The sequence below is a fragment of the Pelobates fuscus genome, chromosome 9 (genome assembly GCF_036172605.1).
Source record: "Pelobates fuscus isolate aPelFus1 chromosome 9, aPelFus1.pri, whole genome shotgun sequence".
NCBI lineage: Eukaryota > Metazoa > Chordata > Amphibia > Anura > Pelobatidae > Pelobates > Pelobates fuscus.
In genome coordinates, this window is record NC_086325.1 from 132,776,892 (window position 1) to 132,921,070 (window position 144,179).

Sequence of the window (144,179 nt, forward strand, 5' to 3'; positions counted from 1 at the left end):
CTTTCTCTCGTCCTAGTCCGGCCATTCTAAGGTCCGGTAAGACGAACACTGTTTCTTGTCTCTTGACTGTGAACTATTCCTGCGTGTTGGGGTATATTACCGTGACATTACGATAGGGCCATGGACCCCGCAGGTTTAGGTCAACAGATGGCCACTCATGAGGCTAGATTCGCAGAACAGGATCACCGTATGGATCAAATGGCTCAAGCCATCCAGACACTGTTATCCAGATCTGTTCCGGTACCTGTACCTACGCCTCCTGTAAACCCTATACCGGACACAGCTAATATGTCTAATGCTTCTGCACATCTAACCCCGCCACCTAGGTATGGAGGGGACGCTAAGACATGTAGGGGATTCCTTAATCAAGTGGAATTCCACTTCGAAATGTACCCACGTTCATTTCCCACTGACAGATCTAAGGTGGGTTTTCTTATGCACCAGCTTACGGATAAGGCACTAGAATGGGCAAATCCTATTTGGGAGGCTAATGGGCCTATGGTACACGACTTCAATAGCTTCCTCACAGCGTTCCGTAGAACATTTGACACGACTAAAAGGTCAAAAAATGCCGCCAGGGCATTAATGAGAATAAAGCAAGGATCTAAATCTGTAGCCGATTATGCTATTCAGTTCCGGACCCTTGCCTCACAGGTAGATTGGACTAATAATGGCCTTACTACTGCCTTTATGGAAGGTCTGTCTGATACTATCTTAGATGAGGTAGCAGCTAAGGACCTCCCTGTACCCCTGGAGGACCTGATTGACTATCTTATCGATATAGATAACAGGATCCGTGACAGGTTATATACCAGGTCCAGAAATAGACATTTTGTTCCCTTTAACTCCCCTAGAGCTGAGACTCCCGAGGGATCTAAAGGTTCTGAGGAGGAACCTATGCAGTTAGGGGTTGCTAAACTTACCGACGCTGAAAAGCTTTATAGGAGAAAGGAGGGACTTTGTCTTTATTGTGGTAGGAGGGGTCATATGAGACAAGAATGTCCCGTGCGTCCGGGAAACTATCGCACCTAAGACCGTATAGAGGACTGGCCTTGGGTGTGACATCACAGTCCTCACATTTGCCTCTTAATAAGTTACTTCTTCCTGTTTCCCTGCACCTTGATAGTGACTGCATAGCAGGGAATATACTAGCCCTGGTTGATTCCGGAGCGGCCGAAAACTTTATTGATTCCAGTTTTGTCAAGGAGAATAACATACCCACCAGAGAGAAGGAGACACCCTTGGCCGTTGAGGCCATAGATGGTAGACCATTATGCTCTCCAATTATCACACATGAGACTGTTCCCCTACATATGTCTACAGGGGTGTTACACTCTGAGACCATTCGGTTTCAGATCATTACTTCTCCTTCCTCTCACCTCGTGTTAGGGTATCCTTGGTTACGTACTCATAATCCCACCATTGATTGGGAGTCAGGACAAATAGTTTCTTGGAGTGATTCTTGCCAAGAGTCTTGTGTTGTTAAAGTCACCCCTTTGAATTCTACTCATATTCCTCCCGTGCCTACGGTCATACCCTCTCAGTACCTGTCTCTTAAATCTGTTTTTGATAAAAGGGAGGCTGAAAGATTGCCACCTCACAGGCCTTACGATTGTGCAATTAATTTATTACCTGGTACGATGCCTCCCAAAGGGAGAATATATCCTTTATCTCCTCAGGAGAATCTGGTTATGGAGGAATATATCAAGGAATCTCTAGAGAAGGGATTTATAAGAAGATCCTCTTCCCCGGCAGGGGCTGGGTTCTTCTTTGTGTCTAAGAAAGATGGCGAATTAAGGCCTTGTATTGACTATAGGGGCCTTAATAAAATCACCGTCAAAAATGCGTACCCCATACCTTTGATCACAGAACTTTTTGATAGGCTTAAACAGGCCACAGTTTTTACTAAATTGGACCTTAGGGGTGCTTACAACCTCATACGTATCAAAAAGGATCACGAGTGGAAGACTGCTTTCAATACCAGGAGTGGCCACTACGAGTACACTGTGATGCCCTTTGGTCTTTGTAACGCCCCAGCAGTTTTTCAAGAATTTATTAATGATGTCCTACGTCAATTTATACATACATTCGTTATAGTATACTTGGACGACATATTAATTTATTCTAATGATTTACAGACTCATCACATGCATGTTAAATTAGTGTTGAGAACTCTTCTGGTTAACGGTCTCTATTGCAAACTCGAAAAATGTTCATTTGATCAATCTGAAGTCCAATTCTTGGGTTATATAATCTCTGCCAAGGGTTTTCGTATGGATCCCAAGAAACTGTCTGCCATTATGGAATGGCCTCTGCCCCAGGGTTTGAAAGCTATTCAGCGTTTTCTGGGGTTCTCTAATTATTATAGGCGTTTTATTAAAGGATTTTCTGCCATTGTAGCGCCTATAACCAGAATGACCAAGAAGGATGGTAATACTCATGTCTGGAAACCAGAAGCACTCGAGGCCTTTGAATTCTTGAAAGCTACATTTGCCTCTGCTCCTGTTTTACAGCATCCTGTCCCTTCACTGCCCTTTATTCTTGAGGTTGATGCTTCTGAGATAGGGGTAGGTGCTATCTTGTCTCAAAGAGATTCACCTGAAAAGCCGTTACACCCTTGTGGCTTCTTTTCCAGACAGATGTCCAAAGCAGAGAGGAATTATGATGTAGGCAATCGTGAACTCCTTGCTATCATTTTGGCGCTCAAGGAATGGAGACATCTGCTAGAGGGTACCAGGGATCCTATCCTCATTTTAACGGATCACAAAAACCTCTCATACCTTAGTGAAGCAAAAAGATTGTCTTCTAGGCAGGCCAGGTGGTCTCTCTTTTTGTCTCGTTTTAATTACATAATCACTTACAGACCGGGTGATCGTAATACTAAAGCTGACGCTCTGTCCAGACAATTCGAGACTACTGACAAACTCGAGGTCGATGTTACCCCTGTCATTCAGCCTGACAGAATAATAGCGACTACTGTTCTTTCTATTTCGTCTTCTCTCTTACAAACTATTCAGGCTAAACAAAACTTGGCTCCTGAGGAGAGGCCTGCTGATAAGCTATTCGTTGATATACCAGAGAGACGAGACATCTTGTCATTATATCATGACACTAGAACTGCTGGACACCCTGGTATTTCTAAGACAGTCTCAGCAGTTTCTAGATATTTCTGGTGGGCTTCCTTGCGCAAGGACGTCACCGATTACGTTAATGCCTGTAGCACTTGTGCCAGTATGAAGTCCTCCCACAGAGTTCCTTGTGGGTTGTTGCATCCGTTGCCCATACCCGAGAGGCCATGGTCCAATATATCCATGGATTTTATTGTTGAATTACCTCCCTCTAATGGTAAAACTGTCATCCTGATGATTGTGGATCGTTTTTCTAAGATGGCTCATTTTGTGTCTCTTCTCAAATTGCCATCATCCAAGGAACTTGCCTCTATCTTTGCCGGGGAGGTGTTTCGGTTGCATGGTATTCCCACTTCGATCGTGTCCGATAGGGGTAGCCAGTTTATTTCCAGATTCTGGAGAGCGTTTTGTGCAGAGATGGGTATCTCCCTCTCGTTTTCTTCAGCCTACCACCCCCAGTCTAATGGAGCTGCTGAACGTGCCAACCAATCTCTGGAGCAGTATCTTCGCTGTTTCGTGTCCCACCATCAGAACAATTGGGCTGACCTGCTTCCTTGGGCTGAGTTTGCTCGTAATAATGCTGCTCATGAATCCTCCGGTAACAGCCCTTTTTACGTTGTTTATGGCCGGCATCCCGTGGTTCTTCCAGCTGCATTCTCCTTACAGGGCATGCCAGCTCTGGACGAACATTTGGCTAGTCTACGTAATACTTGGGAGCAGGTTCAGTGTTCTTTGGTGGCCTCAGCTGCTCGCCAGAAGGTTCACGCTGACAAGCATCGCAGGGCGGCTCCATCCTATGCTGTGGGAGACCGGGTTTGGCTTTCTACTCGCAATATTCGTCATTGTGTGCCTTCTATGAAGTTGGCCCCTCGTTTTATTGGTCCTTTTCGTATCTTGCATGTGGTTAATCCTGTCTCGTATGCATTGGATCTTCCAAAAAATTTACGCATTCCTAACGTGTTTCATACCTCCTTGTTAAAACCCCTCCTGTGCAACCGTTTTACTCGGCATGTCCCCCCTCCTCCTCCGGTTTCGGTGGAGGGCCATGAGGAGTTTGAAGTGGCGGCTGTAATTGACTCTCGCTTGCTTCGGGGTCGCCTCCAATATCTGGTACATTGGAAGGGCTATGGGCCTGAGGAACGCAGTTGGATTTCCGCTGACGCTGTTCACGCTCCTCGCCTTGTGCGTTCTTTCCACGCTCGTTTTCCTGCCAGGCCTGCTCCTCCCCGCCCGGTGGGCGTGTCTTCAGGGGGGGGGTACTGTAGCGGTACTTACCCTCTCCAGGGGCCGGCCGGGGTCCTCCCTTCTCGCCGCGCGCGGTCCTGCTCCTGCACGAGCCGCGCGCGGCTCAGCCAACGATGGGATCAGTCAGGCGGGCAGTGACCGCGAGAAGCGGTCACATGTCCCGCCCGACACTAAGAGCGCGCCGCGCGTCTCGGGCGCGCTCTTAAAGGGACAGTGGGAGACTAAATTAGAATCAGTCTCCCATTGGCCCCTGTCAGGCCACATTCCCCATACACTCACGTTTTGGGGGCGTGGATATGACAGGGGCCAATCAAAGTGAACCTTAAGGGTATTTATACTCACCTGTTTCCCTTGCTCTTTGCCCTATCGTGGTTTCTGTCCAGTTCCCTTTAGTGCTTGTATCGTTCAGTTGGTTTTTTGGTGCTTGACCTTGGCTTTGTTCCTGACTCCGCTCTCTCCTTATCCTTGCTTGCTTATCCGCTGTTTTGTCCTCTGTGTACCAGTCCTCGGCTTGTTCTACGTTACGCTGTCTCTCAGTTCCCTTGACCTCGGCTTGTTCTGACTCTGTCTTTCTCTCGTCCTAGACGGCCATTCTAAGGTCCGGTAAGACGAACACTGTTTCTTGTCTCTTGACTGTGAACTATTCCTGCGTGTTGGGGTATATTACCGTGACAAATACACACACAGAGGTGTGATGACTGTGTGTGATATGTATGCTATGTGTGATATTTGTAATGGGTGTATTAACAGTGTGTGATATGCGTGTATTGGTTGTATGTGACACACACACACACACACAGAGTCAGATGGCCATACACACACACAGGGAGACATACACACACACACACAGGCAGACAGTCATACACACAGACACACAAAGGCAGACAGTCTCACACACACAGGCAGACAGTCAGTCATACACACAGACACAGACAGTAATACACACAGACACACACAGAGGCAGAAAGTCAGTCATACAGACAGTAATACACACAGACACACACAGAGGCAGACAGTAATACACACAGACACACACAGTCATACACACAGACACAAACAGAGGCAGACAGTCATACACACACACACACACACACGCAGACAGTCATACACACAGACACACACAGGCAGACAGTCATACACACAGAGGCAGACAGTCATACACACACACACAGTCATACACACACACACAGACAGTAATACACACACAGAGGCAGACAGTCATACACACACACACACACACAGACAGTAATACACACACAGAGGCAGACAGTCTTACACACAGACACACACAGGCAGAGAGTCATACACACAGAGGCAGACAGTCATATACACACACACACACAGACAGTAATACACACACAGGGGCAGACAGTCATACACACACACACAGACAGTAATACACACACCTGACAATCACAGTTACCTGTGGAGTTCATTGTGGAGGCAGTGCAGCTCCTGGTGACTGTTTGGTGGGGAAGCAGGGACTCCTTCCTGCTTCCCCTGCATCAGTTTTCCGGCGCTTTTAGCTCCGCCCCCGCCGCACGGTAAGCCCCGCCCCCGCTGCAAATTAAAAAAAAAAAAAAAAAAATTTTTTTTTTTTTAAATCCCGGCCGGCTGTGCGGCCGCACGGCGCCCCCTGCTCCATGGCGCCCATTGCGGCCGCACAGCTCGCACACCCCTAAGGCCGGCCCTGTATAAAGCTTGGTATACACTATGTTACATTATATAGCATGGCATAATATACAATGTGTGTGTAATATGAACAGTTTATGATATAAAGCTTGGTACACACTATATTACATATTATATAGCATGGCATAATATGCACTGTGTGTAATATGAGAAGTGCCCTGGGTTTTCCCAGTCTCTCACTGATGGGCTCAGCTCACTCTATTCTCACAGCTATGATGACAGCTCAGTGTGCAGAGTGTGAGTCAGTGACGCCATGAGCACACCCCCTCCCCTCCCCTGGCCGAGCTGCTATGTAAAGGCTGGGAGACAGGCAGGATGCACAGTGAGCAGCCAGCACTGAGTCTTCTTCACCTGTACCTACCTGTCCTGTGAGTATTCTTCCCCTCATCTACCAGAACTGACAGGACCCTTCCCGTATCTGCACGGTGAGCTCCCTTCCCTGGACCTACCTGCACTGTGAGTATCCTTCCCTTTACCTACCTGTACTGTGAGTATACTTCCCCTCACCTACCTGAACTGACAGGACCCTTCCCATATCTGCACAGTGAGCTCCCTTCCCTGTACCTACCTGCACTGTGAGTATCCTTCCCTGTACCTACCTGCACTGTGAGTATCCTTCCCTGTACCTACCTGCACTGTGAGTATCCTTCCCTGTACCTACCTGCACTGTGAGTATCCTTCCCTGTACCTACCTGCACTGTGAGTATCCTTCCCTGTACCTACCTGCACTGTGAGTATCCTTCCCTGTACCTGCACTGTGAGTATCCTTCCCTGTACCTGCACTGTGAGTATCCTTCCCTGTACCTGCACTGTGAGTATCCTTCCCTGTACCTGCACTGTGAGTATCCTTCCCTGTACCTGCACTGTGAGTATCCTTACCCTCACCTACCTGCACTGTGAGTATCCTTACCCTCACCTACCTGCACTGTGAGTATCCTTACCCTCACCTACCTGCACTGTGAGTATCCTTACCCTCACCTACCTGCACTGTGAGTACCCTTCCCTGTACCTACCTGCACTGTGAGTATCTTCCCATCACCTACCTGTACTGTGAGTATCCTTCCCCTCATCTACCAGAACTGACAGGACCCTGTACTGTGAGCATTCTTTCCCTTATCTGACTGCTCTCTTAGTACTCCTCACCTACCTGAACTGACCGGACCCTTCCCCTATCTGCACTGTGAGCTCCCTTCCCTGTACCTACCTGCACTGTGAGCTCCCTTCCCTGTACCTACTTGCAATGTGAGTTCCCTCCTCAGGTACCTACCTGCAGTTACCCCCTACTCTATCCCAGCCACATAATCTCTTCTTGTCAGCCACACAATCCCACAAACCAACCATGCTCCCCTATACCTATCAAACATGTCGATGAGTGGATAACATGATATCCCTTTGTTTTTCCCTGACCCCCCAAACAAATTTTCTCCCCATATTGCTTCTCCTGCATGTCCCCCATGCTGCTCCTCCTGCATGTATCCATGCTGCTTCTGCTGTATCCCCTCCCCATGTCCTGCATGCCCCCCATGCTGTTTCCCTGGTAAGCCCCCATGCTGTTTCCCTGGTAAGCCCCCATGCTGTTTCCCCTGTAAGCCCCCCATGCTGTTTCTCCTGTAAGCCCCCCATGCTGTTTCTCCTGTAAGCCCCCCATGCTGTTTCTCCTGTAAGCCCCCCATGCTGTTTCTCCTGTAAGCCCCCCATGCTGTTTCTCCTGTAAGCCCCCCATGCTGTTTCTCCTGTAAGTCCCCCATGTTGTTCTCCTGGATGTCCTCCGTATGCTAACTCTGTGGCTATTAAAAGAGCATGCTCTGAGGACTGTAAGAGAGCAGGGTCAGTGTAGTAGGGCTGCTGTCTGTAATTCCTGGTGAATGCAGGCAGAAGCAGAGCATTTTTTTAAACCATTCCAGGTACTTAGACACATGCACTGTGTTCTAACATAATGAATGAGGTTTCATCTATTTGTAGTAAATAGGCAGACAATGCATTGGGCACCCCTCTGCACACAAGGGGCTAATATTGAACTCCACATTGCAATGTAAGACCAGCCATGGATTGAATTAAGTCTATTATTTAGTATCAATACAATTGATTTGGATTTAGTATCTTTTAAATCAAACCTGACTCCAGGACTGGGAGAGTTGTGAGCCTTTAACTGATTTTGATATATAAGTCCTATCATCCTTGGCCAGCTTTATTTTGAGTAGTGAGAGTTGTTGTGGTCAACTGTTGTAGGGCTCTAAAAACTTGTTTTGCCTTTTACATTTGGATCCCTACAAAATACTTAACATCACGATGCAAGCAGGAAGTACTATTGCAAAATGTATTACAGGCTTATTCGCTCAAGGTAAAATTTCAAAGTGAATTTCAAATTTACCTTAAATTTTAAATTCCCTTTGCATCCTCACTGTAGTGAATATCCCACTTAGAGTTCAATCACTGTACGGTGATTTGTGGTGAATTTTAATCCAAATGTAAAAAAAGCTATAATTAAAGATGGATATAGAGATATTTAGAATTCCAAATTTTCTTACTGTTGGTGGGCTCTCTACCCACTGAAAGAGCACCTACATTGCCGGGTCCCATCCCCAAAGGACCAGCATCCAAACTCTATCACATCAGTTCCATACAACCAGCATTAACACAATGCAGAAGCTTACAGTGCATGTGGGTATGGGGGTAAGAGCTTAGACCAAGGGTGCCCAAAAGGTAGATCCCCAGATGCTGTTGAACTACAACTCCCATGGTGCTTTGCATGCATTTAGAATGGGAACGCACCATGGAAACTGTAGTTTAAAAACATCTGTGGATCTACCTTTTGGACACCCCTGTCTTAGACAATGTCTGTCTTTTTGCCCCCTCTCCCATCCTCAGTGCACTGTCAACTTCTACGTTGGTTTAATGTTGGTTGGATGGAATTAAGCAATTTCTTTAATATGTAATCGAGTCTGGATGCTAGTCTTTTTCTCGGAACCTGGCACCATAGCTGCTCTTAAATCAGCTATTTTTGGTCTAAATTCTTCAGATATGCTCTCCATTCACTACAATGTACAATATAATAATTTAGATATGTTAATTCAGTTTCCTTCCCAGATTTCCAGAATTTCTGTTATATTGACTAGTCCAATTACAAATAATAGCAAAAAGAGTTAAATTAAAAGTATTCTTTTTTTTTTCTTCATTAGAACTCCTGTAGCAGGCAAAAAAAAAAATTGTTCCTGTTTCCTCCTCCTCCCCCTTAAAAATATGTTCACTCATTCCTGCACATGATTACGTCACAATATGAAATTCATTTTCTTTAGAAAGCAAAACTGAAACGAAATGCAGTATAAATATATATATAGATATAATAGTGATGTAAACGCTCCTGAGCTTAAAGCAGCTCTGTCACTTCTTGGTTTTATCAGAGTCTGTACAGATGTTTAAACAGCAACTGGATGCATGCTTGCAAAAAACATCATTTTAATTTGTGCGGTAATAGTTTCTTTTTTTTTGTAAATCTTTCTTTTATTATGGCATGTGCGTTATGGGGTACAGAATAGAAAGAGGAGGCATTGTGGGGTAACACGAGTTGATGATAACAAGATGGTGAGCAATACACCTCTAAGAAAGACTGCCATATTTTTTGTTTTTGTTTTTAAAACGTCATGTAAACAGATTGATACAAGCTTGGTTAATAAAATAAAAATAAAATAATAATAAAAGTAATTGTTGCTTAACATTGCTAGATCAGCTACATCGATGTAGTCTTAATGTACCAACATGTCTTACAAAGTAGTAGTAGCTAGTCAGTATATGATTCAGAGAGAGGTCATTATTATGAAAAGAACATGCTAGTAATCATTGTTTACGGTACATAACATGCTAGAGTAGGTAGAGCGAATACAGTAATATTACCTTTTCTCCCATGCCGGTAATAGTTTCTTGATCCAAGGAGAGATCTGACTGCTATTCTGGAGTCAAGAAGGCATCAGGTAGGTAGACCTAACCTTTACTGCACCCCATGGCCCTGGACCCTAACTGGAAATGTCCCCATCAAGGGAAAATTTTGCCAAGACCCTGAATGTGACAGATCTGCTTTAAAGGAAAACTAAAATATATATATATATATTTTACATGGATGTGTTAATTGGAACCACAAGAGGAAGAGCCAAATTAAAAGTTCTAAGAAAGGAAAAATATGAATTTTGTATTTAACAGCGTTAAATACAAAATAGGAAACTAATCTATTCCTAGAATTGGTCATGTTACCAATAATTTCAAACATAGCTTTTATTCCTAATATTAAAGGAACACTATAGGGTCAGGAACCCAAACATATTTTCCTGACCCTTTAGTGTTAGCACTAGGGTCAGGATCCCTGGATCCCTCCCTAAATATAGCAAAATGTTTATTTTATTTCAGTCTGCTGTTGCTGGCTCTACCCCTGATCTACCTGCTTGGCTGACATAATCAAAAGTGGTGTTCTCAGCCACTCACAGTGCTTTCCAGTAGGAAAGCATTGGATTGGCTGTGATTGCCAAGGAGGCATATCAGGGGCAGAGCCAGCACAAGCCAAACACAGCTGTGGCCAATTAGCATCTCCTCTTTGAGATGCATTGAATCAACGTATCTCTATGAGGATAGTTCAGTGTCTCCATGCAGAGGGTGGAGACACTGAATGGCAGTCCCACTGTGCAGCACTGTCCCAGGAATCGCCTCTATCAGCCACCTGAGGAGTGGGTTCCTATTACATTTTTTTTAATTGATAGGAATAAAAAGCCCTAAAGCTCACTTTTGTTCTTGCGCAGAGGGAGGCTCCTTACTGCTGCCCGATCATCAATCTTGATGGTTTTTGTTCAGTTAGATGCTTCTCATAGGGAAACAGTGAGGACACATGGCAACTGCTGCGATCCAATGCTTTTTTCTCTATTTAATGTACTCTACTTTTCTTGGAAACCCCTAGTGACCCCTAGTGAAATGTAAACAGTGCTGATTCTCAGAAATCGCACTGTTTTCATTAGCAAGGCTGCAGCTGTAGCATCTATGCCGCAAAATAACTTCATTAGGATTAACTGATTTTGATGTTTAAACTGTTCTTTTCAAGGGACACTCTAAACACCATAACCACTACAATTCATTGCAGTGGCTATGGTGCCGTGAGATAATGGATGCTATCGCCCAGGTTTCTGCTGCAGCTAACATTATTGCCCTGCAAGCAAGGTTGGAAACATTTGTATAGTAGGGTCAATCATTAGTGTGAATTGCCATTGATTAAAAATAAATGTAAAAGTATAGGCTGAAAGTGCTAAATTGGAAAAATTCTCAATTGTCAAAGGGCCACATGTATCAATGTATCCACTTTAGTAAATAACCCTGGTAATGTGCCAGGGAGAGCTACGATAGTTTTTAGACAATTCCATAACAGTTTGATGTAAAATCGGAAGAAAGATTCCACAATTAGACTCATAACCACTACAGTGAACCATATAAACTGCTTAGGGTCCTTAAAGTGCCCTCCCCTCTTTTTTTCTATATTTTCTTTATCACATTTAGGACCTTTAAAGTAACATTCACCATAATATGAAGCTATCCATATTTTTTATAACCATCTCTTTCAGGACCAATAGATCAGTATAAAGTGTTACTCCAGCACCATAACCACAACAGTGGGCTAGTCCCCAGAGTACCCTGGCCTGGTTCCCCAGTAAAGGGTCAAACTGTTTAGCAATGGTTTGTGCCCTTACCTGAGTCCCTAAATAGGGAGATACAGGGATCTTGGTAGATTTTGTATGAGGGCATAGGGAGGGAATAACCCTCAGTAAAAATTATTTTGACAGATTGGAGACTTTGCCCACAAACACTTGAGTGTATACATAAGTTAAAATGTATTTTATCCTTTATTAAAGTTATTTTAAAAAAAACTAAAATTATAATCACACAATAGGGAGATCAATAATAATATGTATTGTGAGAAACTTAATGAAACAAAAAGTTAAAGGAAAAAGAAAGGGGGAAGGGGGGAAAAAAAAAAAAATATATATATATATATATATATATATATATATATATAGATTAGCTCTAGCTAAATGAAGATCGCTAGTGCTGGCAATCAGCCAGATTGTTTAACAAAGATGGCAACATATGTGTCAAAGTGTTGCTTATCCTGAGAGTTGCCAGTTAGGTATTATAGAACCTTCCTGGCACTATGTAGTCCTTAGGTCCCCACCCCCACCCTCACAGCTCCCCTCCATTTTAGGGGTTAAAATCCCTTCAGCCACTTACCTTTCTCCAGCGCCGAGGGAGCCCCTCGGCGCTGGTGACCTCTCCTCCTCCTGCCGACGTCAGCGCCGAATACGCATGCGCGCCAAGAGCCGCCCGCGCCTTTAAACCACCCATAGGAAAGCATTACTCAATACTTTCCTATTGACGTCAGCGTCTTCTCACTGTGGTTTTCACAGTGAGAAGCGCCTCTAACGCCTGTCAGTGAGACAGCCACTAGAGGCTGGATTAACCCTCAGTGTAAACATAGCAGTTTATCTGAAACTGCTATGTTTTCAGCTGTAGAGTTAAAACTAGAGGGACCTGGCACCTAGACCACTTTATTGATCTGAAGTGGCCTGGGTGCCTATAGTGGTCCTTTAAATTGTTAAAGTGACTGGAAAAATAGCCGAGATTCTGATTAGCTTATAAGCTAGAGTAAGCTTTTAGTCAAGTTCGTTAGTGCTGGCAATCAGCCAGGCTAGTTTTGAATGTAATACCCAAAGGTCGTTGAGTTTGCTTAACAGTTAAGAATATATTCAAAGGGCTAATTAACCAGTGCTATAGCTAATTAGCTAGAGCGATAGTGATCCAGATAGTGTTAATGCAAATGATAGAAGACTGTCTAATAGAGATGCTAGTATAGGGTAGATGAAATAAGCTGTGTTTTTAATAAGTAGCTAATCTTCTAATAAAACTGAATTTCTAAGCTTCTAATTATGATGCAGCAATTATCTGGAGCTGTGTTGTAGAAGATTTAGTATCCTATGCTGTGCCTTCCTGGGCACCTATCGTCGATTAAGGTTGCTATAATAAACACAGCTTCTATCAGGATTAATTTTATCAGTAGATAACGGCTCAGTCAACCTGTGGCTTCTTAGGAGTTATAAACATGTTGGAATATCTATAAAATAGTGTGTATATAAAGGTTAAAATACAATAAAAAGGGTGCTACTATCACCTATGTGGGTCACTCCACCACACATAAATAAGTGCAAATATAATAGTGATATAAATGGTGAGAGCACACACAAAACCAGTATATATTATTACCCTTTTGTCAAAAGGGTTCCTGCAGAGACAAAACAGGAAAGACAAACATAGGGTAAAAACATACAAAACGGTTTAAAATAGTGAATAAATGTATAAACTCACATATTTCGGAGCCACTTAATGAAATCTGGCTCAGACTAGGATCGTAGAATGGATAAGGAGTAGTGTAAGCTGGATACAAATACTGACTGTTTTCTTGCCCCTTCTTTAAAATGCCCAGGATGCAGGTACTTGATTAAAAAAGGTTTATTTAAAAGATAAAAACAGCAGCAAAAATCCAAATCAGCTACAGCAGTCTCCATAAACTGACGCGTTTCAGCTTACGGCTTTTTTCAAGTGTGTACTAGAGAGAGAATAGGCACAGGGTCCCCAGAGAACAAGGGACTGGGTAATCAGGTCTAAACGCAGATGAAAAGCCTCACACAAAATAAATATATAAATCTCTCAATTCACCCTAAAAGTTACCTCGACACCGTGGTCTAACCACTAGTGTCTACCTGAACCAACTCTCCCTACCAAAGTTATAAATAAATAAACACATAAAAATCAATAACCATAGTGGTAACAAAATAAAAAAGTGCTACCAAGTGCAGAGATTAAAGAAAAAGAAGGATTTAAATATAATGTTGCCTGAAAAGTTACTTTGTTCTCCTTACAATCTAGTGTTGGCGAGTACTGGCTTGTACTGGCCAGAGTCTCATTTTCTCAGCAGGACTACTCGCTTTGGTAATAGGTTTGCTCTTTCAGTTTGTTCATGTGTTGGAATTGCTAATGAGGTGGTTAGTTCACAGAGCTGGACGATTCCGACGAGCTCAGCAGGAGGGAAATTAATTTAGCTTTATGTATTTGTATAGTGGCAGCTGAAGTTAAGGTCAGTTTAGATCTTTGCGATTGCGTTTAACTGACTTTGGGAAGATTCTGCTGAGTTCGGTTTTAGGTCTAGAGACTGAAACAAAGTTTAGTTACAACCTGTTGGTTCTTAAAGCACAGGGCAGAGCTGAGCTTGCTACAATCCTGCTTAGTTTAAAGGAACACTCCAAGCACCATAACCACTACAGCACATTTCCAGGAGTGCTTTGGCCCCTCCCCCAAATGTAAGTAGTCAAACCATTTGGTAATTTGTTACATGGGGTCCTATGTGTGCCGCTCTTTATTTCTCTTTAAAACATAAGATAAAGTAGTAATTGTGACAAAATGGTGGAGCTTAAGGCAAGGTTCACTTGTTTTGTTAAGCTAACAAGGAGTGAAAGTTGCTTTAAGCTCCATCCTTTGTCAAGAGTGTCAAGTGTAGGAAAAATACACAAGACAAAGTAGCCCCTCCTTTGTTTTATGTTTTAAAGAGAAATAAAACAGAAATGAAGAAAAGAATAACAGATTCTGAGAGAGGAAGAGAAGAGGAAACAATAGTAGAAAGGTACTTGGGGGACAGAGCCGCTTTAAGCAGGAATAGCAGCTCTCTGCCTACAACAGCAGTGGAACGGCAGCATCGGGGCCTGAAGGCCCCATCTGGTTGGCCATGGACTTAGGGCAACCCAATGGGTATTGCTGAACAGAGGTCCAGTTTGGCTCTTTAAGAGCGCAACCAGCCATTGTAATATCAGATGCTGGGAGTAAAGGTGGCACTCAAACGTTTCAGGAATACAGCTGCATTCAAATGCAAACACTGCACACAAGTACACCACTCCATTCCAATGGCAGCAGTAAATACAAATACACCCCTACATGTACACGCATACTTTATACAAAAACATGCTTACATGTAAACGCCAAAACATTGCTCACAAATGCAACCCTGCAAGGATGAGCAAACGATAGATTCCCAGCTAACATTGCATCATGGGATCTGGGGATTGTCTGCTCTTACGCTGGGGGGAGGTGGGGGCAAAAAAGAATTCTTACACTAGGCCCCTCTCTGCATTAGTTCCAATGAAGTTATGAAGTTGAGCATGCATGTCAAATGCCATGCTGTGCCAATCAGCATCTCCTCACAGAGATGCATTGAATCAATGCATCACTATAGAGAGCATTCAGCGTCTCCATAGAGACGCTGAATTTCATTGCTGCACACTGTGCAGCACTGGACCCAGGAAGCACCTCTAGAGGCCGTCTGAGTGACTGCCACTAGAGGTGCTATTAGGCAGCAATGTAAGCACTGCCTTTTTTCTGAATGTTTACATGAAAAAGCTTGCAGGGACAGGCTGTAGATATCTGAACACATACATTAATTTGTAGTAGTTCTGGTGACTATAGTGTCCCATTTACACTATTTGCCCACCGGTTGTTTGCACTGCTACTGAATAATCATTGCAGAACAAAAAAAAAAACAGGGGGATTTATTTAGCAAATGTGTTCTACCAGTTCTGTTACTCATTTTTAAAGAAGACATAAAATGGTAAAGAATTACATTGGGATGAATCACTAGTATGGTAAATTGTAGGAATTTCACACTGAATTGCAAGCAAAGGTCGAAATACCTGGAAAAAAAAATAATCCCCTAAGATTGTCAATACACTATCCAATTTCTGATTAAGTAAATAAAACTGTAAGGAATTGTGTTTTAATTGACAAGGTAAGTGGCCATTTTAGACCAATATAACTGACCTGGAAAATGAGTTTAAGTTAGGGAATGTTCGAAGCTCGCCAACTTCAGTATCATCTAAAAAAAAGAAAAATGAGTTGTAAAACAACTGCACATCAAACGCTTTGCAATTTCTTGTAAAGTTGTAAAACACCCCGGGCATTTCCTGACTTGTCATTGCCAGCCTGTGAAATTATCCTCTAAATTTCTCAACAAAGACAAACTCACAGAACATGTTTGGGTCTTGTTTTACAGGTGTTTAAATCAATTATGAGCTTAATTTCTAACAGTTTGAGTCTTGGAGAAACTAGCATACGAAAACCAGTAATGGTACAAGGAGCACATGAAAATTATGTGTGTACAAATGATACATTTATATTCATCAGGTACATGTGACGTATAGAAGCGTTTCGGTATACCTTTGAATGGTTTCATTCCCCCGATATGGAAAGTAGAACAGTACAAGTCGTGTAGGGAAGTTTCTTCACGTGAATGCTAGAGTAACCATTTTTTGTATTCAGGGAAATCAGTTTAGCAGTTGAAGGTTCATATGTGTTTGGGACAGAGTGGGGGTGGCGTGATTTTGTGCACAACGTACTGTGTTGTTCTGGCTGCTTTCTTGTGCGTACGTAAAATGTAACATTAGTTTTCGTTTGAAATTGGAGGTTCAAACGTAAATAATGTCATGATAAAACAGAACTAGGCAAAGAAACAAAAAAAACGAGAAACAAACACGTTTTTCCATCTCTCACGACTCTCTCCTTCGGTGTGCCTTTATTGGACTTGTAAAATAGTGAATTGGGTCTAGTGTCTCACAGTACCTATTGGCAATAGCTTCTTATTTTGTGAGCTGTGATTCATTTAGTTATGGGTCACAACTCTTATGAAAATGTTTGAAAGTTTCATGGATTTTTGCCGTCAGTCTATCCATCTCAATGGCCTCTTTTATTTAATGTCTGCGGCACACGGTTTTAATATAATTTATGTCAGTATATTGCGTTGGGCTGTACAGCGGCCTATCAAGACGTCACACTGCAGCACAATATGTAGATGACTTATCTTTGTTGTATAAGCTAATTTCACATGGGAGACTTGTTGTTATAAAGGGTCCAGAATATTGTTAAATGCCTGAAGATTCCGTTGTTTTGTTTTATACCAAAGGTTTGAAACCTCTGCCTTAACAGATGCTATGGACTACATTTTCCATGATTCACTTGTAAACTTCTAGCAGATGAAATACCTTTTGGTTGGTAGAACATTATGGGCAATGTGTCTACAGTATCTGGAATGATAGAAACTGCTTAACGTGCTCACTATATAGGTTAGAATTCTGCTGTTCCAGAGTACACGTGATTTTGCTCTACATTATTCCTTTACATGCTGTTTAGGGGGCAAAGGCCCTTATTTATACGTGTTTTCAGTGCGAGCTTTGAACAGGATCAAAGTTCCTTTTTAGTTTTTAACTTTGTGTACTGCCCTTTATTCCAGTGCCTATCCAACTCTATTTCTTTATCAGTTTCCCCAATAAAAAGGCCACTACAAGGCAATATGTCAGGGAGCACACTGAGCACAAATACATTGTTGGTCAGCATCCCATCGGTTCTGGGCAGGGCTGCCATCAGGGGGTGACACATATTCCCTCTCTGACATGTATGGGTCTCCCTCTCGCGAGACCCACGGCCGTCAGAGCTTTGCCATGGGTTACCAGGCCACGCTCGTGAGAGTTAATGGAAGAGAGGAGCTGAATGGGCAAACGCAGTGTGCTGGGCCCCCTCTGCAGTAACAGAGAGCAGGGGACCCCACCATGCCACCCAACAGGGAATTGAATCTCACCCCTCCCTGGACACAGGTAAGAAGCAGGGAGGGTGGAATAACATTTAATTAAATGTAATTTAAAATGAATGTGAAAACAAAATGCCCCTTTTCCCCCTGCAGATTGCAGGCCCTTGTTTGCACATTTACACACACTCTGCATACACTACACTGACACACACTCTGTATATACTGACACACACTCTGTATATACTGACACACACTCTGCATATACTAGTACAACACACACTCTGCATATACTAGTACAACACACACTCTGCATACACTAGTACTGATACCGGAGAAACTGACGGAAGCCAAGCACAGAGAGATGGACACAGGTTTCTTCAGGAAGGAAGAGATTCTTTATTGGATCACCGATCGGGACTCAGAGGGACTAGCGTCACCAAAATACAGCAAAGTCTGAGTACTGAATACATAGAGTACATTCCTTATATAGCACTGTAGCTCCTCCCACAATTAACTACACCCACACATACCCTTAACCTATTTAATGAATAGAGTCTAAACTCATCCATCCGGTCTAACCACGTGGCTCATCTGATACAAAGGAGAGGGACGCGTAATTCCAGTTCTTACATTCCTGCACCTGGTCAGTACAGTGATGACAGTATCTTAGCTACGTGTAATTAACCAACTGATACTACAAACACATATACATACATATGCCTTGTGGCAATCTTAGCCTGCTAAACTTGTATTTTACTGGAATTACATCACATTCCCCCCTTTGATGCCTCTGATATTTCACAATTACTTGAGGCATCACTTAACCTTGGTTTGCATATACCTCAGGTTACCATGAACCAGACCAGACTTATCTTATGATGTGAATCTTCAACATTCATCTTCTTGCATTGGTTCTCCCTGATCTAGAGCCTTATACTTATATATCGCCATTATCTGTGCAGCAGCCTTCCTCTCTGCTATACTTCCTATCAGGCTTTGCACAGACCTAACTACTAAGGGTATAAGACACGGTAGGAGTAGACACAACAGTAAAATCAGTAGGACTCCACCTACCACTGCCTTAAGCCCTCCAAACCACTCATACCAGCTACCAAACCAACTACTTGGATTGTACCCTTTCCATACCTGAGTAGGCACATGCGCTAGTTTAACCATATGGCTAGTAAGCTCAGCTATTGCTTGCCCTTCGTCATCTATTTGAAGACAGCAATTACTTAGGTTAAACTTCCCACATACACCTCCCTCTACTGCCAAAAGGTAATCCAAGGCTAATCTATTTTGGTAGACTGCTGTCCTCATCCTGGTGTTATGCTTCGCTAGAAGATTGAGCGCTTGTGATGTCTCATTTGTGATAATCTCAACCACCGCCTGTAATCTTATAATACGGTTGAGCATATAAATAGGGGTTCTATAACCAAAGGTACCATCCTCAGCCCACGTGGCTGGCCCATAGTAATCTATAATACGCTGGGGAGGCCATTCATCATCTTCCCAGGCGCCTATCTCTATGGGTCCCCTTTTCTTCCTATGATTCACATCATACACTTTAACACCTAAAGTCTCACCTGTTTCAATCGGTAACAAGAAGAAGGATGGTTTGAGCATACCCAACACACATGCCCCTTCCCAGTCCTGTGGCAGCTCCGAATAGGCTTTCTTACCACAGATCCAGTACAAATTTGCTGGGGCTCTCCAAGTAGATGTGATGGATAGATCAAACCACACATCCTTTAAATTGGCATATCTAGCAAACGGGTTAGATGGTTCTGAGACATTTGAAGCCGACCACCAAGTTGTATTCTTTGTATCATCATCATAAGCTTTTTGCCCTAGACAAGTTAATTCTCCTACAGAAGTATTATACATTATTCCTTTCCTTGCTATGCAAACATAACCTATGATGGAGGTCTTTAATCTCCACTCAGATTTACCTCTAACACTCATATGATAATCGGCTTGTGTAGATATTAATTGGTCAACTGCCTCAGAACCGGACATTACCTCCTTTGCTTCCTAAGGCCATTGGTCTCCCATGTTAGTACCTCCACACACATAGCAGTTGGTAACATTAAGACTACCGGCAATACTTTCAGCTAAATCGATGAACAGGTTTTTAGCATTATGGGGGATCTTATTATCTATACTCATCTCTTCGTAAAAGGAATGGTATACTTGATGAGTCTGGGAGGATACCGTATCAGTCTCTATTCCTATAAACAATAATGTCCCAGGATCTAAACCCGTCCCGTATATTTGAAACCCAAATAAATTTCCATACTTATCTAAGAACTTGTCGGGGTTATTAATGAGTATATGGACTGGGTTGCATTCCATAGACTTACAATAAGGGCTAGTCGGCAACTTAGTCACTATCATGTCTTTGTCTACTGTCTGTCCCCAAGTTGCCCACCCCACACAAGACCAATATGGGCAAAAGTTATAATCTCTATTTGGGCATCTAGGACTTACATATTTATTTTTTGCTACTGGGACAAATATATTTATCGTTAGACCCATACGTCCTCTCCCATCTAAGATCCCCACATACATTCCACGGCTTTCTACCACTCGATATCGCTTTACACGCATCAAATAGCAGAACACCCGAAGAATGTACGGATTCTAACACCGTTTTATTAATTAGGGTCCCCTGAGGATCTCCATTCCTGAGAGTCAACCAAATTGTACGAGGCTGATACTCCGGACTGAAGCACTTAGGTTCTCCTACTCCTAAATGGCACACACTATAATCTATATTTAAGTATCTACATCTCGATACATCTCCTTTACATTCGTATTGTGAATGCCAAATTAGGGTTTGGGAAATATGGTTACCTGTTCTCGTAGTCTTAATGCATACCTCACAGCTAGGAGTGTCGGTACCTCTACCTTCCTGAATATAAAAACACATATAAATAAACACTATCAAAAGCACATCTTTCGCCGTCATCCTCAGTCTTCGTCCGTGCGATGGCGCCTCAGCTTCCAGGATGTGAGGGGCTGCAGGGAATGGAGTTCTGCTCATCTTCACAGGTGTCCCTTCGAGACTTTCCTGGCTTATACACTATGTGATGGTAAGCGGACAGGCTTTATTATGGCCTTCTCACTCACACCTGTAACAATAAAATTTGTAATCCACAATAATTCCTCGTTACTCCGACTGAGTAGTGCGTTTTAACCGGATCTTGCAGGGATTCTCTGGATCTGCTGTAACTTGCCAAGAATCGACTGCTGCTGGTTTAACCCTGGAGTGATGTATCCACGGAGTCACTTCTGCTACTTTTATTGCTGTAGGGGTAGACAAAAGAACAACATAAGGACCTCTCCACTTGGGCCCTAACGGTACATTATTCCACTCTTTAATCCACACTTGATCTCCTGGATGATAACTATGAACAGGGGGATAAATATTCACAGGTAATCTATCTTGTACCCATTTCTGTACCTCCTCCATAGTCTTACCCAACTCTACAACCTGCTGCCGGGTAATTCCTTCTCCCAACTGACTCAAGTCCCCCCTTAAGTTACCAAGTACGGGAGGTGGTCGCCCATACATGATTTCAAAAGGAGAGAGGCCCATCCTTCTGGTAGGGGTACTGCGGATTCGCAATAAAGCTATGGGTAAGAGAACGTTCCACTTAAGTTGTGTTTCCTGACACATTTTAGCCAACTGGTTCTTTATAGTTCTATTCATTCTCTCTACCTTACCAGAACTCTGGGGTCTATATGCAGTATGAAGCCTCCACTTTATACCAAGCATATGAGTCAGTTGTTGTAGGCACTGGTGAACAAAAGCTGGACCATTGTCCGATCCTATAGAACAGGGTAGTCCATATCGGGGTATTATTTCTCGTAGCAGGAATCTCACAACTTCTCCTGCTTTCTCTGTACGAGTAGGACATGCTTCTACCCAGCCTGAATAGGTGCACACAATTACCAGCAGGTAACGATGTCCACCCGATTTAGGCATCACTGTAAAGTCTATTTGTAGATCGGACATGGGGAGTCCCCCCATAAACTGAACTCCTGGTGGCTTTACTGGTCCTTGTCTTGCATTATTCTTAGCACACGTTACACATCTGCGTACAATGGCCTGAGTCAAGTTGGACAATCTTGGTATGTAGAAATGTTTTCTAAGAGATTCTTCAGTACTGTCTCTCCCAGAATGTGTCCCGTTGTGATAATTTTGGACAATTTCTACCGCTAGCGATGCTGGTATAACTATTCTTCCATCTTCTAGCTGATACCACTTGTTCTCCAGATACTTTCCCGGTTCAGTCTTTAACCACTCCTCTTCTTGAGCTGTATAAACTGGAGTCCATTGGGACAGTGGAGTTGGTATAAGAGCAGCTATATGCCCTACATACTCCTGTCTTCCTGATTCAGCAGCACGCTTAGCTGCACTATCTGCCATCCGATTTCCCTTGGTTACATCACCATCTCCTCTCAGATGCGCTCGACAATGTATGATACCGACTTCTTTCGGCTCCCACACTGCTTCCAATAGTTGTAGGATTTCAGCTGCGTACTTGATTTCTTTGCCTTCTGAATTCAGTAGTCCTCTTTCTTTATACAAAGCTCCGTGGGCATGAGTGGTTAAAAACGCATACTTAGAGTCCGTATAGATATTTACTCTTAAACCTTCAGCCAATTGTAACGCTCGTGTTAGTGCTATTAATTCTGCCTTTTGTGCTGATGTTCCTTTCGCCAGTGGCCGAGCTTCTATCACCTTGTCTATTGTTGTCACTGCATATCCTGCATAGCGGATCCCTTCTTTCACATAACTACTGCCGTCGGTGTAATATTGAACATCGGGGTTCTGGATGGGAAAATCACGAAGATCTGGTCTACTTGAGAATACTTCATCCATTACTTCCAAACAATCATGTTGACTTTCAGTAGGTTGTGGCAAAAGGGTAGCTGGATTTAAGGTGTTTACAGTCTCTAAATGCACTCTTGGGTTTTCACACAACATTGCTTGATACTTGGTCATACGGCTGTTACTAAACCAATGATTTCCTTTGTAATCCAACAACGTCTGTACTGCATGTGGGACTCGTACATAAAGTTCTTGACCCAGAGTGAGTTTATCGGCTTCAGCTACTAGCAGGGCGGCTGCAGCTACGGCTCTTAGACAAGGTGGAAGTCCGCTGGCCACTGCATCCAGTTGCTTAGACATGTAGGCAACAGGTCTTTGCCATGATCCCAAGTACTGTGTCAATACTCCCACAGCCATTCTTCTTTGCTCGTGTACATATAAGTAGAATGGTCGTGTGTGATCAGGTAGACCTAATGCTGGGGCACTCATCAAAGCCTTCTTCACATCTTCAAATGCCGTTTGCTGTTCTTGGGTCCATAAGAAGGGGTCGTGCTCTGTACCTTTTGATAGCTGCGTACAGAGGTTTTGCTAGTATCGCATAGCTGGGAATCCATATCCTACAGAAGCCTGCTGCCCCCAAGAATTCTCGCACTTGTCTTCTATTCTTGGGTATTGGTATTTGGCAGACAGCTTCTTTTCTCTCTGGCCCCATAATTCTTTGACCTTCAGAGATATGGAATCCTAGATACTTGACAGTTGGCAAACACAACTGAGCCTTCTTTCTAGACACCTTGTATCCTGCCTTCCAGAGAATGTGTAGTAGATCGTGCGTTGCTTGCTGACAGATTTCTTTTGTAACTGCTGCTATCAACAAGTCATCTACATATTGTAACAATACACACTCTCCTGGGATGGACTCGAAATCCAATAGATCTTGACTTAGGGCTGAACCAAATAGGGTAGGTGAATTTTTAAACCCTTGGGGCAGTCTTGTCCAAGTCATTTGGCGTTTTGAGCCCGTTACAGCGTTCTCCCATTGGGAAGCGAAAATACATTGACTTTCTGCGGCAATTCGGAGGCAAAAGAAGGCATCTTTGAGATCTAAGACTGTGAAGTAAGTAGCCCCGCCCGGAATTAAAGCAAGCAGGTTATATGGATTGGGTACAACTGGATGTATGCTAACAACCGCATCATTGACTGCTCTTAAGTCCTGCACAGGTCGATACTCATCTGTGCCGGGCTTTTGAACAGGCAGCAATGGGGTGTTCCAGGGGGAAGTACAGAATTTTAGGATACCATACCGTATGAACTTATCCAGATAGGATTGGATGTTCTTCTTAGCCTTCTGCGGAATGTGATATTGTCTTAGGCTCACTGGATAAACCCCATGTTTCAGTTCAATTTTTATTGGTGGAATATTGCGGGCCAGTCCTGGTGGGTTGTTCTCTGCCCGAACTCCTGGTATGTTAAACAATGTCTCATCACTCCTAGGGTTTTGGCTAGTCAACACTGTATAAAGTCGCCACTCTTCTTCCTTTGGTACGGATAAAGTCATAATACCTGAAGGTCCATTAAACTTTAAAGATGTTGTTCCATCTGGTAGGAACGTAATCTGCGCTTGTAATTTGGATAGCATATCACGTCCCAGCAATTGGACTGGACATTCAGGCATATAAAGGAATTGGTGTTTTACTACGTGGCCTCCCAATGTACAGAGTCGACTTTTAAGAACCGGTCTTTCAGCACTTCTTCCAGTTGCTCCTATCACAGTAATAGTCCTTCCAGATGGAGGAGCAACTAGATTAGTCACCACTGAATGTTCAGCACCAGTGTCGATCATGAACGCACTCCTTTTCCCCCCTATTGATACATCGACCATAGGCTCCGCTCGACCAAGGGGGATGGAGCCCGGTCGGTATCAATAGTCCTCCATGACCGTGTCAGCCAATCCTACAAAGTCCCTACCTTCTCTATCGCGAGACCTTTGCGCTGCTGGAATATACCTGTCTTCCCTAACACTTCCTCTGTTCCCATTACTCCCTCTATAACCATTACTCCCTCCGGGACCTCCTCTACCTCTCGCTCTGCCTCTAAAGTTTCCGTAGCCTGCCCTGGGTTGGTCTCTCTCGTATTGCTCTCTTTGCGGACATTCGTTCCTCCAATGCCCTTCTTCCTTGCAATACGCACACTGATCCCTACTCAAAGGCTCCCTACTCCATCTATTATTGCCTCTATCTGGGCCCCGTTTATCTACGCCTGCGATCGCTACCGCTAGCATATCAGCCTTTTTACGCATCTTGCGCTCCTCCTCTTTCTTGCTTTCTGTTTCCCTATTCATATAGACCTTATTAGCTACCTCCATTAGTTGGGAGATTGACATACCTGCAAACCCTTCTAACTTTTGTAGCTTGCGCTTAATATCTCCGTAAGCTTGGCTGACAAAGGCGGAGTTAACCATTCGGGAATTGTCTGCGTCTTCCGGATTAAAGGGGGTGTACAAGCGGTACGCCTCCAATAATCGGTCATAAAAGACACTGGGCGCTTCATCGCTTTTCTGGATCACCTCAACTGTCTTCGACATGTTAATGGCTTTCTTTCCTCCGGCTTTCATGCCAGCAATTATAGCGTCTCTATAGGCTCTGAGTTGAACCATATCAGCACCATTTACGTTCCAATCGGGATCAGTGTTGGGATAATGTGTTGCGGCCCATGCTGCTGGATTAGCTTGGTTCAAAGCACGGGCTCTATCCTCTAATGCTTTAATGGCTGCTTGATTTATTCTTGTCCTTTCCTCATTGTTAAATAAAGTCATTAATAACTGCTGGCAATCAGCCCATGTCGGATTATGTGTCTGTACTATTGAGGTGAACAGATCAGTCATGGCTTGTGGTTTCTCAGTATACGAGGAATTATGGGTCTTCCAGTTTAAAAGGTCGGTAGTGGTGAAAGGGACATATACGAAGACAGGGTCAGCGTGTGCCATTTGACCTGCGGCATCGATATAAGCTGACCCGGGATTTAAGCGAAGAGGCATCTGATAGTGCTTTAATTGTTGGGCACCAGTCAACTGTCGGGTTTGGATGGGGCTACGTAGGGAAGCGTCAGTCATGGGTTCCGGTCGAGGAGATATAGGGTATGGGGATGTGGGAGGTTGGTTTTGGGAAAAGGTAGTGAATAGAACACTTCGGGCCGAGCTAGATGAAGCTTGACCGGAAGTCTGAAGTGGCGCCAAATCAGGATATTCGTTTCTAATGGGGGTGGGTTCTGGTTCCGGAAGGGGAGATTTAGTACGAGGGGGGGTGGATCCTGTACTGGAGGAGGAAGCGGAAGTGGATGAGGGTAATGAGGGAAGGGTTACAGGACTTCCTGTATTTGCGTCACTTCCTCTTACCGGAAAGTAAGGGGGCGGCAAAGGGATCTCGGACTCAGGGGGCGTGTCCAAAATGGGCCTAACACCAGCCCTAGTGGACGAACAAGTCCTAGCTACCATGAGGCGACACTGTTCCTCGTGGCATGTCCGGAGCCATTTTGGCGAGTCATTTACGGCCTGTCTCCAACAATCAATATAAGGAAACTGGCCGTAAAGTTCAGGCCTACCTGATACAGCCACGTGTAAGCGCTGTACCAGAGTTGGATCCAAACTGCCACGTGGCGGCCATGCCGCAACCAAAGTAGGCCACTCCCTAGTGCACAAAGTGACCAAACGTACAGGGGACATCTTAACCCCAAAATCACAAACTTTGAATCCCTTTTTAAAATTCTTAACCATACATCCTAAGGGATCCGGAATCGTTGACTGCGACGCACCCATATTTAACAGTGGAACGTCGTCGACAACGATTACTATACACGCGTACTATTCAACAGTCACACCCGTTTCCTCTGGCAACAGCACCACGTGGTATGGTTACCAAGTGAAACGTACACAATAACAATAAACACTCAGGGAATTCCCATACACACACAGCTGTTACACCAGTCACTATATAATCAATATTATGCCCTTTGGCGTAACTACACAGTCACTCACGCTATAATTCTCTATATACGAATTACCCGTCTATAACACACCCCAGTAACATCGTCTTTTACAAATAGCGGTTACAGTACGGTTAGCATAGGTCAAAGCACAAGTTAAGGTCACAATACAATTATTAGTGGTTATGGTGTTAAACATGCAATGGACGACAATGATTAGTACTTATTATACAATGTCAGTAAATATACAGGGTTATGGTACCGTGCACTATAATACAGCAACACACTATTAACACTCTCGCTAGACGGCTGAGCTCGCGCTATCTAACAAGATATACACTTTACTAAACAATCGTTAACACATTTACAATTCCCAACTAAACTATTGGCCAGTACCTTGAATGGACTACCTAAAACTATATACACCCGTTTTGGTTAGCCACACTGCCCAATCACCACATATACATAGCGAGCTAGAGAACCGAATTTACACAGGCGCCTCTTAGTCGCACTATACAACGAGCTAGAGATCCGAATTTACACAGGCGCCTCTTAGTCGTACTATCAAAAGTCTAGTGGGTTCCAAATTTACACGCCTTCCCACTTAGCCCAGATAGGATGAGAACTAGCGAACCGAATTTACACAGGCGCCGCTTAGTCTCCCGGTCCCTCCGACCTAGCGAACGTAATATACACCCTAGAACGCTAGTCTAGACAAGACACCGGTGTCCGGCTAGGGCTATCTTACACCTGGACCCCGCCTGACTAACCAAATCAAACGGTCTGACTAAAGAGCGTTCGATCGAGCGGTGCGCCTTCGCTCCTTCCCTCCGACAGAGGGGGCAGATACAGATTCAAAAACCCCTTTGGGCCTACCGCACAATCGGTATACCCCTAGCGGGTCCTGCCGTCTAAAACAGCAGTTATCTTACCTCCTCGTTCCTGAACCTGAGTTCACACTCATCGACGGGGACACCCCAGCACTTCTCACGTAGAGGCCGATGATCTCCTGGACAACAGACCAGTGGCGCCGAGACGAAGGGAGGTCCACGCAGAAGTTCAGGGGTGCAGCCGTAGAGAACGTGGGCAAAGATAGACCGTCTCACGCCTCTGCCTCTCAGCTACCGTTGAACGATGAGCTTCCCGGCCAATGCACCAAATGATACCGGAGAAACTGACGGAAGCCAAGCACAGAGAGATGGACACAGGTTTCTTCAGGAAGGAAGAGATTCTTTATTGGATCACCGATCGGGACTCAGAGGGACTAGCGTCACCAAAATACAGCAAAGTCTGAGTACTGAATACATAGAGTACATTCCTTATATAGCACTGTAGCTCCTCCCACAATTAACTACACCCACACATACCCTTAACCTATTTAATGAATAGAGTCTAAACTCATCCATCCGGTCTAACCACGTGGCTCATCTGATACAAAGGAGAGGGACGCGTAATTCCAGTTCTTACATTCCTGCACCTGGTCAGTACAGTGATGACAGTATCTTAGCTACGTGTAATTAACCAACTGATACTACAAACACATATACATACATATGCCTTGTGGCAATCTTAGCCTGCTAAACTTGTATTTTACTGGAATTACATCACAGTACAACACACACTACATCCCACTACACAAACACACTCTGTATTCACTATACACACACTACATCCGCTGCAGACACTGCATTTAATACATACAAACACTACACCCATTACACAAATGCGAAATCTGCATCCACTATACACTGCACTGATATTACACGCATTCTGCATCCATTACACACATTCTAATTCTACATCCACTATGCACACACACCACATTCAGTCCTGCATCCTTGTGGGCGGACTTTGGGGCGGGCCCTGAGGGCCAAGACCTTGAGCTTTGTTAGGGGCCTCAAAATTTCTGATGGGAGCCCCGGCTCTGGGCATTAGGTTCTAGAATAGAACCTGCCTAAAATGGGGTACATTGGTGTTGTGGCAGGCTTATGCTTTGTGTGATCATATATTGTAACTAAACTCCCATTAATTTTGCCTATGTAGGGTTGTAAAAAATGTTTCTTTAAAAGCTGTTACATTCTGTGAGCTTTGAAATTGTGGAGATCTGTATACTACACAGGGTACCACAAATTTTGCTTTGTTTCCCACTCTGCTGTGTCACTGAGCCTTCAATTAATACATTTTAAGTCATGACATTCAATTGGAGAGTTTATAAGTCTGAGATATGTTTTCGTCAAAATGCACCAGCTCTACATCATAACAACGGTGCTGTTTATAACACAATGCTAGATGTTTTAGGGGTTAGGGGTATTTGGCATTTAGGTGGCTTAGGGTTAAGGGTGTCTTGGGGATACCTCCCTTTAACATGCTGTGGATTGTAACTCCCATAATTCTTGCCAGCAAAAAAGCTCATATATCTACCCATAATTCTTTTTTTTCAATTTGAATTTTATTGAAATATTTTTTTCTTTAAACATCTTTGTCAGAGTATGAGTGAGGTAAGTAAACATTGTGTCATGCAATAACACATTTCACACTGTATGTCTTATAGATATATCGTAGGAAACATTTGGAAAGAAAATGGCTTAGAGTACAATATGCCCCACTTTAGGTAATATGGGCGGAGTTCGTGTAGGCGCCAGGAGGGCTGTGGTTGAAGGGTCACAGTCTCTTGTGGGTTCACGGTCTGTTAGATATCCTGTGGATCTTTTTCACAATCCATCCCTTGTCAGATTGTGGGTGCTCCTCTGGGCTCTCGTGTGCTGTCGGCTGTAACTCCATGGGTTCTGTTGCTTCCTGGTGCTTAGCTAGCAGCCCAAGGGTTTGGAGAAGTGTCTGGGGGTCTTTGGTGGAGGAAAGGGTTAGGGTGTCCTTCCCCCGGGGTACCACCAACGAGCCCCCCGTGTCCCAGCGGTATTTGATAGCATTGTCTCGTAGCCGTTTGGCTACCTGTGTCAGTTTTTTCTTTTCCACAAGGACTTGGAAGGGTAGGTCGCTGTAGATCTCAACTGAGTGCCCCTCAAACCGCACTGTGCCCATCTCTCTGGAGCATTTCATTATCATGCTGCGTGTGTTTGTCTCTGGTCACTGCGATGACATCCCTAGGTGCTGTCTCTGGGGCTGTCGTTGATTTCCGTATTCGGAAGGTTGCTCTTATGTGGGGGGTTTCTGGGTTGTCTGTAATGCCCATGGAGGCTATCAGCCTCTTCACAGTTGGGAGTAGGGCCTCGTCCCCTACCTCCTCTGGCACTTCTCTCAGACGGATGTTTCGCCGGCGATGTCTGGATTCCAAGCTGAGCACCGTTTTCTGCAGCTGTTGGACCTGATTTGTGAGTCCTTCCAGCTGGCCCTCTCCTCTACCTCCTGTACTCTCCTGCGGATGTTGCCAATTTCGGTCTGGGTCTGCTGTATGTCAGCCTTCCATGTCCGCTGCATGGCCGCAAGTTGTCGTTTTATATCTCCTTTTGTGGAGGGAGAAGAGTCATCTTCTGATTCTGAGGCTGATGTTGCCCTGCCCAGGTCCAGCGAGGCAGGGGATTCCCTCTCTGCGTAGGGGTCTTCCGAGATCGTTGGGCTGTATCGAGGCTCGGGCGCCATCTTAGGTTGCAACAACGTCGCGGTTCTCTCAAAGGATTGCCTGATATCGGGCAGCTTAGACGCCTCCGGCTTCTGGTTTTTCTTATTTTTAGGTTTAATTTTTCTCGGCTCATTCTTGCCTAATATGGTGAGGCCTTTGTGGAGCTCCACTGAGATGCGTCCTTTTGGTTTCTTGGTCCCCCATAATTCTTTTTAATGCAGTAACACAGGGGTCAGCAACCTACGGCACGTGTGTAAACCGGGTGGTGACTGCAGGCGGTAAAGGACAATCTTCAATTTATGCATTGCAGCATTTAAAGGAAGTGATCTCAGATCACTATATGCCAGCACTGGTGAATAGAGATGTCCCGAACAGTTCGCCGGGAACTATTCGCCGGCGAACATAGCTTGTTCGTGGTCGCCGCGGCGGGCGAACATATGCGATGTTCGGTCCGCCCCCTATTCGTCATGGAGGTGGGAGGGTCTGGGAGGGAGGGTCTGCTGCTGATTGTCTGGAATGTGTCTGCTGACTGTGAGGTACAGGGTCAAAGTTTACTCAATGATGACGAATAGGGGGCGGACCGAACATCGCATATGTTCGCCTGCTGCGGAGAACCCGAACAAGCTATGTTCGCCGGCTAACAGTTCCCGGCGAACTGTTCGGGACATCTCTACTGGTGAACAAAACCCCGCACTGGAGTAGAGCAACCTGCAGCAGCTATTGCAGCTCCTGCCCTTCACCTGTATCTTGCTAGCTAATAAGCCTCTCACTTATACAAATAATAGAAACAGTCCCCACAAACACAATACTATGGACTGTCCACATACACGGACAAACACACATATACCCAAACCAAACGCACAATGTGACATTTCATCCACACACAATTCCACAAGCAGCCCCTATACATAGCCCACATTCATAGGTATCATACATAATGTCACAAACTACTCATGAATGAATTCTATACAATGTAACAGCCCACATAGGTACAAATACAATGCTACAGAGCAACTGCAGCACCCACAAATAACACAAGCAGAATACGGCAACATACACACTCAATTTAACAAAAATAGTACCAGCACTCCAATGGACTTCAAAATCTCCATTTGGCACAGTACTGCTAAAAGGTTGCCTACCCCTGTAGTAACATCATTGTGTCTCTTGAATAACGTTCCCGTTTTGGCATTAATAAGTTTATATAATTAAAGTGAATTATCCAGAAGGATAATGATTTTGTTATCAAAACCAGTGCAATGCCGTTTTGGGACACATGAGAATAATATGTGCTTACATTAGACAAGGGATTGTACAAGCTGCTCTCTCATGTGGAAAATAATGTCAGAGCTCTCTTTAATTGCACACTTAAAGGAAAAAGGAAGATGCCAAGAATCATAACCACTAAAACTTCCTGTAGTCGTTATCGTGCCATGAGTGACCTGCCCTCTCCCTATCTCCAAATGGAACATAGTCACACTGTTTTAGAATGGTTTCACTTCTGACCTCGGTCAGCCATGCACTGCTCCTCGTCTCCACTACTTCAGAGTTAAACCTGACTAAAATGCTCAGCCAGTGAGCTACCTCTACCCTGCAGGGCTTAGCTTGAAGGAGCTAACAGACTCCTAAGCAGGAGCTTCCATCTCTCCTGGTAACTGAGAAGCAGCCTGCGGACACCAGGAAGGAAGTGAGCTGTGGTGGTTATGGTGCTTGGGGTGTTCCTTTCAAGGGGCACTCTAGGCACCAAAACAACGTCACTGACGCTCCCAGCTAATCAGTGACTTCCCATTTACAACACTGGTTTTGAAAGAGACTTACATTTCATAGCCAGTTTTATGAATGTGAAGTCACTGATTGGCTGACAGGTAACCGCTCTCTGCCAATCAGCAGCTCCCCTGCCCGGCAACACTCTGCATTTTTCCTGAAACTGAAATTTCAGAAACAGTATCGGTGATGGAGGCAACTTTGAAGTTAATCTATGTGAGAACGGTTTAACCCCTTAATATAAGAGTGAACCAGGGGCCTCCTGGCACCATATAACATTAATTCAGATGAAGTTGTTATGGTGCTGAAACTGTTCCTTTAAGTAACTAGTAAAAATATAGGCTGATAACTCCCTTCATTCTACAGATAGGGTCTCTGTGTATCCAGTTTGTCATTGATGATTTGGGAGTAATAAGAGTACTGTGCCAGACCCTCCTGAGAAAAGAGTTTTGTTGTCAAATTAAGGTAAATAGTTACTAAAACCTTTTTCAAAATCAGTTTCTTTCCCAGCAATATTTTGTTTTTAATGATTTTCATAATGCAATCTCCAGTAAGAGAGCCACAGTGGAAATGTGAATGTAAATTCAACAAAGAAATAGATAAACCACACTGTGTAAACAATTGATACTACAGCCTATACAATTATATCATCTCTTGATAATTAAGCTTTTAAAGGGATATTGATGCTTACAACCAGCGATGTCATTATTTCATAGTGTTTCTGTTTTGGAACGTTGCCTCTTGTCCTGTGACAGCGAGTGATGCATTCCAGCAGTAAAAGTGCTAACGATTATATTTGTGCTTCGAATCTTCAAAGAGCAATAAATGACCTGAAATTTATTACTGTTTCAAGGTGACCAAGAGTTTCACTACAGCAATCAGAGATACAGCACGTTGCAGACTATCGAGGAATAAATTATTAGCTCAGCTTCTAATAAACACTGTCTGGGAGAAAGAAAACTAAAATAACGGTTTCCATTTTTTTAAAATTAGTATTAATTATGGATTATGATTCCATAGTTCTCAAACGCCTTCTGCTACAATGAAACCTCCTAACTGGTGGTCGCATTGTGTTGTCCTTGTGAGAATGTACCGAAGAGGATACAACCCTCGAAACTGTGACAGGGCCAGCAAAATAAGACATAAAGAGGTTGGTGAGTGGGAGATTATAAAACCCTGGAAAAAGTTCACCAGAACCCTCAGCTTTTTCCTCAGTTCTACGTTTTGTAGACTCTACAGGTTCAGTGGACCCCACAGCTTTCCATGTACTACCTATGCAAACTAATTGTGTATACAATTTTCCTTTTTTTCTCTCACAACTTTACTTTTGTTGCATGTTTTCATACCCATGGCTAGATTTCCTGGCTAGAGTAGGTTTCTGCCTGCAGGCACCTATCCACCAGGGGGTGCCTGTTTTCAGCAGTTATAAGGTGCCCTTTTGAGCTTAAAGGGATTCTCTAGTGCCAGGAAAACAAACCCGTTTTCCTGGCACTAGAGAATCCTGGAGTGCCCCCCATCCCACGTTGCTGAAGGGGCTAAAACCCCTTCAGACACTTACCTGAATCCAGCACCTTGGCGCTGGGTCAGGCTTCGCCCACGCTCCACCCACGCCAACGTCCGCCAGCGGGGGAGACCTATTGCACAGCAATGGCCAGGCGCGCATTAGACCTTCCCATAGTAAAGCATTATTCAATGCTTTCCTGTAGGGATTGCAGCAGCGCAATTGCAATTGCAGACAACCAAAAGTCTTCTAAAAATCCGGAAGTCCCTCTAGTGGCTGTCTGGTAGACAGCCACTAGAGGAGGACTTAACCCTGCAAGGTAATTATTGCAGTTTATAAAAACTGCCAATATTACACTTGCAGGGTTAAGGGTGATGGGAGTTGGCACCCAGACCACTTTAATGAGCTGAAGTGATCTGGGTGCCTACACTGTCCCTTTAAAGGAACACTTCACTGCCCAAATAAGAAGAAAAAATACAAGGTGGTACAGAGATGCATGACTAGTAACGCACAAATATGTCACACTATTTTATGGTAGTGCCATAAATGTACTCAGTCCAAATTCAGAAGGGATGGTGTGTTCCTACCTCTATGACAGACAAAAACAAATTGAGACTTAAAGTGTTACTTTAGCCAGTGCCAAAGAGCGAGCAATGTTTTTCTTGCTCCCCTGGCAATTAATTGGTAAAAAAAAAACGACTAGAGAAGGAAGAATCTCTATACAGTCTAATAACTGGTGAGACTGCTCTGTGTCTCTGAACATTGCACCAAACAGGACTTTATCAAGGAATTTCAACATTGTAATTTCCTGTTCTGTTTCCCCGTAATGTCCCTTATCTAATCCTAAGTACTGCGTAGGAAGATTTTTAATATTACGCAGTTAGCTGGATTCTTTAGAAATAACAGAGTTTTATTCCTTAAGGGGAACAGCGGACAGGTGACAAGCAAATGACAAAATTCAACTTTTTTTTTTTTTTTTTTTTTTTAATAGAACACTACAGGGTCAGGAATTCCTGACCTTGTAGTGCTAAAAAAATCATGTTAGCCTCCCTGCCCCCCTTAAAATGGTAGAAAACGTACCTTTTATTCCAGCGCTGCAGGTCTATCTCCTTTGCTGAAATGATCAAAGCTGGCAATCTCAGCCAATCCAATGTTATTCTAGAGGGAAGCATTGGATTGGCTGAGATCAAAGAGGCGGGAGCAGAGCCAAATGCTGCTCTGGCCAATTAGCATCTCTTCATAGAGATGCATTGAATCATTGCACCTCTATATGGAGAGTTCAGTGTCTGCATGCAGAGGGTGGAGATGCTGAACATCAGCACTATGTGCAGCACTGACCCAGGAAGCACAACTAATGGCCATCTGAGGAGTGGCTAGTGGAGGCAACCTTCAGCACCCCATATGGACTAAAATTCCCTTGATGCTTTGCTAGTATTATGGCTGTAAGAGCATTATGGGAGATGTAGTCCAAAACATCTGGAGTGCCTAAAGTTGCCTATCCTTGCCCTAGTCTATAATGTCAACACTGCATTTGTCTGAAAAGACAGTGTTTATTGCAAAAAGCCTACAGGGAATGATTATACTCACCAGAACAAATACAATAAGCTCTAGTTGTTTTGGTGACTATAGTGTCCCTTTAAAATGTTCATCACCAAGAAAATAAATTTAACAAGAAAAAATGAAAACCTAATAAAAGTTATTAAAAGATCAGCTAGAGAAAGTGGTCTTTTTATAGATATAAAGTACTCATGTGTATCCTACATATAAAGTTGGCTTGTAGCTAGAGATAGTATTACCACCACATCTTTATGGGGACAGTTCAGTGTCTCCATGCAGAGTGTGGAGATGCTGATGTGCTTTTTATTATTATCTTTTAAAAGTAAAATTAACGGATGCATTAAAACCACAACCTTTATTCATTAAAATGATAGTATAAAACTAAAACTGTATTTGAATGATGCAGTTTTGGTAAATATACCATGCCTCTTTAATTCTTACTAGGCGGGCACAGTTTATAGACTTGCAGGAAGCGCCTCTAGTGGTAACTGGAGGTGTCCCTAGGGGCAGTGGCGTACACATGACCCATGGGGCCCCACTGCGAAAATCGATCCGTGCCCCCCCCCCCTCCGCGTGCTTACTCTGCGCGGGCCGGTGCCGCAACATCCGCATTCGGAGCTTAGAGGCGGAGGGATCCCCAGCGCCATGGGAGTCCGGTGCTGGAGAAAGGTAATTGCTGAAGACACACACACTCTCACGAACAGACGCATACACACTAGCTAACAGACACACACATTTACTGACAGAGACACACTCAGCGACAGACAGACATACACTCTCACTGGCAAACACACACTCACTAACAGACATCAAACAGACTAACTAACACACACACACACTCAGTAACAGACACACACAGTAACACACTCACTGACACTCACTAGCAGACACACTCAACAGACACACTCACTGACACTCACTAGCAGACACACACTAACACTCACACAGACTAACACACACACACACTCACACTAACACACACACACTCACACTAACACACACACACACTCACACTAACACTCACACATGGTTTTTTTTTTTATTTAATCCCCCCAGCCTCCTTACCTTTTGGAGTGCTGACGGGATTCCCTGGGGTCCAGTGGTGCTGCTGGGCTTCTGGACGGCCGGTCACTGGGCGGGCAGGCTGGCGGGCGCGCGAGGGAGCACTCTCCCCTGAGTGCTTCCTCTTCAGCTCCCTTGCGCGCTGCGTAGGGATGCCGGCGCCCGAAGATGACATCCTCTTCCGGCTCCGGTATCAGTACGCGGTGCGCGAGGGAGCTGAAGAGGAAGCACTCAGGGGAGAGTGCTCCCTCGCGCACCCGCAGGACCGGCCGTGGGGTGACAGCAGGGCCAGCCTTGGGGGGCCCTGAGGTGGCCGGCTCCTGGGCCCCCCAGGAGAAGAAGCTGGCCACAGTGGCTACATACCGGGTCGCGGGGCGGCCGGGCCCCCTGGTGGGCCGGGCCCAGTCGGAGCCGCGACCCCTGCGACCCTGGTATGTACGCCACTGCCTAGGGGGCACCTATTCTCTGAAAAAGCAGTGTTTACCGGAAAAAGCCTGCAGGGACTGATTATACTCACCAAAACAAATACATTAAGCTGTAGCTGTAGTTGTTCTGTGGCTATTAATTTTGACAGGAAAATCCAATTTAGTTTTAGTCAGTCTTTTGACTAAAACGCCATTTAAGTGTTAGTCATCTGAATTGTTTTAGTCTACTAAATCTCCAGTAGATTTTAGTCGACCTGACTAAAATCTAATGGGTTTAGTTAAAGTCTATGTCTCTTTTGCCCCTTCCCCAGCGCCTCTGTGTCTCTTTCTGTCCCCCCATCCCCTCTAGGTGTCTCTCCCAAGCCCAGGTCTGTCTCTTTTGCCCCTTTCACAGCCCATCTGTGGATCCTTGCCCCCTCCCCTCTCCCCAGCCCCTCTGTTTCTCTTTCTCTCCATAGCCACATTTGTAAGTCTCTTTCCCCCTCCTCCCCCAGTTCCTAATTTTTCCCCATGAGTCTCATTCACCCCAGCTGCCCATGTGTCTTAATCTTTCCCTCAGCCCTTCCACGTGTCTTACCCGCTTGCAAATTTCATATATCAAAATCACCACCTTTATCAGAGAATGTCATCAAACATATGAAGTCTATCCAATTGCAAGTTAGCTGTTTGTGAATAACTGAATTAACAAACCTATGTACACATTCAGCTGGTTTTTAACCTAATGTGGCTTTTGGCTATAGTTTAATGATAATAATAATTTTGTTGAAATTACTGAAATTTGGATAAGCAAGTGCCATTCATCTGCTTTTAAACGTTCAGGATTCGGACCATTATTATTATGTTATTATTTATATATATCATCAGCTAGTCAATACATTGCAGAGCTTTTAAAACATTGCTATGCTATCTGCTCAACCTCACGTGTTTAACCCTTCCAATAATTACCTCTGGCCAAGTGAGTTTATCATCCTTGATGTGTGTATCTATGGCCTATAAAGACTATTGATTGGTTTTCAATCCGTAAACAATCACCTGCAAATCTCTATTCGATCTACAAGAATCCAGAGTGTGTTATTTTTCTATTTCTCTTGTTCGCAGCCCACTCCTGGAACCGTGAGAACTTCCCGCCATCACATTGATCCGTTTCTCAAGAATCCGTGAACGAACCAATCGGTAATATTGATCAGTTGTAATTTCTGTCAACTCAAACGGCCTTTGGGGACTTTCTGTGTTTGAGTGAATGTGTGGTTTTTTGTGTGTTTGCCAGTTTTTTTAAATGTGCATAGGGATTTGAATAGTGCGCAAGTAACTTTTGTCTTTGTTTTGTTTTTTATTGTATGTGATGTGTACTATAGTAATTGCTGCCGTCCAGTATTAGTGGGAATTTGAGTGCAGGGCTTAATATTGTATGTTTATGTTTGCATTTATGTGTGTGCGTAAATGGAAGGACTTGTCATTTTGTTGACTGGTCTCCTTTTTTGACATTGCTGGGTCTCATGACTCGTTGCCTATTTTACCTCTTTAGAAACTGGTAGAAGACTCAAATCCACTGTCCGTTGTTTGTATACACGTGTCCCTGTTCATGGACTTGAGAGGTTATTAACAGTGTTGTGTGACTATTAAATAGAATCATTTCTTAAATATAGCTGATGTTTAAATGACAATTTAAAGGTACATGCATCTGCATGAGAATCACGATAACAGTGATCCGTCTTGATTTTCACAGGCAACATGTCACAGGGAAAAGGCACTGTAGTCCTGGCATACAGCGGCGGTTTGGACACGTCCTGCATATTGGTGTGGCTGAAGGAGCAGGGATATGATGTCATCGCTTATCTGGTGAGCTATTTCCTGCGGCTAAACCTGATCACAATCTGACTTCCTTCTTATTACAGACACACCTAGGGTAATCCCTCATTGGCAGCCTTGGCACACACTGAACATGATTCAGAACACACACAACAATACGCAAACTAAAGAAACGTAAAGAGGTTGTTTTTTTTTTTAAATAAAATTTAAATCTAGCATATAAAACCGTCTGCTAGTTATATAACCCTTTTTATATCTAAGGCTTTTTTCCCCTTTTAATATTTTGATTAACCTATAACAAAATTGGCATACAGTATAGGCTGTAACATAAAACTATTTACTCACCCTGTGTATTGAAAGGGTTAAAAACGGATGTAAAAAAAGGAGGTAGCAAGCCAGCAAAAACAGTGCAAAGCTTGCTTACGGATTAATTATTACAGACTGGCGAACACCACACAAACCTGTTTTTGGTTTGGAGAGTTGGAGTTTTTCTTTTTCAGTTTTGAATATTTGCAATCCCCTTGACAGCTCTCTGACATGCCCAGTTTAGTGTATGAGGTTCAATGTGTTTTTATTATTATCTTTTAAAAGTAAAATTAACTGATGCATTAAAAACCCACAACCTTTATTCATTAAAATGATAGTATAAAACTAAAACTGTATTTTAATGATGCAGTTTTGGTAAATATGCCATGCCTCTTTAATTCTTACTAGGCAGGCACAGTTTATAGACTTGCAGAATAAAGGCATTTTTACCAAGCACAGCATGATGGGAAACTTGCACAAACTTACCCCAATGCCAAGGGTTGGAATCATGTTTAAACAGAAATCGATGGATTAGCTAAATCTAAATACTGGGAAAAAAAATGCATCCAGAAAATAATGATGGCGTGAGATGTTGTCCCTTCTCAGATAAAAAATTCCTACATATTTTATAACACTCAGCTACCAAAGTGTCACGACTACTAGTGTGGTCCAGCACGCAGAAACTATGTAAACATATACATAGACAAGAAAAGGAAAATAAAAGGACAGAGCGTAAACCGGACCTTAGAATGGCCGGACTAATACGCTAGAGACAGAGAATGGTCAAAGGGAAAGCCGAGGTCAAGGAAGCCAGAAAATACACAATGCTGTTTACACAAGCCAAGTCAGGGAAACCAGAATTCAGAATAACCAGGGAAAAGCCAAGATCAGGATACCAGGAAATCAGATTCACAAATATAAAGCACTCTCAGGAAACCAGGAACAGGAAACCACGACAGGGCAAGGTACTGGAGTGAGCTAGGGATTTAAATATCCCTCTCAAAGGTCTGATTGGTCCGAGGGTGATCTCTGACCCCAGAACGTGCGTGCGCGTTGACGTTGTGACGTCACACACACATCCGTACAAACTTCGGGGGCGGAGCTGAGTTTAGGCGCAACCACGCGGTCAGCGCCATTTTGGATCCGGGCGCGACGGTCGCAGGATGCGGAGAAGCTGTTGTCAGCTTGCCGGTGAGCAGGTAAGCTTGTGCCGTCGGCTAGACTGTGCCGGTCGGGCACAGCCTTGCCACGCGGCGAGCCGGCAACCGCAACACAAAGTTACATAGTTGTCTAGGTTGAAAACAAGACTAAAGACCATCAAGTTCAACCATGAAACCCATTATTTCATGCTGTTGATCCAATAGAAGGGAAACCCCCCCAATTGTAGCCATTTCTAATTATGCCATAATGGCAATCAGATTTCTCCTTGGAGCAACAACCTGATACCACCATATTATTAGGAACGAATGGCACCCAACATGCGTTTCGCTCTGTGTAGGGCTTGCCAGACGTGCTATGGAGTGGCAGATACCAAGGGCTTAAATGCCCAAGGCCGCTTATAGATTTTAAGAATCCATTAGAGGCGTCCTTTCTTTTAATAAGGAACTTTCATAGAATTTGTGTTTAATTCTCGCAATATCTCCTTATAGCCACCACACCCCCTACTTGATATTATACAGAAATCTTATACTCTTCCAATGCGGTTGATTTGTTATCACTTCCTCTCTCAGGTTATCACAGTGGGCTAATTCTCCCACCCATGTAGCTGGCATTACCCTTGTCATTTTCTCTTATGCATGTTCAGTATATAATATCTGCAACACTCCACTTCCTCTCTATGGTCACCACCTCTTATCATTTGCTCTCAAGTTCCCCCTCACCCAACAACCTCAGCCTAACCCCCCTCAACTTAAGAGGAACCTTAATTCTATTGACCTCTAGCAGCTGTCAGATGATATTGATTCACAAATGCTATCCATCCCTTCCCTCTCCCTCACTCGCCACCTCCAAATATAACACTACCCTCACCTCTGCCTTGAACGCTGCAGCCCCACTCCAAACATGCACCTCGAGAAGGACACCGTGGCATACTACATCAACATGCTACCTGCAAAGATGCTCCCGTTGTGCTGAACGCTCCTGGAGGAAGTCTCACACCCAGGCAGACTATCTCCATTATAGATTCATATTGTGTTAATACAGCTCAGCCCTTGCCCTCGCCAAACAGTCCTACTTTTCCTCTCTCATTAGTTCATGCTCCCGCAATCCCAGGCATCTCTTTGACACCTTTAACTCTCTTCTTCCTTCTGCTGTTGCTTTCCCCCAAACTAACCTTACAGCCGATAGCTTTGCATGCTACTTTACCGACAAGATTGAACAGCTAGGGAAATAATTCTCCCCACCTTGCCGTTCTCTTTCTCAACCACACGTAGATCATGCCTTTTCAACCCTTCAGACTCTTTCCCTGGCTACTGAACAAGAGGTGGCTGCTCTTCTCCTTTCCTCTCGCCCCACCACTTGCCCGCTTGATCCTGTCCCATCTCACCTCATCAGATCTCTCTCCACTTGTCCTGTGCCTTCCTTAACACACATATTCAACTGCTCTTTCTCTCTTTTTTTTTTTAAATCTTTTTTTATTGTTTTTGTAGTAGAATTGCGAGAAGCGAAAATCAATATAATGTTGCCTGCGCAGAGGCTCAGTGTTGTATAAAACCATAGTTGCATATGTGCCTGCGCAGAGGCTGATTAATGAGTGCAGTGCAGGGTAATAGCATGTGGTCGCCTACGCAGAGGCTTATAAAACAGTGAGTGCCCAACAATACAATATAATTATGCATATATTGTGCCGGATTATACCTTTCTAACGCGTTAAAAGGCTTATGACAAATAGTTATACTGCGCCGTTATGCGGCCTACGAGGCTTTAAATGTTGCTTTGTACTAACATCGTGTAAACTTGTCCCTGCTGACCTTAAACATGCCACTGTAGTACCTATCCTGCAAAAACCATCTCTTGACCCATCCTCCCCCTCTAACTATCGTACCATATCCCTGCTCCCTTTTTCCTCAAAGCTTCTGGAAAGACTTGTCTTTACCTGTATGTCTCACTTCCTCAAATCCAACTCTCTTCTTGACCCTCTTTAATCTGGCTTCCGCCCTCTCCACTCTACTGAGACTTCTCTTATCAAAGTGTCTAATCTAATTGCAGCTAAATCCAAAGGCCACTACTCCATACTAATTCTTCTTGACCTCTCTGCTGCCTTTAAAACCGTTGATCATGCTCTCCTTCTTCAAACTCTTCAATCACTCGGTCTCTGTGACTCTGTCCTGTCGTGATTTTCCTCTTATCTCTCCCAACGCTCATTCAGTGTCTCTTTTTCTAATGATACCTCCTCCCCTCGTCCTGTCTCAGTTGGAGGCCCCCAAGGCTCTGTCCTTGGTCCCCTTCTATTTTCTCTTCATACTGCCTCTCTTGGCAAACTTATTACCTCTTTTGGATTCCACTGCCACCTGTATGCTGATGACACCCAGATATATCTCTCCTCCCTGGACGTCTCCCCTGCTGTCCTGCAAAGTGTCACTGCTTGTCTTTCTTCCATCTCTGACTGGATGTCCTCCTGCTTTCTGAAACGCAATCTCTCTAAAACTGAGCTCCTTGTCTTTCCTCCTCCTAATACTGATCCTCCTCTTTAGCTCTCCTTTCAAGTTAGTGGTATCCACATAAGTCCATCCTTGCAAGTGCGCTTGGCATCATACTTGATTCTGGCCTCACCTTTGAGCCTCAGATCCAGTATGTTTCCAAATCCTGTAGATTCCATCTTAAAAACATAGCCCGCATCTGCCCCTTTATAAGAGATGCTACCAAGGAGCTTCTCCATGCTCTAGTAATTTTCTGCATGGATTATTGTAAGCCTCTCTTAATTGGTCTTCCCAAAAGCCGTATTGCCCCGCTACAGTCTGTAATGAATGCTGCCGCCAGACTGATTTTCCTCTACAGTCGTCCCTCTCACACCTCTGTCAGTCCTTACATTGGCTTCCTGTATCCTATAGGAGTCATTTCAAAGTGCTAACCCACACCTATAAAGCATTGAACAATTCTAGCCCCTCTTATATCTCTTCACATATCCACAGGTATGCCCCTTCTCAATCTCTCTGCTCTGCCCGTGACCTTCTCCTGTCCGCTGCTCGCACCTGTACGGCCAACTCACACTTGCAGGACTTCTCACGGGCGGCTCCCTTCCTATGGAATAGACTGCCTACCCCCATCAGACTCTCCCCTAGTCTTCAATCGTTTCAGAAGTGCCTTAAAACCCATCTCTTTAGGAAAGCTTATGGCCTCCCACATACCTTTCTCTTGCTCTCTCCTAAAGGGCAGCACTTTACTCTCTCCTCCAGCTCTGATTCACTCCCACCTTATTTGCTTGCTATTCCCTGTCCTATTGTGTTTTATACAGGGTCCTCTTCAACCCATCGTTCCTGTAAGTTTTCTTGTAATTGTCCTATTTATAGTTAAATCCTCCCCTCTTATAATATTGTAAAGCGCTACGGAATATGTTGGCGCTAAATAAATGGCAATAATAATAATAATTTCCAGAGCTCTATTTTCTTCTGTCACACACAAAGTGGTATTCATTAAAGTGTGAATTTTAAGAAGTTCAAACAGAATCCAAAGTGAATTTAAATTTTAGGCCCAAATAGTAATTTTGATGACTTTCTCCAAGCCAGCTATGTTTTCTGTTGAACTATTTTGGCCTGAATTTGGAATTCACAAAGATTTCTCAAGAATCCAGATATGGGCCAATATCATTACCAGCAGTAGTAAGATAATATCCTTGTAGATACTCCTGCATGATCAGCAGAGGTAATTCAGTCCCACTGGACTTTGGAGTGACTGACTTTCATTATGAAAATTTCTTTTTAGGCAAACATTGGTCAGAATGAAAGTTTCGATGAAGCACGGAAGAAGGCTTTAAATCTTGGAGCAAAGAAGGTAACTAGAATTTCTGTTTCTGTTTAAAATAAATATAAAAACCATAGGGGTGATCCTGCTTAAGGGAACAAAAGCGGCACCACATACCGCAGGATGTTTGTACAGTTGGAAAAAAATGTATGGTATAATTGGCCACTCACAATGGGGATACCTTCAGAGTGGTGTATCCCCTCAGGTGACTACCCGGGTCTCTGGTTGGAAAATCAATTAGCACTAGAAGCAATAGAGAGATATAATGCAACAGAGTGAATTAAAAACCAATTAAAGTGCAGAAAAAGATTTATTCACTTACCTGAAGGTTAAAAATAACAAGTGTGCAGTATCGCCATGAGTCCTACACGTTTCATCCACAATGGGACAGTCTTTGCAGTGTATTCAAAGTTGAAAAGTGAATTCAAAAGTTCACTGCAAAGACTTGTCCTGAAGAAGTCCCACTCTTTTAACATTTGTTTTTGGAACTTGCATTTGTCCCTTTTGGCTTCATGAGTCACGATTAACATCTGGATACAAATAATATGCTGTGGAGTCAATCTGTACTGGCCACTATTGATCCACAGCAGGACTAGAGCGAGGATTAATTATCAAGCTTAATTGTTTGGGTGGCCAAGTTGAAACATGCTTGGGTTTTCACTTGTACAATTCTTATCACTCCTGTCCCTACTTTCTATTTGATCCTCTTTTCTTAAAACCAATAACCTCTGTTAAACGTTTCATATCATCCAGAAGGGTCCAAGCAACTCCTGATGGTCAGAGCTCCATAGTTTGAAAATTACTGCAGTAGAATCACAGGACCATGTTTTTTAGGATCTAGATATTGTCATTGACTCCCCACCATTTCATCTGTTCTGCAGGTCTTCATAGAAGACATGCGTCAGGAGTTTATTGAACAATTCATCTGGCCAGCTGTCCAAGCCAATGCCATCTACGAAGACCGATACCTCTTGGGCACATCACTGGCACGTCCCTGCATTGCAAGAATGCAAGTGGAAATTGCCAAAAGGGAGGGCGCAAAGTTTGTGTCCCACGGAGCCACCGGCAAGGTAAGATCATACATCAAGGTCAATTGCACTCAAAATAGACCAAATTTTCTCACGGACAGAAGTCATGATCCATCTCCTGTGCATTTTAATGTAATAATTAAACATATACATTGGATATTTGAATTTGTTTTAATTGCCGATTTGGATGGTTGCTTTGCAAAGGCCCATTTGCAAAACTAGAGGAACTGAAGAAACAAGCTTAACCCCTTAAGGACCAAACTTCTGGAATAAAAGGGAATCATGACATGTCACACATGTCATGTGTCCTTAAGGGGTTAAAATACCAATATAACCGGTTGTCCAATAAAGGAATCAACCTAATCTCTGTTATAACATAAATTTCTATTGCTAACACTGTGCAACTAAACTATATATTCCAAGTACACATCTCTGCCTTGTTATATTACAAATGGCCAGTAGGTGGTGCTAGAGACCACGTTTTAACTTCTGTTTCTGAGCTTGACTGAAGTGGCTTTATATAAAATTATTTATTAAAAATGAGTTATTATTATTATTATTATTATTATTATTGCCATTTATATAGCGCCAACAGATTCCGTAGCGCTTTACAATATTTTGAGAGGGGGGGGATGTAACAATAAATAAGACAATTACAAGAAAACTTACAGGAATAATAGGTTGAAGAGGACCCTGCTCAAATGAGCTTACAGTCTATAGGAGGTGGGGTATTAGAAACATTAGGATAGGAAATATCAAGTAGGAGTGAAGCAGAGCTGGAGGAGAGAGCAAAGCACTATCCCATAGGGACAGGTATGTAAGGGAGAGATTACTCTGGGAGGCCATACGCTTTCCTGAAGAGATGGGATTTAAGGCCCTTCTTAAATGATTGAAGACTAGGGGAGAGTCTGATGGCAGTAGGCAAGTTATTCCATAGGAGAGGAGCCGCCCGTGAGAAGTCCTGCAAGCGTGAGTTGGCCGTACGGGTGCGAGCAGCGGTCAGGAGGTGGTCGCGGGCAGAGCGGAGGGTACGAGGAGGGGCATACCTCTGGATCAGTGAAGAGATATAAGAGGGGCTGGAATTGTTCAGTGCTTTAAATGTATGGGTTAGCACTTTGAATTGACTCCTATAGGATACAGGGAGCCAATGTAAGGACTGGCAGAGGGGCGAGGTGTGAGAGGACCGACTGGATAGGAAAATCAGTCTAGCTGCAGCATTCATTACAGACTGTAGCGGGGCAGTACGGCTTTTGGGGAGACCAATCAGGAGAGGGTTACAGTAATCCATGCGGGAAATTACTAGAGCATGGACAAGCTCCTTGGTAGCATCTTGCGTAAGAAAGGGGCGGATGCGGGCTATGTTTTTGAGTTGGAACCTACAGGACTTGGCAACAAACTGGATGTGAGACTCAAAGGTGAGACCAGAGTCAAGTATGACGCCAAGACAGCGCGCTTGTAGGGATGGACTTATGTGGATATCACTGACTTGTCTAAAGTGTTACATGTCTAAAGTTACACTGAGTTACATGTCTAAAGTGTGCGCGAGGCTCCATGAATGTTTCCAACTATTTATTAGTATTTCATTCTGCCATTTTTTTTTAAAAATTCTTTATTTTTGTAGTGCACATAGATATAACAACGCGTATGTGGTGCCCCAACAGCAATCCAAATACGCTTCAACGATAATTACCGTATTACAATGGGGTACATGTTAACTTTTGCACAATTTATAATAATAATAGGTGAGGTCGGCTCTAGTGCGAGTAGCTAGTGTGCAGTTCGACTACGTGAAAACAAACGAAAATTTAAATCAAAGTAAAGTCCTGCATATGGATTGAGCAAATAGCAGATCCCTGAAACTTGTACAAAATTGCACCTGGTCTGGTGTTGAGTACTGTGGGAATAAACTGGAGTAGTTTCTTGCGTGTATAATCGCTGGGTACGACCACCATTTTATAGTGTGGAAAAGGCAAAATGGCCGCAAGCCACACGCTCATGTTAACGTACAATGCATTAGGCTAGGGTCTGTTAGTATGTCGGGTGTAAGCATAGGTTTGTGCAGTTCACTTTAAGAGATTTAACATATAAACAAGTAACAACTGATAACATTTGGCCTCAGGTTATGGCTATAGAGAGAGCTTTTAAGTGCCCCCTGTCTTGCTAGCTCGGCAAGATGTAAGTAAGTGTTGTGCTATGCTAGGAAAAAGCAAAAAGTAGCAGTATCTATCTGGATACGATAAACATGCAAGACATTTATGCCTCTGGGTTATACTATACTGAACTTGTAGCAAACATAGTGAGTAGGGTACATGGTTATTAAGCTCATAGGGGACTCATGGCATGTGTAATCACACAGTATACAATACTCGCTCAGCCAACTCCGGTGATCGGCAAGCTGATGGTGTACACCGATAGTTCATAGAGGCTAACTGTCCCATTCTCAGGGTCGGGCTGTTTGGAGTGTAGAGCTGTCATGTGGTAAAAGAGACTCGGCCAATAGGCAGCAGTTCTGTGCTCTTGTATGGTGCCTTTCTGGTCCCCGGACTGTGAGGGAGCCTCCACCGGACGACTGGATATGTTTTGATGAAGCTCCTGCTTCTGGTAAGATCCTTGCTGTTTGTGTCGGGTCGCCCCAGGGATGGTAGGTGCTTGGTGCAGGTTTTCAGCTTGCGTCCATAAGTGTGGGGACGTGTTTCGATGTTCGGAGGCGTCGAATGCTGCTGAGCGGTGAGTGGGTCGGGTATGTGTGGCAATCTCGTGCCTCCATGTGTGAGGGCTAGTTTTGGAGCCTGGGAGGCTATTCTCTGCTCTCCCCCATTCCGATCTCTCACCTCGTTTTCGTCTGAGGGCAGCTCTGGGGGCTCGGGTCGGGCAGGAGGCGCCGGGTGGCAGGGCGAATCCATGCCGCTGCCTCTTTTCTCGCTTGCTTGAAGAGCCATCTCCTGTTGCGGAGCCCAGACCATAGGCTGGTACAGAGCCGTTCAAAAAAGTCCAGCGTGTGAACAGGTGGTTTGGCAGGGGAGCTTTTCGTTGCGGGTTGCGCCTGCGGCGCCATCTTGTTGTGGCCGTGACAGCCCCGTTTGCCAGCAAGTGTTGTCGCTTGTTCGCGTCTTGTTGTGGGGGTAATCGCCCCCAGCGAGGACCGGGATATCCCCCGCCGGTCCAGAGGGGGGGGGGTAGCTGGGCATCTTGCAATTCTCGCTTGCGAGCGGATCCCTTGCTGGGCGATCGGCCGCCTCCCCCAGGTTTCGGGCTCCGCTGCAGTGTAGGCCGCATGGCCGGTTCTTGTGCTCGTGTAACTTTGTGATGTATGACCGGTACCGTTGTGTTCCTCGTGTGGTTCTCTATCGTATTCTGGGCACCTTGGGCTGTTGGCATGATTGGGTTTGCCAGGATTATCGTTTTTTGTGCCCTCCAGTGCAAGAGCTCTTAGAGAGCACGTCCGGCCATTTTGGCTGTCATGCCCCGCCCCCCCATTCTGCCATTTTTCATAATATTCAAAATGACTATCAATAGTTTAAATGGAAAGTTTGGATAAAGGGGATTACAGAATTGTAGCACAACTTTCACTTTTTCACTTCATTAGACAATGAATTGCTGCCAAGCTATCTTTGAGCAGTTTGACAAAGATCTCTCGATCCTCAGCAGCCAGCGTGAATTACTAAATCTTTATTATCACTTATTTATTACTGGCATTCGTAAAGCGCCAACATATTCCGCAGCGGAATTCAATTGGGATATAGATAATACAATATAAACAGACCAGTGCAAAGGTAGAGGGCTCTGCCCATGAGCTTACAATCTAAAGGTTAAATCCTGTGTACCTTACGTTAAGCCAGTCCCTGAACTCAACGCTTATCACTGCTATCCAAGGCAGATGGATATCGTGGAATTTAGATTTATGTTATTATTACACTGGGTTTGAGGTGTTAAGGGAACCACTTTTTTTTCTCCAATCTGCTCCAAAACTATTTGACAATAAACGAGAGTAACTGCACAGAAATAACTTGCATCGTAACTTATACTTAGCTTAAGCTGCAGTGGTTATGGTGCTTAGAGTGTACTTTTTAACTAGCACATGTTAAAGAATAGCAAAGTGGTAGACAAATTATATATGTTTAGATTTATACCCCTAGAAAAGATGCTCCCCTCCTCCCCTCACCCCCCAGCTTCATTTAGTGATTCTATTAAAAGTAGAGTTCCTAATACATTTTACTGCCCTGGGTTATAATGGCTCCCAAGAAGCTCAGCCAGCTTTATGGCTGGCTGGCTGAGCTGACTGGGAGTTGTAATGCACAGCAAATGGAGTCCCATATGTGTAGGCAAAGATTTCAGCACTATGGCGTCAGGACAGTTCCTGTTGCTCATTGCTGGCAGGATGTTTTCAGGAAGAACCCAGGGTTTGCTTCTAGTGTCTTACTGACATTAAAAACACAAGCAGTTTGAACTAATGTGATTTTAAAATCAGCCAGCATGCCAAATCTATCAAGCAGAGGGGATACATGGCTGCGTTTAGGCCTGCTTTTATTTATTTGTTTATTTTTACATTTAAGAGCAAGTAAACATTCAGAATTTTTATTTTTCTTGGTATTTGTTGTACAGCGCTACGGAACATGTTGGCGCTTTATAAATAATGATACTTTGTTGGTAAACCGCATAAGAGACAGACGTAAAACAAGGATATGGCGATGATACTAATTCATACACAGTGGATCAACAGCTGAGGAATCTCCATCTCCATCAAGCTTATAGTTAGCTTGAAAAGGAAGAATTCTTAGTGAGCCAATTTTTTTTTTTTTATAGTAAGAATGCACAACCATAGTGGAACTAATATTGTAAAGCGCTACGGAATATGCTGGCGCTATATAAATACCAGTAATAATAATAATAATAATAACTGCATCTTAATCTGCAGCTTTTTCTGTTCTGTAAATGTGTTGCCTATATGTACCTATGTTCCCTCTAAGAACTTCTTTTTTTTTTGTTGCGTGAAACATTTAATAAACCAATTTATATAGCTACCACGTACTAAAGTATACATCTAATATCATTTTATTTTTGCAAACTATAGAGTATGGTTGTTATCCTTTTCATAATTGCTAATGTAAATTGAGGGAAAACCTTAGAAAATGTAATCATTTATATCCCTTCTTTAAAAACTGTACTGGGGATATTTTATGTTTTACGTACAATACCTGACCTACAAACAAAGCCTATTTTAATAGATTGCCTAAATGGAGTTTACTGCACAATTTGTGTTGAAATAGTTTCTCAAGCATATGCTCTACCAATAGAGGGAGCCACAGACCAAAGTCAAGTGATGTGTCCTCCCATTCCCTTATCAAATAAAAAAACATCATTTTGGATTCGATATTTAGAGAGCTTTATAAACGATTTCGACATCTCAGAGTTTGTAAGTAAATACAGACTTAAAAAGATCTGAAATGTACTTGGATAATCGTTCCATCCATAAAGATCTTCATTTCATGTATATTGTATGTTAAGAGCTTATTAATTACTTGCAAGTACTGTAAATTAGCTGAAGTGCGTAATCAATATTTTTGTACGGCATAGAATCATCTAGGTAAACAACCCAGTTACGGAATACCGTATATAAAGTGTGCAAGTTATCCTGGAACTGATAAGATCAAGTATAGATGTCACTTTGAGATATTCCATTCAGTTTATCTTGTAGTTGAATCCTTTTCGCAATTTTGTTTTTTTGCTTTTGCAGGGAAATGACCAGATCCGATTTGAACTGACCTGCTATTCTCTGTACCCCGAAGTCCAGGTAACAGCCAAAATGTCTCCTACAGTCCCTGATTTATAGAGATCATAGATACAACTTAAGAAACATTGATGTATTCACTAAAAATGTAATTTTGGAGAAATGACAAGAGAAATTCATGGCAAAATTAGAAAATCGTTAGCTTGGCGAATTTGGTCCAAAATGTGTACCCCTTGTCATTTCTCTAGAATTCCTATTTACTGGAAAACACAATGTAGTGTGGTGGCTAAGAAGCACATTCAAACTGTTTGAAGATATTTTTCAAAATCGTGGTAAATTCTATGTTTGGTAGTTTTTACAGCATTTTAGTATGTGATTGTGCTCTTAACATTGCTCTACCAGGAGCACTCAAAGTACTAAATAAATAATCAAGAAAGATTGGAACAGCAAACAGCGCCACCACAAATGTCAAAGTTTACAAAGAGTACTGCAACCAGAAGCTGGAAAACTATTAAGATGCTCTTAATTTTAATAACATTTAAATGAGGCTCTTTTAAGCCAAGAGTACGCTTAATATCAAAAGAATTATCTCTATGGACAATTATGGAAGGATTAATAGTGTGTAGTGTCAATGGTGACTCAGGACAGTCTGCTAATCCGTATCTTATTTCATGATCACGTTAAAGAGATTTAGGATGGTCTAAGAGGCTTGAATGGTTTGCCAAAATCTTCTTCGCCGATAAATTTCCATCTGCTCCTTGCCTTTGTTTCTTTCCTGCCACGTACTTTTTCTCATGTCTATCCAAGTACCATAGTTTTATTCTTGTTTATCGTCCTGCAGATCATTGCACCTTGGAGAATGCCTGAGTTTTACAATCGTTTCCGGGGCAGAAGTGACTTGATGGATTATGCCAAGGTATGCCCGTTAGCTTCTCAATGATTTTCCAGAGTTTCTTTGTTCGTTTCTGTGAACTGGTTTGAACTCAGGCCTCTCCTCAGCACCCAGGGACAGGTTAGCCTAGGTGTCAAAAAGTTTTTGAAAAGGACTTTGCACTGAGCTACAGTGGTTATGGTGCGTACAGCGCCCCTTTAATAAAGGTTAAGTAATCAAAAGAAATTTAGTGATAAACTTGCTTTGTCCACCAGCAATATAGTATAGCATATCTAGCACGGAACCCCTTCAAAAATGTTATGCTACAGGTTTTCAAAATGTAATTTATAAGTATCTGTTAATTGAGAGGCTATGATTTTTATAACTCATTTCCTTAGAGGGACAGCTTGCAAAATGACTTACAGTCTAATGTTCCTGCTTGTGATTGCCACGAGCGCAACGGCTAATTAGTTGTGTTGCACACTTATATCAACCTTAAAAACACCCTGGTCTAGTGGAACTCAACCTTCAGAGCAGGTCTGAAGGACACATGTAGATATACCTAGGGCAATGACCAGTCCTGCTTTTAGTAGGTGGTCATGGTCAGCGTTTGTATGTGCAGCATTTCTATCAGAATTTTTTTTTTATTGCTCTATTCCCGCTTATCCCTTTCTGGCACAGTGTGAAATCCAAGCTAGTGAGTATGGTCCAGTCCACTTCTCTATGACTTAGTAGTATTTGACTAAGCCATGGAGAGGGATGTGATGTTGGACACTGCGTGGAGACCAGTGATGGGGAACCTCACCCAGCCTTGGTTTCCAGGTAGGTTTAGCCGTATTTTACAGGTTTATAAGGGGGGGGGGGGGGGGGGACCTTTTTACTAATGCCCAATAAGGCATTCTAATTAAAGAAAAAGTTTATTTAAAAATGAATGATTTAGGAACTCTGCCAGGTGGCCTAAAAGTGTTATCCAACAGTATATGGAATTTATGTACCTGTTCTGAAATCTGATTATAATGTTAGCAATAAGATTATCCAGTAAAGTAAGAATTGTCGGGGATTTAAAGTGTATTCAAAGTAAATTTCAAACTTTAAGGCCAAAAAGCTGATCTAAAACAGGAGACAATCAAAACATCTCATTCACTTTGTATCCACGTTGAATTGCTGACATTTCACACTTTATTGAATATCCCTGGGGGTGTAAAGAGCAGTCCATTGGTTTATCAAATTCAGCCCTGGAGTGTGGGTTTTTTGTTGTTTTTTTTAACAGCAGGTTAAATAAAAACCAAGTAGACTCATCGGCCTATTTGAGTGGGTAAGATCTGTGTGTGTGTGTGTGTGTATATGTGTGGGGAGATCACCATTAGTCAATTTGCCCTTTGGCATACCCCTGCTTGTGTTTATTACCTATTGAGAATAAACAATGAGCGGCATTAATTGGCTAACAAGCTCTTGAAAACTAATGAAGGCCTGAGAGTGTTGTACTCACTGGAGCATGAAACATCTCCTAAATTCAGCCAGGATATCGGCACATATGGTCCTCACCAGGGAATTTCCTTTTGGGGACTGACCATCACATACAGTGTTCTATATCTCAGGACAGAGGTGAAGTGTAATGTCCTCTGTCTAATAGTCACATATCATGTATAACGTTTTCTAGTCTAGATTTTTCACCATTTAAAATGTTCTTAATGTTTCCATTCATGTTCCCAATACTGTTCTTCGAGTCCCCACCCCGTCCTAACCCCCACCCAGCTCTGTTCCCGAGCTTTTTGATAATCCGTTCCAGGCATAGAATCGTGCCTCCAAGCAGATTTTTGTTTTTTTTTCCTCCAAAGGAAATATATCTCTCTCTTTTCTTTTATGCAAACAAAGTATCGTTTGGAGTGTTAAAGGGACTGTCTGTAAATGAGAAGGGGCTTTAAAGAGATCGGTATCACAGAAATCCTTGTGTTCCCTTAAGAGCCACTTCTGACTCGCTCACCTATGTCCCCCCCCCCTCCTTTTGGCTTTCCTAAATAATTGGTGGTATTTAGTCTTCAGATGAAACTAAACTGTCTCATCTTCCCTTGAGGCTAAAGATTTATCAAGGATTTGTCCAGAGATAAGTAAAAGGCTCTCAGTTAACTTCACACTGGCTACTTATTAACAGAATGGAAACATTAAACAGAAATATGCTGGATATATAGACAGGGGCTATGTATCCTTCCTTCAACCCATTTGGTGCCTACTTGCATATAAACACATTCCATAGGGAAACCAAATTAGGCTAGAAGGTAGTAAAATTAAATTGTATCAATTTGCAGGCTGTCCCCCTAAGGGAATGTCATAAGTTATAAAAATCATAGCTTCTCAAATAAGACACGAGTTGAGTGGACTGAGATTATACAATACAGTGTTCAATTCTGGTACACAAGACAACAAAATAGGCCTCTGGAAGGATGTGAGATTTTGCAGTTTTTAACAAATTTTAGAAACAATTTGTGACAGTCCTAAACTCTTGTCTGTCAGCTATAAAAAAAAAAGGGTTAAAGGAAAACAATGAGCAGCCAATCAGAACGAAGCAGTTGGGTGCATGCTGGGAAAATTTGAGTATGCAAATTAGGTAATGTAAGTCCCAAAAAAAGTTAACCGAAAAACCTCAGACGAACGTAAAATCAACACAACAAGAGCAAACACTATTATTCCCAGATAGTTACGGGTTCCAAACACTCTTGGAAGGCACATGAATATTGTTGTCCAGAAGTATATACAATTCACATGCAGCCAAAGGAAATCAATTAATCGTGGCAAATTCTATCAGTTGCCAGCCATGACTAATCAATTGATTTCCCCTTGCAGTTGGGCCGCGCTATGCATGGACCTCCTGACAGCACGTGAAATTTACAGCTGTCAATGAAAACATGGCCAAAATGGCAATTCGAATAGCACCTTTTATTTTTGTACTTGCTTTCAATGAATGATTAATGCAATTAGGGCAGACGTTTACATAATCAGCAAATTAGCGTGTTATACCAAATTTGAAACTGTCGGTAAGACTTTGAAAATTGTTTGCTACATACGCAACTCCTATTCAATAAAATATGCCACTTAGCGAAGATGGTCTGTAGTGGTTTAATCATTATAGAAACCTACATTTTAAAGGAATAGTGATATAAAGTATCTTTTTTTTTTAAATTTATTTTATTTTTTATTATACACTGCTTTAAAGATCACTTTATAATTCACTTTAAATTCTTGACACTTTAGTAAAAAATATTTTATGATGACAAAGGTGGCTCCTATCTATGATACACATAGGGGTCTATTTGATAAACAATATATCGTGATGAACTGTAAATGAATTACAAAATTTGGGGCAAAATTGTGACGATGGGAATAAAGAGGAGTTGTTCAATTCTTTCTATAGTGACCTTATCGTTGCATATTTAGCTTTCAATTAAGTTACATACTGAGCATTTACTCAACAAACTGTAAATTGGATGAAATTGAAAAATAAACAATAAATATTAAAATATTTATTTAAGCTGTGCTTATATTTTCATTTTTTTTGCTCCTTTTTGAGAAATATTAAACGCTTGTTAAAGCACGACTGTTCAAACGTGGCCCTAGAATTATCAGCTATTGAACTACTAATATTATAAGCCGGGCTGGCTGGGAGTTATGGAGGTTGTAGGTTCAAGTCAAGTCACCCCTGTGTTAGAGCCGTGACCACCCCTTCTATGACACTATAAAAGAAAACATAAAGAAAGCAGATCTCATATATTCTGAATTGGATTATAAATCCTGCTGCTCTTATCTCTGTGGAGGAGAAACGCTAGTCAATAACAGACCATTGCCCTGACAAATAGGTCCTCATCTTATTAGAATGGAGTACAAATTGACAGAACAATTAACTCATCTGTGTCTGGGCTTTGTGACATCTTCACTATTTCAGCTTGGGGTGTTGTTCTGGAGGTAAAATGGCCAGCCCATTGCATTGAATGCCTCTACAAAGATCTCTCGGCTAAACATTAGCCAGGGCCTTTTTCAAATGTGGGTGGCATTTGTTAGCGTTTAATAAAGAGAGGAGCATACCAAAGGAAGGTAATTGTTTCTTTGTTTCATTTTCGGGAATTTCTTTCCCCTTCACTGCATATCCCAATGTTTGGGACACATCCTGTGCAAGTAGATAGGGAGCCTAACGGGGCCCAGCTATGTCCTCGACGGGCGCACAGTCTTCCCGCAATGAATTTGTTAACAGATTAGCTGATCCCACTGAGACAGAAGCAATTTTGTGTGTTTTTTTTTTTTATTTATTTTCTCTCCAAGCAGTTGAAGTGAAAAGGGGAACTGGGTTAGAGCTGGTGAAAAAATAAATAAAAATAAAGGTTTTTGCTTTTTCCATTGTATAGCGTGTAAGGGGAGGAATATATTTTATCCGTAATGTTGTTTGAAGTGTAATGTTCTGTGCTGGACTCATGATTAAATGCACAGAGAGACTTTATGGGTGTTTAGAATGCATAGAATCTATCGACCATTTTATGCTTGCTCACCTGTATATATGTAGTCCTATTTATGATTATTTGCCAACATATCTACAGCTGCCTTCACGGACTACTCAAAGCTCCATCTATGTCAGTATTAGCAAATGTTCCTTGGATCTACCTAGCCGTTGTTTGCCTGTGTAAAATTGCTCATTTTAAAATAGCGCATATATGAAGACAAAAAAGGAAAAAACTGCCCCATCCACTGGGCAAGAAGGGCATGTAGCCTCATGCCATCACGACACGGACAGGGAAAACCGGAATTTGTAATGTTTATGTATTTCATTTCTACTGTTATGGTAATTTTTTTCTGACTGTGTGAGAAAGCTCTGCCCAGCATCTGTTAGTGGCTTAAGGCGGCCTTGCTTAATGCTTATAGTGACAGATCACAGTGTCGTATGTAGGGTTATGGTCAGGAAGTCAACGTGAATTTCAAATTTTAGGCTGAATATCCAACTTGGAGAAATTATCCAAGTCTGCTATGTTTTAGTTTGGCTTGAAAATTCACTTCAATTTACTTTGAATTCCCAACAATTTTAATTTTAACGAATAACCCTGTCATTGTTGGCTAATTTTCCAATCTTGTTCCCTTCAGAAACATGGTATCCCAGTACCTGTCACACCCAAAAACCCCTGGAGTATGGATGAAAACATTATGCATATCAGGTAAAGAGTTTCATCACTATGTTCATCTTTTATACCTGTTACTCAAAGAGGTAGTATATGTTTTACAGTATTTAATGCTCACAAATTGCACCAGGACCACTACATTAAGGTGCAGTGGTTCCGATGACTATAGTGTTCCTTTTAACAGTGATGTGATTTATTCTGGAATCTAATATTGTAACATAGATATGGAATTCAGTTATCTGTAAACTGTTTCCATGTCATTCGCATGACCAGGTTAGTTTTACAGCAAATTGGTCATTTTCTACTATACGCTAAGAGCCATTGTAACAGAACATAAAGATAGATAGGCTTCACTAGATTTCATTCTCATCCACATGTACCCAACCCAAGTCGGCCACTGACCACACTCTGCCACTGATTTATATAGAATGATACATGTACATGTTCTGCTTTCACAGACTGATAATGTCATTCTTACTTTTCAGCTATGAAGCTGGGATTTTGGAGAACCCCAAAGTAAGTATCACTCAAAATAAGAAAGTCCTTCTAAATCCACAAAAAAAAAGAATAAAACATTTCATAGCCCTTAGGTGTTGGGCCCAGTAAGGATTCCACCTTGATGCAGGTTTGTCAAGCTTCAGTCATGGTCTCAGCAAGTTCGAAATGTTGCTAGGTCAGCTTTTTGGTGAATACAAATTTTTGTTCCACCACTATGGACTGAGGATGATGTATGTATGTGTATATATATATATATATATATATATATATATATATATACATAAACTTTTTTTTTTATTGAGTAGCTAGAGGTGGAGGTCTCCTCCTGAGTGTCCAAAGATTAGAAAGTGCAATGCACTGAGGGACCTACTGTGGTTTTCCAAATATACTGGGAAAACCACAGTCGGAAATATGCCAAGTTACCAAACCGTGCTTCCCAAATAGCTAATGAACTAGAACGTCTACCGTTGAGTTGAGAATTGTAGATGAAGAAGTTCACTAATAACTAGAATGCTACATATTTCTCACTGCTGATACATTTGTCTATAGCAGAGTTGTCCAACGTTGGCTGTCCATCTGTAGGTGGATTGCAAGTCCCATAGAATTCTTTTATACCTAGTCTACAATATTATTGTCTGTTATTAGCTGTATTTTCATGTTTTATGTGGAACATTTAATGTATTAATGTTCCCTTCCTTCACTCAGCTCAGATAGGTTGCATTTTATTATTAAGTTGTATTCAGTATGTTAACAGATTGGTCAACAATGGTCAATAACACACATATTCGAAGATACGTCTTTACAATTAGAATATCATTTGGGATGGAGTATGTTTAGTATTATCCAATGGAGAGTGTCTGTGTCACGATATTGGAGATTCCAGTTGGCACATTTCTTGGAGTTCTGTATAATGAAAACCTGGGGTTAGTAAGTTCTGATAGGGGAACCTTCCATTGGTTTCCATGGTTACCCCTCCACTTTTGGGGATCGTCCACAATGGAAACCAATGAATTGTTTGAGTACTGATTTTTGGATATCCCCCATGTCTTTGCTTTTGGGTAGCTGAGCATCATGGAAAATTCAGTACATAAACATCTAGTGTACAACGAATATCCATCACAGTCTTAATGCATCAGTTACACCCAGAGCATTGCCTAGTAATTTAGCCAGCAATCTGATATTTCAAGGCCATCTGTAATTTTGCTGAGTGATAAATTATTCTTCCCCCCAAAGAGCTCACACTCCAACGTGTAGTCATTTGTTTAAATGTGTAGGACACTTTTGCTATGAGCCCGAGAACTTTCCCAGCAGGCTGTTCATGCTCTGACAGACACAGAGAGCTACTTAAACTATCCATCAACACTAATTACATGATCAGTCAGAATGAATGCACCTAGGGGGCACAGGGAGAGTGCGAGAGCTGAGGTGAGCAGGCAGAGAGAGATGCATCCACTTTGTTGCAATATTTTGCTAAACATTTCAGTCTTTGATCATTATGTCAACCAGAGAGGCCGGGCTTTGTAACCCGTTCCTGGCAGGAAGGTTTTTAGAAGACTGAGAGTCTCAATATGTCTGCACGTTGCGCATCTCATGACCCTCACCACTTCACAACTTACATATTAACCAGTATTTTGTACCAAACTCACACAGAGCTCATACACATTATTTTTATTTATAACGTGCCAACGTATTCTGCTCTGCAGTACAATACGTAAAGTAGACATACAAATTACTGTATCAGAACTTACAGTCTATGGAAAGGGGGTACAATGTACTTGGAAAGTTAGGTGGGTTGATATACTCACAGTATGAGGAAGGGAAGGTAGGTTGTTAGGTGGACTACTTGCATCCAGAGATGTAGGTAGGTTGTTAGGAGGTTTAACTATATCTAGAAAATAAGGTAGGTTTCTCAGTGGACTAATTCTATCTGGAAGGGAAGGTAGGTTCCTAGGTGATCAAACGGTTTCCAGGAGGGCAGTAGGTTGCTAGGTAGACTAACTATATCCTTAAAAGCATAATATATCAATAGAGCATAATTTGCAGGTATAATGCTGCCGGCTAAAGTGAGAAGATGTATAAAAGGAGTAGTAGATACATGGAGTCGCTTACCAACAAGAACAATTTAAATTAACAAAAGGGATAGACATAAGGCTACCCAGAAACACAATTAAGCGAAATCAGTCAGAGATTACTTAGTAGACATATTAGATGGGCTGGTTGGTTCTCATTTGATGTCACAATATGTTTTCATTTAACACCTGACATGGTGCCATCGTTTTTTGGGCACACTGACAGAGCAAAAATGACAATTACAGTCATCGGCGACTTAGAAGATCTAGTTGACTTATCCATTCTCAGCCAGTTAATCTCCAATTGAGTGTAGTTGGCTTCTTATTTTGTGCACGATAACATTAATGCAGAACACAGAAAGCCACCAAAGTCATTTCTGTTTTACAATTGTCTGAAATCATAATTAACAGGAGTAGATTAACATTAAAGTATTATGTCTACATAGCGTGCCTTCTCTTATAGTAATGATGGATGAAGAATAATTGAAGTTAGTTTGGAGTATTGATCAACTACAATCAAAGGAAATCTATTTGTTTTACTGCAATCCAAGCCAAATTTTGTAAATTGAGCGATTGCAAAAGTGATGCAGTGTCCTTAGGAACCAGCATATAAACATAGATATCAACGAGAGATAAAAATATCTATTAAATGCCTCCGAATTTTAGATGCGTACCTGACGTAGTTTAAATAAATTAAATGTAAAAAAAAATAGAGCACTTTACTTAATGGGCAATAGCTACTTTTATCTTCTAGATTCAAAAAATATGTTTCCAAGGCTAGCTCTGCTAACTGCAGGGATTTAAAAAGGGAGAAAATAAAAGAAAACACAGATGGTTCGGTCATTTTCTGCCTCTATGAGACCTGATTGAGGGGCAATGAGGCATTCTAATGGTGGTAAGATAGAAATTTACTTGCTTTAACTTCATATGGCGCTTTGAAAGAGTTCATTCAAACCCGGACACAACAACATCAACTGGGTGAATAAAACCATTGAAATCGCAAGCGGCTTTACACTAGCATTGAATTCATGCTCCATTTCCTCTTAATCTCTCTCCCCTATATGTCCCCTCCTCTCTCCTTTCTCTCACACTCTTTTTTTTTCTCTCTTTTTCTTCTACCTTTTTCTAACCGTATGCAGCACCCATCATTTTGCACCCCTGTTTTTTAATCCTCTTTCCATCCGCCATCGTTACAATTGTTTTTATTCATCTACAAACCTTGTTTTTTTTTTTTTTTGTTTTTTTTTTAGATTTTCATATATATTTTTTTTTCTTCTCCATCGCTTCCTTCTTTTTTTTTTTTAAATGACATTTCGGCAACAGCACCCCTGCAGAGTCAGACAAATAGAAAGCTTGTGATACAGTGCATGCAATGACTTGTCATTTGAACTGAGGCTTTGAAAGGGAAATAAATGAGAGGCAGACATGGTTTACTAGAAAGACCAATAGGCACTTTAATTCTATTTTGGTTATTTTATTTAATAGAGGTTGTCAGAGTCGGGTAAGAAAATTGGACGCTAAGTGACTTTGATTTCCAATGTTTAGTAAAAAGGTTTGAATTTTGATATTTTACGAGTGGACCCCAGGACTTGACCTACCCATTAAGCCTAACCCTCCCAGTCTATTGGAGCTTTATTTAAGATATCCTATGCAGATCTCATGTCTTTACAAATGCTGTTTTTCTACATAGCATCAAACAGCATCGCTGTATCTATCTGTGAATGTGCGTATTATTACTATGGTGAACATTGCAGTTAAAGGCACATTAGATTGCATAGTACTATTTCCTACGCGTTTCTCAATCTCTATTGACAATCGAGCAGGCTATGTTTCTGTTCCTGCTACCTTTTAATTTTGATCACTATACAATTCCTTTCTTTAACTATACCCGCCATGTCGCTGCAGAAACCTTTTTATCTCTCAACTGTAGTTCAGATGTGTCATTGGTAGTTGATAATGTAGTCATTTAATATTGTTGCTGCTTTCATGAGAATGAAAGGGTATAACACTGCCATTAACATCGCTACTAATTGGGGAAGTTGTGTTTATAAGATTAGGGGATTCTTAGGGCTATAGGGAGTTTAGTTGTGGGATGATGTAGGGTTAGGGAAACTTTTAGTTAAGGGTGAGGATTTATAGTCTATAGTATCTTGAAGGTAAACTCTTAACCTTTAGTCACCCACAATTATAATTCCCCAACTACAAATAGATTGTGTACACTGCTGTACGAGGCAAAGTAATGACACAAGTCTTAATGAATGGTGTCATAATGTTGCCTCAATGTTTTTCAAGTAGCAAAATTGAAGCATATATGATTGACTGATAGACCGCTTCTGTTTAGGCTCAGACTGTGACTCCATGCTGCCTGTGACTGTTCCTGTTTAGCCTCAGACTGTGACTCCATGCTACCTGTGACTGTTTGTATTTAGGCTCAGACTGTGACTCCATGCTGCCTGTGATTGTTTCTGTTTAGGCTCAGACTGTGACTCCATGCTGCCTGTGATTGTTTCTGTTTAGGCTCAGACTGTGACTCCATGCTGCCTGTGACTGTTCCTGTTTAGGCTCAGACTGTGACTCCATGCTACCTGTGACTGTTTCTGTTTAGGCTCAGACTGTGACTCCATGCTGCCTGTGACTGTTCCTGTTTAGGCTCATACTGTGACTCCATGCTGCCTGTGACTGTCCCTGTTTAGGCTCATACTGTGACTCCATGCTGCATGTGACTGTTTCTGTTTAGGCTCAGACTGTGACTCCATGCTGCCTGTGACTGTTCCTGTTTAGGCTCAGACTGTGACTCCATGCTCCCTGTGACTGTTCCTGTTTAGGCTCATACTGTGACTCCATGCTGCCTGTGACTGTTTCTGTTTAGGCTCAGACTGTGACTCCATGCTGCCTGTGACTGTTTAGGCTCAGACTGTGACTCTATGCTGCCTGGGACTGTTTAGGCTCAGACTGTGACTCTATGCTGCCTGTGACTGTTTAGGCTCAGACTGTGACTCCATGCTCCCTGTGACTGTTCCTGTTTAGGCTCAGACTGTGACTCCATGCTGCCTGTGACTGTTTCTGTTTAGGCTCAGACTGTGACTCCATGCTGCCTGTGACTGTTCCTGTTTAGGCTCAGACTGTGACTCCATGCTCCCTGTGACTGTTCCTGTTTAGGCTCAGACTGTGACTCCATGCTGCCTGTGACTGTTCCTGTTTAGGCTCAGACTGTGACTCCATGCTGCCTGTGACTGTTTAGGCTCAGACTGTGACTCCATGCTGCCTGTGACTGTTTCTGTTTAGGCACAGACTGTGACTCCATGCTGCCTGTGACTGTTTCTGTTTAGGCTCAGACTGTGACTCCATGCTGCCTGTGACTGTTTCTGTTTAGGCTCAGACTGTGACTCCATGCTGCCTGTGACTGTTTCTGTTTAGGCTCAGACTGTGACTCCATGCTGCCTGTGACTGTTCCTGTTTAGGCTCAGACTGTGACTCCATGCTCCCTGTGACTGTTCCTGTTTAGGCTCAGACTGTGACTCCATGCTGCCTGTGACTGTTCCTGTTTAGGCTCAGACTGTGACTCCATGCTGCCTGTGACTGTTTAGGCTCAGACTGTGACTCCATGCTGCCTGTGACTGTTTAGGCTCAGACTGTGACTCCATGCTGCCTGTGACTGTTCCTGTTTAGGCTCAGACTGTGACTCCATGCTGCCTGTGACTGTACCTGTTTAGGCTCAGACTGTGACTCCATGCTGCCTGTGACTGTTCCTGTTTAGGCTCAGACTGTGACTCCATGCTCCCTGTGACTGTTCCTGTTTAGGCTCAGACTGTGACTCCATGCTGCCTGTGACTGTTCCTGTTTAGGCTCAGACTGTGACTTCATGTTGTCTGTCTGTTTCTGTTTGTGTTTAGGCTATGGTTGTGACTCAATGCTGCCTCTGTCTGTTTCTGTTTGGATTCATGCGGTGACTCTGCGCTGCATGTGACTGTTTATGTATGTGTTTAGGCTGAGACTATGACTTCATGTTGCCTGTGACCGTTTCTGTGTGTTTCAAGCTGAGACTGTGACTTTAGGTAAAATTAAATTAGCTCAGACAAAGTATACCAATTTAAATTTTAAAAATACAAAAACAAAACAAAAAACATAACTTAATGTAACACCACAACCACAACATCTGGCTATAGTGGTTATCATGCAAAGAGTGCCCTGGCGCCCCACCCCATATATAAGTAGTTTTTAAATTATTTCATTTCTTACCAGGATGCTGCCGGCTTTACAATCGCCAGAGATGTAAGTTCCTAAGCAGAGCCGGTCTTCCCATTAGGGAGTGGGCTCCTGCCTATAGGTGCCTTTCCAGTAGAAATAGCCTGTTGTATAATGTGCATTTTTGAGCTGGTGGGGAGAGATAAGTACCGAGCCTATCAGTCCGGTGTGAATACATCCCACTGACCAGCCCCACTTGGAAGAACCTGCAAAGAATGCTGGTTAAAGTTCTACCCATTCCGTTGGCAAAGTGTGAGAATGCCCAGGGATGCGAACAAGCTTCTTTTGTTGACTGGGGGCACCAGGGAACAAACCTGCAACAGTAGGACAAGAGCGCAAAGCCAGGACTGTGCTGACAAACTTGGGACTGTTGGGAAGTATGATAAACACATCACTACCTTAAAATATACCCCAATATTTTGGGGCCCTAAACTAATGTTAACATGGGGGTTGATCACTCTATCTACATTACTAACGGCTCCAAGGGGCCATTATCCTCTTTGTTTAACCCCTTAAGGACACATGACATGTCTGACACGTCATAATTCCCTTTTATTCCAGAAGTTTGGTCCTTAAGGGGTTAAAGTCCTGGCTTATAACAAAGATATGTTATTCAGTAATTATATTACCGGTAATGTAGAAACTCTCACTGAATCATTCTCTGAATAGCAGGGTTACGCTGTCTGTTGTCCCTCTATAACACTACTGAGCAGACGACTGTTATTCCAGAACAGATTCTGTACAAAAAGCTGGGTGCCAGTGATTGACAAGCATTAACACGCCCACAATACAGGGACAGCAAGCAATCAAATGGGCCAAAGCGGATTTTAGCCACTAACCCAGAAAGGCCGTGAATGATGTGCGCTGAGAGAAAGCGCTTTTTTATTGTAACGCTGCCAAAGATGGCATTAGACTGATATGTTTTTAGAGGAGTTCCTTCCTTGTTCTTCTTAGCTCCCCTGGATGTATTAACCTCGGGGACACTGTACGAATGCGTTCCAGTAGTGCACCTGCTGGGGTCACCCAATCTTATTCAGTTTTTCATCTTCGCAGAATAAACTAGTGTGTACGAGTTCCACTGTCTTTATGCTGACGATATCCCAGTCTGAGACTGTCTAGCACATTGTGCATTTCCCACTGCTGTAATTGTGGAGGGGGGGAATGCTTCATACATCTTGATAATCAACTAACTTCTTTCCAACGGCTTAAGACGGCTGGCTTAGATTGTGAGCTCTGTGGATCAGGAGTCCTGTTTAATTAAAGTATACTTGGCTTCCTGTTCGTTGTTAATTTTCTTGTCTTACTCTTTTAGAATCACGCTCCAGCTGGACTGTTCATGAAAACTAAAGATCCCTGCACATCCACTGCCTCCCCAGATATTCTGGAAATTGAGTTCAAGAAAGGTGTGAAGACCATAGAACCAAAATGCATTGTAAAAAATAAGGTTTCTGGGACACAGACAGTAGAAAATGTGCCAAAGGGTTTTGGTGCTCCTACAATGGGTCAGGCAGTGGCTAGCACAAACGGAACACCATTTAACTTTTTAAAGGTCCAAGACATGCTACACATAAACCCAATTACAGGCAGTTATTGAAAGTATGTTTTTTTTTTTTATAGACACAGAGCTGAGAGACATATGGTTGGAATCAGAGTCAAATAAGATGCAGACAGATAGAGATAGTGTAGACAGCTGAGAATCATAGATACATAGGATTGGAAGAGAGATGAGAGGTGCACAACAGAGAGAAGCTGACAGATTAACAGTTAAAAAACTCCAAACTGTTTTTTTTTAAATTTATTCTCTTATAGAGTTAGCACCGTGACCACTTCAGTGATGTGAAGTTGTTATGGTGCCTAAAGTTTGCATGTGCCGCATTTTGCTATGGCGGAGGTGTAACGCTACCTGGCCATGTCATTAGGGTGTCATCAGCCAGACTGGAGCCAGTCAATTCAGTGTGTAGTAAATGCATTGTGTGTGTGTGTGGATGCAGTGTTTGTGTAGTGTATCCAGTTTGTGCATGTAGTGTGTGTGGGCTGGATGCAGAATGTGGTATATACAGTGTGTGGTGAATGCAGAGTGTTTTGTGGATGCAGTATCTGTATGTAGTGGATGCAGAGTGTGTGAAGTGGATTCAGTGTGTTTGTAGTGGATGCATAGTGTGTGTGTGTAGTGGATGCAGAGTGTGTGAAGTGGGTGTAGTGTGTGCATAGTGTGTGTAGTGGATTCAGTGCCTGTGTAGAGGATGCAGTGTGTATGAGTAGTAGATGCAGCGTGTAGTGGATGCAGACTGTGTAGTGGATAAAGTGTTTGTGTACAGTGGATACAGTGTATATGTGTAGTGGATGCAGACTGTGTAGTGGATGCAGTATCTGTGTACAGTGGATGCAGTGTCCATGTAGTGGATGCAGTGTCAGTGTTTGTGTAGTGCATGTAGTATGTACAGTGTGTGTAGATGGGTTGGATAGAGGCTGTGAACTGTTTTTGTTTAGATTTATGTTTAGGCTTAATTCTCCCTTCCTACCTCTTACCTGTGGCCAGGGAGGGGCGACACTAAATTATCTGGTGGTCCAGTGGTACAGCATGCCCTGTGAAGAGTTGGCCCAGGAATCTAATCATTCCCTCCTGCAGCTTCATGTCCTCTCAACTCTTGAGTCACATGAGGGTTTCCGTGTGGTGCGTATTGCATGCCAGAGCATTGCCATGGCATTCTGCGGCAAAGCTCACACGGCTCCCTCTTCACAGGTCAGGGTTGCATGGGCCCGGACCTGTGTATATATATATATACAGATAGGCAGCCCGGGCCCCACTGCAGGCAACTTAAAGTGTAAAAGGGCAGCAAAATGTCGCCCCATCAAAGTGCCGCCTGGAGTCATGGCCCCACTGGGATCAATGGACGGGCCGTCCCTGACCGAGGGTACCCCGGTAAGAAGTAAAAGTATTGCTAAATAGTTTGCCGCATTACCAAGGGACTGTGCTAGAATACTGCTAGTATCATAACCACTACAGCTTGCTTGAAATAACCCTTCAACCTTCTTTTCCAATTCAGTAAACAGACCCCACAGAACAACATTAACTTGAATGGTAAACGTAAATAACAATGGCAAATAAGCTACAGTCAGACTAGGCACACAAGGGTTTATTTACTAAACAACAAGTGAATTAAATCGGACTTGCAAAATTCAGTCTAAAATAGCCAAGCCATAAAAGAAGCGGAGTTAAAATTTGTTTGTTTTTTTTCTAAACCAGCCATTGTTGCTTAAATTTCGAAATTCAATTTACAGTTCGCCACAATGCGCTTGTTGGTGAATAAACCCCTTAAAGGATTATTCAGTAATGGGAGTTTAGTCCATAGCAGCAGAAAGAGAATTTTGCAGTGCAACTATTTTGGCCTAAAATGACCAACCCTTCTCCACACTTCCCAGTCTACAAGTAAATAAACCCGTAGTATAATTTACAATGTAACCTGGAACCTCTATACTACCCTAACAGCTGACTTCCTGAATCCTGTGTATTCCGTATTATTTAGAACTGCCCTGCACAATAGTAAACATACTACTGTAAAGTTCTCTAGCTCATATAAAATATTTATTCGCCATAATTGCTAGCATTCTTATTTACAATTGGCTTTAAAATGACTTGTGGTATTGTTAGCTGATCTCCGAGGCAAATGTAGCCTTTCTCACATTTTCTGGAGAAAAAAAAAAACACATGGCAAACTCTTTTTTTTTTTTTTTTTACCCTTTTCTATGTGATTCCTCATTCACCCCTCACTTCATTTATTTGAAGTTTTAATCTAATTATTGACTATTTTAAAACGATCAGCAGCTGAGCAAGATGCACAGCCTGCGATGGGGCAGCGACGATTTGTGAATTCCAGATGAAGAAAGCCTTTTCGCAAATGTCCTTAAAAGAAAAAAAATAGGATCTGCGGACTGATGAGGGGAGCTTAAAGTTCATTATTGCAAAGAATTACATTTAATAGCAATAGAGATTGAAAGGAATCTGTTAAGGGGTGATTGGCAGTGAATAGGCCAATGCATGTTAATAAGGAGAACAGATGGAAGAGAGATTAATAGCAAACTGGGCTCAGCATTGCTTTGTACCAGAACAACCCCTTGTCTGATTGCTGAAACATTTATTGCTCATTTCACTCTACAAAAGTATAATAACCCTTTTCTTTTCATAGTCTGTCTTCTCCCTCCCACCCAAAACCCTTTCCATCCAAATGTTCCCCCTTATCCCCCCGCCTCACCCTTGGTCATTTCACCACACCCTTCCTTTTTCCCTTTCTTTTGGAAGGTGTAATAATTAATTCATGGGATCCCCCTTCGGCCGAACGGCTGTAACATCTCGAAGACTGGAACTGCTCCCATTGAGCAGTGACAGCCACATAACTTTAGCTGGACCCACTTGGCGCCCTTTGAAACAGACATTACGTGAGGGTGGGTGGGTATGAGCAACCCACCGGGCGACTGGGCCACCAGTCCACCCCCCCTTATTCCCATTTGTCAGGCTCAAATCCCTGAGTGGTAGGACAGAAGGCGCAGATTCGTAAGACAATGGAAGAGCGTGAAATGTAATTAGTAATGGGACTGGTTGCGATTTCACAGTGTATGAAATGAAAGATGGTATAGCAGTACTGAGACAGGGGGTAGGGGGATATATTTTTATTGCCATTTCTATGTTACTCTGAATCTCTAACCTCTCCCCTCACCTCCTGCTATTTAAGAAGTTACTTAGAGTTCATATCTGTCTCATCCATTTAATGCTGTGTGTGGTGTAACGAGGGCTCGTTGTATTGAATGGAGAGTGATTTGGTCCCTGGGGGTTTTTCTGTGTGTATTGCCATTTTCACTGCCACTGGCGCCCACTTTGTGTTTTTCTGTTTCTGCCCGCTCACAGGTGTCCCCGTGCAAGTCACCAACGTTAATGACGGGACAAGACATAAGACATCGCTGGAGCTATTTATTTATCTCAATGAGATTGCGTAAGTCATTGCAGGAACACGTATATAAAGGCTAATAATTTTGTTTTGTCCTGAACAGTCATCTGAAGATGGCAATTTTTCCAGAGGCCCAAACGTTACTTTCTACAAATGCCACTTTATTGACACAGTCATCATTTTCTCAGACTGGATACCTAACTTAATGTTCTAGCTGTCATATCGTCTTAGGATATAGTCACCAGTTAACTAGATTGACATTATATATCATCCTTGAGTTCAGGTGAAGACGTACAAACAGCTGAGACAGCATCAGGGTTTATTCATTCAGAAATTAATTAACGTAATGAAATTGCGGTGAATGCAAAAGGGAATTACGAATTCTAGGCCAAAATAGACAAATTGTAAAGATTCTCAAACCCTTTCATTTTTTTCACCGAAATATTGGCCTCAAATTTGAAATTCACCTTTTCAATTCAAATCAGGAGTTCCTGAAAATGAGTCATACATCTGCAAAAGTCAAAATTGATCTGTACATTCATATTCTGATGGGCTAGGTCATATTAAGCCTTTAAAGTCCTTCTAAACCCGATTTCCCCCTACCTTTAACCCTAGCATTTTGGGCAGCAACTTTTAAATGGGTCAAGTTATAAATTGCACTGCAATGATGTGATCTTATGGTGCAATTATATGCCACTCATATAGTGATAAGACATTTTAATCACACGGTTTTAACAGCAACAATTTTTAGTGGAAACAAGCAGTACGGACCTTTTATTTTAACCTTTGTCCCCCTTTCAAATAAATTTGCAAAAATATCAGAAATCTTTATAAACTGGGGAGAGAGGCATTAGGGGGGTGTACATGTGATCCAGCAGGAGCAGCCTGCCCAAGAAACAAAAAAGGGGGCATGTCAGCCTGGAATGTATTCACACCCTGTTGATCTGATGCCAAGCAGCACCCTTCAGGCAGCCCAGGTTTAGAGCCACATTGAGACAATCTTGCGCTGTTCAAACACGCTTGTAGAAGAGTTTTACTTTTAGATCTTTTTCAAAACATTTTAGGGAATTATAGCACTGAACACCACATTTTCAGGCTTTCTGCCCGTATTGCAAACTCCGTACCATGGCTGTCCTTCACACAAGGCAAGAAGGTGCAATTTAGACTCCTCATGCTTTGTAGACTCTTTAGAATCAGATTGACATTGATGTGACTGGTAATGAGCGCCCCCTCCTGGACACAGAAGCTGGCTGTGAGTTCTAGCTACATTGAATACTACTCTGGCTTTTACTTTCAGTCTTTAGAAATCCGAAGTTTGTTTAATGGATTTTAGAAGTATGTATCAAGCTGTGAATGCGTGCTCTGCCTTCGCTCTCTCCTGCCCATAAATGTTCTCCTTTTCAAATGTCAACAACATAAAGTGTGAAAACACAGACTACACTTAAAGAAGCCATTTTGTAGCATGGTATTATTATTTTTTTTATAACTCTGTCTAAACTTCCCCAGGTGAAACATACCACTAAATAAAATGACTGTGCCTTTATAGGGCATACATAAGTGATGAAAATATGGTTTATCACACACATCCGTTCATCTAAAATGTACGCTCATTTGAACAGGGCCCTCAATACCCTCTGTTCTTGTGCTTCCAACTTGTCTTGCTGCAAATACTTGTCTGTTAGTCTACTTATTGTACAGCGCTGTGGAATTTGTTGGCGCTTTAAAAATAATAATTATTATTATGGCTATAGAATAGTGCAGTTTCGATCCCCAGGTCCTTAATGGAACACTTGGAGTGTCTGTGCATTGTTCAAACCTTTAGCTATTACAGGGTTAGAAAGAAACGTATTGGGATTGGCCAATCTCAACAAATTCCACATGTTTTTATTTGGCCCAAAATGTGAAATTCACATTGATTTCACCTTGAATTTCTGAAATGTACCCTCTAGTGAATAACATAAAAGACACCTTGAAATCTCTGTCGTGCGGTGAATTCGGGGAGACTATTTGTACTTGTTTAACCCCTTAAGGACCAAGCTTCTAGAAAAAAAAGGGAATCATGACATGTCACACATGTCATGTGTCCTTAAGGGCATATCTAGAATACCCAGAAAGCATCAGGCTCGAAACTATAAAGAAAGGAATTTCTTGTGTCTGTTAGTCCACCTATTATACAGCGCTGCAGAGTTTGCCACCTATTATACAGCGCTGCAGAGTTTGCCACCTATTATACAGCGCTGCAGAATTTGCCATCTATTATACAGCGCTGCAGAATTTGCCATCTATTATACAGCGCTGCAGAATTTGCCACCTATTATACAGCGCTGCAGAATTTGCCACCTATTATACAGCGCTGCAGAATTTGCCATCTATTATACAGCGCTGCAGAATTTGCCATCTATTATACAGCGCTGCAGAATTTGCCACCTATTATATAGCGCTGCAGAATTTGCCACCTATTATACAGCGCTGCAGAATTTGCCACCTATTATACAGCGCTGCAGAATTTGCCACCTATTATACAGCGCTGCAGAATTTGCCACCTATTATACAGCGCTGCAGAATTTGCCATCTATTATACAGCGCTGCAGAATTTGCCACCTATTATACAGCGCTGCAGAATTTGCCACCTATTATACAGCGCTGCAGAATTTGCCATCTATTATACAGCGCTGCAGAATTTGCCACCTATTATACAGCGCTGCAGAATTTGCCACCTATTATACAGCGCTGCAGAATTTGCCACCTATTATACAGCGCTGCAGAATTTGCCACCTATTATACAGCGCTGCAGAATTTGCCACCTATTATACAGCGCTGCAGAATTTGCCACCTATTATACAGCGCTGCAGAATTTGCCACCTATTATACAGCGCTGCAGAATTTGCCACCTATTATACAGCGCTGCAGAATTTGCCACCTATTATACAGCGCTGCAGAATTTGCCACCTATTATACAGCGCTGCAGAATTTGCCACCTATTATACAGCGCTGCAGAATTTGCCACCTATTATACAGCGCTGCAGAATTTGCCATCTATTATACAGCGCTGCAGAATTTGCCACCTATTATACAGCGCTGCAGAATTTGCCACCTATTATACAGCGCTGCAGAATTTGCCACCTATTATACAGCGCTGCAGAATTTGCCACCTATTATACAGCGCTGCAGAATTTGCCATCTATTATACAGCGCTGCAGAATTTGCCACCTATTATACAGCGCTGCAGCTGACAGTAAATCCGATCCCATCAGCCCCTGCAGACTGAGCTTGATGACATCTCCATTTGACTTTGCTGGCTTGTTCTTCAAGATAGCCTTATTCACAAAACCCACGCATGCTTCAGTTTGTTTTTTTACCTTGTTCATATATACTATGCCCGCTGGGCTGCTGTGCCAGGTATCTACTACCCAGCATGGAAAGTAGTATGTTCTCACACAGTTCATCAGTCTTTAGCCCTTCAACGTCAAATAATTCCTTATTGTTACACTATCTGTCTATTTGATTGAAAATGCTTAATTTTGGTAAATTACACTAATTTGTTGTTTCTTTGCAGAGGCAAGCACGGTGTAGGCCGGATTGACATCGTAGAGAACCGATTCATCGGGATGAAGTCTCGAGGTAAATTAAACGTCTCTACTCAGATTTTCTTGGCTTGCCCACCACTTCTTACACACTCTTCATACATTAAGCATTTCAGCAAGCTAAAGTGCTTTAGGAGTCAGCAGTGTCCCTTTAATTTTGCAGAGCAAGAATGAGCGAGGGGTATTGGAAACACTATAGTCTCCTACATTACTTTAGCTAAATAAAGCAGTATTAGTGTATAGATCATTCCCCTGCAATTTCACTGCTCAATTCACTGTCATTTAGGAGTTAAATCACGTTGTTTCTGTTTATGCAGCCCTAGCCACACCTCCCCTGGCTATGATTGACAGAGCCTGCATGAAAAAAAAACTGGTTTCACTTTCAAACTTATGTAATTTACCTTAAATAATTGTATCTCAATCTCTAAATTGAACTTTAATCACATACAGGAGAGTCTTGCAGGGTCTAGCAAGCTATTAACATAGCAGCGGATAAGAAAATCTTAATTAAACAGAGCTTGCAATAAAAGCCTAAATAGGGCTCTCTTTACAGGAAGTGTTTATGGAAGGCTGTGCACGTCACATGCAGGGAGGTGTGACTAGGGTTCATAAACAAAGGAATTTAACTCCTAAATGGCAGAGGACTGAGCAGTGAGGCTGCAGGGGCATGTTCTATACACCAAAACTGCTTCATTAAGCTAAAGTTGTTCAGGTGACTATAGTGTCCCTTTAAGGAAATTAATGTCACCGTAATGTTTTCCGTATGCTTAAATAGTAAGCCTATATTTTATATTTAGATAGACTTGTTTCTGTTGCTAAGTACTTTCATTACCTTAATGGTCCTTAACCCCTTAAGGACCAAACTTCTGGAATAAAAGGGAATCATGACATGTCACATGTCATGTGTCCTTAAGGGGTTAAGGGGTTAAAGAGAAATTCAGAAGACAACTACGTGAACAATTTAAAGACCCTTTTAGGCCACAATAGGCAAATGTAAAAATTTCACATGTCAACCATATTATTAGTTTGGGCTTTTTTTTTTTTTTTAACCTCAAATTTGAAATGTACTTTGATTTCACCTTGGATTCCTACACATCACCCCTTAGTGAATAACCCTAAAAGATACCTTAAAATCTCTGTGTGTTGCAGTTTTATTTCATGGGATGTCCTTCCCCCTTGGTAGTAAAGCTACCCACCTCTGTTCAAATCACATTTCTTTTTTTTATCCACTTTTACAGAAACACATTTTCTCCTGAGCCCTGCCCATTTTTTGCCCATATAAGATGTTTTTTGGGAGGTTTCCCCTGCCCTGCCCACAAAACATTTCACATGAAATCTCTTCGGGAAACGATGCTCGGATAAGCCTATCCTATAATATCACGATGGTCCTGGCACACTGTCAAGAAGGGGTTAAGCCACAGAACAAATACAATGAATTATTTTAAAATGTATTTGTCTGGTAGTTGCTAGGATGTAAACCAGGCCTTCTTCGGTGAAAATGCAAAACATATATGTATATGCACATGCAGTGACAATAACAAAACATATGTTTCCTGCCTGTTAGCTGGCAGAGCTTAATGGGAATTGTAACAGAAAAGCCATTGAGGTCACGGTTGGACAGCACTTATAGAAGCCTCATCATAACAAAGCTATCATCATAACAATCATCATAACAAAGCTATAGTGTGCTTATTCACAAACAAGCGACATTTTAAAAACAAAGATGCAAAACTTAGACAAAAAAGGTTGATTTAAAAAAAAATTACAAATGATATCTCAAACCTGGCTTTAGTCACAACTTGGCTTTTCTTAGCCTGAATTTCACCAGAATTCACTGTTCAGTGAATAAACTCTGTTGATTTTTTTTTTTGTCTCATGCCTATTAAGAGGTCCGATGTTCCTAAAGCAACATATACAATGAAGATAGCTGATTATATTGGGGTTGTCGAGCCCCTTAGCTGGAAGAGGTAATAAAACCCTAAATTATACATAACAGAAGAGTAAACTTTGTTCAATTTAACGTTTACTCCTTTATATTCCAATTTTACGACCTCTTGCCTAAACTTTACAACTCATTGGTTAACACGCCAAAACGCACTGTTTAGTGAATAAGTCACCAAGATGTGTCACCGTACCTTGGTTCCTAAAGCATTAAACCTTTGCTACAAGAGCCTTGAGCGGTGTATCTCACACACCTTTTAGCTTCAAGAGGATTAAAAAAAAGGTCACAGATATGATTTTCGCGTAGAAATATTCCTTCAGCTCAATGCGACCGCGTTCTTGCAGAAGTGCTTTATATTTGGCTTACACAAAAAAAAAAGAGTGAAAAGAATAGATTGAATGTCTCATGCTATGCTTAGAAAACGCGGGGCAAATGAAATTGCAATAGATTTCATGCACATTGTGAGTTTTGCACCCTCATTATCAAATTATGGTTTTTGCTCTGAAGGAGGCCTAATTAAATCAAGTAAATTAAATCTGTAGGAGGGAAAAAAGCAGCATGTTTTGTCTCTTAATTCTTCCTGAAGAACAATGATTTTTTTTTTCTGATTTTTTTTTTTTTTTTTTTTACTTTTCTTTTTATTAACCCTGTAAATAGGAGACAGAAATAGGCATATCATTGAACACAATCAAGTGAAAAAGAGAGCGCACAAAATAATATAAATAATCAACTTGTATGGAATGGTACAAAGTACCTCTAGATAACAGCTGCTAAACAAAAAAGGAATTTCCCAAATTCAAAGCATGAACATTTTTTTGGGTTATATTGTCAGCGCTTAGTCGATAGTCCCCTTAGATTGAATGAGGGGTATACACTTACACAAATGTATCTGCAACAATTAGTGACAGCTATATGATACAGTATAGAACATAAAAGCATCAATGCTGCTAATTGCAACAATAAAGGTACAATGTGAAGCAAAATAATAATATAGCAGTCCAAAGTGTGTAATATAATGGCAGGGTCCAAAGAAATATGAGGAAGTCCACAGAGTCGTTGGAAACATACACTGATGCTGGAAATCCCTGACTGGCAGCTCCTCCCTGTGTTTCCCAGCACTGTATCCACTACCTCTGCACGATCTCACAGTAATGGGGCTTCTCAGGATAAACACGCTTCTGAGAAGCCCCATTACTGTGAGATCGTGCAGGGGTAGTGGATACAGTGCTGGGAAACACAGGGAGGAGCTGCCAGTCAGGGATTTCCAGCATCAGTGTATGTTTCCAACGACTCTGTGGACTTCCTCATATTTCTTTGGACCCTGCCATTATATTACACACTTTGGACTGCTATATTATTATTTTGCTTCACATTGTACCTTTATTGTTGCAATTAGCAGCATTGATGCTTTTATGTTCTATACTGTATCATATAGCTGTCACTAATTGTTGCAGATACATTTGTGTAAGTGTATACCCCTCATTCAATCTAAGGGGACTATCGACTAAGCGCTGACAATATAACCAAAAAAATATCATTGAACATGCAATATTTACACTGACTATTTTATTAAATTGAGAAGAATGGTATTATATACAAGAAGGCAAGTGGACAGCTGTTTTTTTTTTTGTTTAGTTTTTTACTTAATAGCATCAGTCCTAAAAATGTAACACAAAGGGGCTTATTCACTACAGTGAAATTAGTGGAGATTTAACGAGAGAACTGTACATTTTACACTAAAATAGCAGATCGGGAAAAATCCCCAATTTTCAGCCCACTATTTTGTAAAATCCAGAGATATATTGTTAATTCTATGTCCTTCTAGGTCTGGTGAATAACGATACCCTCATCATATGCTGTGTTTTTTGTTTAATTCAGAACACACCTAATATATTCCCGATTCGTCAAACGTGCAGAATGCAGTTTTTACCCATTTCACTCCTGTAGAATGCATTTTTTTATAAGCATACCCGTTACTATCGTAATATATCAACTAGAAGCTTACCTCATCTACCTGTTCATCTTAAATGTATTTGGTTCCCTCTGCATTCCCATTATACTGCGCTGCAGAACATGTTGGTGCTCTAGTTACTCAGAATTATTCTGATTATTTTTATCAGTCCCTGTGGCCTCAATATTAGGCAGCCGACTTGAGTTCTCTAGGACAGCCTTACTATGCTGATCAAAATTAAATCAAAAAAGGGAAAGCGAGAGAGAGTCTCAACTTTAAGAACAAATACATTTTGAACTTTATACATGCGGACATATTCACAAAATAGTGAGATGAGAGTTGGATAAAAAAGCTAAAGTTACAGATTTTGTCTCTCAACTAGTTATAATAATAATAAATTTCTGTATATACAGGGTGGTCATTATTATTATTATTATTATTGTTATTTTTGCCATTTATATAGCGCCAAACGATTCCGTAGCGCTGTACAATATTATGAGAGGGGGGATGTAACTATAAATAGGACAATTACAAGAAAACTTCCAGGAACGATAGGTTGAAGAGGACCCTGCTCAAACGAGCTTACACTCTATAGGATATAAAGTCCATGTTCAGCTTTGAACTTTAATAACTTTCGAAGTACATATAAGAGTTGTAAACAGCATAAGGACAGCTTATAAAAATTGGATTCTTAACGTTTCAAATAAATGCGATTTAAGAGATTTTTTTTTTTTTTTTAATTGTCGACGTAACGGCCATCATTTTTTACATACTTTTAAAACAATTTTCCAGCTGGCTGGAAACTTATTTTAAAAAAACGACCTGTCCGATCAGGAGTGACGTGTAACACATGTAATGCCAAAGTTATACTAACGTTGTATAAGGACTTCCCAACCAGACTATATTTTATCAGCATATATAGGAATTCAAAGTAACATTCAAATTCAAGGTCAAAGTAGCTGAACTTGAAAACTCTCTAGGTCAACTATGCATTCAGTTTGACTTCTCTAGGCTTGGGTTTAAAATTCTCTTTGAATTCTCAGTTTAGTAAATAACCTCATAAGTGCTTCACAGTTGATGTCATTATATGATGGGACAGGTTTACGTCTAGCTAGCGCAATATCTATACAGATATCAAAATATGTCCCAAGAGCTTATAATCTAAATAGCGGACCTTTTGTTGAAAATGTGGGCGCTGTAGTCTGACAATAGAGTCATGTAATATTGGGAGTATCAGGGGGAGAGGCATAGTTGGCCATACTCCTGATTTTAAAACACTGGCCAGTAATGTCTAACATTTTGTGAGATGTTCCTGAACTACATTTCCCAAAATGCTCAGCCATCCTTAAGTAACACATAGGGAGACATGGTACACCATCACTGCTCACTGTGATTGTTTGATTTTGCTGGCTCTTAGACATTAGATTAGAGAGCTTGAAAACCACAAAAATGCCAATCACTGCTGTCAAATTCCCGGCACCCAGGGAGGGAGAGAATGTGGAAATATTTATAGCTTTTGACCTCTCGCTAGGCAGAGAGACAAATAATTCCTCTTTACAGTATAATAGCCATCAAGTGACATAATAGCGTCTTATATAAACCCAGGCAGATTTGCGGCCCCCATTGGCCTCTCGCTCTCTTTTGGAATGAGTTGTGTTTTCAAGAATTTTTGGCACCAAAAACCCATATTTGCTGCAGATCTCTTTTTATATTTCTGTTTTTTATTGTTTTTTTTTTTTCATTTATTTTCATGTCAGATTTCTTTCATCATAGAGATCAAACACTGTTGAATTATCTTTGTTAGAATTTATTTGACTCAAAAAACGTGATTCAACAGCTAATTGATTGTCATTAAAAGACAACTTGATTAGGGAGCACAAAAGAAAAATCATACTTTTTTGCTTCTTGAACCTTTTAATGGAAAAAGTGTGTAAACCTTTAGATTTCATAGCAGGTCACCCCATCTTTGCTAGTAATGATTTCAACCAAATGTCCCCTTTACATGTACGACCTTCCAATAGTCGTTCAAGTGGTTTTTGGCATACTTGAGATGAACATCATGAGTGATGTACATCTATTACTTCTATCTCCTATTGCTATCCTCCTGTGTACTTTGTTCAGTTTCTTCCGAGTGGTGGACTGAATTCTAACAATGGAAGAGTAGATCTGTTTTGGTGGAGTTTTTGGTGACCTCCTTCAGTAATGTTCACCTTGCTCTTGGAGGGACTTTAGTTGGACAACCATTCTTGGGAAAAGGAAGAGTTGTCTTGGGTTTCGTTTCTTACACGTACACTTTCTTCTGCCCGGTCATAAACCAGTGGAACTAAACTGTACAGTAATGGGTTTGTAATCCTCCATGGCCACTTGACCATAGAAAACTTTTTATTCTTGGACTTTAAGAATCTTGGGGCTTGATTCACTTCACAAACCTGTGTCACGAAGACCATACTGTCTTTTTTAGGAGGAGGGTCTCTCAAGTCTAAACCTTATGGTTATCTAACTATTGGGAATATCTGACTCCGATTACTCACTTTAATAGAGCTGAGTAATTTAAAGGTTCACATACTTTTTCCGCGTTTGATCAAAGGATCTCTTTTGGTGAATATCTACCATAATCACATTTTAGGACAAATCAATACAAAATGGTAAAATTTAAGGGTTTACAAACTTTCACTATCCACTGCTGTTCCAGCCCGGAATATATATTTTACAACTCAGCAGTTCCTTATCCTATGGACACAGATGATCTAGGTGGTGTCTGTGTGTGTGTATGAGTGTACGATTTTGACTGCATCCTTTCCCAGTGGCAGTGTGGGAGGGCGTCTTTTCCCTCTCCCTTCACTTTGTCTCCAGTTCTGTCAATGCTAGCAGCCTGCTGCCTTTTAGCTGTAGACAGCTGTCACAGCAGAGAAATTCTTTAAAAAAATAAAAGTTAAAAAATAAAATAAAAATTGAAACCCATCCTCTAGCTTGCTGTGAGAGTGAAACGGGAATCGTACTTACAAGAAAGAAAAGGAAAGAGGTGATTTTTTTTTCTTTCTTTATATGAAATGTATGTATGCAAATGTATCAAACTTCCCAGAATCCTTCATAACAGCTGCCTTATGACATTGGCATGCAGCACAGACTAGTGGTTAGCTGGACCATGTGGATATGAGATGTGTGAATTCTTGAGTGTATGGTCATTTCATTAATTAATTTAACCTGACTCAGGGCCAGCTCAACTGAGGGATTATTATTATTATTATTATTATTGCCATTTATATAGCGCCAACAGATTCCGTAGCGCTTTACAATATTATTAGAGGGGGGATTTAACTACAAATAGGACAATTACAAGAAAACTTACAGAATCGAAGGGTTGAAGAGGACCCTGTTCAAACGAGCTTACAGTCTATAGGAGGTGAGGTGCAAAACACATAGGAAATAGCAGTCAAATTAGGTGGGAGTGAAGCAGAGCTGGAGGAGAGAGCAAGAGACAGGTATGTGAGGTAGAGGTTAGTCTGGGAGGCCATAGGCTTTCCTAAAGAAATGGGTTTTAAGGCACTTCTTAAACGATTGAAGACTAGGGGAGAGTCTGATGGCGGTAGGCAGGCTGTTCCATAGGAAGGGAGCCGCCCGCGAGAAGTCCTGCAAGCGTGAGTTGGCCGTACGGGTGCGAGTAGCGGACAGGAGATGGTCATGGGCAGAGCGGGGAGACCTAGAAGGGGCATGCCTATGGATCTGTGAAGAGATATGAGGGGCTAGAATTGGTCAATGCTTTATAGGTATGGGTTAGCACTTTGAATTGACTCCTATAGGATACAGGAAGCCAATGTAAGGACTGACAGAGGGGTGAGATGTGAGAGGAAAATCAGTTGGGGCAATACTGCTATTGGGAAGACCCAATATAATAATGAGCATCCTTGTGTTGTTTAACTTTGGGGAAAGTAACTATAATCTTGGGTAATTTTCCAAAAGTTGTGTTACTAAACAAAGGTCCTACACACACCTCAGGGACCCACCTATTACCTGAATGTAAGATCTCTCCAATTAACTTCTAAGTGGGATCCTAGGCACAAAAAAAAATAGTATCATGTTTAGAAAAAGGTGTTTCTGGAAAATATGGTCACTCCCTTAAAATGGTTTGGAATCACCATGATTGCCCAGATCAAGGTAATGAGTTGAAGGAGGAACTAATCAACCTCCCATGTTGTCAGTAAAGCTGTATCAGTGCTCACTTCGGCAGCACATATACTAAGATCGGAACAGTACAAAGAAGATTAGCATGGCCCCTGAGCAAGGACGACATGCAAATTCGTGAATCGTTTAAAAAAAAAAAAAGAAAAGAAAGAAAAGCTGTATCAATCAGAGTTTCAATAATTCCGCTCAAACCCAGAGACTCTGGGAGAAACCTGGCAAGTTTGCCTTTAACACTCCACCAAAAAAATGTAATCGGCTAGACCTATATTGAAATGAAATACATCAAAGTGTAATAGAATTATTATGCACTTGGGCCTACTGATACCAATGGGGACTGATTTGACTTCTGATCTAGCAGTAGAGTATTCTGTGTAGAGCTGTACAGAGATTTAGCGACTCTATGCCCCTAAGTGGCCCACGTCTGATGGCACAGTATCAGTTTCTCTCTCAATGTTCTACTTTTATTCTCCCAGTGTACTATATGTCTGGGACATTGAATAATCTGTGTGTAGTTGTTCAACCAACACCTTACTTTCAATGAGTATTTAAGTAAAGCGAATACCGAACTAGGGCACATTTTTATAAGTGGGCAATCACCAAGAGTACCAGTAAAATCAGAAGGTATATTTTATTAATCTCCATGATGATTGCACCAGTTTGCCACATCTCAGGCACTCACTGTGATACGTTCAAAGCAGCTTTAATGGATCCGCAACATTTCGACCTGTACCCAGGTCTTTATCAAGCTTGATAAAGACCTGGGTACAAGTCGAAACGTTGCGGATCCCTTAAAGCTGCTTTGAACGTATCACAGTAAGAGCCTGAGATTTTTTCTTTTATGTATATTCTATGGGGTATGCTGACCCATACTCAGTTAGCACCCTGTGTTTTTTTGTGATTGAGTGCAACCCTCTTCTCTATTTTTGGAGTTATGCAATTAACCCAGATTTGGCAGATAATTCAATATGTTATGGTGCAGACCGCCATTAGTCAAAGATTGCCAGGGTATGAAGGTACTTTGGGCGTAGTTTTGTTGTCTTTTTTTAAAAACATAACTAAAATATATATCAGGGATAGGTATCCTTTGGCACTCCATATCTCACGGACTTCATCTCTCATAATACTCTTACAGCCAGACCACTGTTAAAGCATCAGAGATGTAGTCTACCCATAACAAATATCATGTCTAACTGAAGAGCTGAAAACTCAAATCTCTTTAGCCTGATTTGTTTGGTCACAGATTTTGCAAGGGGACCCAATTAGAAAGCTGAGCTAAGTAGCAAAATAAATAATGGCATTAGACAATGCATATTGGATATATAATGCTTCACGTAAACTTTTATTGATAAGTCACCTACTCCTTTGACTAGTGTATATGATCACTTGGTGATGTGTCCATTTTGATATATGATATATAAACATTATCGGTTGCTTTATGGCGTTGCCAGCGTGGTGACTCTGGCAGGAAACATAATTAGGCAGATGACGCCTTTGTTTAACATTTGTTTCCTTGGCAGTGGTTTTTGTTGGATTTTTTTTAAGGGTCCTCCCATGGGAGCAATATTGGAAACACTGAAAATGGGAAGGATTTAACCATCCCCCTAAATGGTAGTTTTGCGGCTGACTTAACACATGATCTCTGATGACAACTATAGTCTTTAATAAGCTTTCAAGGTGTCATTGCAGGTCAGCAGTGCGTGGAGCCCTCGGTAGGAAAGACCTTTAAAGGGATGATTAGCTGACAATTCACTGCTGCCGTGCACCTTGCTCTCCAACGCACAGAGTTATTCAATAAACTCCATATTGTAGCAAATTGAAATCCGAATGGCAACATCTAAGCTAAAACAGCTCTTTTAGGAAAAAAATGTTACTCCACCATAGTCACAGCTTTGGTCTAAATTGTGCCAATCAAAAATCTTTTTTTTTTTTTCAAATAAATTTAAAAAGAGTAAACTGAAAATAAATAAAAGTGGCATTACAATAGTACAGTATTTCAATAGGACAGAGAATCCGTCTGAAGGTATTGGGCAATACCTTGTCATTCAGTTCTTTTGGATATTCCCAATACAGTTTGACAATGTAACTGAGTATGGGTGCCATTCAGATTTCTCTTAATTTCAGAGATTATTGAATAAATTGCAAAATGAGCTGTGAACTTTATTTAAGAAAGACATTGGGTGCCACTGAACTTTCGTTGCATGGCTGAAAGCTGCAGGGATTCACGTCTTAGTAAAAAATAACGTATTCGGTAGTTGTAATCTTTGAGTTACTGACCTAATTCAGGCCCCCTCTGACATCAGCACACCGAAAGTATTTAGAACATCTTGCGAAAGGCACCGTGACAATATTTGCTTTAGTGAATAACTTAGCTGTTTTGTGAGTTTATATGCACTAGCTGTAGGATTTTTATTACCCGTTTAAAGGCTTCATGTTGAATTCCCGATAGGTTAAGGTCAATAAAATGATTACAACTGAATTTCTTAGTAACCTCTATAGAACACTGGAAAATGGGAGATAATCTTAAAGGAAACATAACAGAGTTTTTTCCTACTATTTAAAAGAAAATATTACACGCATTAAAGTGCTGTGTGTTTTATTTTGTAATACACTTATTTAAGTAAAGATTTTGTTTGTGCATCTCTTACTTTTCCCTATGGGGGCAGCCATCTTTAAAACTCGTTGGTCAGAAACCTAACTTACCCAACAAAAAATCATGCAGGAGATCAAGATCTAGTGTGCATTTATGCATCCTGATATCATGAGCAAGCAAAGGGCATCTCAAAAATGCACTCTGTGATGGTTTCAGGCCTTCAAAGCATGCATGTTCTTAGCAGGTAAGTTGTGCTTCTGACCCAGTGAGCTAACTATGGCTAAAGAGCAAGGGTAAGCCAGGATATGCACTAAAGAGTTATTATATGATAATGCACATGCTGGCAATATGTCATATTTTATTTTCAGTAATATAAGATGTTATGAAAGTTTTCCTTTAATATGTCCATCCTGGTAAAAACACTTTGCTACTATGTTTAAACATTTTGGACCAGTTTTAATCCAATATAGGAGATAAATTGACAATGTAGCAGCAGTCTTTACTGACCTATATGTTTATTGTAACCATTCTATTTTTCATGGATTTGTAACCCCGTTGTCAGAAAATTACACTAATGAGTTTATTCATTAACCAGTAAATTGCTCAGAATTAAGAACACAAATTGCAGCAACATTTAGGCCTCGTTACTCTACGGAAACTTTGTCCAACTCATTTGTTTTCAGCTTCAAAGGCTTTCATTCTTCATAAATCGGTTCTCAATAGTCACCCCGCAATTCACTGTTTAGTGAACAAAACACGTCCTTTCAAGTTAGGGGCTTAACCAATACGGACCACCCTCTCTTGGGCAGTTTGAGAATGTCACTGACTGTTTGCGAAGAAAGGAACGCTTTGATAAACGAGCAGAATGATTGTCTATACTTTTTGCTTTACCTACCTCTAGAGCTCTCATTCACCCCGAGAGTCTCCGGCACTCCAATTTTTCTTGTTTTAAATATTATTATTTTCTAGCTGCTTATGCTTGGGCGAAAGTGAGAGTGAAGTGGGGGGGAACGAGGGAGGGGAGATAGGGAGGGGGTAGAGAGGGAACTGGTATTTAAAGGCCCTTCTCAGCTATGCTTCTTCTCCTGTGCTCTAGCTTTAATTACAGCCTTTCTGCGGGAGTCCGGCAGGCTAGCGACGGTGGAACGATCAGTTCCTGAAACCTGTCATTTCAGCCTCTTCAAAAAAGAGGAATCTAGACATTTTCACCACAAGGTGCGAAGTGGTCTGTCTTTGCCCCCAGCAGGGTGGTAATGACATATACACTCTGCTGCAAGCTGGGCCTGAATGAAGTCCGACTGCAGTTCTGCTGTCACAAGCCTCATTAATGGTGTCATTTGATAGCAATTTGAGCCTCATGTATCCCTTTTTTCTCCCCTCTCCTCCCTCCTCTTGCATTGAAAAAAAAAATAAATGGCTAGGTATCTACGAGACGCCGGCTGGAACCATACTGTACCACGCTCATTTAGACATTGAGACGTTTACCATGGACCGAGAGGTGCGGAAAATCAAGCAGCAGCTTTCACAGAGATTTTCGGAACAAGTCTACAATGGTATGTTAACCTCAAATGGGAAAAATAAACTTTGTGGAATTCGAGAAAAACAGAGATGGAAAAATAAATAAAAAATCTTGCCATGTTTTACATGTATTAGGCCATATATACGTTAATATATAAAAGAAAACATATGCGTTGAATTGTTCATTAGAATGGAAAATTTGGGCCAAAATAGCAGCTAGGAAATAACTATTCCTCGTTGGCTATTTTCACCTAGACATTCCAATGTATTAGTAGACAACGTAAATTCAGAGTACATTTTCTTAGATGTGGCTTTTTGATACAGAATGTGTAGACTTTAAGGTAAAGAGAACCTTAAGATTTAAAATGGTTTTATACATTTAAATAGTCTGTAATAACCACCAGGATATGTTGAGTTGGCATAAGTGATTCTAGAACTCTGAAATTTAGTTAATAACTAGCTTTCCTTATATGCCTGCGTAGGCAGCCATGTTCCTGGCCATTGGAACAAAGCTTACTTGCTGTGAATTCTAAGTGTAGAATTTGTTATAAGATGACGTGAACAATCTTAGCTCATGTATACCCACACACTAAAAAAGTTAAGGGGTTACTCCAAGCATCAAAACCAGCCCATTCTAGTGGTTGTGGTACTAGACGTACCCTGATGGCATTCCCTGGTAATGGGGCAAACCATTTTGCAGAAGCTGGATGTCGATCCTGATGGCCATTCATTGGCTGAAAGCATCAGCTGAACGCCCTCAGCCAATCAATGATCTTCTGTGAATAGAAATATGCACCCAATTGACACTAGGCAGCACAGGATGATGTCCCAATGATGTTGCCAGAGGTGGAGTTACAACTCAGTCATCAAAGGGGGTTTATCTCCGTATTGCAGTGCTTCATAGGGAAAAACTGGACATACAGACTTCAGGCACCATGACCACTTCAAATCACCAGAATGGTCATGGTGTTTGAAGTAACCCATTTAATAGCAACTCTGGGCACGTGCCTTACTATATGGGCTTCATCGTGCTATGTTCCTTAAAAAGTAGGCTCCTGACTAAAAATAAAATAACAGGCAGCATACATTTCTTAGATTAAGAAGTAGAATTTACCCCACAAATATGTGTGGTTTAAGGTGTTTTAATAAATACATGGCCTATTCTAATTTCATTGCTTGTGATGCTCAGTTATAATTTTATCAATTTGATTAGTAAAAGTACAATAGAAAGCTAAAAGGAAGTGTTCATTTTATTCCACCAGAGGTCTTCTAATAAGGTAAATGGCTCATTCCCATGGACTGGCTATCACATTATTGACACAGCTAATTGAGCACACAGTCAGCACTATAAGAGGTTTAGAACCCTAAATCTTGTGACCAGATACAGTTACAGTAAATCTGACTTCACTAAGAGGTGTAAAACACCAGATAGGGATTTAAGCTTACAAAGTGAGATTGGAGGAAAAACTAAAATAAATTAATATTTAGCCATTTTCATATATAACACGCATCATCAGTTAGATGATTTGGATAAATTGTCTATAGTCACAACTATATTAGCCATATGTTTGCCGTTTGTTTATTAGTTCAGTGTTTAGTGAGTAACCCCCTTTGTTAACTTTTCTGAGAGCCCAGAGGTCTCTTTTTAATAGTTCGGTGTAAGATCTAGGTAGTTAAGTTTCCTTTTTTGATAAAATGAGTACAGCCCTAGGGAAAAGGCACTCTGTTGGAGTCTCAGGGACAGATGTGCCTTGCTGTTACTTTCACAGAGCCCTCGGAGTGGAGTGAAGTTGGACCTTCCCCCCTCAGTGACTAATGTTACCTAAGTAGAATACAGTGGAAGGTGAGATCACCTGGCAGGAGTTTTCTGTACAGAGCAAAACATATGGACCCTGATTCCTGACCCTGATAAAGTCACAAGGTCAGCCCGCAGCCTGGCGTCTTTTATCAAGGAGTTTCAGCAGGAATAGGATCTGATGGCACAAAATAGGATGAAAAAAGGAAAAAAAGAAATAAAAGCAGTATCATTGTATGCCGCTTACAGATCCCCAGAAACAATGAGCCATTTTGCCAAGTTCCGAGCAACTTACAGATTGCTTTCCGTTTAATACAAAGTTTGAGTCTCTCTCTTACACCCCAAAACCATTTCCCAAAAAATTATATGTACTGTGTATTTTGAGGTAACAAAAACCGTTTTAAAGAATGCAAAGTATATCAAGCCCCTATTGCGTTGATGATCAAAACTCACATTATGCTCTGCCAATTAAATAACTACATTAGCCATAAATGACTTATAGCTTTTGTAGACGTACTGAACTGCCAAATAAAAGACTACACCTCTGTATTGGTGCTTTAAAGGTTTAAAAATATCAGGAAGTATTACTTTACTGAGAGGTTAGTGGATGCATGGAATAGCCTTCCAGCTGAAGTGGTAGAGGTTAACACAGTGAAGGAGTTTAAGCATGCGTGGGATAGGCATAAGGCTATCCTAAATATAAGATAAGGCCAGGCACTAATGAAAGTATTTAGAAAATTGGGCAGACTAGACGAGCCGAATTGCTCTCATCTGCCATCACATTCTATGTTTCTAGAATCCTTTCAACATTTCTGTAGAGTATAATATATAATTAAAAAGAATAGTAATTCCCTATAAAATAGTAATTTTCTATAAAACAAGATATGCACTGTTAATAAGACTCTCCACCTTTTATTTCTGTAAACACTAGAATTTGCATTGTAAGAAGAGGATCTATTGAGCTCTGTAGAATATAAAATGTAACCCCTCTGCGGGAGTGGGGAGTCAAGATTAGAAATAAAGGGCATTTGATCCCAGGGAGATGTTTGGGGTAATATTAGAGTGATGACTGCAGCGCTAATTCTTGGAGTGTAATAATTTTCTTTCGCATTTAGGTTTCTGGTTCAGCCCAGAGTGCGAGTATGTGCGCGGCTGTATTGCAAAGTCCCAAGAGCTGGTGGAAGGCAAAGTGCAGCTGTCTGTTGTAAGGGGACAGGTGTATATCCTGGGCAGAGAGTCCCCCCAGTCCCTGTACAATGAGGAGCTGGTCAGGTAAGCATGTCCTGCCCTATCACCTGAGATGGGGCTGCCATCAGAAATGTTGGGGCCCCTACCACAGCTCAAGGTCTGGACCCTCAGGGCCCACCTCTGAGCTTGCACACAGAGCCCATCCTGTGTCCGCCCACAAGGATGCAGTTTGTGTGTAGTGGATGCGGTGTGTGTGTGTGTAAAGTGGATGCGGTGTGTGTGTGTGTGTAAAGTGGATGCGGTGTGTGTGTGTGTAAAGTGGATGCGGTGTGTGTGTGTAAAGTGGATGCGGTGTGTAGTGGATGCAGTGTGTGTGTGTGTGTGTAAAGTGGATGCGGTGTGTGTGTGTGTGTGTGTGTGTGTAAAGTGGATGCGGTGCGTGTAATGGATGAAGAGTGTATAGTTGATGTAGTGTCTGTGTCTGTGTGTGTGTGTGTGTGTATAGCGGATGCAGTATGCATAGTGGATGCAGAGTGTATGTTTGTGTAATGAATGCAGTGTTTGTGTGTATTAGATGCAGTGTGTGTATAGTGAATGCAGAGTATATGTATCATGTGTAAATATTGTGTATAATAGGAGCTGAATTCTGTGGGAACAAAAAAAGATGTTATTTTTTTTTTTTTTTACATTATGTTATTTATTCCCCTCTCCCTGCTTTTTACCTGTGGCCAGGGAGGGGGAGACTACATTCACTGGTGGTCCTGTGGCATTGTGCAGCCCCCCTGGCTACCTTTATACTGCAGAGGGGCCCAGCTCACTCAATCTTCACTTCCCAGCTGCTCATGACTCCAACTGCTGTGAGAGTTAGAGTTCTGAGTAAGAGAGGGATGAGCTGTAAATTGAAGACTGTGTGCTGGGCCTTCTGCAATGTACAGGTAGCCAGTCGCCTGCATGTTAGCAGGTGTATATATGTATATATATATCTCAATAATCACTATATATGTTCACATTGAGACTGTGGGGCCCGAGTCTCTCAGATCAGTCCTGGTCAGTTTCATGTACTGCCCATCAATATGTCTAAGTGACGTGTCCTCGACAAGACAGTGTTTCCGGCACGCCAAGGTGGCATTGAACTCACGGCAACCTTGCAAAACAGAACTCTATATCCAAATACCTCTCAAGAATAGACTCACTAACTCCCATTCATAATCTTGAAAAACTTTCCCCCCTCCAACGCCAAAATCAAGACCTACCACGCCCCGCCATTATCATTATCATAGGGTGCTAACCTATTGACTCCTAAATTTGGAAGGGAAATGTTCTGAATACTTAGCGCAATTTGATGCATTTAATTTCTTGTTTATTTTTTATAAATATCAAGTTCAATATAATTGGGCGTGTATTCGCCCCTGTGCATTGGCCTTATTTATATCCAATATTTTTGTTATAGTTATGACTTTTAGAAGTATAATTTTAAAGGCTTTTCAAAATTTTTATAGCAGAACTTTATAATTCCCTTTGCCATTTTCATTCTGCGTGGTACCTAGTGTTTGCTAGTTAATCCATCTTATTTCATCCGGATCAATTTGACGGGACAGGATAAATCAGATATAATCCCCCCACCAATCATGCATGCCCCCCCCCCTTCTCTTCTCCTCCCTTCTTCTTCCAAATCAACATCTTCTGAAACTGCATCCACCCCCCTCATTATGTCACTCTGTCTCACTCAGGGAGACTCAATGAATAAAGTGAAAGGGAAGAAAAAAACAAAAAAAACAAGCTAAAGTGAACGCAAGCAGGAGAATTCTATGCTTTTATACTCACTGTGTCTCCAACCATTTGCCTTTTTTCTTTTTCATTTCTGCATTGCTAGTTTGAAAGCTTTTGAATGACAGAATAACGGGAAACAGGGGGAGCGAGTGAGCTGCAAGAACTAACTCAGGGTGGAAATGCCTCCGCGCAGTGGGTATAAAGTAACGTAATTATAGAGCAGGTCACAGTCACTTCAATGAACAAAAATAAAAGCCACCAGTTTTTCTTCTCTCTCGATTTTTTCTTTTTTTTTTTTCCTTTTTTTTTTTGCTTCATACTTTAGTTTCACGTCAAGGGAGGTAAAATCATTCTAAAGTCGTCTTTTTTTTTCGCTTCTTACAATTTAAAGATGGTGGTAATTTATATTGAGGAGGGGCTGCAGATTGCAGGCAGTTCTAGGCTGTAGTTGTTTTTTTTTTTTTTGCAAATCCCATGTTTCAATCTCCAAGTTCGATATTAAGAGTGCGCGGGGAGTGAGCAGGGACGGACGGGCCCTGGGGTGGCGATAGGGTAGGCAGGAGTGGAGGAGAATTTAAAGAGAATAGGTGAGGAAAGTGCGTTGAGAGATACCCAGAGAGGCTCGGTAATGATGAAGGAATATCATAAAAATATGGCGATAGGTGAAGTAAAACGTGATGGTTATGGTTAAAAAAAATCCAAACAAAATACTGGCATTAATATAGCGTGTTCATGATATTGTGAGTCATTAGAACAACTGCAAAAACGCAACATCACTGCAACACTGTTTATAAGAGCTTGATCCGTATTTGAGGTTTATCCACATTAATTAAGGGGGTATACATGCAGTCAACATGTATTAATTAAAGGGGTACACATATAGACAGTAAGTCCCGTCATTTTCAGACAGGCTTCACCTGGTTACGAGTGATGGAATTTAGTTAAACGCCCTCTCCATTGTCCATATGGCTATCCAGGGGTTAGGGTATGTGCCTATATTCTGCAAAAGACATACTCATCATTCTCAGCCAGCCTTTCCAGAGTAATGGGAGTTACAGTCTTAAACATCTGGAGCATCCACTTTTAGGTTAGGGTATGTATCATACGGACTAGGAGTATGAATGTTATCCAATTACCAAAATGAGTATAAATGCTTTATGTTCCAGATGTTGACGACGCTGCCTGCTTTTAACACTGAATCATTAATAGCTGTTCTTCCTGGTGAAATAGTAGGAAACGTTTCTCTACAAGTTTAGTAGATACGCGGAATCTACGCTCACCAGTGGGTAACGCACTTCACAAGCTCCACAAATACAAACATGTGTGCCCACCAGATAGAATGGGCACTGTTTTCTGTAACAGCCAATCCGATCTTCTTATGACTGCCTGATGGCACTGCCAATGGTCTGGGGGGGTAAGGATTCGTATAATGCCCGAGCACCTCTTATCGGACTCTTGTGTCCACTACTGCTTCCACAATCTCCCACAAGCAGGTGTCAGTCTAATATGGAGCAGTTGGTACATATCTAAGCACAAAAATCGCAATTACAACTGATACATGTAGTCTGACTTACATACCCTTAAAGAGACCATGCTTGCAGCGAAGGTGCAATAAAATTGGATGTTTACTTATGTCTTTGAGTAGTACCTAATGCACAAAATAGCTATATCTATCTCTATAAAACTATAGGTATATACATTTTATATCAATTGACTTGCGGTAGATGGCATCCATTCTCCCTCTCACTGAATGCTTCATTCTTTCTTCCTCTTAGCATGGATGTACAAGGAGATTACGAACCTGCAGACGCCTCTGGATTCATCAAGATTAATAGTGTCAGGTAAAAGGAAATCTTCTATCTGTGTATTACAGCTTTTTAACCATCAGCTTTTCCTAAGGAGAATGGGTTAAAGTGCTTTGTGAAATCTTCAGCAATCTCCATTCTGTCCCTCCTTCCCTTTCACAAGGTCTGACAGCGGTCCTGCTGCATAGTGTTGCTTTTCTCAACTCACATACAGCTCCTTCCTCGGCTAAACATATCCATAATTAATAATTGTTTTACCTGGGGTTATACTCTGGGTTTTTCCACAAAAGTGAGCATTTATGAAAATTGTAAGTGAAGTTCAATTTTTACGACAAAATAACCGAAACTATTGCAGACATGGAGAATTGTTCCAGCTTTACTATTTTGGGCTAAAATTTGAAATGCACTTTGAATTTCCAAAAAGCATTACTTTAGTGGAAAAACACACACACACTCTCACTCACACTCTCACTCACACTCTCACTCACACTCTCACTCTAAAGGCAGTCCTGCTTCAAATAGAATTTACTGGTGCGAGGATTAAGTAGATAGTACAGCTATTCGAATAACTATCTGAAAATACTCGGTAAAGCTAGTAGGGTAGGTAAGAGAAACGTCTTGAGCAAAATGGGGTCATTTCTGACCCATAGATAACTAACTGCTGAAGAGGATTCGAGGATTGTGAAATCAGCATCACATAAAATATTGAGGAATCAGTATACCTGGAATGCACGTTTATCCATTGTGTGTAAATCGTTACTAGAATTAAGGAATATCTGCTCCAAACTACATCGAACATTTGACCATTCCCCTGTTCTGGTTTCTGCACCAGACATAAAACCAGTTACAAAGATTTCGGAAGATAAACTGAGATAGGAATTAGGTGAGGTGTGTGCTGGGAAATAGTGATACCCCGCTACTTCCACCAAGGGACACTATGAGGATTTGCCTAGGACCCAACCTCAAAATGGAAAGAGTAACACAGACAGGCTTCCCAGAAATGGGGTCTGCAGTAGAAAAGATTTTTTAAAAATGAAAGCGGGACAAGAGGTAGAGAAAGGCAAGAGGTATAGTATGATTGATTATATAATGGCCCCCATTAAGCTTGTTCCACCACTGGTTAGGCTTGGAACAAACTGTAAAAGGAGCTCAGCATCAGATGTTCTCCCTAGGGCTCACAGGTGTTAAAATAAAGTCCAGCATGGAAAAGTTGGATCTGTCCCAGAAGATACTAATCTTACAGATCAATTACGTATGTACATCTTCTTATAGGAGCAATAAAGTCACCCAGGCCACTTCATCTCAAGGAAGAGGTCTGGGTGCAGTGGTCCTGGTATTTAGACCTAGAATGCACAAATTTGCAGTTTTTTAATAACTGCAATGTTAAGATTGCATGGTTAAAGCCACCTCTAGTTGCTGTCTTTCTGGCCACCGCTAGAGGGGCTTCTAAGGCACTGACCGCATCACCTTCCCAATTCTTGTCTATGAGGAGCATTGGATTGGAACACGCTGGATTGGCCCATGCCTCCTCCATGACATCGCAAGAGGCAGATAGGTAAGCAACGCCATGGGAGCCTCAGCACTGGAAAAAGGTGAGTAAAGCTCTTTCAATATAATATTTAATGTGCACACGGAGGAGGACACACCTATTTAACTAGGACATCTATAGGACACACTGGTGGGGTCAGCTATGTTCTTTTAAAAGGTTTGTTCTCAAGGAAAAGGAAAGGAGATTAGCCTTACCCACCCACAGCCCAGATCAGCCACTAATGTAAATGGCCCGCCTGCTTTCTATTTAGGAGATCATAGATAGGACAGCCTCCTTCTTCAATAAGATTATTGGGGAGATGATTACTGGGCCACCCCATCAAGCATTTTTCCACGCATGTCCATAAGCACAATATATATCAATATCTGCAATTGCACTTGCATAACTTAATAAAATATACAATATACAGACTGTTCTTCACTCTCTATCAATCACTGTAAATTGTTTACAACAAGTAAGAAAATATATATTTAACCTTTTCTAGTGCATGGTTGTATTTAGCAGCCCCCGGCTTATTATAAAAAATGCAAGAATGCCATCAATTTACCTTCTACCTGCTATTTAAAAGCCTGTTCTAACAACATCTTACAAGGCTCTTCAGCATCGACACACAGACTCTTTTGTTTTTAATTGGCTTATTGAAAAGCTTTTGATTCATTGGTGATCTACAGTCCCCATCCCACCCTCCCCATTTACCATCATCCAAGGTAAATATGGTTCTTATTAGAAAGAAATGAATAAATGTGCATATTTCATAGGTCTCTTTTAATAAAAGCGATTGTTCGACATATTAACAAACAGCATTGACCTTCTGACATTGCGTTACTTGAATGGATACGGACATCTGTTAATACATTGTCCTTTTTTCTCTCTCTTTCTCTCTGCCCAACATTGCCTCTGTTGCTGCATTTATAGGTTAAAGGAATATCATCGCGTTCAGAAGAAGACGGCAGCTCAAATAAAATGAAAGCTTTGCAAATCAAAACACATCGCTGGTTAGACAACCGCATTCTTTTCTATTTGACTTTGCTGCTGTTTCTTCCAAGGGGTTTGATTGAATTCTGTGATTGTTAGAGATCTTTCCTTTTTTTTTTTTTTCATATATATACATTAAATCGCAGCCCAGTGCTGCTTTTTCAACGTTTTTTTGACCACTTTCACTTCTCCGGTTAGAAACGCCAATTCCCGGCATGTGTGTCATGACAGACGAACACAGAAAAATAATAAATACATTTAAATATGTCATACGTGTCATTTTTGAAATGTGCGACAAGAATTTGCAGTTGTCAGAAATCCAACTCGTTGTGTAGAGGTTGTGGAATTGGTTGGTACTTAATAAACACAAGATCGAGCCTACAGATATAGAATGTGCTGTTTATGTCTTTGAAATTTGCAGTGTTAAAGAGAATATGTTTATTACATTTTTAACCAGTGTTTTATGTTTTTTTTTTTTCATAATTTTTGTTACTTACAAATTATCTTTCATGGTCTTTTAAGGATGTAAAACTTTTGATATCTAAAATATGTTTAAAACTATATTCAACACACTATATGCAAAGAATATCTATTACAGCTAGGATGTATGTAGACATGTGTTCTATATATGCAAATTATATACCTATGAATTACATAATAGATTAACTAAAATACTACATCCACTGGACATCTTGTGAAGTGTTTGTTTTCTATATTTCGTTTTATATATATATAATATTTAATACAAACATAATTACATAATAGTTGTACATTTAACTTTCCGATTGTTGAAGTGTAAGGTCTGAAATATAACCCTAATTATTTTTACCTCTTTAATTGGTTATTTACGTAATTTTGTAGCTATCAAATAATAATTGAGAAATAAAAATAAATCATTTTACTGAGTAATTCTTACAAAGAAACATAAGGAAATATTCACAAGGGTAAAATTGCAATAGATTGTAAAATATACCAGAATGTTCTAAAAATACCTTAATATTAAGTGTAGCTCACCGTATAGTTTGAGTGGGCTCTGTATACTTCATTGTCTGAATCAGCAACTGACATATTTATTAACATATTAATATACGTTAATATGCTTAAAATAGTACCCACTGTGTTTTAAATGTGTGCATTGCAGTAAAATTGTATTTTAACCGTAGAACAACAGTGAAAATAGAGATTACTAAATGGTATTGAAATGAAAGTGTCACAACGTACGGTATATGGAAAATCTGGCAGCTGACAAAAAGTTAGCAGTTAGATCTAAATCTTTTAGATTATAAATTAACCTGTCTTTCTGGCTGTCCTATCACTGTCAAAGCAATCTATGTATAATAATTGAGCTCTCACAGCACCATAGAATTCACATAAAGAATTTGCCTGTTTTTTTTCAATGGCCTGTTAGGGCCTGTGTATGGCGTTAGAGTTACTGGAATCGATCAGCTAAGAACAGATAAATTGTGGCTTCATTAGTGTTTTTCTTTACAAAGAAAAATTAGGTCAGTGGACGTTTCCAATTTACTTGGACAACTAATTTTCATTAATTTGTGTCAATGAATGAAATGGCAGTCTGTGACACCATTCCATAGGTGTGTGTGTGGCTTCTGAGCAACGTACAGCTTACTGTAGGTTTTCAGGATTGTCTCTCATTTCCTGTCGGAAAAGGGAAACCAGAGGGTGGAGCTGGTAAATTATAATTTAAAGAAAATGCAATAATCCCCCTCTTCCCCCCTCCCCCAAACATGCACCAAGCTTTGTTTTATTTCTTTTTTTAAAAATTCTAGTAGGCCCACTGGACACCAGGGAGAGGATAAACTCCAGCCGTCCAGAGAAAGGCTATAAATCATGTGTGTTTGTGATTATATGTGTAAGCGAGTATGTATGTTGAGTTTGTAATGGCACCCTTTCCAAATTCTGTGCCTAGAGCCACATTAAACACCATGACCACTTAAATTATTTTAGTTTGAAATGCTTCACATGAAGAGTTAACCCCCTTTGCTGTCATAGGCGTAACTTCCCCTCTGGAAGCCTCACCATCCAGCCCAGAATCAGCCGGAACGGGCTGACTAATGTCAATTATGTGCATAATAAGCATCTTTCATTAGTACACATAGCATGGTAGTAATAGCTAACTAATGGTGGCACAGCCTTTTACTCCATTCTGATTTTCAAAGAAGTGGCAAATCCTCTTTAAAAGAACCCTCCAATTACCATAACCACTATAGCGCCGCAAGTATCCTTGTGCCCCACCATTGTGAGGAATCAAATTGTTTTAGAATGGCTTGACTTCTTATCTGGGCACTTAACACCAATCTGCTATTCCAGTGTCTATCATGGAGAGTCGAAAGCTCCTAAATAGGAGTTTGTTAGCTCTTCTGAGCTAAGCCCTACAAAGCTAGCAAATTGGCTGAGATTATCATCAGCGAATAAAGCACGATCATCTCCAGGCTGATCCCAGGAATCTGCTCTCAAATCCTGGAAATTTGGAGATTAGTGAAAAGCCCATCACAGTTACCAACAGTAGCAAAGTCCAAAAAAATACCTCATGGTGAACTGAGCCCATTTAGGGGCAAAATAAAGGAGGTAGCTCACTAATAATTTGAACATTTTTAAGAAATCACCTCCAAATGGAAATAACAGATGCAGTTCAAAAATATATATTTTTTTATATTCCCAGATTTGCCTCCTGAAAAAAAAAGACATCTCTTTTTTTCCTCAAATTCAGAAATTTTGTGATTCGAAGGTCAGTTCCGAGCTTCTGCCAAGACACCTAATAGAACAGGATTCAAGCTTTGGACCAACACAATCTCTTCACCAATGTTCCAAAATGCCTAGCTGATCTGTAAACCTGTCAGGCTTGCTGGGGTCACCTCGATCAATATCTCATCTGTGGGCCTCTCTAGCGGAAGTGATAGTCTATTGCACGGCTCTAATGGGTCCTCTCTTGTGGAAAAGCTAATCTTCCTCAGAAGCATTGTCACTGCGGGGTGTCCAACGGTGCAGGAGGTGTCCTTACAGGAGCAGACAGAAGGGAGAGCATAGGACGAAGATGCTCTGCAGACCCACTAGGCGACAACTATCTAAGATGCTCTGAAAGTGGGGGCAGTCAACCATATAACGCTTTTTCGAATGGCGAGTTTATAAGTTAACTCCTTTGCTGCCAGACACAATGCATTTACTCTTTTTCTCTCTGTCGGTGCTAAGTACTAACATGTCTGTCATATCAATACTAGTTACTAAATCATTCTCCACCTAATTCACCATTTGAATGACATTCATATGCAGGGTTATCTTACAGGCCCTTTAATTAGGACATTTGTAACAAATGCCCCATGCAGGGAAGCGGGGGAGATTAATGTCTTACACACTTTGTATGTATAGGCTCCCCTGGTGTGATATTGTATCTGTGATACAAAGGTAAGTCATTTTTGGGTGTCAAGGGCACCAAACAAGAGTCCTGGACTTGACCTTAGTGTGAAAATACAATAAAAAAAAACATATAAATAATAAAAAAAAATAAAAAAAGAATTGTGCGTGTGTGTATGTATATATATATATATATACATATATATATATATATATATATACTTATATAACTTACACTCACTTAAATGGCAGGTTCCCACTAGACTTGTGCATTTGTTTTTAAATTTATTACTATTAATACAATGATTGGCCAATTGTCGGGTTGTTATAATTTTGTAACAACCCAGCTTGTTGCAAAATTGTGCTTCAAACTGGGTTTTTTTTTTTTTTTTTTTTTTTTTTTCTCTTTTGGATCAACAGCAAAAAACAGGTGTGAGGAAGGCTGAACTTGATGGACGCAAGTCTCTTTTCAGCTATCTAACTATGTAACTATGAAGCTCCATATAGATGTTTTACAAAAACTAGACAATGGACAATGGCCAAATAGGTTTGTTTGCATCATGATTCAATGTTCTGTCCATAATGCCAAAAAAAAAAGATGGTTGATGGTTAGGGGAAGTCACTAAATCAAATAAAGCTATCTATCTATATATATATATATATATATATATATATATATATATATATATATATATATAGCTATATATTTAATATAACTTCATTGAAAAGGTGTAAAAAATTGCCTATCACTGTAATGCAAAATATATTCATATAAATATTATTTATACATTTTGCAATAAAAATTAATAGGCTAATTTTTCAACCCTTTTGATTCGTACAAATAGCTTTTCCCGAATCATTTACAATATTCGGACGAGCCTAACCTCTGTGTTGATGAAATTTGGTCGACCAGATTTAATTTTTAGGGGGCCAAATTAAATCAGCTGAAGTGAATTTTTCCACCATCCATAAATCGATTGACTAATAAATTGACTAATTTTATAAAAAGTATTTTTTTGTATTCAACAAATATTTAGGACACCAGAGTTGGGTAAAAACTTGCGAAAGGAGAGCAAAATCTATTTCTCCGGCCCACCATGATGCAGGAATTACACACGAGTGCCTGGCATAAATGTGGTGGCTGCCAGTCATGATGCATGGCCTCCAGGATTAGGACAGGACAACTTGAGGCAGCCACTGGGTATAGAGGAAAAAAGATTTACAAAGGCACATGATATGACAGAGGTCCAACTGTGCACTGCAGCCAGGTCACTAAGTAACACTCCTAATATTGACCCTTTATATACAGTCTATACAAGATGTATGATTTTATTCATAGGAAGCCAATGAAATAACTCCCAGTACTCTTACAGGATTTGTGTAGATGGCAGTTATGTTCTCATTCCCTATCGGTTCAAGGTATCCCTTTCCAAAACAAAGTGCACACAAAGTTGTCTTATATTATGGTAATCCTGGCAGAGTAGCAGGATTTGTTCTCGTGATTAACAAGTTATCAAATACTTGACATTAAAATCAAAGAGCCATGTGCCAAGAGTTATCCTGATGACTTTGCAAGCCCACAGCCACCCGAGTTAAACGCCCTCTTCTTGAAGATTTGATCTTGACAAATGTTTGACACATTTGTACTCAAAAAGGACCTTTTCCTGGAATAAGGTTGAGAGTGGATAAAAAGACAGATGCCGTCACATGTTGGTCTTTGAATGGTTTTAACAAGGTGGCTTTGTATGTGATAGGTCCTGGATTCCTTAGCTGTGGCCTGAAGCTCTCTTCTCAGGGTCCGCTGCCTATCTTCTGAAAGGGGACATTATCAGCATGCCTGTGGGACAAGTTGACATGGGAGGGGGCTGCCCCTTTTAAGTGGGATCAGAGATTTAGCAGGGTAAATACACACATATACACATACACACACATTACAAAGATCCTCCCTCAGGGGACAGCAGTCAAAGTTACAGTGTCCCAAGATGACAAGGACCTCATAGTAGAGCATCAAGTCAAATATCCATCTGTCCACTCGATGGCAGGGACTGAAGTGACTTGCTAAGACTTCCCAGCCCCTCTCACCTGCCCTCCTGACCTCAGGACAAGTGGTAAGAGAAAGGTGACTTATTTCACGATTGTGGAAAACAGGTAGTTTTTTGTCTTCTTTGTAAATGAATGAAACAGTTAATGTTGGTTAAGAGAGTCGCAATTCTCAGGAACGTTAGGGGGTCTCACTGGGAATCAAGTGGATTAAGAGAGAAAAACACCTGCAGGCATCAATGCTACATATTACAGCCCTGTTAGAAACCTACAAATACATGCATAAGAGGCATTTGGAATAAGTTGTGTAATTGGTAGTGGTGACAAGTTGCTTTTATCAAAGCTTGATTATGTTGCCGAAAACTTGCATCTCTTTTGCCAATTCTCAACAGTTCCTGACACGAGAACAGGTAATGACGCAGATACTTGACGCAGGTAATGATGCAGTATTTCACTTCCACAATGTTAACACCATCACTGGTTCAGGATGATGAGAGCTGGAAAAAACTGCGATTTTGCAGCTCTACAAGAAAAAAACACCTTATTAAACACATCGCCTTCAATTTGTAATAGAAACAATGTGGGATTTATGCACTGAACACCGAATTGTAGTGAATTAAAATTTGAGTTGTAACATTTGTGTAGATTTCGAAAGGTTCTCTAACTCTGATATATTTACAGGTTGTTGAATTAATCCTGTATTTAGCATTTTGTTTTTTAATTCACTACAAAACAGTGTTTCGTTAAAGGACCACTCTAGTGCCAGGAAAGCATACTCGTTTTCCTGGCACTAGAGTGCCCTGAGGGTGCCCCCACCCTCAGGGACCCCCTCCCGCCCGGCTCTGGAAAGGGTTAAGGGGTTAAAACTTACCTTTTTCCAGCGCTGGGCGGGGAGCTCTCCTCCTCCGATCCTCCTCTTCTCCTCCCCGTCGGCTGAATGCGCACGCGCGGCAAGAGCTGCGCGCGCATTCAGCCGGTCACATAGGAAAGCATTCATAATGCTTTCCTATGGACGCTGGCGTGCTCTCACTGTGAAAATCACAGTGAGAAGCACGCAAGCGCCTCTAGCGGCTGTCAATGAGACAGCCACTAGAGGACATAAGGGGAAGGCTTAACCCATTCATAAACATAGCAGTTTCTCTGAAACTGCTATGTTTATGAAAAAATGGGTTAACCCTAGAAGGACCTGGCACCCAGACCACCTCATTAAGCTGAAGTGGTCTGGGTGCCTAGAGTGGTCCTTTAATAAACCCATTTGAGTAATATAAACATAAGGCTTTTTAATAATGATAACCAGTAAGTAGCACTCTCACTACGTGAGCAATGATGCTTTGGGGTTAAAGGAACACTAGAGCGCTAGGAATACAAACCAGGTTGTCCACCCCCTCCCTTCCCCCCTACCCCCCACCTTGTGATAAAAATTAAGAAAATAAAGGATTTACTTACCTTTTTCCAGCGCCAAGTCTCACTCAGCACTGCTCACCTCTTCACCTTCCGCGACATCATGGAGGAGTCATGACCACCTCCATAGTTTGTCCAATACATTTCTACTCGAAGATAACATTGGAGAACTGATGCACATGTGCAGCGTGTGCCGAGTGCACATCCAAGTTTCCCCGTAGGGAAGAATTGAACCAATGCTTTTCTATGGCACCTTCTGCATCACATGACTGAGTTTTGTAAAGGTGCCATGGAAGAGGAGCTAGCGGCTTTCAGTATGACCTGGTACCCATGCCTACTGGGCATGCCAAAAACAGCCTCTATAAAGCGTATTCCCATAGCATCTCCTGGTATGTTTTTGTTGATTAAGCAGAAAGGACAATATGCAAACCTGAAAACTGAAAGACGCAAACTGGAGTTGGTAGGTGAGGACTAACAGTGCTTTATCTCCACAGGTCACTGACTACAGTCTAACAAACACTGTAGTGAATTACATAATAGTTATTGGAGTCACTGTCTGATTTAGGAGGAAAATCACTTTTGTTTCTGTCCAAGTAACCCTAGCCACAAATCTCCTTGTTGTGACACTCACAGCCTGCATGAACAAAATGGTTTTATTTTCTGTCAGATGTTAACTTACTTTAGATGTTTTTATACCATGCACTGTAGTTTAGGAAAGCTGCTCAGTTCCTTGCAGAGGGGTGTGACTAGGGCAGCATAAACAAAGTGATGGAACTCCTAAATGGCAGAGAATTGAGCAGTGAGATTGCAGGGGCATGATCTATACACCAAAACTGCTTTATTAAGCTAAAGTTGTTTTGGTGACTGTAGTGTGCCTTTAAATTTTAAATTCACTTTAAATTCCCAAAAATGTATCAATTCATAAAAATGTATTTAAAATTTATGCCTAAATAGCTGAATTGGAAGCATAGTTGACTAAGACATTTTTTTAGTTTTGGTTATTTAGGTCTTAAATGTGAAATTCACTTCAAATTCCCACCAATTTCTTGCTTAAATAACCTTGTACCACAATAGATGTTATTTTCCAGTATTAACTCTTTTTTTTTAATTCTGAAAAAAATAATCACATTTTAGGTATTTAAGGATAAATCTTTCATTACAGTCTTTAAGGTAGACATCAAGCTATTATTTATGCCATATATGATTAATGCAATATCTTCAAATGTGACAGGGGACATGTGAACATACATCCACCATTTGTGGCATAATCCCTTAAAAATGTATCACGGCAAAACATTCCCCAGCTATCAGGTGCATCATTAATAGTTAATTTGCTGTGTATTGTGACTTTTTTGACATAGCAGTAAAATTATTGGATTACGGTTTGTGTCCAAGGACCAGTGACTCACAAAGCCAGTGACTTTAAAACAAGGTGTATGAGAGATATGGTGGATGTCTGATAGACAGAGGGGGCTGTGAGACAGATCAGAGTTTGAGAGAGAAGGAGAGACAGAGAGAGAAAGACTGTAGGAAACGGAATAGACTTAAAGGCATAGAGAGTAATTGGTGTAAAGGGGAGCACGATAGACCGTGGGGATACAGGGGTAGGATGGACACAAATATACAATGAATAAGAAAGTAGATTAGCCACTAAGATATTGAAACAGTTACTCCATACACCATAGCTACTTTAGTGCTTTGAGGTGGTTATGGTGCTTGCATTATTTTCTTTACTATTATTATTATAATTATTGCCATTTATATAGCGCCAACAGATTTCGTAGTGCTTCAAGCTGGTTGGGGTTTCAGTGTCTGGAGATGCTTACTTCCTTCTGAAGACATACAGATCCGGCCCCCTGGTCTAAACGCACCGCTGACAGCCTCAGATATTTGTCGTGTAGTAAGTGTTATGGATTCTTGCACGCAGTAAGGTTGGGGGGGTGGGGGGGAGGAGGGGGCATGAATTTCCACTCATCAATGGCTAGTGCACCACCATAATATAAACATTGTTTGATTATTGCCAAATAAGATTTGCATTCTCTAGCCTAAAGAGCTGACATTTCACACAGCATTAGTCAGTTAAATTACTAGTGAGTCGATTTAACATACTTTCATCCAAGCCCTCCAGCCATTATATTTGCAATGTGTTTATCTCTCTCCACCCCAACTAATCATAACACAGATTTACTGTCACACGTTAAGCATGTTGGGGGTCACCAGGTCACTAGGGTTACGCCATCCCTCTCTATCCCACTATTGATCTGTTTTTACCGCCTTCTTCCCAGGCACTCTGCCCCCTAGCCTCGGTCCCCAAGAGCCATATCAGACTACACTCAGGACCCCCCCTGTAAGTCTTGGTACTCTGTGCATGCCCTAGTGGAAAATGCCAGTAGGCAGATGTGTCCTTAAACCTCTGACCTGTTATAGTCCCATGTTGTATCCGGACAGATCAATACATCCATAAGGCGTAAGGAGGGAGACATGGAGGGGGTCTTGGGAGCAACTGCTCTTTTTATCAACTCCTATCTGCCTGTTTAGCTCTGCAAGGTTCAAAGATCTGTTCTGGTTACGTAGACTGTAATGCATTGCAAAATGACAACTGTTATCAAGATGAGTAATTAAACACTTGACTGACGGTTTACACATAGATGAATACACTGAGTAATTATGAAGTTCTATTTCCCATAATCCTCAGCAAGCCTGCATCACAAGCAGCCAATCAGGTCAGTAGCATGGAGGAGGTCAGTTTCATGGTGGGAAATTATCCTGGTCCCCACTGGGCAGCTAGCTTACTCACCTAGCACACGACGAAGGGCTCCCACGGAACTCCACACCGACTATCACTTGACCAAGATGGCCGATGATGAGATTATTCAATGCTTTCCTATTGGGATCCTGGCAACACTGGAGGTCCTCAAGCATAGCGTGAGGACGATCAGCATAGTTTAAAACATTTTCCTAAAACTTGTCGTGTTTTAAGAACCCGGAAGTCCCTCTAGTGGCTGTCTATCAGACAGCCACTAGAGGAGGACTTAATCCTGCAAGGTAATTATTGCAGTTTATAAAAACTGCAATAATTACACTTGCAGGGTTAAGGGTGATGGGTGTTGGCACCCAGACCACTCCAATGGGCAGAGGTGGTCTGGGTGCCTGGAGTGTCCCTTTAAGGTGATATTCTTGTTTATGCAGTGTTGACTTCTGTACATACAAGAAAGCGAACAATGAATTACTTCTAGCATTTCAAGGGTTAAATTGAAATCCAATTAATGTAACTATGTTTTATCGTTTGCCTAGGGATGCCTATAGATTATGTATATTACAGGGCTGTCTTAGAATTAAATAATTTACTAAGACAGGGGGTGAACAATGCAATGCTACACGATGCATTGATTCCAGTAATTCAAGGGTTACATTGAAATCCAAATGATTCAACTATATGTAATATTTTTCCCAGGGATGCTTATGGAATATGCACATTTCAGGGCTGCCTTACCATTATTCCAACCCTGCAGGGTGAATATTCTTATTACCATGTTTAACTTGCTAAAATGTTGGGGAGGTGGAAGGGGGTGAAGAATGCAGTGCCACTTAATAATAAATCAATTCCAGCAGTTTAAGGGTTAAATGTGGATCAAATAAGTCAACTGTATCTCCTAGGGAATAATGAAAACAAACAATGTGTAATAATATGGAAGGTTGCCTTACAGCCAGTGCGGGCCTGCGCGATGGTACCGTAATCATACCCAGCCGAGATCAATGTACAGCGCTAATAACAGATATACGAAGCAAATGCCTTTGAGGTTAGCAAACTGAAGCCTCTCTTTTGCCTGCCAGCGGATGCCCTCTGCTCCCGTCATTCTTTTCAAATTGAAACAAGAAAAAACCTGATATATGGAGACGTACGCTGGGCCAAAATCCCACTCAATACACACGCCACAGTCGGAAATGTGTAGATTTTGCCTTTTGTCACTGGAGTTTCAGAAACCTTGCATTTAACAGTAAATCGTGGCCTTGAGTGGGTTAGTGCAGATAGCTTCTCAGTACCAGAGAGAGAGAGAGAGAGAGAGAGTAAAAGAAAGACCCTGGTTCATTATGTCTTTAACAATATGATAGTTTGCCAATTATTGAATGCTGTTTTATCCCAGTTTCTTTAATGTGTGCTATTATATAGCGCAGTCCTTTGCAGAAAGAAATGGCGGGTCCCATCTGTTGAATCCAGCTCTCTCTCTCTCTTAGCCCATTATCCTATTGCCTGACTCAGATTTAATCTTTTCATGCCTTTTCTTTGCTTCCCATTTTTATATTTAAGCTTTTTCTTTCTTTCCCCTGTTTCGAAAAGCAGAGTAGAACTTGCTTAATAGATTAACGTCAGATGTGTGCAAAGCAGACCAATAAAATCTAATGCATTCTCTTTTGTCTGTGGAGCTCTCTCGCACAGACATTTTCCACAAAAAAAAAAAAAAGAGAGAGAAAAAAAAGAAAAACCACTTAAAACACATCAGGAACAATCCTATACAAAACAGCCACTTGTTAGCTAATTGTGAGGCTACCTGCAGTCTTCCTGCTTCTTAAACCACACACATATATCTAACCAAACATACACAGTCAGGACAATCATTGCAGAGAAGACAAACAAACACATTCACTTCAATAAATAGAGCTATATACAAGTAAACAGCATATACATATACACACATAAAACAACATGGCCATACAGATATATAGGGGGGTAAATGGATACACAAGTGGGTGGAGGGATGGATTTTGGGTGCATGGACAAGCAGAACGAAAGACAGACGGACATAAATACTAAAATTAACCTTTTTATGAGATTCAGACAGATGTTTATAAAGACAAACTAAAACCAATGTGACTTAGTTCAAGGGTCAGTCAAATCAGAGGGGCAGATTGCATCCTGTAAAATAATAAAAGCATGTCAATAGGGCTTGCAAAAGAGCGATTAGATTGGCTGAAATTGAAAATGAAAAGTTCATAGTCAAAGAGAGTAAGACCACCCCAAAATGTTTTTTAAAGATGTTAATGCCAAAAAAGTTGGAAAGTGAGATGTATGAATTCATCAAGGAGGATCAGGACAAGGCAGACATTCTAAATACCGGTAATTAGTTTTCTTCTGTATATAGGGAAGGAGAATATATGGCTGCAGTTTAGCAAATTGCCGTTACAATAGCCTTGTAGGTGATTGGTTAACACAGGATAAAGTGCTTCACAAATTAAATAAGGGCCAGGTGGTATTCACCCACCTTAGTGTAGAAATATCCAGACTACTGCCTTTACATTTTCAGGGTTCCTTTCTTTCAGGAATTGTATCAGAGGAGTGGAGAAAATATTTTAAAAAGGGTTCAAAATCTCAACCCGGAAACTACAGACTCGTGAGCGTAACATCTGTGGCTGGTAAATAATTTGAAGGGCTGTTAAGGGGTAATATTCAAAAATTAATATTGAACAAAATTATCATTAGCAGGAACAAACATGGTGTGAGAAAACCAGCAGGGATTTCATGGTTTTCTCTGGACATTCGTTTATTTTTACCTCATTCGTTTATTTTATGCAATATTGGTTTGGTAGATTAAAACTACCGAACACCGACCACCCTCCTGGCTCATTAACTTCAAAGGGGAACCGTCAATTAAGCGCTCTCTCGGGGTGGCCGCCATTCGTATAGCCGAACGCCACGTGGCAGAGAAAATGGCGGCCATCTTGTTTGCACGAAAGGAGGCAGCAGACAAGAGGGCACCCAATGAGACGTGGAATTCTTTGCCGGAAGAGGTTGTATTATCAGGTTCTATAGATACATTTAAAAAAGGCTTGGAAGCTTTTTTGCATAAATAGAATATTCAAGGATATAATTAATATGTATGTAAGCAGGTTGTTGAGCCAAGGAGACATTTGATAGTCATTATGGAGTCAATAAGGATTTTTCCTCTTTTTGTGACATAATTTGAAATGGCTATAATTGGTATTTTTTGCCTTCTTTTGGATCAACAGTCTAAAACAATGGGCTTCGAGGTTGAACTTGGTGGAGTTTGGTCTTTTTTCAACCTAGACAACAATGCAACTATGTAAGAAATGTATTTTTCCCCGAATGAAACCGAAATAACAACCGAATAGGCTATAAAAAATCAACATAATGCACAGATTTCATACGAAAACAAATGAGGCAATAGACGGAATTCAGTTTGTACAAAACGAAAATGAACCTCTCATTTGCTAAAATTGTAAAAGGTTTATACTGTATAGCTGAATTATGTACTTGCAGCAGATAACACAACCAAAATAGCACAACACTTACACATACATAAAATGGCAAGGTAGTGAAAATCAGCAATGTACACATGATACAAAACATTTCGCCCACATGTTGCCTTTTTTATACGTGTTTACAGACACAGACTATTTTCATATTTACCATTTTAGGCATACCTTACAGGCAAAATTTTATGAAAATGGTTCTGAGTATAACCACACTGACTACAAGCAATTGCTCCCAAAAATACCAATATCATTACTAGAGATTTGTGTTATTATGAACTGCAATTCATCTGAATTTGGTCCAATTGAATAAATTCCCGAACTGTGACACGAAATACAATTGAATGACAAACCAAACAAATCATGCAATGGACGAACATGTTCATTTGAATTGTGATTAGGAATCCTGCCCGAGGCGCCAAAATAAGAGATGATTGACGGAAAAATTTAAATTATGGCTACAGGACAGCCACTCAACATTGATTCAAGTGAGAAGTGGCTTTAATACATAATTTAAAAAAATTTAACTGTTCCTCCTCTTTTTCCCCTCTGTTGGCTACCTTTTCTCACTTGATCTGTAAGCTAAATGGAGGGAAAGCACTTTAATCACTGTCCTGCAAAATATATACAGAATATTTATTGTGTATCTATATCCATTGATTGGCATTCTTTTGCAGCCTATTGGTCTGTTTGATTAATTTTCTCGAATCTTTTTTCTTTAACGGAATTTGGAAGAGCCAAACAGCCAAATGGCTGAAATGCTGCCATCCTGAAAAAGTCCTGATAAATGATAGTCATCTTGGGATTTTTATCAGATGTTCAGCTTCTGGGCAGAACATTAGAGAATGTCTCAAAAAATTCCACCACTGCTGGGAATTTCAGCCCATTCGAGTTCCCCTTTGTGGCACCTGCACCTAATGATTGTGTTAGCTGAGCACACGTGTGCGTCGGACAAACACAAACACTCCAATTTTTTGGATGCACGTCTACTTTCCCCAAGCCTCCCCATTTTCATATTTCTCAATGTTGGGATGTATACAATACATGTACATTGCAAACCAAAAAAACGCAAGTCTGAGAGTCAACTTCTGGCACATTACTCAATAATTTACAACCCACCAAAAACACTCTCCTCCTCCAAATATAAAAGTAGAGAGCCAAGCACTGCCAAACTCTTTAATAGCAACAATTGCATTCAACTGCTACTTTTCTGTCTGTGACATTCCTTGATCACCAAGATAAAATGTGACAAGTAGGATGAAACAGCCCAGACGTCAGCAATTTCACACTTGCCAAAGACACAATGAAGAATTCAAATTCAAGTCGGTCCCCATTAGTGAAAAAACTGAGCCTATCCTTAACCTTACAATGACATCACAATCTGGGCTGACCAGCTATCAGCAATGTAACTAAAGTTCACTGCTCCAATATCGACCCATCCCACTGCATCCATAATTAATTAATCTCTGCGGCCTGATGATATACCTAAACTCTGCGAGAGAGCAAGTTGGACCAACACACAAACAAAGAGACAAGGTTTTACTGTGTAACCATAGAATGATAGCTAATCTAACTGTTACCGTTTAAGACTATGCTACAGGATGGACTCTCATAGGATGAACTATTAAGTATTGATTAAACTTTTATGTAGGGTGAATGGGGTGAATGGGCAGATTGTCAATTCAAGAATTGGCTAAACAATAAGGGTGTCCATTTGTGAGAATGTGTTTCTCATTTCTGCAGCAGCCAAAACAGAGATCTTTAAAGATTGAACTTGATGGACTGGAGTCATTTTTTCAACCTATATTAATGGCCTTTAAAAACATACAAAATTAAGCTCTGCGCTCAAACTCCCGCTAGTCTTGGCTGGCAGTAATTACAATAGTACACTATTTTTTAGTATCGCTCCAATGACAATTAAAGTGTAAGCTCACCTGCCACATCAAGATTTTTGTGTTGTTTATGTGGTTGTCTAGTGAATCTCCCAGATTGCTGTCTGAACTAACTATTGACTGCTAGCTGTTTGTACTCTGCTGGCTGCCCAGATCTCGGACTATTTAATTTAAAATAGGCTTGTCCTTTTAATACTCTGACCTAAACTGAAGGGAGGGATAGTAACTTTTGGTATGTGGGGCAAGTACAAGTGAATGGCCTTTGTGTTGTACAATCTCTATGTTATTTTCACCAATCTCTATGTGATGGTCCAATCTGTATGTGATGGTCAACTTTAAAATTGGCACACCATGGCAATCATTTTTAGATGCATAAAATTGGCACATCATAACAGCTTTAGATGCATAAAATTGGCACACAATGGCAATCAGCTTTAGATGCATAAAATTGCCACATCACGCAATTTATGGATTTGACAGATGGAGGCTGTTGGAGTTGCAAGGTGCGACATATATCTCTGCAACCTCAGTATGACCTCCACGTTACAAAGTTCTGTGCATTTCTATAAGATGCAAACTATATTTCTACCAATGAGTGTGTTACAAATGTTATGAGCACAATTTTATCTCCAAGAACATCATATATACTCATATTAGTCTGGTAGTCAGACAGCGACTGCAGTTCACTGATTAATATCCAAGTGAGACAGTCTAGGCCTAGAGAGCAAACAAACACCATGCTGAGCTAGCAAAGGCCACAAACAAATCCTGTTTATATGCTAGTAGCCAGGAGGTGGGGGGGACTCCATTCCTTACTCCAGCCCATGATAGCCCTCCAATGCTTAAACTGTACCTGTGTGCATTGATGGTCTTACTACCCATGATGCAAAGAACACTTTCTCCGGTGGATTTATCCCACCAGATATCATGTTAGAGTCTCCTGAGTGAAAAACCTAAGATTGCTGCTGGATTTTGAGATAGTCTTATGTCTATCCCATTTTTAATTAATTATCATAGTTTGCTACAGAACGTCAGCTGGGTGATCTATATATCTATATATCTACACCTCTTCTGTAAAGTAATCATTTTGGAAGTGACTGGTTTATATGAAATCAGATGAGTAATTTCAGAAGAACATGGGTGATGTGCTTTCTAAATTGAGGAAAGTTGCCTGAATTGTCACACTTACTAGACTTTCCATAAACCCACTGGGATGATCAAAAGTTACCAACGTCAAGGAGTGACAGCAACCTATGCCATGGAACCAGACTAGCCAACATTGATTTTAATGAAGTCCACAGCTAAGGCACTCCAATGAGGGTCACTCATCAGTCAAGAGTTTTGTTTTTCATTATAGAGCTGAGTTGCTCATAAAAGATGTTATCGAATATCCTGCAATGACAAATTGCTATTTGTGACTAATCACCAAGATGAACAAAACAAAGACGAGACATTAAGGAATTTTAAAAGAAGGATTGTGGTTTTAATTTTTAGAAGATTCCCATATTTTAGGGGTGAAACAAGAATGCATTTTATAAGATGATCAAACATGGACCAATATAATTAAAGTACACTTTACAAATGTGTTGAGGGAATTGTGGGCAAAAAAGGTTGACCACCGATGGTTTAAAATTTCTGTGTAAGCTTAAGTCAGCATAATATATTAATTTAGTGAGCGTTCAATAAACATAACAATCCTGCTAACAAAAGACATAAAATATGCAATAATCACAACAACAGAATGAACACTAAGCAGATCTATATGTCTTGGATGTGACTAAAATACAAAAATCATTAATGGTTTAAAAGACAAAAAGACAAAAAAAAAGCATAATATACTGCAATTAGCTAGGGTACTTTACAAAAAAGCTTACAAAAGATTAAAAGGTGACATCATTTCAACTAAAACATCATTATAAAGGTTTATTGTATATGTTTACACTAAAAATATTTTCAAGTTTATACAAATGAAAGGCAAGGAATTCATAGAATTAAAAGTTTATATATATATATATATATATATATACACACACACAAATATATAAACACACATATATATATATTTATATATATATGCAATCATTAATTGAGAGGCTGTATTGATTAACTGAGATAATCTGTATTGACGATTTTAATGAATGTTCGTATTAATAATGAATGATCGGAAAATTGTAACAGTACAGATTACAACGTGAAATGTGATACATCTACTCAACCAATATGTACATGGAAAAAATTGACTTGGTTAGTGTAGAATATAAATGTTATTAACAAGTCGATTTAAACACATGGTGCGCGGTTGCTTTGACAAGGCAAAAACAAAGGTTTTTTTTTGTGTGTTTTTTTATGTGAGATTGACGTTGACAGTTGGTTCTCTTTGCATTCCAAACTCACTGCTGTTCATCTTGTAGACAAAACACATGTTTCTACATTTTTGTTTTCCAAAATAGGACAAAATACGAGCGCTAAACACTTTAAAAACACAGAAAATACGTAAATATATATATATTTTTCTAAGCAGCAGAAATATCTTAGCCTATCAAAGCCCTTTCTCATCAGATGACTACACGCTAATATCTATCAGACCCAGGGAAAAAACACAGCAAAGTTTGACCTGATTGAAGAATTTTAAACAGAAGATTTTCAAATGTTCTTTGGGAAGAATAGGAATAACGGCATCTACCTAAGAGCCTTGAACACTGTTGACTTAGAAGATTGCAAGTATTTTGTAGTTATGGGAGGTGGACAGTGGGCTGTGATGGTAAAAGTGTATTATGTGTAAGGTTGCCAGGTGTATCAGCAAGGTAGCCAACCAGGACAGGAAAGCCATAGAACTGACAAGCACAAACACACATTAACCTTACAATCATGCTACACTTTACATAGGCCAGGATGGTGGGACATTGGTCAGGATTCGGGACTGTTCCACCAAATTATGGAATCATGGAAAGTATCTGAGCACTGAACTTAGTTTTTCTGTAGATTTCTCTAGAGTTAAGCTGTTCATTAGTGACCATACCACTAACGAAGGATTAGCTGATACGCAACCTCGAATACGGGATACATGTTGTAGGCAATGGGCCCATGAATGTTCATGTTTACCGCAGCCTTGTTACTGGCATTATGTGATGGGATGGGTCTCTATGCACTAATAAACTCTAAATTGAACTGAACACACACAATCAATTCTGCTTGTTCAAATAAGACGAGCCACATAAAAAATAAAACAGAATGGGAGATCAGAAGCATAATATAACATTATAAAAATAAACTTGAGTGGTTTAGATAGTGCTTCCGCTTCCGTGATTCGCTCCTTGGGGATATTGCAACGTACAGCAAAATGTCCACAATCAGCCTATTCTCATACTGGGCAAAGTGTTGGTAGATGTTTTGGGGTTCCAGAGGGTGAAGGTGTGACATGAGTGAGTAGAGATCTCTTCCCAAACCCAGGCCCTGTGGCAGATCTGCATCTTATCTTCACAGACTATGGAGCTCCTGGTAGACTTTCCCTTTTTGGGCACTGCAGAATGGATGTTAGTGAGTGTTCCAGAGTGTCATCACAATTGCCACTTAGCTGCTTAGGTATGGGCACTGATGGTTGGGAGGCACCCACCATTTTGTTAGGCCTGGTGCCGTCTGAGCTGGAGCCTTGGTGGGTGGCAGGAGTCAGTGGAGTTGCGTGCATCGGCTCAGTGGGGACCGGGAATATCCCCGCCGGTCCATAGGACAGGGAACGGGGACCCAGGCTTGAGTGTGCAACAAGTTGTGGCAGCAGGAGAGCGGCCCTCTCCCCTGCGCCGTCTATGCATGTAGGCCGCAAGATCTGTTTTGGGGCACCCGGTATATAAGTCCACACATGTGGTATCATCGTGTAGGTCTAACAGTCCCCTGTCGTTTGGGTGCCAAGATTTGTCGGTTCGCAGCCTCCACCAGTTATAAATTGGTTAAGTTGCCTAGATGATGCAGGAGCTGCAGAGACACACGTCTGCTCGGCTCTGCGGTCAGACCCCACCCCAATTACATTATTTATGCAGCCCTAGCCACACCTTCCATGGCTGAAACTCTCACAACCTACCCGCACTATTAGAAAAAAACATTTTTAAATTTCCTTTATTGCAGAGTGTTATTAATTGAGAAGTTCTGCTGCTAATTGCCTGTCTTAGACAACTCTAGTGGCTGTCACTCAAACTGCTACTAAGGGTGCTCCTGTTGTGGTCCTGAAATTTTTGCAGAACCAACGTCCTTCACTATCTGAAGATGCTCAAAACTCCCCCTAGAGGTGCACTGATGTAATGAGGAAATGGTAATGAGGAAATGTGGATCGCCAGAATGCAACTACCATGCATGCAAGTCCTCCAAATGCTACCCTATGGGGAAACACTGGATTGGCTGAGATCATCAGTAATAATAATGTCAGCTGGGGCGGAGCGCTAACCATGATGCAGCAAGTGTTAAAGGTGACTAAGTATTTTAGTTTAGTTTGAGCGAGCCCTAAAGTAAGTACGAGAACTTTAATGTTATAAATACAGGTTTGTATTTCTAACTGTGATCCTTTAAGACCAAAAAGTTGTTTTGGTGCTTAGAGTATCCCTTTAATTAAAAAACAAAACAAAGATCCTTTAAAAGAAAATAAAAGTATGCAAGTCTCCATGTGTTAGGGACAATGAAGTGTTCATGCGCTAAAACTAAAATCTAACATGTAAAAAAAAAAGACATTATTCCACTTGTGATTTATTGCATTTGACATTCATTCACGTGGAAATGTTTTGTGAACACAAAACACAATTTGTCAAAACTGTAAATAACCGTCAACTTACAAAGACCTGACGTGACTTGAGATTAAGTATAATCAATGGATTATAATATATCTGCCTTGCCGTGAAATGGTTAAACGTGTTTCTGCTAAAGGGGTTTAGAGCACGCTGAGCTACTTGATATAATTAAGGGTTATGGTGTTCCATATCTACCTATATCGTAGGTATACTCCATAATATCTCTTATCCTTAGCCAGGTTTAGATCAAAGAAAAAAAAGAAACTACATACATCTCAAATAATCAGGTGCCAAAGAAAAAAAATATATATATAAGGATTACAGGTTGTGGGGTTGGACAGTCCCATCTGTCAAGCGACAATAATGTGCACTCCCCTCTCCCAATGTCCTTTGCTCCCTCCCGCCCCGCACCCCCCTTCATGCGCAGAGTTGTCAGACGACAGAGCTCAGTGTATTTTCATTTTATAATAGAATGGAAGCAGCATCAAATGGCAGCTGACAGCACTATCATCTGCGCGGTAATTCACTGTACTTTTTCTCCCAACAGCATTTAAATGGCATCTCTTTTTTTTTTTTTTTGCACCTTAAAGTTGCAGAACACATTTTTTATCCATTACCAGTAAATGTGTGTCCGTATATACTGCGCTGTTTTCTCGAATGTGTTCGCTACTTACTCTTTACTAATTTTACCTCTAGACGAGGCTCACAGGGTTATTCAGTAAAGTAAGGCTTGTTGAGAATTCAAGGAGAACTTCAAGTCTTTGGCCCAAATAGCTATATCAGCTGAGACATTAGTTATGCTCTCATCTTGGCTGTTTTGAATTAAAATTCTAAATTCATTTAGAAATCGCAATAATTCATACTTAAAGCAGCACTTTCACTTTCTGGGGAATTAACTGAATTTGCAAAGACCTCCGAAGGTGACATCGCCGCTGGTGGTCCGGTGGCCGGGAAGGCAGGTAGAAAGGTGAGATTTACTTAACAGAACCTTTCCCTCGTGGAGGGGATCATCTTGTTCCGACGGGTCCTCTTCAGCTCCTGGTGTTTCAGATTCCATCTTTGGTGGCGGGTGGGGTGACAGTGCTGCTTTCTGGTAGTAACCCTGTACAAATTCCTGCAGTAAGCACATTTAATCCACATGGTGGTTACTGAGGAGATCACCCATTCTACAATAATATATTCTTTGCCCCTGACAGCTATGAACTCTTTAATAAATGGCACAACGTAACGTTTGTCGGGACAGACTGAAGAGTAAGGACATTTAATGATTTCCAAGATTGTGTACCCATAAGTTCGAAACTTTGATTTGCATATACTGTATATGTGTTACTTTTCTACCCTACCCTTACCTTTTGTGTCACTATACCCAACTCCCTCTAGCATGTAAGCTCATTGAGCAGGGCCGCAGTGGATTCAATGTTTCCATATCAGAAGAAACTGATTAGCGGTGCTCGCTGCGTAGGTGCACAAGATCCAGCCACTTGCATTTGATTGGAACAAGGAACGGTAAATGCTGATGCAATGTGACGTGGAGGAAGGTGTGGAATGGTTTAGGGAGAATTTGACCCAGTTCTGGATTCACGGTAGGTCAAGTGTAGATGTCCATAGGTAGGAATCTTCTGTGTCAACAGAATTACCATTTATAACTTGGGTGTTGCGGTCACCGGCCCGCCGAGCCTCACGGTCGTGCCCGACCGGCACGACCGCTCCGACTACACAAGCTTACCTGCTCGTCGGCGAGCCGGGAACCGCGCACGTAGTTCTTCCGGGCATCGCGCCCAGATCCAAGATGGCGCCGACCGCGTGGTCGCGTCTATTGCTAGCCCCGCCCCCGAGAATTATACCAACGTGTGCGTGACGTCACGACGTCAACGCACACGCACGTTTTGGGGTCAGAGGTCGCCCTCTGACCAATCATAGCCTAGAGAGGGGTATTTAAACCCCTAGCTTTCCCCATTACTTTGCCATGTCGTGGTTTCAGTTTCCTGGTTTCCTGAAAGTACTGATTCTGTGTTTCTGATTTCCTGGTATCCTGATCCTTGGCGTTTCCCTGGTTATTCTGATCTCTGGTTTCTCTGACTTGGCTTGTTTTATCGGTATTGAGTATTTTCTGGCTTCCTTGACCTCGGCTTTCCCTTTGACCATTCTCTGTCTCTAGCGTATTAGTCCGGCCATTCTAAGGTCCGGTTTACGCTCTATCCTATTAATTTCCTTTTCTTACTTATGTATATGTTTACATAGTTTCTGCGTGCTGGACCACATTACTAGTCGTGACATTACGACATGGCCATGGATCCTGCAGAACTATGCAAGCATATGATCGCATGTGAGAGTAGGGTGGAGGATATGGACCACAGGTTAGACCAATTTGCCCAGGCATTTCAGACCTTGCTCCAGAGGACTGCCTATTTAGAGGTCCCTCCGGTACCACCTGTGGTTCCGCCACCTGTAGTGGTTCCCGTACCACATAAACCACCGTCCATAACCTTGTCACCGCCCCCTCGCTATGGAGGTGATTCTAAGGAATTCAGAGGTTTTTTAAACCAAATTGAATACCACTTTGAGGCCTCCCCAGGTTCATTCCCAACAGATAGATCAAAAATAGGCTATCTGATGAACCAATTAACTGGAAAAGCTTTGACCTGGGCTAACCCCTTATGGGAAAGTGGTGACGCAGTAGCCCGTGATTACAATACTTTTCTTACGGCCTTTAAAGCTACATTTGAACCTAAAGGCAGGGAGAAGAACGCTGCCAAAGCCCTTATGCGAATCAAGCAAGGCAGTCGTTCTGTAGCCGATTATGCTATAGAGTTCAGGACATTAGCGTCTGAGGTTGATTGGACCAATAGCGGTCTGGTGGCTGCTTTCTCTGAAGGTTTAGCTGAGAATATACAAGATGAGACTGCAGCTAGAGACCTTCCGGTTAATCTTAACGAGTTTATTGCCTACATGATAGACATTGACAACCGGCTCAGAGAGAGAGAGAAAAACAAACAACGTAACAGACGCTCTAATTTGTCCATAGCTCCTCGTTTCTCTAACCCAGTGGTGAGTAGCCAAACGCCTCTTCCAGAACCTGAACCCATGCAATTGGGTAGTGCTAAACTCACTGAGGCAGAGAGACAACACAGACGTAACGAGGGGTTATGTATGTATTGTGGCAAGAAGGGGCATCTAAGGTCATCATGCCCGGTTCGGCCGGAAAACTTGCACACCTAAGGCACGTACGGGGACCGACCTTAGGTGTGATGTATATGTCCCCTAAATTGACTAAGAACCGTTTCCTTATCAAAGTAACCTTATCTTTCGAGAACACTACTGTTCAATGTGAGGCTATGATTGACTCTGGGGCAGCGGAGAATTTCCTAGACAAAGAATTCTCTGCAAAACATCTCCTGCCCTTAAGACATAAAGAGAAACCTATAGCAGTCGAGGCCATTGATGGAAGGCCTCTTACTCAGCCTTTCATCACACACGAAACTCTGCCAATCACTGTTTCAGTGGGTATTCTCCATTCTGAAGAAATGACCTTTCAAATTATATCTTCACCTACAGTTCCGATAATACTCGGTTTCCCTTGGCTCCTTAAACACAATCCACGTTTGGATTGGATTGAAGGAGAGATTGTGAGTTGGGGTGAGAGATGCAAAGGTGTCTGCTTTAAGCAAATCCCACAACCTATTGGCACCATTAATGTTCCTGTTACACCTCCCTTGACCACACAAATTCCACAACAGTATATGGATTTGAAAGAGGTATTTAACAAGGTCCAGTCAGAAGGGTTACCTCCTCATAGACCTTATGACTGTACTATAAACTTATTACCAGGGACTATGCCTCCCAAGGGAGGAATCTATGCCTTGTCCCCCCAGGAAAATCTTTGTTTAGAGGAATACATTAAGGAGGCTCTCAGAAAGGGTCATATCCGTAGGTCCTCCTCACCAGCCGGGGCTGGATTCTTCTTTGTCTCTAAAAAAGAAGGAGACCTACGCCCTTGTATTGATTATAGGGGTTTGAATAGGATTACCATTAAAAACGCCTACCCTATTCCCCTTATATCAGAACTATTTGACAGATTGAAGGGAGCTCGAGTCTTTACCAAGCTCGATCTCCGAAGTGCATACAATCTAGTCAGGATTAAGGACGGTCACGAATGGAAGACCGCATTTAACACCAGAATGGGACATTACGAATACCTGGTTATGCCGTTTGGATTATGTAACGCTCCAGCGGTATTCCAGGATTTTATTAACGATGTCCTAAGAGAGTACCTTCACATGTTCGTTCTAGTGTATTTGGACGACATTCTCATCTATTCCCCAGACCTAGAGACACATCACGAACATGTGAGAATTGTACTGAAAACCCTGTTACAAAACGGCCTTTACTGTAAACTGGAGAAATGCCAGTTTGACCAAACGGAGATACAATTCCTTGGATACGTTATATCTCCGTCTGGTTTCCAGATGGATCCTCGCAAACTGGAGGCAGTCTTACAGTGGCCATTACCCAAGGGCCTTAAAGCTACTCAACGCTTTATAGGTTTTGCAAATTACTACCGCAAATTCATAAGGGGATTTTCCTCCGTGATTTCCCCTATAACCAATTTAACAAAAAAAGGAACAAATTGTATATCTTGGCCCAAAGAAGCAAGAGAGGCATTTGAACAATTAAAATTTTTATTTTCCTCAGCACCTGTCCTGACCCATCCTGATCCATCCAAACCATTTATCCTAGAGGTGGATGCATCAGAGACAGGAGTTGGAGCCATTCTGTCTCAAAGAGAAAGTCCTGATACACCTTTACATCCCTGTGGATTTTACTCTCGCAAACTCACACCTGCAGAGAGGAATTACGACATAGGGAATAGGGAACTTTTGGCCATTGTACTTGCCCTTAAGGAATGGAGGCATCTCTTGGAAGGTTCCAAAGAGCCACTTTTGATCTTTACTGATCATAAGAATTTGGCTTATATTGGGGACGCTAAGAGACTGTCCTCTCGTCAGGCTAGGTGGTCATTGTTCCTCTCCCGATTCAATTTCGTAATTACGTACAGGCCTGGTACTAAAAACACCAAGGCAGATGCACTTTCTCGGCAGTTTGAGACAGATGAAGTACCAGAACAGGAGATATATCCTATTGTACCTCCTGAATGCCTCATTGCCACTACTGTTTCCGAAGTGTCTTCTCCACTCTTCTGTGCCATAATAGCAGATCAAACTCAGGCACCTATGGGAAAACCTCCGGACAAACTGTATGTGTCACCTCAGTTTCGAAAGAAGGTACTAGATTTGTTCCATGACAACCTCACAGCGGGCCATCCTGGAGTCCATAAAACTCTCTCAGCCGTCTCCAGGAGATTTTGGTGGCCTGCTCTTAGAAACGATATCAAAGATTATGTTGGGGCATGTCAAATATGTGCAGTTTCTAAAGTTCCTCCTAGGTCACCTCCTGGACTGTTACAACCACTGCCCATACCTAGTGCTCCATGGACCCACTTGGCCATGGATTTCATTGTGGATCTACCCAGTTCAAACGGGTTTAATACAGTCCTTATGGTTATTGATAGATTCACGAAGATGGCACATTTCGTCCCACTTAAGAAATTACCATCTGCTCAAGATCTTGTTCAAATATTCTTGAGAGAGATCTTTCGGTTGCACGGTGTACCCAAAAACATAGTATCTGACAGAGGTACCCAGTTTGTTTCTAGGTTTTGGCGTTCCTTTTGCAAACAATTGGGCGTCGAACTCTCCTTTTCGTCAGCATATCACCCTCAAACAAATGGAGCAGCAGAGAGGGCGAATCAGTCTTTAGAAGCCTATTTACGTTGCTTTATAAATGCCAATCAATCTAACTGGTATGAGCTCTTACCCATGGCTGAGTTCGCCAGAAACAACGCCACTCATGAATCTTCTAATCACAGTCCATTCTTTGTTAATCAGGGTTATCACCCCGCTGTTTTACCTTCTGCATTCTCAGACACAGAAATCCCCGCTTTGAACACTCGTTTAGAATCGATTCATGATACCTGGGATTCCGTCCATTCAGCTCTGCAAAAAGCCTCATTCCGAGCAAAGGTCCAAGCTGACAAGAAACGGGGCGCTAATCCTGTCTATCTTCCAGGTGACAGGGTGTGGCTCTCCACAAGACATATCAAGCTTAAGGTCCCATCCATGAAATTTGCCCCTCGGTACATTGGTCCCTTTCGAGTTACCCAACGTATTAATCCAGTGACCTATTCTTTGGCACTACCGGCTCATATGAGAATAGCGAATACTTTCCATGTGTCTCTGCTCAAGCCCCTTACTTGCAACCGCTACACCAGGGTATCCACTCCTCCTCCGCCCTTGGTAGTGGGTGATCAAGAAGAATACGAAGTCCATTCTATCATGGACTCCAAATTATCCAGAGGTGTCTTGTCCTATCTCGTTGACTGGAAGGGTTATGGTCCCGAGGAACGTTGTTGGGTTCCTGCTGACCGGGTCCATGCGCCCCGTCTTATCCGGTCATTTCACAACCGCTTTCCTCTTAAGCCGGGTCGTTCCCGCCCGGTGCGCGGTCTTCGAGTGGGGGGTACTGTTGCGGTCACCGGCCCGCCGAGCCTCACGGTCGTGCCCGACCGGCACGACCGCTCCGACTACACGAGCTTACCTGCTCGTCGGCGAGCCGGGAACCGCGCACGTAGTTCTTCCGGGCATCGCGCCCAGATCCAAGATGGCGCCGACCGCGTGGTCGCGTCTATTGCTAGCCCCGCCCCCGAGAATTATACCAACGTGTGCGTGACGTCACGACGTCAACGCACACGCACGTTTTGGGGTCAGAGGTCGCCCTCTGACCAATCATAGCCTAGAGAGGGGTATTTAAACCCCTAGCTTTCCCCATTACTTTGCCATGTCGTGGTTTCAGTTTCCTGGTTTCCTGAAAGTACTGATTCTGTGTTTCTGATTTCCTGGTATCCTGATCCTTGGCGTTTCCCTGGTTATTCTGATCTCTGGTTTCTCTGACTTGGCTTGTTTTATCGGTATTGAGTATTTTCTGGCTTCCTTGACCTCGGCTTTCCCTTTGACCATTCTCTGTCTCTAGCGTATTAGTCCGGCCATTCTAAGGTCCGGTTTACGCTCTATCCTATTAATTTCCTTTTCTTACTTATGTATATGTTTACATAGTTTCTGCGTGCTGGACCACATTACTAGTCATGACATTGGGAGGAAAAACATCCGTGGCTGTCTGATTGACAAACATCCATGGCTGCCTGATTGACAGACTCAAAATGACAGACTCTGGACACATAAATCACTTGAGCAAGCTTAAATGCTTTATATTTTCCTTTAAGATAAAGTTGTTTTGGTGCTTAGAGCTCACCAAGAACTAGAAGGTTATAAATGTGAAATGTATTAACTTCTTCTCTGTAACAGAGGATGAGAAGTCACTGGATGGGTAGGATATCTATAAACCCTCCGTAATAAGCCTGGGTAGGAAGGCAAATCAAGATTTACATCCCTGAATCACCATAAAAAATATCAAAAAAACAAAAAAACAAAATATTACTAATAAAAATAACGTGATCTGCCGCTTACACTCGGAACCATGTCTGCTAAATCAGCTCTTTAAACTCAGACGGGTTAACAGCGGCTAACAGTATTTTTACTCTGATTTCAACTAACTCATTTTTTTTTTTTTTAATTCTTTATTTTTGTAGTGCGTATAAAGTTTACAAGCTTGGCTGAGGTGCCCCGAGAGCAGTCCTCAGGCATTTTCCTCGCTGAACATGCGGGACAAATGGAATACCGGCACAATTTTTATATTAATAATAATGCTGAGTGATTCCGCAGATAACACATTGCGAACAGTAGTAGCATAACATACGGTTACAAAAGAGAGATAGACAGGACTGTTATAGGTTAGGAACATGCTAAATCGATCATTTTCATTACAGGCTGAAGTGTTGATATGTCAACTGGTACATAGGCTTTACTCTTACTAGTGGAGGAGCCCTCCTTGCCCTTATGGCTGTAGTTAAGGTAACCCCAGGGTTCTCATGTTGTGTACCATCTCCGGCAGCAGGGTATTAAGGCTATACTCAGGAAGACTCTGCCTGATGTTGTTAGGTCCCCAGAGGCCCACCCCCACCCCCCGTGGCCCTCAGCGTGGACAGGGCTGAACGCCAAATTAAAGTGAATTGCTAGTTTCCAGCGCTAATGGGAGGATGGACGTGGGGATTGGCAAACGGCAGTGGGGCTGTCTGTGCACACATTGTGAGATTACGAAAAAAGGTTAATACAGGGGTAGTCCCGCTTTTGTCCGATACCTGCTCTGCTGTGTTCGAGTAGTAGGAGGCAAGTGTCCTTCAGAGCAGGCATCAGATCATGGTTTGTCCGCATATATTCCTGCATAAGTCGCTGGGTGCTTTCTAGCTGTAGCCCTGGTGTGGTGCGCTCGTCTGCAAGCTGGTGTCTGCCTTGTGTGAGAGCTGTGTTTTATCCGCTGGGGTCCGCCGCTTTCCGGGTGGTCTTGTTGCAGGCTGAGTGGGTGCATGGTCGGTCCTCCGGCAAAGGTGTCACGCTGGGGTTATTGCAGTTTAGGGATCTGCCCCTCTGGTGCAGCTGTGGTCTCCCGCCTGTTCGGGTCTCCCATACCTCTAGGTGCTGGCCCGAGTGACTGCGAGGGCTCTGTTTGCCGCTTCCCTGTGTGGCGGGATCGGGAGGTAGGAGCCGTTTTGGTGGGATCGAGAGGAGGCAAGAGGACTTCCGCTTACTGTCTGCCCGCATGGCGACCGCCATTTTGGAGGCAGCGGTAAAGTTTCTCTGCCTTAACTGCGGAGTCACGACCAGGGTGGGGACCGGGATCACCCCCCTGGTCCATAGGGGGGGAACGGAGCCGGAACCCGCGCTGGTCTGTACCGTTGGTCTGGTTCTTTGGTGCAGGATAGTGAGGCAGCGGCCGTCTGCCTCACTCACCGCTGAAGAAGGCCCGGGTTGGGGCAACCGGTTTCTCTCCCCTGGGGGACTGAAGCTCAGTGAGCCAGCCTCTCCCCAGGTCCAGCAGTCCCTCGGCTCTGGGTATCTTCGCAGTCGGTCCGGTTTGAGGTGGTATTCAGTGTTTTTAGCGATCATTCTTTCTCGTGTGTCAGGAGCTGGTCCGACTTGCGACCGTCCAGCTTGGCGGTCCGGCCCCACCCCAACTAACTCATTTTCAACTCTTTACATTGAAATTATTAACCTAATTTAAATCAGTGGCAGTTTCTTGAATCATCACACGCTTTGTGTACACATTTCACCTTGGAGTTACATTGTTTCACCCCCCTCCCCTCTAACATGAATAAAAGGTTGACATTTATTGGATTACAATAAAGAACATGGATTGATATAGAAGGCTAATGCAATGTTTTCCTAAATAGATTTTTATTGGTTACATGAAGAAAATCGGGTTTCAGTTCCATTGTGTTATGAAGTGTATATAAAGCTCTGAAAGAGAAACAATAAGATGCAATAAGAAGTTAAATTTCAGGGATACTAATAGGCACCCAGACCACTTCATTTCAAGGCATTTTGCTCCTGCAAAGGTAGCCAAGACTTAAAGGACCACTATAGGCACCCAGACCACTTCAGCTCAATGAAGTGGTCTGGGTGCCAGGTCCATCTGGGGTAAACCCTGTAGCTGTAAACATAGCAGTTTCAGAGAAACTGCTATGTTTACATTAGGGTTAATCCAGCCTCTAATGGCTGTCTCGTTGACAGCTGCTAGAGGCGCTTCCGCGCTTCTCACTGTGATTTTCACAGTGAGAAGAGTCCAGCGTCCATAGGAAAGCATTGAGAAATGCTTTCCTATGGACTGATTGAATACTCTTGCCGCGCATGCGCATTCAGTGGATGGCGTCGGAAGAGGGAGGAGAGTCCCCAGCACCGAGGAAGGCCGGTGCTGGAGAAAGGTAAGAATCTAACCCCTTTTTCTCCCCTGAGGGTGGGGTTGGGGGGGGGGGGGGGGGGGCAAAAACCCTATAGAGCCAGGAAAACAAATTTGTTTTCCTGGCACTATAGTGGTCCTTTAAGTCCTTCACGAACTAAAATCTCCTGATTGTCAGTCATAAAAGTATCAGGCAAGCTTGCAACAGGTCACAACAAGTGGGGTCCCCACAAGGAAAGATTTCAGTAACGCTTGGGGGGCTTAAAACTCGCTAACAGTTTAGATGATATGCTTTCCTGAAGAAGTGTGTTTTCAAAGATTTTTTTGAAGGAGTGGGGGCACTGGATGAAAGAAAGAACGGAGAAGGGAAGGGAGTTCCACAGAAAAGGTGCAGCCCTGGAGAAGTCTTGGAGGCGAACATCAGATGTGGGAGTACAGACAGAGGATAGGCGTGGGTCTTCGGCAGAGCGCAGGGGCCTCAACAGGACCTATTTGTGTATTAGGGAGGATAGGTAGGTTGGAGCAGCATTATGTAGGGACTTGTAAGCAAGCACCAGAATCTTAAATATATACCGTAAATCAGCAGATTATTTAGAGCTTGAAGGCCTAAACCTATATTACAACTCAATATTTGGGGGGGGTGTTTACACATCTACAGATCTACTTATATATCCAACATGTTACATATGTTATTGCCTACGAGAGGTGGACCTAGAAGGGGCATAATGGGTGCAACTGTGACCAGTCCTGGAGCTCTGTCTGTCAGGAGAGTCCTGGTAGCAGGGGTTACTGAAGATAAGGGGCCCCTTAAAGCACTAGGGTTTTGTGGTTTCATGTTACACGTCTGTTACCTACTATAGGCTCTCTGCTGTGTCAGAACTTCGAAATGGCCATATCTCAGCCGGTTAGTTAGGGGAGTACCGTTAGAAAAAACTGCCTTTCCTGTAGCAGGAAATTCCCCTTTCACATGACTATATGTCTCCAAACTCACCTTTTTTTCTTTTTAATTTTCCACCTTGTTTGTAATTTTTGCACAGGTGATTATTTTGTCTGCTTTATTTCATCTCAATTCAAATTCTATGGATGATTGCTCCATATCAGCCCCTCACTTATTGTAAAACGGGTTTATTTTTATTTTGTCCTTCATATCGCTCTAGCTTGTTTCCAGCTAACTGAGTATCAGTGGGATAGCTCTAGATTGCATTTTGCTTTATTTTTTACTCTTCTCTTTTCTCTGCTTTTTTTTTTATTTTATTTTTTCATACCTCCCTTTATACTACCGGTTCACTCTCATTCTGTTACATGTGTGTGAGTTTGTGTCTGATGAATAACTGTCTATCCATAGTTATTTACTTTATTCAGAATTCAAACTAAATTTTAAATTTAAAGGGACACTATCAGCACCCATTTCATAAGAATATGAAAGAGAAAGTGAGGGCCCTGGCCTGGCCTGACCTGGCCTGACAGCCGAGGAAGATGGTTGCATGATTTTGGTCTTCCTGCATACCTCGAGTTTTATGTTAAAATATCTCTACTTTTCTGCCCAAACTGGGGGAGACAAATATATCCTCCAGTTCCCTGAAGCCTACCGATCCTAAAAAGGGTTCCCTAACCACTTCACTCTGACAATTTCTATTTCTACTCCGCCAGATCTGGCGGATCAGCCATCGCAGGCAGATTCCCTGGATGACTGGTGGGATCTGTCTCCAGCCTCTGTTCAGAGACACGACACCAGAAGGGTTGCCACTGTTGGCCAGCTAGGGCAGATTTAGCAGTGGTGAATTCCCTACAGACCTTGATCCATACTGACATCTAAACCCTGCATGCCTGAATGACAGAGTTGACCGAGTGGAGGCTATGTGTGACCAGATTCACTCGGCGCAGACCTTGAATGAACTCAAACTATCTACACCAGATGATATCTTGCCCACCTAGACACTGGGGCTGATAGTGTAAGCTGTGGCTACATGACCTCCTGAAAACTGAAGACTAAACTGTACAATTTAATTCTGTTCTAACGGAAATATTTAATAATCTGCTACATAGACCAACTACTATCACTAAAGAATTTGTGAGGGCAAACAGAGCCCTGAGACCCTATAATTGCCACCTCACGATGACATCTGTTTCCTCACCAACTTTGCCTTAAAGGAGGACATTGTAAAGGCAGCTCAGGAGACTGGGATTTCAACAACAAGAGTTACAGCTCTACCCGATCTCTCCTCAGCTACCTTAGATTACCAGAGGCCTTTGAGACCACTCACCCAGGGGCGGGCTGGGCCGGGGGGCAGGGAGGCAATTGCCCCCTAGGCCGCCCTAAATTCTTTTAAGACCGGCCGCTGCAGGGCCGGCCCTTTAAATGCTGCAGCCACCTGAGCGCTCTGTTAAGAGCCTCAGGCGGCTGCATCTGCTTCTCCCCTCCCCTCCCCTGTAGCGTGGCCGAGCTCCTCTCCGGTCCACGCAGAACTAGAGTTTCTGTTTCCTCACTGAGTGTGCACCTTCCTATAACTCCAGCCAGGCACCGCGGACCGGAGAGGAGCTCGGCCACGCTACAGGGTAGGGGGTAAGAAGAGGGGGAGGGGGGAGTAAGAAGAGGGGGCAGGAGTAAGAAGAAGGAGGGGGGAGTAAGAAGAGGGGGGGAGTAAGAAGAGGGGGAAGGGGAGTAAGAAGAGGGGGGGAGTGGAGTAAGAAGAGGGGGAGGGGGAGTAAGAAGAGGGAGGGGAGTAAGACGAGGGGGAGGGGAGAGTAAGAAGAGGGGGGAGTAAGAAGAAGGGGAGATAAGAAAACAAGGGGGATAAGAAGAAGAAGTGGGGGTAAAAAGAAAGGGGTGTAAGAAGAAGAAGGGGGAGTAAGAAGAAGAGGGGTAAGAAGAAGAAGGGGGGAGTAAGAAGAAGGGGGAAGTAAGAAGAGGGGGGAGTAAGAAGAAGGGGGGAGTAAGAAGGAGGGGAGATAAGAAAAAGAGGGTGGTAAGAAGAAGAAGGTAAGTAAGAAAAAGAGGGGGGAGTAAGAAGAAGAGTGGGGAGTAAGAAGAAGAAGAGGGAAAGAAGAGGGGGTAAGAAGAAGAAGGGGGGGAGAGGGGGGAAGAAGAAGAAGGAGGAGGCATGATTTAATCTTAAAAAAATTCAATAAGCAAATCTTTATAAATTTGGGGGGATCAGCTCTGTTTCCGCAGTTTATTGGTGTTTACTCTGATTTCTGTATTAATATTGAGGGATGTCTAAGTAGTAACGTCAGTGTGTGTCAGCAGGGCCAGCTGTTGGGGTGTGCAAGCTGTGCGGTCACGCAGGGCGCCATGACAACAGAGGCGCCCGGCAGCCAACACAGCTCACAAGTTGGGGACACCAGCATATTCAATTTAAACGATTCGCTGGTGGTCCACTGGTGCGCACCAGCAGTAGGTGCAGTCAGATTATAGCCTCTCCCTCGTGGTTCCGGCGCTCAGTTAGTGAGTCAGAGCACAGGTTTAGAGATTCTCAGCCTGCGCTCTGACAACATTGAAAGTCAGAGCCGTGAAGGAGCGGGTATGGCAAAGAGCTACTGGTTAGCATAACATCAATATCCGTTATAAAACCAGGAAAAGGTGGGCATGGATGGTGAACTGATTTGGTGGTGCAATGGGCCACTTGACTGGTTTTGCCCCCCAGGCCTAAGGCTGCCAGCCCTCCCCTGCACTCACCCAAGTGCTACTGGCCTAAAAGGCATGCTACAGATGGCTGATAATATCTGGCCTACTGGTCTTCCACCCACCTAATTGGGACATAAGGGACCTGCCTTAAAATTATTATGGTTATCTCCTGCTACTGATTGACCCCATTACCTGTCAGAACTCACCTCCCTCATCTCTGTTAACAGTACCCTCCTATACTGTCCCTTTCTGTTAATGCTAGGGACCTTCATGTCCCAGAGAAGAGATCCTATGTTCTGAGAGACTTTAAGGCGCAGGGCGCACATATGGTTTATGTTCAAGAGACTCATATCCAAGCTAATCAGGCTAATACACCAATTATTTCAAGTTGATTGTAATGTTAATGTATTTTCTGCAATGTCTCAGCCATCTTAGTCTTTGTGACAACCTACCCGTTTGTTTGTTCTGGAGAGGAACTTAGTTGCAGTGGAATGGCAACCCCCTTGCATACACAACCTTCCAGGTGCCTGAGAGTGATACCAGAACCTGGGAGATCCATGATGGCATGGGTACCTTTATTTACAGAGGAAGTGAAGAAGCAGGAAAGGAGCAGGCAGGAAGATGTGTCAGGTGCTCCGATGGTCAGGGCTGGCAGCAAGAGTCAAGCCGAAGGTCAGAAGCCAGAAGATCCATGAAAAAAGAGCAGGACGTCAGAAGCCAAAGTTCAAAGACAAGCATGATCAGGGTCAAAGCCAAAGCCAAAGGTCAGAAGCTGAGAAATATTACCAGGAATCAGGAACCAGGAACACAGACCAGGATCAGGAACAAGGACCAGGAACCAAGAACACCAGGAGACTGGGAGCCAGCACCAGAACAACCAAGAAGTAACTATTTAAAGGGGAGACCAGTCATGTAACTGGCACTTGCAGGCACAGCGCCCCCTGGCTATTTAAGAAGAGCAGGTTCTCGGCGCCATGCTGCATACACTGCCCCCTTTAATTATGGATCAACCCCCGAGCCCTACTCTCACCTATCTCCCTCACACATGCCGCACATAGTGCTGTGTGTCCGCCGTTATGTTACTGCGGTGTCTCCCTTGCGGAACCCGACATCGAACGCCAGGGCCGCCACCAGGAATTTTTGGGCCCCTAACAGAACCCCCCCCCCTCCTGTCCAGCGACATTATAGCACACTTTTCATGTGCTATAAACACAGATGTGTCCTCTAGCCACTAGAGGAGGAGGTAACTGCAAGGTAAATATTGCAGTTTATGAAAACTGCAATAATTACACTTGCAGGGTTAAGGGTCCACTCACTGGAGGTGAGGGTGGCAGTGAGTGGAGGGAGGGAAGGGTAGCAGTGAGTGGAGGGAGGGGAGGGTGGCAGTGATGGGGGAGGGAAGGGTGGCAGTGAGTGGAGGGAGGGGAAGGTGGCAGTGAGTGGAGGGTGGCAGTGATGGGGGAGGTGAGGGTGGCAGGGAACAGATGGAGGGGTGGGTTGCAGGGAGGGGAGGGAGAGGAGGGTGACAGGGAGGGGAGGGTGGCAGTGTTGGGGGGAGGTGAGGGTGGCAGGGAACAGAGGGAGGGATGGGTTGCAGGGAGGGGAGGGAGAGGAGGGTGGCAGGGAGGGGAGGGTGGCAGTGAGTAGAGGGAGGGTGGCAGTGATGGGGTGAGGTGAGGGTGGCAGTGATGGGGGGAGGTGAGGGTGGCAGTGAGTGGAGGGAGGGTGGCAGTGAGCCATTAACTTACCTTTGGGGTGAAGTCCCAACCCAACCGTCCCTGGTGGTCCAGTGGTCTCTTCTTTCCTGCACCCTGGTGGTCCGGTGGCATTGGCCCTTGCGCTCCTGTCTGCAGCTCCGCCTCCATGGGTGCAGAGGTGCAGTCAGACCATGTGAAGATTGTCTTGTGAGCTCTGACATATCAGAGCATTGCCGCAGTAATCCGCGGCAACGCTGTGATTGGCTGAGCTCGCTGAAATCATGGTCTGCAGCTCTGTACCCGTGGAGGTGGAGCTGCAGACAGGAGTCGCAGGGATTTGTGCACTGCAGACAGTGCACAGTGATGGCTCTCTTCCCGGCGGCACACTTACAGGGGGGGCCAGCATGCAGCGGCACAGAGGCTAAGCTGCTGGGCCCCCCTACTGTCGGGCCCGCCCGACAAATCAATCATCTCGAGTCCTGGCCCGCTCTAGCAATCCGGCTGCGGGTCGGGCCCCCCAGGACCGCCGGGCCCGTGACAATTGTCACGGTTGTCATGCCCTGATGGCGGCCCTGCCAAACGCTAGAACCAGAAGGAGGAGACGAGAGGTGGACGCCAGAGGCCCCCAGGACACCGTGGTAGCACCGGGCAAGGTAGGCTGTGACTGTCTTAAAATTAACATTCATTTTTTTATTTATTTTTTGGAGCCTGCCAGCTCTGTTCTCATCATTATACATTCTTTCACTTTGTAAAAGAGAAATATAAAAAAAAAAAAAAAAAATATTTAAAAGAAGAGAGAAGACAAAAAAAATATATGGGAGTATTAATAAATATTGTTATATATTTTATTACATCTCCATAGTATATTTTAGCAGTATCCGATTCCAGCACCTTTATCCACTGGTATACATTTGTGGGCATTGTCACCCCATAAGTGAAACCAAACTTACATACCAAGAGCCAGGACCTGTTTGGTTCTTATCCAGATGAGCACATCCAGCTTCTTTGTTTATATTGAAGTGTTTTAGATATCTGCACTATTACTGCCTTTTTTACTTCTCCCTTTTGAGTGAGGTGTTTCATAAGAAGAAAGGTGTGTTGCTACCTACAAAGGCAAATCTGTGCAAATATTGAGTCTTATTGTTACCAGGCTCTGCTTCATATGAGTGTTCCTAGTTATTTGAGCTAAACGTCACTTGTGGACATTGTACCACATGCACTATATGTTGTCTATTTTGTTTTTGCACATGCTGCTCTCCTGTCTATGTATCACTGAGATTTAAGGGTAAAATACACAATTTTAGCACTCCACTTTCTATAGGTGTTTTTCACTTATATGTGCATTCTTTTTTATTTTGGTGAGGGGAGCAAGGTTAACAACACACAAGTGTTTTTGAGATGCTAATTTGTGATGCTAAGTATTTAAGTGCTTTTTTTGCACACTGTACCTTTGTTTCTATATTGTCGTGCGTCAACAGGATAGATAATCTTTTAGATGGAAAAGTTTGCAGACATTGGCCTATATTTTATTTTCAAAGTGTTCCCCTGTGTTTTTTTAAGGGTAGAAGCAGTTATCATTTAAATTCCATATTGTCTGCTCACAACATTTTTCTCTATAGCTTATAAAATAAACTAAAACTAAAAAAAGATGAGTATCAAATAAATAAAAAAAAGTTAACTCTTTGATTTTCAGAGGGATTTAAGAAAGCATTAGTTAACTTCATGAAACCAAGTTGAATGAAAATACTGGATTCCTCCACAGGAGAAAAGAAAAAGTGTTTTAATCCACAGGAGATAAGGAAAAAAGAAAACCTTTACTGAAGCCTCATCCACTGTGAAGACTTTACAGGGGAAAGAAATTAATCTGACGTGTTTGGCGCCTAACCCAGTGTGATCATTCAGCTGGAGCAAAGAAGCACATGGAGCTTGTAGGCCACAGCAAGTCCATCAACACTCTTCTGTACATCATGGAGCTGGAAAAGACAAATAATATACTAGCCAATGAAATCGATTAATTTAGTGCCACTCACTGGAATACATTGAAGGAAATGTCTATAAAACCCCTGATTTTCTGCATTATAAACGAGAACACTTCACTTCGCATACAGACATGTCCATGTGAACTCATTTCTTCTCTCCTCCCCCCTCCCACCCCTCGATCTCAAACTGCTGACTTCAGGGCAGAGGGCAGGAAATTAAGTTCTCACCTCCCAGGGCTTCCACAGCAGCAGCCTGCAATGCCAGGTAGGCTTCAAATATACTGCAGCTAGTGAGTGAGAGTGATATTTTGTGTGTGTGTGTGTGTGTGCGTGCCTGCTGTTGTGAGCATGTGTGTGTCAGTGAGCATGTTTGTAGTAAGCATGTATGTGTGTGTCAGTGAGCATGTCTGTAGTAAGCATGTATGTGTGTCAGTGAGCATGTCTGTAGCAAGCATGTATGTGTGCGTTAGTGAGCATGTCTTATTAAGCATGTATGTGTGTTTGTGTGTCAGTGAGCATGTCTGTATTAAGCATGTATATGTCTGTCAGTGAGCATGTCTGTAGTTAGCATGAATGAGTGTGTGTCTGCCAGTGAGCATGTCTGTAGTAAGCATGTAAGTGTGTCAGTGAGCTTGTCTGTAGTGAGTTTGTGTGTGTGTCAGTGAGCTAGTCTGTTGTGACGTATGTGTCAGTGAGCTTGTCTGTAGTAAGCTTGAGTGTGTCAGTGAGCTTGTCTGTACTAAGCATCTTTGTGTATACCAGTGAGTTTGTCTGTAGTAAGCTTGTGTGTGTTAGAGAATCTGTCTGTACTATGTTTGTATGTACCTGTAAGCTTGTCTGTGTTTGTCAATGATCTTGTGTGTGTCAGTGAGCCTTTGAGCTTGTGTCAGTGAGATTGTCTGTGCCTTCTTGTGAGTATGCTTACTGTATAATTAAATGTTTTACCCTAAAAAGGACTATAATTTATAACTAAAAAGGAACATACCAATAATAAAAGTATATATATATATATATATTTATATATATTTTAGTGATAGTGTTAAATATCCCTCTATAACATTTAAAATATGGCTACGTCTTGCTACCCCAGATTGAGTAATTCTAATTCATAAACATAAATTCATATTTCATAAATATTATGAAATATGTATGCCAGCCCTATAACTCATTGTGCCACAGTAGTATTTGTGTTGTGTGTGTATGTGTATATATATATATATGTGTGTGTGTATGTGTGTGTATATATACTTATATATACACACACACAGATCTATGCATGCACACACGCAAATACTACCGTGGCACAATGACTTATAGGGCTGGCATGGGCTGCTTTGAATTCCCAGTCCGGCCCTGCCTGCCTTGCTCAGAGCCAGGTGTATGTTTGCCAACAGTTGAATCAAGAGTACTCCCTAGCAGGAATTTGGTCCTACACCCAGCACTTCCTTAGAGACTCTAGTCAGTAACCAAATAATCAATAAACACAAGGCATGCACTCTTGGGTATACAAGGATCACAACAAGGCACAGGACCTTTGGTCTAAGTTTAAGTAGCCCTACCATCTGACATCTCCAGAGCAACACCAAAATATCACAGATATGCAAAGTCAAAATGAAGCCGAACTTGTGTCTTTTTTGGTTACACATTTAATGTGGACATTGCTGTTAGAGTCATTATTGCTGCAGAATAGTCATACGATTGGGATTTGTTTAAGTTATTTTGCCTCTCCTCAACATTGATACAGGATGCAGGACTGATGCGAGATTGGGATTTTTGCTAAGTACCTTTGCCTTGTGTCAATATTGACGCAGGACAGACGCAAGATAGGGATTTTGGCTAAGTACTAAGCCTTGCATTGATTTTGACAAATGTGCAATGTTACATTGGGCATTGAAATGATGTCAGAGCGAGCGGAAAATTTAACACCAAGGAGGGGTTATTCAGTAAAGTGAGAACTGACAGGAATTAAAAGCAAATTTAAAGACAACATAGCTAAACCGAAACAGTTCTCTAAGCCAGTTATGTTTGTAAAATATAAAATTTACTTTCAATTCATGACAATCCTCATGTTAGTGAAAAACCCTGAAATTAAGACATTAAGCAAAAGGTAACTGTTGTCTAAATTATTACAATTTATATTATTAGTTTGAATCTATATTGGCTTAATTTAGTATAGTATGTTTTTTCAGGTGTTTTTAACATTTTTATTAATAATATGCCAACGCATTTCTCTGTATACCTTACATCAAACATTTTAGAAAAAGTAAACTGCCAAGTGGCCCATACTTTTATAAGGTACCCTCTGAAACACCAACTGCTGTATACCATAGCTTATCCTGTCCTCGGGAGGATGGTAGCCGACAATATTCAGTTATGATGACTCGGAGAGTATCTGCAAAGAGGAGTGGGACAAAATCCCTCCTGAGATGTGTGCAAATCTGGATGGCCAACTACAAGAAACGTCTGACCTTTGTGATTGACAACAAGGGTTTTGCCACCAAGTACTAAGTCGAAAGGTTCAAACTTTATTTATACTTTATACTTTATTCATTCATTGACATGCAAATTAATGTATAACTTTTTTGACATGCGTTTTTCTGGATTTTTTTTTTTTATTATTCTGTCTCTCACTGTTAAAATACACCTACCACTAAAATTATAGACTGATCATTTCTTTGTCAGTGGACAAACATTCAAAATCAGCAGGGAGATCGAATACTTTTACCCCCTCACTGTACCCCGTAACCTGATACAAAAACTGACACTCTGAAACAAACCTATACCATAGAGAAGAACAGAAGTAGTACATAATAAGATAATTTTTAAGCTTAATGTAGCTATTTCACACCGCTCTTTGCCTTTGAGTTTAAGTAACCCTATTTTAGTAAATATTTTGTATGTAATTGCAAGATATCCATCCAATTCACACATCCAGGCAATTATCTCCCACTTTCGTACTTGGAATAATTCCTTGCATTTTTCTCTTGTTATTACAAGTTTGGAACATTTAAATAAAACAGATTTCCTACTGTGAAGATTTCTTATTGTAATTGAAAATCTTGTTGTTGTTTTTTTTCTTCCAGCTTAATTTAGAATGGATGCTTAGAAAAATCCCTCACTTTCCAAGACAACAGATTTACATGAATGCCAGTAAACCACATCCATATGTAGATTCTTAGCTAATTCACAACGATATCTCATCTGAATGTGTTTAAACTTGATGTCAATATGATGAGCTAATATTGTTATGATGTCATTTGCTGTTTAACAATATTAAACTGGTCCCCCACTGGAGGCCTTGCCTGGTGTAACCATCACCTGTTTGTCTGCTGCAAATTTAAGGGACACCATCACATCCCGTGTATTTTTAATATTATGTTTACTTAACCTCTATATTTAGCAAATATATGTTGAAGCAGTCTGAAATATTAAATTAAATGTAAAACTTGACATGCTTGCATTTTGCTTTATTCTGCAAATGAGTGCATCCATCTTGGTTTCCTGTCAATAATTGTTACAAGCTCTGCTCGTTACTCATGCCATTCAGCACAAAGTGAGCATAGAGAAAGGAGGAAAAACAGAAAAAAAACACGTATTTTTCTCCTTCTCCAGTACAATGGAACATCGGGTCGGGACGGCGGATTAGGGCCCAGAAATTGGGAAGGGAGCCCTGGTTTCTGAACAGACCAAAATAATGAAGCCAGTGGACCTCCGAGTTGATAATAATGTTCTGAACACTAAGCTGTTGGAAGCAGGGCCATCTTAATCTTCTAAAAGTTGTGACTGCCCACTGCACAGTAAAAATGAATTAGACAGCAAAGTGGGGTTTAAGTCACCAGATTGGGTTATGAGCTTCAAAAATGTGAATTAAAGGTTATTCACTATAGCAGGGGTAGGCAACCTTTTAGCAGCACCGTGCCGATATAGGATTGTGATGTCCCGTAGCGTGCGGTCCTATTTTTTTTTAAATTGAGGTATGTATGCTGCCGTATTCTGCTTGTACGTTGTATATCGTTGTATATGTGCGTATATGCAGGGCCGTCTTTAATATTGACTGGACCCTGGGCAAAGCATTTGCTTGGGGCCCACTGGACCCTGTCCCCCCTCCCTCCTCCCCAGGCGTGCAATCACGTCCTCTACCCCAACGCTGACACACACAGACATGCTGACACACACACACAGACATGCTGACATACACACACACCGATATACTGACACACACACACACCCCGATATACTGACACATACCGATATACTGACACACACACCGATATACTGACACACACACACACACCCACACCGATATACTGACAGACACAGACACACAGACATACAAATACTGACACACCCACACACAAAATTTCCACTTTAAAACCCACCCTCCAGTTTCCTACCTTTCCTGCTGGTGGCTGAAGGTGTTGGGAGTTGGGAGTCTGGCTCTCTTGGCCAGCCCCCCTCCACTCTGCCTACTCTTCTTTCCTGCGCGCTCCTCTCTTTGTGGGAGGAAGTGATGCATGGCCGTCCCTTCCTCCCAGCCTGCTGCCGAAAATCAAGGGGTCCACTCGCGCTGTTAAAGCGCCTCAACGCGCGACCAGACCCCTGCTGACAGAAGCCCACCGGGTGGCCCCTTGTGCATGGGCCAGCCGGTGGGCCTCCTTAGTGTGCGGATTACCGGCCGGGGGGTGAGAAATAGTTGAGGCCAGCGGGGCTCACGGTGCAGCTGCCCCATCTCTGCCCCGCGTTAAAGACGGCCCTGCGTATATGAGCTATTATATTGTATATGTTCATGAGTAGTTTATGGTATTGTGTATGATACATATGAATGTAAGCTGTGTATGGGGGCTGCTTGTGGAATTGTGTGTGTGGATGGATATGTCACATTGTGTGTTTGGTAGTGTGTGGGGGCTGTTTGGGGTATTGCATGTGAGAGGCTGCATGTGGGGTTGTGTGCATGTATGTGGATTGTTAGTGGTGTTGCGTTTGTTCGGATTGTGCGTATGTTTGTGTGTGGGCTGTCCGTATTATTTGTATGGTGGGAAGGGTTATTCTGCATTTCTGTGTATATCTAGCAGTGTGGGTGACTTCCCTGGGTTCCAGTGGGGACCAGGCCGGCCAGGTACATGTCAAAGACAGGAGCTGCAACTGCGTGCTGCTCTACTACTGTGTGGATTCCCATTCATAAGTGCTGGGAGGAAGTGATCTGAGATCACTTCCTCTACGTGCTGCAATGCATAAATTGAGGATTGTCCTTCACCACCTTTCCGGATTAGCAGATATCTGAAGTTTTACTGGGACTCCTGATAGGCCAGAGCCTGTTTGGCTCTAGCAGCCTTGAGTGCCGTGCAAAGGCACCTCGAGTGCCGTGCATGGCACTAGTGCCGTAGGTTGCCTACCTCTGCACTACAGTGTGAATTGTTGGGACTTCTAATTAATTCCAAGTGGATATAAAAAATAATGTATCCAGTGGATGCTCCATTAAAACCAGAGACAGCACATAGGGGGACACCCCTTACTCTAATCGCATTGAGCTCTCCCAAAGGTAATCTAAAACATTAGTTGTAATTTCATGTCACTAGCTAATTAAAGTAAGAGGTATTTAACACTTCTGAATCTCTTATTCGAAAGGCAAACTTCTCTTGATTAAATTGATGATTACACATTTTTGTCAGTAATTACTATTTTAGAGTTATTAAAAGGGCACTATAGGCATTTACAACATCAAAAAACTCTAGCTAAATGGAACACCAATTAAATACAGTTTTTTTTTTTGACAATCTTTATTTTTAATTTTTTCGTTTTGTCACAGGATAGCATAAATGTAGCAGTACAACAGTTGTAACTTTGTAGTTCAAATAATCTTAACACCATGCTTGACCTTTTCATCTACTGCAAGTGTCTAAACAAGCTTCATCAGCGTTATTACAAGTAACTCGAGTGTCTGCTGTAAATCGCGTATCGTATAACCGCATTACGCGGTGGGTGGCTTTTCTGTGCCTACCTAGTGCCCATTTAAGCGCTTATGGCGTATGTTCTGGGGATAGGGGTGACCTAGTGTCCGTTCTAAGAATTCTAATGGGTTACGGCCCTGTTCTGCGTAGGTCGTCATAGTTCCGGTGCCACTGGTGGTCGTCCTCCCGGTTCTTTGGCGCTATGTCGATAGTTGTCACGTACGGGTTGTCGAGTCCGTCGTCCTTGTTTCCACCCCCCCGTCTTCAGGTGCGTCCCGTCTAGGTCTTCTGTCGGTCGAGCGTCAGTCAGGCTTGCAGCGAGACCCATTGTGCCTCCCATGTCCCCCTCCAATCTTGGGGTGTGTGTCACCTGTGTCTCCACTTATGCCTGATGGTCTTCCTTCGGCGGGCTTAACCCACAATTCAGGTCCATCCGTGTTCTTATGGTCCCCTCGTACGCGCAGGTGCAGTTACCAGGAGTTGAGATCTGTGTTAGGCGGTGTGAGGTTAGAGTCTGGGAAGAAGTTGTACTAGTTGTGCGTCAGTACGAGGGCCAATGTGGAGGGCGGCCTAGTAGGTAGGGGTTGAGCAGGAGATGGGGCACAATGGGTGTGTCACCCCCTCCCAGGTGCCCACCCGAGCCGAGGGACCCGCCCCCGCGCGCCATCCGCGGCCGCCCGCGTCCCTTCTCGCCTCGCGTCCCGTACACCTCCTTCAAGGCCTATGTCGGGCCATTCGTCCTGTGTTCCATCTGTCGAGGGCCCCAGGTTGAGCCCCTAGGTCTCTCTGCGGGAAATGAAGTCAATCCACAGTGTCCACGTCTGTAGGCATCGTTCAGTGGTTCCCTTCAGGGATGCGGTGAGTGTCTCCATCCTGTGGATCTCTTCCACCTTGTCCATCCACTGTTGGAGGTTAGGGGCCTGCGTGGTGCGCCATCTGGCTGGGATGAGTAGTTTGGCTGTGTTTAGTAGGTGTTTCGTAAGTGATTTTTTATATCTCGATATGGGCATCTCTGTGTGGTGGAGGAGCATCTGAAGTGGTTGTAGCTGTAGATCGGTGTCCAGGATTTCCTTGATCTGCGTGTGGACCTGGGTCCAGTATTGAGTTATTTTTCTACAGGACCACCAAATGTGTAGGTCCGTCCCTATTGCCTCCTCACATAAATACAGTTTTTTATCACATTAATTTTGCATTATATATATTCACAATGCTCCTACAACAGATTATATAAATAAGTGTTATCTTATTTAGCACTAGCATTATTTAATGCGTGTCTCACATTAGAATTAGTGTAGGACCCACCAATATTGGGGTACTGTGAAGTAGTGGTGGGCTTAACACAGTATTGCAATATGGTGGAACCGAATCCCCATATTTGTTTGCGGAGATTGGTGATTTTATGTAGCCTTGTAAAATGTAAAACTGTATTTTGTGTGCTCTCTGTTCCTTAGTCTGTATTATGTAAAGTACTGTTCGTGACAACGGTCTCTCCTACTGGTTAATCAAGGTGTAGGCCATATGTTATACACATACGGACGTGGAACTAGCAGAATTAGGATTCCATCATTCATGACATTTTGTTGTTGGCATGTGAATTTATTTATTTATTTATGACGTGCACACATTGCACACGCAAACGGCTAAAAGATGACTCGTGTAAATTCAGAATTATTTTCCTTTTTTTATACATAACAAACATCATTGTAGTCCTTTGCTTTGTCAGCCTCAACAACATCCACTAGATTACTAGAAGATAATTCAAGAGATCTACTAACTGTCCTGTGCCTTTGTGGACAGTGATCATCTTCAGTTAACCCTGCTTTTGGCTACATAGTTTGTTTGCCAAAATATGGCGAATGATCAATATGTTCTTCTCCTAAGGCAGGGGTGGGGAACCTTCGGCCCCCCCAGATGTTGTGGACTACATCTCCCTTGATTCTTTGCTAGCTGTAAGAGCATTATGGGAGATGTAGTCCAAAGCATCTGGAGGGCCGAAGGTTCCCCACCCCTGTCCTAAGGTATTGCCAACGCTAGAGTAGAATTCCTGTAAAATATATCCAGGAGATGATTTAATAGAGCATAACTAGCCTGACTTTTGTATCAGGTGATAGGGGCTGAGCACTTTCATTGCATCTCCAAAGCATCTTGCCAACCAGAACCCTTCCTTTCACCCCGCTTACCTGGAGTGAAAGAATGAGACAAAGTATCTGATGTTATCAGATGATTAACATCCTTTCCTTCAGGCAAAAAGGTGTCAGGGCCAGAAAACGAGCCGTAAGTGACGAGCACAGCTGTATTTTCACAGGTGGGACAATAGTAGATTGGACACACGAATGGTGCAATATTCTTGGTACATCTGTACGGTAAAACAGGTAACAGATCACATACATCATCCAGAGGAAACACTGCGCAAGAGTTTAAATGAGTAGGTCAGTCTACCCAAAATGATTAATTAATAAAGCATACAGATTAATTATATATTTATATATACTTTTCAATATTTTGCTATGTTTTAGGTTATTTTTAACAATGCATACGCATTGAAATGAAAAGCTTTTTTTTTTACTAGTTTTATTTATTTTGCAATTGTTAAAAAAAATAAAAAAAAATAAAAGGCGATTTAGATGAGTGCCTTAAATGTCTACAGACCAGTCGGCTTTAACAGATGATAAACTGAGGTCTGTTATTAAAATTATGTTAAAATTGCAACGTGGTTGCATAGTAATCTAGGTTGAGAAAAAAAGACTTTGTGTTTCAGACTTTAAACACATCTTTTTATGCTGTTGATCCAAAAAGGCAAAAATAATATAAATAATTTGAAGCAAAGGCCAATAAGGCCACAAAAAGGGGGAAAATCTTTTTATTTATTTTTATTTTTTTACTACACAATGGCAACTAGATTTATCTTTGGACAAACAACCTGTTCACCTGAATATTAATTACACCCTTAAATATTCTGGTTTCACCCACTAAAAAAACAAACATTTTTTCTTTAAAAATATCTACTGAATCTGACATGAATCTTTGGGCAGAAAATTGCACATCTTTATTTTTGTTTCTTACTGTAAAGAACCCCATATGGATATATCCATAGAAGTTAACGGATCATATATATATATATATTTTTTTTTTTCTTACATAAAACTTACATTAAATTATTGAGCACATTTGACAGCTTCGCAAGGATTTACTTTCACAGAAAATTAAATCATATTTAAGAAATATACTAAATACCTAAATATTTCTGTGACATTATTTCGAGATTATAGGCGTCTGCAGGTAGTAGTAGCAAAAATGGTTACGGCGTACTGTATATCTTACACCTGGATCTACATTCATGTAAATGGTATCGTGCGTGGCAGGCAACAATTATATCTGACAGTTTTCTATTGTTAACTTACAAGCATAGGCTTCACTACAGAGTGTAATTGTCTGAACTTGTTACCCCACAGTGGCAGTACTGGCAACTCGGGGACTGCCTGAGTGAAAAGGATGCCCAGGCAGACCAAGTGATGTACAGTAAAACTGGCCAGAGGCTGTGCACTATTGTGGCAATGTGGCATATGGGTAATGTGCCATGATGTGGGCACAATAAAATGGAGACAAACTGAAATAGTTGTAGGAAAAGGATGCGGGCATATAACAAAGCTTACAGTCATATTTGTATTATATTTAAACATGGCAATATAGCTGTATTAGCAACGAGAGAGATGTCTTGACTAAATTATCTTGCAACTAGTTTAAGTTTACAGAATTCAGTTTACACTTTTTACCATGAAGCACCTTATATATTGCACAGAGCGCTTTTTCTTCTTATACACCTTTGCAACTGGAAAAAATTAGCAGAATATCTCTACAGAAAATTAGAGGGAACGTGCTTGCAAGTTGCCAGTGGCGTTCGGCTGTCGAAAGCCATAGCAGCAAGCAGTTAGCTTCTCGGCAATCATCAAGGTCCTGCTAACAAGGTCCAATGCGCTCCAGAGTGCTTTTGATGATTGCCGAGCTGGTCTATGTTTGCGCTCTGCATCGCTTGAAATACTTGTTCACTCAGGTCATGCAGCTGGTCATGTACCAAGCAACCTCTGGTGAGGGACGTAGATCCCGTCCAAAACTTCACAAAGAGAAATCCAAACAGCAGTAAAGGAAGCTTCACTCAATGAAGTTTCTCCTGCTATTGTTTGAAATTCTCTTTTTGAAACGCTGAAGCTTGTCACCGTTGTGGGCAATTTTGGAAAACACTGGCGCTCTTTTAATAAGCCCCATAGTATCGTTTATATATATCTGACCTGTAGACTATACGTATTGTACTTGCCACTTGTCCTACATTTTATATTTCGTATGTCTGGTGAATATTTTGTATTACTAAATATGTGCTTTCAAAGGCTTGCACATGTTTTAAGAATTGAATCCAGTTCATATAACCATAAAGGGCTAAAATAATACTTTAAATTATTATTTTTTTGATTGCCATATGAGTATACAAAGAGAGTGATTTACTGAGCCCTGAAGGCCTCAACCTCGTGAAAAATCTTGCAATCCTACTTTTTTCGCTTTACTGCAATGTGGGTATTTAAAACCAGTAATTAGGAGACATATTTAGGATTAGACCCTAATACAATTCAAAGTACTTCAACGCACGGTAATTCACCCACATAATTTATGAGATGCAAGGGGTTAATAAATTATTTGAGATCCTTTTTAGTGTCAGAGGGACCTGGCATCCTGGCAAATCTAGTTCTAGGAAACCCTTTTGGGCCTGCATTAGCCATGTCCGACTCCACTCGACATTTGACGAAGGCAGGAAGTCCTACTATGCATATTTTTCATTCCATTTCCATTTAACGCTTCTGCTGAACTAGGGTAAGCAAAACACTGATCTGCGACACACTGCTTAATAACATCTACCAGCCAAAAGGTTGGTAGCACTTTCCAGCCTGGGTAACCTATAACGTGTAAAGAAAGGTCAGTCTATTATATACAAATACAATTAACCGGTATGATACCGAGAGACCCCCTTCCACTAACCACAGCCAAATAAAACAAGAAAATCCTTAAGCAGCTCTTACACCACCCCCACTAATCTTGGGGGAAAAAAACAGAAGAAAAGAAAAGAAAGAAAACAAAGTATCTGCGGTTGTCCAGACAAGGGGAGAAAAATACAGGCAAACATCCATAATTTTCTCTGTGGGGTTTTGCAGTAATTGAACCATTACGATACAAATAATGCTTGCGGCAGGCCTAGAGGTAAAGGAAAGCAAGAATGATCTAGATGTCTGAATTAGAAGTCATATATTGCTTTAAATTCCCAGATTCAATCCCTCCCCATCTCCCCACACACCCATTACACACCCATCACCAAAACCACTTTTGCAGATGGTTTTTTTATTTCCCCTTTTCTCTGAGACATTCGTCTGTGCTTTGATGCAAGCAACCGAGTGAAAATTTCACGTGTCAAAACTAATTTATCATTTCTGATTTGATGAAATTGAGACGTGAAATTCTATTTGTTTTATTTTATGCTGGGGACTTTTCTCTTTTTGTTATACTTCATAATAGAGATTTATATCGGAAATGTGTTTCTGAGTGTTTAAGGGCTGCAATTTCCTTACAATGAATTATTATGACTTCAAGGTATTTAGATTGAAATCTCGCAATTTATCTTTTTATATTTTTCTTTTTTTATGCCTTGGTTTGGCGTTTATGTTATTTAAAATACTTTGTTAACCCTAACTGCTCCATAAACACTTTCAATAATCCCTTAAGCTACATAAATTAGATTTTGTCTATTAACCCTCGGGGACAATTAACACCTTCACAAGTCTTTTTCATTTAAAATAACAAAGAGGTAAAGCACTTATCTAAAATCAGACAGGCTATAGTAGGCAGCAATATATACCAGATAAGGAATATCTCGTCGTCGGCCAGCACACTATGACACACAAATGTGGAAGGAATTTGCACCAAAGGACATATGCTCAAATTTGCTTGCCATAACATAGATATAGAAAACATAAAAGAAACAAAAAATAGAAACAAATTGTGTGGTATTAGATGACAAAATACTACACTATTGGTCTCTATTTTTGTGTCCTTTATATTTTCCATATTGATGTTATGGCAAGCAAAATCTATATACACGTGTCCTTTGGTTCTGGAGTGTAATTCCCACATGTGGTCCATGTACAGTCAGTTTGTCCAAGATTAGAGACCCACACTGCATAGAAGTGATTTGCCCATTATTAACATAACTGACTGTTGATTACGGGGAATAATTGCACAGATGACATCGTCATGCATACAGTACGGGACTCTAAATATATAAGAGAATGCTAAAAGATCCACTAATATTAAAATCTGACCACCAGTTTGCTGCAAGGCTGGCCGACACACTCTCGAGTTCAGCCACTGACTTCATACCCCTCTTCAATCATGTTGAAAGTTGGCAGATATATTTAGTTTGAGAATTAATCTCATGAACAGACATTATTGATTAAGTTAATCTGTCCTGCAGCTGCCTACACAGGCCCGTGAGGCTCTGGAAATGTGATCCAATCTCTTGCAAGTGTTGATCCAGGATAATGACATAATATACTATTGAAAGTGTTCCCTATCCCAGGTGGACATATAGAATGGGAGAGGAGGTCGGGTCACCAGATGACCTGTCCGAGATGTTGGAATGTCTTGCACAAGCTGTGTGCGCTGAAGCGGGACTAACAAGCTCCATTTACAAACCAATTACTAATCAATTAAGGATTTCTTCCTCAACTTTTTTTTTTCCCTTTTACATAAACAACCATAGACAAAAATTCCCCTTGGGGCTTAATGACACATTTTTTAGGAGAGAACTGCTCTGCCTGTTCCCTTGCAATGAAATACCCTTAAAGGAGATATCTCACCTTTGTTGGGAATAATATTTATACAATTGAAGGGAAATCCAAGTGCCATAACAACCTTTGCTTCTTATGTAGGTTACAGCACATGGACATACCCCTGACCCTGTTTCCCTGTTTTATATAGCAGTGCCAATAGAGATTTAGGTAAGTACAGCGGCGGAACTACCCCTGGTGAAGCTGGAGAGCTGCACCAGGGTCCGCATGCTGGGGGACCGATCGGGTGACCCTTGCACTCAGAGCAATTAGATGGGTATTGCTAAACCTGTAAAATCTTTCGGCTGGGGGACAGTGATAGCTTTTATGTGTCAGTGTGTGTGTGTGTTTATCTGTGTGCCAGTATGTGTATAATGTGTGCGTGTAACAGTTTGTGTATCTATGTGTGTATGTGTCAGCATGTGTATGAATATGTGTGTAAGTGTCTGTCTGTTTATGTGTGTATCTGTGTGTTAATGTATATTTGTGTAGGTATTTATGTATGTGGTAGTATATCTGCATACATCACAGCAATCAAAAACCATCTCAACATGCAAACACACCTCTTCACTCAAACACCAATACTACACCTAAATGTACATTTGCATTTAAAAGCCAACACTACATCCAAACACACAAATGCACTCAAACACAAACACTACATCCAAACACACATTAAAACGCTAAAATTCTATGCAAACAGCAACACTGCACACAAAAGCACACGTGCATTTAAAAGCCAACACAATGTAAAAACACATCTGCATTCAAGCGCAACAAGTACTCCACTGCATTCCAATGGCAGCAGAACATATAAATACACGTCTACATGCACACGCATATACTCTATACAAAAACATGCTTACATTGAAACACAAAAACACTGCTCACAAATGCAACCCTGCAAGGATGGGCAAATGGTCCCCAGCTGGCACAGCATCGTGGGAGTTGTACGACAGACGGGGTTCTATCTTTTCGCCACTCTTGCGCTAGAAGGGGGCTCAAAACAAATTCTTGCACCAGGGCCATCTCTACATTTGTTCCACCACTGGGTAAGTATACGCACCTTCTTTTTCTCTCTCCAACCTGGATGCCATCATGGGAGCAGATATTAACAGCAGCAAAGTATTCTGGGTAATGATATATAAATAAGGCAAATGGTAATCCTGATCTTGTTTTTTTTTGTTTGTTTTTTAATGGACCCTTTCTGCATATATATCCTGTTAAGGAAAGGTTTTTAAACAAAAGTTTGGTCGTTAAAAATATAACAAGGATGCGGTTTCAAAGACCATATTTAATTATAAAAAAGTGCTATGTCCAGCTGAGTAAATTGAACGGGACTTTAAATTGTGAACGACTAGCTGAAACAGCACATTAAAATCTCCCAAAGTGCTTTGATCTCCCTAATATCATTCAAAGTCTAGTAATCCTATTGATCCGTTCGCTATAACAGAAGCCTAAAAGAGTCAATGGCAGATGCCGCTCCTGATCGCGTGGCATTATTGTAACAGGGCAATCGTGATTCATTTCACTTAAT

The 144,179-nt window shown here is 41.9% G+C and overlaps 1 protein-coding gene and 1 non-coding gene across 5 annotated transcripts; both read left to right on the forward strand.

Moving 5' to 3' along the window:
* Positions 1–6,336: 6,336 nt before the first annotated feature.
* ASS1 (argininosuccinate synthase 1) lies at positions 6,337–93,565 on the forward strand. Of its 4 annotated transcripts, none has more exons than XM_063432441.1 (16): positions 6,337–6,433; positions 37,515–37,589; positions 38,143–38,255; positions 43,452–43,520; positions 44,372–44,560; positions 50,253–50,309; positions 51,088–51,162; positions 56,239–56,309; positions 56,759–56,789; positions 64,398–64,488; positions 67,989–68,073; positions 71,585–71,649; positions 83,699–83,830; positions 86,706–86,862; positions 90,324–90,389; positions 92,818–93,565. In XM_063432441.1, exons 3-16 carry the CDS (start codon positions 38,148–38,150, stop codon positions 92,867–92,869), a joined length of 1,248 nt encoding a protein of 415 aa, XP_063288511.1. In that variant the 5' UTR covers positions 6,337–6,433; positions 37,515–37,589; positions 38,143–38,147; the 3' UTR covers positions 92,870–93,565. The 4 variants fall into 4 exon arrangements, with proteins under 4 accessions (XP_063288511.1, XP_063288513.1, XP_063288514.1 ...); XM_063432443.1 differs by having other exon boundaries at positions 6,344–6,521; XM_063432444.1 differs by lacking the exon at positions 6,337–6,433 and adding an exon at positions 6,544–6,640.
* LOC134573822 (U6 spliceosomal RNA) lies at positions 79,718–79,824 on the forward strand. Its single transcript, XR_010085381.1, has one exon. It is a non-coding gene; the product is annotated as a U6 spliceosomal RNA (small nuclear RNA).
* Positions 93,566–144,179: the final 50,614 nt, after the last annotated feature.

Excerpts from the sequence above, each read along its gene's own strand:
- ASS1 (XM_063432441.1), top strand. The coding sequence starts at position 38,148 with ATGTCACAGGGAAAAGGCACTGTAGTCCTGGCATACAGCGGCGGTTTG. Across the intron at positions 44,561-50,252 it reads CCCACGGAGCCACCGGCAAG|GGAAATGACCAGATCCGATT; the intron begins GTAAGATCATAC and ends TTGCTTTTGCAG. Across the intron at positions 64,489-67,988 it reads GGAAATTGAGTTCAAGAAAG|GTGTCCCCGTGCAAGTCACC; the intron begins GTGTGAAGACCA and ends GCCCGCTCACAG.